The sequence below is a fragment of the Thalassophryne amazonica genome, chromosome 6, assembly GCF_902500255.1.
Source record: "Thalassophryne amazonica chromosome 6, fThaAma1.1, whole genome shotgun sequence".
Lineage (NCBI taxonomy): Eukaryota > Metazoa > Chordata > Actinopteri > Batrachoidiformes > Batrachoididae > Thalassophryne > Thalassophryne amazonica.
The window spans coordinates 17935433-18079611 of NC_047108.1; the positions used below are offsets into that span (position 1 = coordinate 17935433).

At 43.2% G+C, this 144179-nt stretch overlaps 2 protein-coding genes and 1 long non-coding RNA gene across 25 annotated transcripts in view; all 3 read left to right on the plus strand.

Moving 5' to 3' along the window:
* The first annotated feature begins 26799 nt into the window (after positions 1–26799).
* Positions 26800–63207, plus strand: fgd1 (FYVE, RhoGEF and PH domain containing 1). The gene is made up of 18 exons (XM_034171838.1): positions 26800–26959; positions 37774–38073; positions 38220–38421; positions 38527–39289; positions 43070–43159; positions 43513–43661; positions 44427–44583; positions 44667–44805; positions 45176–45234; positions 49022–49168; positions 51527–51619; positions 52570–52649; positions 52730–52760; positions 58451–58552; positions 58917–59045; positions 61538–61696; positions 62338–62484; positions 62644–63207. Exons 1-18 carry the CDS (start codon positions 26902–26904, stop codon positions 62917–62919), a joined length of 3081 nt encoding a protein of 1026 aa, XP_034027729.1. The 5' UTR covers positions 26800–26901; the 3' UTR covers positions 62920–63207.
* A 5879-nt stretch (positions 63208–69086) lies between these two features.
* LOC117511910 lies at positions 69087–69662 on the plus strand. 2 transcript variants are annotated; one of them, XR_004561125.1, is made up of 2 exons: positions 69087–69260; positions 69298–69662. It is a non-coding gene; the product is annotated as an uncharacterized LOC117511910 (long non-coding RNA). The 2 variants fall into 2 exon arrangements; XR_004561126.1 differs by having other exon boundaries at positions 69089–69254.
* Positions 69663–102835: 33173 nt separating this feature from the next.
* Positions 102836–144179, plus strand: part of tfe3a (transcription factor binding to IGHM enhancer 3a) — a 55990-nt gene continuing 14646 nt past the window's right edge. For all 22 annotated transcript variants that reach the window (XR_004561127.1, XR_004561137.1, XR_004561139.1 and 19 more), the window contains exons 1-9: positions 102836–103205; positions 116149–116247; positions 122031–122090; positions 123366–123540; positions 123621–123821; positions 132633–132731; positions 136956–137076; positions 140131–140187; positions 140953–141028. Coding sequence is in view for 1 of the 22 variants with exons in the window: in XM_034171839.1 (XP_034027730.1) it covers positions 103063–103205; positions 116149–116247; positions 122031–122090; positions 123366–123540; positions 123621–123821; positions 132633–132731; positions 136956–137076; positions 140131–140187; positions 140953–141028 (1031 nt within the window). In the remaining 21 variants the exon portion in view is untranslated. The remainder of the gene's footprint in view (positions 103206–116148; positions 116248–122030; positions 122091–123365; positions 123541–123620; positions 123822–132632; positions 132732–136955; positions 137077–140130; positions 140188–140952; positions 141029–144179) is intronic.

Genomic DNA, 144179 nt, shown 5'->3' on the forward strand with positions numbered 1-144179 from the left:
CTCAAAAATGACTTGTCATAACAGCACGGTTCCTTTAGGTGCATTTAAAGTTTTGGGGCATTTAAGTGTTGGTGATGTATTTCCAGTGCATTCCATTCACTCATTTTAATTGAGTTTATGTAATGGAGACCAGCAGGTGTCGAATGGACAGTCATAACAACACAATGTAGAGTCAACAAGTAAACTAAGGAATGCATCAAAAAATCTAATCCATAATGTAATTCAAATTTTTAGGCAGAAAGTTATTTGTTACTGCAACTCACTCGTTGAGTTCTACAGTGATTTCAATGTGCAAAGATTGAATAATCTGACCAGAGACACTGTGACTGGACCACATGAACAACTTAAAGTTATATTGATGGATTACCAAAACAGGGACATTGTTATAGCCGAAGGGGGATGTATGCCACATGTTTGGCCACAGAGTGCTGTGCATTTATCCCAAAAACAGTGTTGTATTTGACGGTTCTGTAACCAGAAGCTGGACGGGACTAACAGACACTCTCTGAGGAATTGGCTGAAAAATCTGCAATTAATAACATAATAGTTGACTGGTTCCTGACAATTCCAATTTCTCTGACTGTATCAGTAACTGTACTGGTCCGTTGTATAAGACACTTGTCTCTCAGATGCATCACTGCTGCCTTACACAACAAATTGTGGCCCCTCACCCATAATAAATGTCACAGCACTCTCCTAATGAAACCAGACCTTCAGTGAAGATCGATATGTTATTACTGCTATTACTATGTCCTATGTTTTATTTTTCTCTTTCTTCTTCTCACAATTTTTATTTATTTTTTACTTTTTAGTGAGTCACTGATACGCACTGTAGATGTTTTCCATAATGCACTGTGCAGTGAAGAATGCTTCCTGTTCTTAAATCTGGCAACAAAGAACTGCTTACATCCTTTTTTGTTACCGATATAGGTGCTGCAGTGAAGTAACTGCTTACACACCATCCGGGTGCAGGGCTGGGGGCTAAACTGAATGGGGGCCTTAGATCCTGTCAACATAATGGTAATGATATATATCTGATCCTGTCCTTGTTCACTTTTTATTATTATTATTAATATTTCTTATTCGTATTATTATTATAATACTACTGTCATATTTTGTTTAACCATTGATCGATCCAACAGATCAAATCTGAGATAAATTATTAAAGAGGTACTTCAATTCACTTTCAGTGATCCTACAAATTTGATGATCTGTGAAAATTCAAAACTGTTTGGATATCACACCTCAAATGGTTGTTTCCCCTCCCCTTGGTACCTGCCCAGTTGGTATCCTTTTTCAGGTGAGTATTGGAAGGCTGGATGGCCCATGACGGGTAAGATCCCATCTTAAATCCTGGGACAACTTAAGGCAGGCACAGTCACGATTACTCATCCTTGTCTCTGTGGGACTCTGACTCACTAAGTCTGGTTATAAGGGTACGGCACAGGGGTAGTGTGGTGGGGTCAAATTGATGGTTGCCTATATGCCTACATGTTTAGCAGTAGTGCTTTGATTGGAGTATTGGATCATTGTCGGGAATTGAATTATCATATTAAATTGACCTGAATTGGAAACCATGCCTTAAGGCAGGGGTGGGCAATCACGTGCCATGAAGGGCCGAAGCACTGCAGGTTTTCCTTGCTACCAATCATCTCAGCAGGTGATTTCATTAATGTTCAGGTGTTTCAGCAGGTGATTTCATTGACAACCAGGTGTTTATGTTCAAGGGAGAAGCTCATCAGCAACCCACCTGCTGAGGTGATTGGTTGCAAGGAAAACATGCAGTGTCTCGGCCCTCGTTGCCCACCCCTGCCTTAGGGTATTGACCTCTGGTATCAGAGATCAAAAGGGGGAAGTGAAGAAATATATCCTAAATGTGCTTAAAATATGCATTAACCTTTTGTGCTTTTCTCCCCATTCAGTATCATCATAATGTTATTTATCTTTTATTAGAAGTCATCATTTATATATTAATATTGCTGTTGAAGAATATATTACTCATATGCTCATAGTGATCAATATTTATCAATGCTTTTTAAACACGTAATCAATAGCTAAGGTTAATTACATGATATCTATATATTCAAATACTCTTGGGTTATATGTTCGAATGCTGTTGAATTGTGTATTGTGTCTACCAAATTAAAGGCATGTTATGTTTATGATTACATTTGCTTTTGCTCAAATACGTATTAGTTTAATTTCTTAGCAAGCTGTCATGAAGATATGTTACTTATATAATCATTTTCAGAAGTCTTGTAAATGTGATGTGTCACTGTTTTGGTGAGGCCCTGAAGATATGCTGACAGTTTTTCAGTTAGCAGTTGTTGCCCAAAAACCTTAACAGAAGACTTCACAGCGCATGTGGGCAGGACCATGGCATGAAATAGAGGAATCAAGACCACCCAGATGAAGGACAACGCCCAAGATTAGCAGAAAAACGTTGTAGTAGCATAGAGTATAAATACAAGGCCAGCCCACTGTTCAGGGTTCCTGCTTGCTGTCAGCTTGCTGGAACACTAGATTGCTGGTTGGAAGCTCGCAGCTCCTGGGACCCTCAGAACTTCTGGGTATGTTCTTGTTCATCTCACTCATTCTGTAAAACTTAAATTTTGTCAAAATTTGTGACATTTAAACCCTGTTCAATAAATCTCTGAGTGGTGGACTAGCCCTCAGAGTAATTGTGTCCAAATTTAAATGACTGGTTAATACCTTCTTTCAAATCAACGGACGCGCGGGATAAGAGAGGCAGGGTTAGGCGAGGTCACTGGAGACCCCTGAAATATCCCAAGAATATATAGCTTAGTAACGTAATACAGTGATACAGCAGCCACCACAGCACACCAGAGGTTTTTTTTTTTTAATTGGAGCAAGATGTAGCGCCCAGCGTTTCGACAGACAGCGTGGCTTCTGATGACGAGGAGATGATCCCTCTTTTGTTCTGCACAAGGAACCAGAGTAGGTGGGTCCACCGACATACGCACAATTTCTCCAGGACTCAGGTGGTATGAGCTCCGTCCTAGTGCCGAGTCCTAGAACTCTGAGATGCAAACACGCACTGCTCCAGCTATGGCTCCAAGGCGCATTTCGTTTAAACCATTGTGATCGTTAGCTTCAGTTTTGTTTAGTTCCTCTTTCGTCCCTTTTGCGCTCTTGCTTCGCAGGCTATTCGGTAATAAAGCTCTTTTGTCCACGTTTTCTCAAGGAATTGTCACTTTTTTTACTTTTTTCCCTTTGTCCAGGAATCGTCATGTGCCGTGTGACTGGGCCATAAGACAACGGCACAAAATGACACATCTTTGACAGACGATCAACCACAGTCATTATTACCATATGTCTTTTAAAGGGCAGAAGTCCAGTGAAGAAATCCATAGAGATATGAGTCCAAGGCTGCTTAGGAACAGAAATTGGCAAAAGAGCACCAACTGGAGGACTTGTGCATGGCACATACCTGACAGGCATTCACAAACTCAGTCATATCAGAAATCCTGTGAGGTCACCAAAATCATTGCTGAACCACAAACATTGTCTTCTTTATGCCCGGATGACAGGAAAAGCGATTTCTGTGGGCCCAATCAATGACCTTTCCCCTGAGGGGAACAGGAACAAAGAATTTCCCCGTGGGACATTCATTTGGAAGTGACTCGTTTTCTAGAGCGGCTTTGCTTTGCTTTAGCTTTGACTCAATCTCCCAAGTGATGCTAAGACAAAGCAGGAAGCAGGTACTATATTGCCAGAATCTATCGGGGCCTTGGGCCCATCATACTGTCGGGACAACGCATCAGGCTTACCATTCTTTGAACCTGGTCAGTAGGTGATGACAAAATTGAAGTGACTAAAAAGAAAAAAAAATCACCAGGCCTGACAAGCGTTAAAACGCACAGTGGGTGGTGGCAGAACTGTGGTTAGGTGTAGAGGCACATCATGCAGGTTAGCGCATCTAGCGACATGGCCGTTCTGCCAACTGTCAATCCCGACTGCGAGAGCAATCAACTTGTCCAGGTCATCAGGAAGCTCAGCAGCGATGAGTTGATCTTGAACATTGGAGGCCAGCCCCTGGAAGAAAACATCTAAAAGCGGCGGAATTCCACTCGCTCTTGGTGGCAAGGATGCAGAAATCTACAGCGTAGTCTGCCACCTGATGAGTGCCCTGGTTCAGCCTCAAGAGCGTGCGCACCACTTCGCACCCTGGGGATGTGTACTGAAACACCTGATGGAGTGCTGTGGTGAACGCCTGAAGGGAGCAGCAAGATGGCAACTGACGGCTCCATTCCACTGCGGCCCACGCAGCAGCCTGGGCGATCAAATGTGAGATCATGTATGCTATCTTCGTCTTATCTGATGGAAACATACGAGACATAAGTTCATAGTGGAGCTTACATTGAGTGATTAAAGGTGTCACATCACCTGAATCCCCAGAGAACTGCTCAGGGCAGGAAAGCTGGGTGCAGATGGCAGTCTCGGGTACGGAAGCCGGTAAGGCGGCCGCCCGTCTTGGCAGTGGGTGACTGGTGTTATCTTTAGCCGGGTCCGGGCTGGCCTGAGAGTCAAGCTTCGACAGGAGTTGCTCCAACTGAGTGCTCACTGACGACATATAAGCTTCTTGTCTCTGAGCCAGCTCGCTAAAACTAGTGCTGAGAGCGCAAGTTGGTTCTCTTGCTGAGCAAGCTGCCTGCTGTGATGACGCACTGCTTACTGGAAGGACGTCGAGAATGCTGTGTCCATCATTGGCCAGATTGATCTATCAGGTCTGATTGACGGATGAGGCAGGATGCAAATGCAGGACTCAGACACAAATCTCTGTATGTAAAAACAGTTTACTGTGATAGTAAACGGGGTCCGGTACACACGAAGGCAGTCCAAAATGAGCAACAGTACAAGGAGCATTAGGCTAAGGCGTGGTCGAGGAAACTTGTGATCAAAATACACGTGAGGCTGGCAGGTCGAGAATACAAAAACAGAGCTGGAGAGAAGGCACTAGGCACATCAATCTGGCGGAGGACTGAGGGATCTGGAGAGTTATTTATACACCCAGGTGATGAGGTGCAAACTGAGAGCAGGTGTGCATGGAATGCAGCAGAATGAGGAAGTGGCCAGAGAGAGGGAGGAAGATAATTTGAGAAATTTTTATTCTTTATATATTTTTTATTTATTTATTTATTTATTTTTTTGTATTGTATTTGAAATGGCATAAACAAATGAAATGTGTGAAATTCCAAGTGTTCCTAACCTTATGATGACTGCAAAATGAGTGTGGTGTTATTATTGTTTTGTTTAAGAATGTTTAATTTTCACTGTTGCTGCACTTTGTGTGAAATCATAGTCATATCATATGTCATATTAATCTGACAATATTAAGATATGATAATTTGGCCATATTGTACAGCCCTACTGTCATCTAGGTGAAAACTTTGAATATTAATTTACATCTACATTTTAAAAAAATGCTTAAAGTGGCAGGGGGTTAAGAGTGCTGTAATTAGGGGGGTCTGGTGGAGCAAAAAAAAAAAAGAAAAATGCTTAAAAAGGTGGGGGGTCTGAAAGGTTTTAGCCATGCTAATGCTCCTTTGAAGCATTTGCTCAAAAAAAAAAAGTCTGAAGGACCTAAATGACATGGTGAGATGCTGATACATATTAATACTGAGAAATTAATAGTAATGCCTTACATTACTGCATTACAGCAAAACGTAATGCATTACTATTATTGTGTTTTTTTTGGAACACTCCCAACACTGCTAGTTAGAGTCCAAGTCTCACAACCAGACAGTAAGACAGGAAGCACCAGGACCCTGAAAAACATGGACCGCCATTCTCCTGCAAAGATATCAATCACTAAACACCTCCGACGTTTGACCTCATGACTCCATAACATCTTCTCAGGCATTTCTGGATCTCAAAGGCCGAGGACCCAGAGACATTAATGCCCCTACTGATATCAGCGACAAGTTCAACTGTTTGCAGATTCAAAAGCATGGAACTTAGTCTGGATCCAGGACCATTAGTCCACGGGCCAAGATTAGTCCACGGACCAAGCAGGCTTTCGGTATCACTTCAGGGGACTAAATGGCACTTATGCTGCATTCACATGGGACGCCACGCGACACCACAAATTCGCATCCCTCACCTGCCGATGGACGCACCACCATCACCTGGTGTGTCGCTCTGCTTGAGTCATGTTCACACCGGATGCCACGCAATGCCACAAATTCAACATTTGCTGCAGGAGCTGCGTCTGGATGACGGCCGCTTTCAGCGGTACTTCTGCCTCTGCAGGACCCAGTTTGAGGACCTCCTGTCCCGCTCGCGTGCGCATATGTGAACAAAGGGAAAAAAACTGGCTGCTGCTGCAGTTCATCGCTCTCCTCTCCAACCCTGTCATAAATGTGTTATAAACCAGTCACCATTTGTTTTATTATACATCTGTGTAGTTAATAAAATTATCTTCACGGATGATTCGTTCGTGCACTCACATGTGAACAACAACAACAAAAAAAAAAACTGGCTGCTGCTGCAGTTCATCGCTCTCCTCTCCAACTCTGTCATAATTGTGTTAAATAAATAAAGGACAAAAGGGGCATAAGTCCTGCTCACAGGCTGATTGCCAGAGACAGGACATGTCCACATCAAGTATAAACTCCAGACATCTCCACGTCACCACATATCCAGTCCCTGATTGGTCTTCGCGGCACAACAAGATGAAAAAGTTCAGATTTTTCAACTTGGGGAAGAGGGCAACGCAACGCGATATCGCTCCACAAACGCACCAATTGCTCAAAATCGCTTTATTCGCGTTGCTTGATTCACGTCCATCGCATCGCATTGTGTGGCTTGAACTTTTGTGGTGCCATAACGCATCCTTCCATAGGGATTACATGGCAACCTCTCGCCACCATTGCTCACGTAGCGTCTGGTGTGAATGCGGCATAAGACTCCAGCTTCAGTGTACCGTGGCCTAGACAAAGTTGTATGATAGCCATGTCAGGGTGGCAGCTGTAACCAGGTAGAGGTCAATGAATTCCACAGTAGGCAACATTTAAAAGTGCCACAATCTTGTTGAAAACTATATCACATTATTTGTCTGATCACAATGATTTCCAAAAGGTATGTTTTGGACTATCTGTGACTGAATGTTCTGGAGTTATGGGGTAAAAACAGTGGTTACAAAGGTCAATTTCAGTTTGTACAGGGGTCAAAGGTTAAAGTTGAGCTGATTGGTTGAGTTAATCAGGTTTAAATATGGAATAGTTAACACCATGTGTCATGTTTCGTTATCACATTATGGGGTAACGTATGTCATGTCACAGAAACCAATGGACTGTGACCTTGTATGACCTTTACTTTGAAGGTCAAATATTCAACACAGTCTAAACTAACCATTTATTAATCGTATATTAGCTCAGTCAATAATTTGCATCACTTTTTACCAAAATTGGAGCAACTTTAACTTTTGACCTTTGACCTTTCTTGCTGTTTTTACCCCATAACTTCAGAATATTCAGTCACAGATAGTCCAAACTGTGCCATTTTGGAATCTTTATGATCAGAAAAATAATGCAATGTATTTTTCAGTATGATGGGGGCATTTTTAAATTTTGACCTCTACCTGGCTGCAGCTGCCACCCTGGATGGCCTCCATACATTTTGTGTGGGTCATGTTCCACTGAGGCTGGACGTAAATTGGAAGTGATTAGGTCAAAATTAACGTCACAAACACACGTCACATAAACATTGCTAAAGCTAGAGCACCACCTGTTGGTCATTGGTTGAACTTTTTTACTTTTGTGGTTTGATACAATCCAGTATTTTATATTTTCTGGGTGAATTGTTCAGGAGTGAAACAGAGATATTTTTTGTGAAAAAGTGTTTTGTGTTGCACACTGACAGAAGAAAAAAAAAAACAGATTTTAAAGATGTCCATTTGTCCCACATGATCAGAATGTGTCCAACTAAGGTTTTTTCTCTGGACATTGGACATTATTCTTTAAAGGTCATTAGAGGATCCAGAGGAGATGAACCTCAGGTGTTAGGTGAAAGATCAGCAGGTCATTATTTTACTAAATAAGAGACATAATCAGAGGAGACTAAAGTCTGTGTGTCTGACGCCACAGTTCACAACCGGAAAAGACAAAAACATCCAAACCCCAGGAATTTTTCTCAACGGTTTCCTTTGCTTCAAATTTCAGCTTCCAAAAACAAAAACGAGGAGAGAAAATGAGAAACAGACGAGAGAGAGAGAGAGAGAGAGAGAGAGAGAGAGAGAGAAGGAGGACTGCAGGAAACATTTTAGCTGTCTGGACAGGGAGCAGGAGCAGGAGCAAGAGGAGGAGCAGGAGGAGGAGGAGGAGGAGTTGGTCTGCAGCTCAGATCAGTTTTTCCCACAAAGGCCTGAAGCAGACGAGCTGCCAAACGTCCGTCTGTCCGGACTGACTGACTCTGGAATGGATGAGGAGACAAAGTTAAGCTCTGGGAGCAGGAGGAAGACTCAAAGACCGCTGGGGAAAAAGGAAGAAGTCAGGAATACTGGGATGTGAATTCCAAAGTATTTGTGGAGCGCAGAAAGCTGAGTGTAAATATTCTGGATTAATGCTTCCTCAGGAGGAAAGAGCGAAGTTTCATCTGATCCAGAGACCTCAGTCTGGATTCTGATCTGGATTCTGCAGTGAGTTTTGGTTGTGCAGGGTTTTTTTTTTCTGTGCTAACTGTGACCTTTGAGCAAACTTTTAGCAGCCAGCAGAGATCTGGGAAGTTTGTTTTTTTTCCCCCTGAAATTGTGTCTTTAACAGATTCCAAAGTGGATCCAAGCAACAGTCCGACTGTGGTTTCAACATGGAAATGATGGATAGGAGTCATGCTGGGATCACCGGCTTTCTGAAAAAGTGATCAGAGAAACAAGAAGATAAAGATGGGAGAGAGGGGGGGGGGATGAAGAAGTGGACGACTTGGGGCGATTTCAACAGCTGGACTCGTCTGTTCGGGTGGACGAGTCTCATGGACCCAAACGTGAGGATTAAAGAGAGAATAAAATGAGAAAACGGATTTTCTTTGGTTTTGTGGATGACGGTCCTTTGTGATTCCCTCCGGTCAGAGCAGGCATCCAAATCATCTGTTCGGGCACAGAGTGTCCACCATAGAACCAGAAACTGACCTTTTATATTGACAGAAAAAAAATGTGGGACAGTAGCTGAATATTTAATTTTAAAATTTGTCCATGAATCAGGTACAGTCAATTCATCAATAAATTACTGTTTGTATCAAATAATTACATGTGAGGGAACCAGTGTGAAGCTTTACACAGACATTTAAAAAAGTATTATGAAACAGACTGACATCATCAGGCTACAGGTTGACATCGGTGTGGGCACATGGTGACCTCTATACAGGGGTCAACTCCAGGTGACCTGCACAGGTCGAAACTGACCTTCCTGAAGCAGTTCCAGTGCAGTTCCTTGTCTTGCGTGTTGGTATGCACTTGAACCGGCCTCGGAGTGCCCTGATCGGGTTCATTCTTCCTCCTCCTCCCCCTCCTCCCTCCTTCTCCAGTCAATTCAGCACCATGAGGTTTTCTTACCATCTGAGCACCACCAGGACGCCACCGCTACACAGAAGCACAGGTAAACACACCGCGGTCTGTTTGTTCGTGGCTTTCATGGGTCAACACTTTTATCACTCAAACATCACCGTCTCACCGGAACCTTCGGGTCCAGTCACACCCAACAATCTACCGGCATTAATTACAGTTAAATTCAGAAATCTAAAAGTGTTTGGTTCCGACTCTGTAAAGACAGCCCCCACGGTTAGAAGGAAGGTGTTGCTAACTGTTGGGAGGTGAAGAGACGACCCCAGCGCAGAGACAGGCAGAGGACGAGGAATACAAAGTTCTTTTATTGTAATTCAGTAAGAGAATGAGGTCATAGAGAGACCAGTTAAAACAGCAAAGGTGTCTCGTAGGGAGACACCTTTGCTGACCTCTTGTTTCAGGCAGTAAACAAGGGGTCAGAGGTATCAGGTGATGGACTAATGGTTAAGCATTGTGCTTGAGACCAGAGGATCCTCGGTTCAAACCTCAGCCTGACCAGAAAATCGCTAAGGGCCCTTGGGCAAGGTTCTTAATCCCCTAGTTGCTCCCGGTGTGTAGTGAGCCCTTTGTATGGCAGCACCGTGACATCACACTGATGTCAGGGTGCATTCATCCTCATTGGTCTCTGCAGTACTGTTAAATCTACAGATTTAACAGTTTTTTAATGTGAGTCAGTTGTGATTCATTCACTGTAAATCCATTTACATATTATGTCTGTAAAGTTATCTACTGTGTTGCTGTATTTTTTACAGGAATTCCCTGGTAACCACAGCTGCCAGCATTTTCCTGTAAAAACAACAGTTTTTTTTTTTTTTTTTATAGTGTAGCCTTGCATTGGAATGGGCCTTATTGCAGGGGTGGGCAACGAGGGCCGAGACAAGTCAGGTTTTCCTTGCAATCAGTCACTTCAGCAGGTGGGTGCTGATGAGCTTCTCCTCTGAACATAAACACCTGATAGTCAATGAAATCACCTGCTGAGACGCCTGATCTTTAATGAAATCACCTGCTGAGGTGATTGGTAGAAAGGAAAACCTGCAGTGTTTTGGCCCTTCATGGCACATGATTGCCCACCCCTGCCTTATTGTCTCCCTCCCAACTCAGCCTTAGACTGTTTTTGTCACTCCTCTACCGGTCTCTCTGGGTTTTTTTTTGTTGTTTTTTTTTGGTTGTCCAGCCACCTGCCCTGTGTTCCCTTGGCAGTGAGCGGGTAGTATTATTGTACAAAACACAGTGAGAATGACTGGTCAGGTATAACGTCAACCATAAAAGGTCATTCCCAGTAATCCCAAAATGATTCTGATCCACTGTATCAAATGCAGCACTGAGATCGAACAGCACCAGAACCGTAGTGGTGTCCAAATCCATAGCAAGCAGAAGATCATTCACCACTTTAGTGAGAGATGTCTCTGTGGAATGATATATTCTAAAAGCAGACTGCAGCGGCTCAACAAGATTATTCTCAGTAAGATGGTCCACAAGCTGCTGTGAAACCACTTTTTCCAGAATTTTAGAGCAAAATGATAGATTTGATATCAGCCGATAGTTTTTCAATACACTAGGATTAGATTTCTTAAGTAATGGTTTAATCACTGCAGATTTGAAACATTTAAGACATTTTAGGACAGTTAACAGATTCATGGGTCTCATACTCAGTCTTGACAAACTCTCACATATCTCAACACACCTCAACATGATGCTATGGGTCACAACAGACTCTCAATTGACTCTGCATTTGGTTGCATCAATGATCACTAATATTAACATATTTTTCACTCACACAATTCAGTCGCAATGCAAGCTTGGTGTAAACGTAAATAACAGATAGCAGATCACAATGGAAACCAGCCAAGATTTGTGAGTGTTATTTGACAAAATGTCATGATCCTGTAGGTCTTATATAGGTCTCAGTCCAATGAAAACAGGTCATAACGAGGTGTGGAGTGGGATGAGAACCATTACTGGTAAGAAGGTGGACCAGATGATGGAAGGAGACCAACATGAGGCCAGTGAGTGAAACCTGTTCTTCAACAGGTTTGACAACACGGTCTCTTCCCCCCTTCCCCCAGCTCCTCTCAGTGCTCCCCCTCCCCTGTGCATTCACTTCACACCCCAATTAGTACCACCTCCAACCAACCTGCCCCACTTCCCTCCCTCCGCCACTCCCTCATCCTCCTCGATGCCCATCACCATCACCGCTGAGGATGTGAGAAGAGAATTTAGTCGCCTGTGTCCAGGAAAGGCTGCGGGTCCTGACGGCCTCAGCTCCAGAGTGCTGAAGGGATGTACTGTCCAGCTGTGTGGGATTTTCCAGCACATCTTCAACTTGAGCCTGAGCCAGATGGTTGTTCCTGTCCCTGTGCCCAAGAAGAACCCCAACACACGTAATGACTTCAGACCTGTGGTCGTAACATCACATGTTATGAAGTCACTTGAGAGGCTCATCCTGAGGCACCTGTGCAGAGTCACTGAATCATCACTGGACCCCTGCAGTTTGCGTACCAGCCCAACAGGGAAGTGAAGGATGCCATCATCTTTATGCTGCACAGAGTTTACTCTCACCCATCCCCGTGCCTGCTCGCAGACCACCAATAACCAGCAAAAATCTATTTAAGCATAAAAATTCAAAAAGAAAAAATAATATAGCACCTTCAACTGCACCACAGACTAAAACAGTTAAATGTGGTCTATTAAACATTAGGTCTCTCTCTTCTAAGTCCCTGTTAGTAAATGATATAATAATTGATCAACATATTGATTTAACATGCCTTACAGAATCCTGGTTACAGCAGGATGAATATGTTAGTTTAAATGAGTCAACACCCCCGAGTCACACTAACTGTCAGAATGCTCGTAGCACGGGCCGAGGCGGAGGATTAGCAGCAATCTTCCACTCCAGCTTATTAATTAATCAAAAAGCCAGACAGAGCTTTAATTCATTTGAAAGCTTGACTCTTAGTCTTGTCCATCCAAATTGGAAGTCCCAAAAAACAGTTTTATTTGTTGTTATCTATCGTCCACCTGGTCGTTACTGTGAGTTTCTCTGTGAATTTTCGGACCTTTTGTCTGACTTAGTGCTTAGCTCAGATAAGATAATTATAGTGGGCGATTTTAACATCCACACAGATGCTGAGAATGACAGCCTCAACACTGCATTTAATCTGTTATTAGACTCACTTGGCTTTGCTCAAAATGTAAATGAGTCCACCCACCACTTTAATCATACCTTAGATCTTGTTTTGACTTATGGTATGGAAATTGAAGACTTAACAGTATTCCCTGAAAACCCCCTTCTGTCTGATCATTTCTTAATAACATTTACATTTACTCTGATGGACTACCCAGCAGTGGGGAATAAGTTTCATTACAGTAGAAGTCTTTCAGAAAGCGCTGTAACTAGATTTAAGGATATGATTCCTTCTTTATGTTCTCTAATGCCATATACCAACACAGTGCAGAGTAGCTACCTAAACTCTGTGAGTGAGATAGATTATCTCGTCAATAGTTTTATATCCTCATTGAGGACAACTTTGGATGCTGTAGCTCCTCTGAAAAAGAGATCCTTAAATCAGAAGTGCCTGACTGTTGTGTGGGCTGCTGAAGAGGAGGTACTGTTGGCCCACCACCACCAGATGGCGCCCTGCTTGGAGTGCGGGCTTCAAGCACGAGAGGGCGCCGGAGCCACTGGGAGTGACAGCTATCACTCTTCATCAGCACCAGCTGTCACTCAGTCAACTCATCACCATCTCCATAAAGGCCGGACTGCGACTCCACCTCCTCGCCGAGAAATCAGCTACCAATCAGGTAACTTCTCTGCTGACTTACAAAGTAATAATCTGAACTTCTTTGCAGCCGTTTTCCTGTGGTGTGTCCTTATCTGTGGGATTGGCATTTGGTGTGATCAGCGACGGCTTCGCCTCACACCCCAAATCAGATAAGTGGTTAAACGAGCTGCACGAGTGTGTGATTGGAGGTGGAGGTGCTCCCTCCTAACTAAACACTGACTGTGGGATTACTGAGTGTGCGAACTCACACTCATCAGTACTGTCTCTGTTCTCTGCCAGCAGTACCGGGTCTGACTGCTGAAGACAGTGGCCACCTGGGGCGCAGGGCTTGGCGGCTCCAGTGTTCTTCAGATCCGTTGGTGGTGGAAGCTGTGTTGGATCCGGCTCTTCTCTCGCCAGACGTCTTCTATCGTCGAGCCTGCCCACACGTCACCTTGTGTATAATTGACATTCCACCGTATTGTTATTGTCTGTACTTCGTTGTGTGATTCACAACATTAAATTGTTACTTTTTGGCTTATCCATTGTCCGTTCATTCCGTGTCACGACACTTTCACAACACTGACTCCGTGGTATAACTCACAAACTCGTAGCTTAAAGCAGATAACCCGTAAGTTGTAGAGGAAATGGCATCTCACTAATTTAGAAGATCTTCACTTAGCCTGGAAAATGAGTCTGTTGCTCTATAAAAAAAGCCCTCCGTAAAGCTAGGACATCTTACTACTCATCACTAATTGAAGAAAATAAGAACAACCCCAGGTTTCTTTTCAGCACTGTAGCCAGGCTGACAAAGAGTCAGAGCTCTATTGAGCCGAGTATTCCTTTAACTTTAACTAGTAATGACTTCATGACTTTCTTTGGTAATAAAATTTTAACTATTAGAGAAAAATTACTCATAACCATCCCAAAGACATATCGTTCTCTTTGGCTGCTTTCAGTGATGCCGGTATTTGGTTAGACTCTTTCTCTCCGAATTGTTCTGTCTGAGTTATTTTCATTAGTTACTTCCTCCAAACCATCAACATGTCTATTAGACCCCATTCCTACCAGGCTGCTCAAGGAAGCCCTACCATTAATTAATGCTTCAATCTTAAATATGATCAATCTATCTTTATTAGGTGGCTATGTACCACAGGCTTTTAAGGTGGCAGTAATTAAACCATTACTTAAAAAGCCATCACTTGACCCAGCTATCTTAGCTAATTATAGGCCAATCTCCAACCTTCCTTTTCTCTCAAAAATTCTTGAAAGGGTAGTTGTAAAACAGCTAACTGATCTTCTGCAGAGGAATGGTCTATTTGAAGAGTTTCAGTCAGGGTTTAGAATTCATCATAGTACAGAAACAGCATTAGTGAAGGTTACAAATGATCTTCTTATGGCCTCAGACAGTGGACTCATCTCTGTGCTTGTTCTGTTAGACCTCAGTGCTGCTTTTGATACTGTTGACCATAAAATTTTATTACAGAGATTAGAGCATGCCATAGGTATTAAAGGCACTGCGCTGCGGTAGTTTGAATCATATTTATCTAATAGATTACAATTTGTTCATGTAAATGGGGAATCTTCTTCACAGACTAAGGTTAATTATGGAGTTCCACAAGGTTCTGTGCTAGGACCAATTTTATTCACTTTATACATGCTTCCCTTAGGCAGTATTATTAGACAGCATTGCTCAAATTTTCATTGTTACGCAGATGATACCCAGCTTTATCTATCCATGAAGCCAGAGGACACACACCAATTAGCTAAACTGCAGGATTGTCTTACAGACATAAAGACATGGATGACCTCTAATTTCCTGCTTTTAAACTCAGATAAAACTGAAGTTATTGTACTTGGCCCCACAAATCTTAGAAACATGGTGTCTAACCAGATCCTTACTCTGGATGGCATTACCCTGACCTCTAGTAATACTGTGAGAAATTTTGGAGTCATTTTTGATCAGGATATGTCATTCAATGCGCATATTAAACAAATATGTAGGACTGCTTTTTTGCATTTGCGCAATATCTCTAAAATTAGAAAGGTCTTGTCTCAGAGTGATGCTGAAAAACTAATTCATGCATTTATTTCCTCTAGGCTGGACTATTGTAATTCATTATTATCAGGTTGTCCTAAAAGTTCCCTGAAAAGCCTTCAGTTAATTCAAAATGCTGCAGCTAGAGTACTGACGGGGACTAGAAGGAAATTCTTCTTCTTACTTATAAGGTTTTGAATAATCAGGTCCCATCTTATCTTAGGGACCTCATAGTACCATATCACCCCAATAGAGCGCTTTGCTCTCAGACTGCAGGCTTACTTGTAGTTCCTAGGGTTTGTAAGAGTAGAATGGGAGGCAGAGCCTTCAGCTTTCAGGCTCCTCTCCTCTGGAACCAGCTCCAAATTCAGATCAGGGGGACAGACACCCTCTCTACTTTTAAGATTAAGCTTAAAACTTTCCTTTTTGCTAAAGCTTATAGTTAGGGCTGGATCAGGTGACCCTGAACCATCCCTTAGTTATGCTGCTATAGACTTAGACTGCTGGGGGGTTCCCATGATGCACTGAGTGTTTCTTTCTCTTTTTGCTCTGTATGTACCACTCTGCATTTAATCATTAGTGATTGATCTCTGCTCCCCTCCACAGCATGTCTTTTTCCTGGTTCTCTCCCCTCAGCCCCAGCCAGTCCCAGCAGAAGACTGCCCCTCCCTGAGCCTGGTTCTGCTGGAGGTTTCTTCCTGTTAAAAGGGAGTTTTTCCTTCCCATTGTCGCCAAGTGCTTGCTCACAGGGGGTTGTTTTGACCGTTGGGGTTTTTCCGTAATTATTGTATAGCTTTGCCTTACAATATAAAGCGCCTTGGGGCAACTGTTTGTTGTGATTTGGCGCTATATAAATAAAATTGATTTGATTCGATTTTGATTTGGAGGAGGCAGGCAGCACTGTTAGAGTCACATTCTCAGCTTCTCCAGTGCATTTAAGACCATCCAGCCTATCCTACTCAGCCATAAGCTACATGACGTGAAGGTGGCCTGGACTACTGACACATGCCTCTCATCACCTCTCAACGCGTGCTGAGAGGTGATGTTCTTCATGGCACTTTATGTGTTCTCCAGCTGTGAGTACAGATGACACGGAGGTCAGCTGCGACCTGATGATCGCCTTGGTGAACACATGTATGATCATCTGACGGCTTCGGTGCACCCACGTACGCTGGCATCATCTGATTGCCTCGGTGGGTGTGCATGGGCCGTGATAATCAGTGATCGCATGTCATATGACATGGCTGTCCGGTCGGATGGTGCTGTGAAATGCAGCTGGAGCAGCTGGATTTTTATTTTTATCTCTGTTGTGGTGGTGTGGGCACGCTGTTGGCTGGTGATTCCACCCCCAGCAGGACATGCTGGATATGCCATGATGGGTGTTCCACAGGTGTCATCTGTTTGTTTCATCATGGACATGACTGTCTTCCAGATGTGTGCACTGCACTGGACAGCAATGGCACTGCACTCTTGCCACTGTTCAAGCCTTCGCCACCTCAGCTGCACCCTGACAATGTTGTATCATGGTGCGTGTGTGTATTGCACACTGTTCTGTTGCCAGGTCAAAAGTGGTGGCCTGTGCTCTACTTTTGTCCTGGCCATGCCCCATGAGGAGTGTTGGATGCTCATGGGTGGCACCTGGACTCCAGCAGAGAGTGGACCGAATGGGTACTGCCATTCGCTGTAATTCGGCCGCTGGTGTGAAGGCTGGCTCGATCGCACCATTCGGCCAGGGTTCAACGTACCAGGTGATTTCATGCAGCCCCTCGGCTGTGGCACGATTTGTGTGACCTGTGTTCGACATGCCGTGTGAATGTTGCGAGCACGATCAGATGGCAGTGAGACCTCATCTTGCCGGCCGTTTGAATGGGTTTCCGGTGGAGTGTAGAGTGCACAGTGCATGTGCTGTGGCTGAAAGATTGTGGCAACTGCTGTACAAGGCATTCGAGGTGGCTCTGAATTTTCACAAGTGGCATTCAAATCCTCCTTGGTGCACCATTTGGAGGTGTCAGAGAGGAGGATGTTGATGAAACTGCTCAGCATTCTGGACAACACCTCCTAACCCCTACATGCCACACTGATGTCCTGTCAGAGTACCTTCAGCCATAGACTGAGACCACCGAGGTGCTACACAGAATGCCACAGGAGATCCTTCCTACCTGTGGCAATCAGACTGTATAATTCCTCCCCCCTCTGCAGGATGAATACATAAGGAATAGAGTTATTCAGTTACTCAGAGTTATGTGCAATATTGTTGAACATCTTGTCCAAACGTCTTCCAATCATTTTGTATAAATTTGTTGTACTTATTATTAAAAAACATTGTTCACTGTTTTGGTACTCTGGCAAAATAATTTCCTTTGGGATAAATAAAGTTGATCTGGTCTTATAACCAGAGCAGTAAACACTGAGAAACTAACCACAACCAGGGTGGTCTAAATGTTAGACCAATGGACTTGTTTGATTCAAGTTTGAGGACTAAGCCTTGATCTCAGACTGTCTCCATAAATATTGCTTCATAAAGCCTGTCCGAGGAGACAAGCATCAGGATTGTGACATATTGTCTTTCTTGCTGTTAGTTGTATTTTTGACGTAGAGTAGAGAAGGCCGGTCTTTGGGGTATAGAGTTGGGCTCCCAAGATACAGACTTGGGTTCAGTTCCTGGTCACACTACCTGTCTGTGACCTTGAACAACACACTTCATCTGCTGCACTGGGGAAGTAACCTGTGATGGACTGGCATCCCATTCAGGGGGAGTCGTAGACTCTAATCCGCTCTACATCATGGAATTATCATGGAATTCTTCCTGATGCAACTCCAGATATACATCGAACCCTAACAAACAGAAGAAGACAAAAAAAAAAAAATGGATTTGTAACTGTGTAAATATATCATGTCAAAGGTCAGACGTTTTTTAACTGTAGTTTGCCCTGCTGGAACCTGTTCAGTCCACAGACAGTGAGGTCTGTCATGAAGGAGATTTGCTTCTGATCCAGGACCTGTTTCATGTTTCAAGTTGGGTCACTGGATATGGCTGGACAGGTGAAGTCTACTTCCTGTAAATCTGCCTATAAACATTTATTTTGTGACTGAAGCTGAATAGCGCTGGCATTCCATTGAGCAAGGCACGGCGTGTGTGCCGGGCATGTTCAGTGTCACTGCTCCCCCTGCTGCCCTCTCGCCCCGTCCTCCCAGCATGCCGTGTGTGCTGGCCGTGTCAATACGAACAGATAACAAATGAAGTGCTGCTGGTAAATTTAGCTGAGTGATTCAGCTGCTGCACAACGGTTCGATTCCACAGACATTCAGGTTTCACACAGCAAGAACTGAGACCACTCGTTCAGTTATTCCACAGCGCACAGGAAAATATTTCAGGAAGGACAAATCAACAGATGGCACTCAGAACACAGACTTTAATCCCCATCAGGTCTTTGAGACCTCATAAAGCGAGATTATTAAAGGGGGAAAACAGAACCATTTTTATACAGCTTTAAACTCACACTGTATGTGTGTGTTTGTGTGTGTTTGTATGTATGTGTGTGTGTTTGTATGTTTGTGTTTGTATGTATGTGTGTGTGTGTTTGTATGTTTGTGTTTGTATGTGTGTGTATGTGTTTGTATGTTTGTGTTTGTATGTATGTGTGTGTGTTTGTATGTTTGTGTTTGTATGTATGTGTGTTTGTATGTTTGTGTTTGTATGTGTGTGTGTTTGTATGTATGTGTCCGTGTGTTTGTATGTTTGTGTTTGTATGTATGTGTGTTTGTATGTTTGTGTTTGTATGTGTGTGTGTGTTTGTATGTTTGTGTTTGTATGTGTGCGTGTGTTTGTATGTTTGTGTTTGTATGTATGTACAACCACAATACCAATTCCCAGAACCAGTTGTGTAAAATGTAAATAAAAACAGAATACAATGATTTGCAAATCCTCTTCAACCTATATTCAATTGAATACACCACAAAGACAAGATATTTAATGTTCAAACTGATAAACTTTGTTGCTTTTGTGCAAATATTTGTTCATTTTGAAATGGATGCCTGCAACACGTTTCAAAAAAGCTGGGACAGTGGTATGTTTACCACTGTGTTACATCACCTTTCCTTCTAACAACACTCAATAAGCGTTTGGGAAATGAGGGCACTAGTTGTTGAAGCTTTGTAGGTGGAATTCTTTCCCATTCTTGCTTGATGTACAACTTCAGTTGTTCAACAGTCTGGGGTCTCTGGTGTTGTATTTTGTGCTTCATAATGCGCCACACATTTTAAATGGGCGACAGGTCTGGACTGCAGGCAGGCCAGTCTAGTACCAGTGCTCTTTTACTACGAAGCCACACTGTTGTAACACGTGCAGAATCTGTCTTGGCACTGTCTTGCTGAAATAAGCAGAGACGTCCCTGAAAAAGACATTGCTTGGATGGCAGCATGTGTTACTCCAAAACCTGGATGTACCTTTCAGCATTGATGGTGCCATCACAGATGTGTAAGTTGCCCATGTCATGGACACTAACACACCCCATACCATCACAGATGCTGGCTTTAGAACTTTGTGCTGGTAACAATCTGGATGGTCTTTTTTCTCTTTTGTCCGGAGGACACAACGTCCATGATTTCCAAAAACAATTTGAAATGTGGACTCATCAGACCACAGCCCACTTTTCCACTTTGCGTCTGTCCATTTCAAATGAGCTTGGGCCCAGAGAAGGCACTGGCATTTCTGGACGTTGTTGATGTATGGCTTTCACTTTGCATGGTAGAGTTTTAACTTGCACTTGTAGATGTAGCGATGAACTGTGTTAACTGACAGTGGTTTTCTGAAGTGTTCCTGAACCCACACGGTAAGATCCTTTACACAATGATGTCGGTTTTTAATACAATGCCACCTGAGTGATCAAAGGTCACGGGCATTCAATGTTGGTTTTCGGCCTTGCCGCTTATGTGTACAAAGTTCTCCAGATTCTCTGAATCTTCTGATTATATCATGAACTGTAGATGATTCTTCTTTGTCTTTCGGCTGTTCCCGTTAGGGGTCGCCACAGCAGATCAATCGTTTCCATCTCAGCCTGTCCTCTGTATCTTCCTCTGTCACACCAACCACCTGCATGTCCTCTCTCAGCACATCCATGAACCTCTTCTTTGGTCTCCCTCTTCTCCTCCTGCCTGGTGGCTCCATCCTCAGCATCCTTCTCCCTATATACCCTGGGTTCCTCCTCTGCACATGACCAAACCATCTCAATCTCACCTCTCTGACTTTGTCTCCAAACTGTCCCACCTGAGCTGTCCCTCTGATATGTTCATTCCTAATCTTGTCCATTCTTGTCACTCCCAAAGAGAATCTCAACATCTTCAGCTCTGCCACCTCCAGCTCTGCCTCCTGTCTTTTTGTTAATGCCACTATCTCTAAACCATACAACATAGCTGGTCTCACTACTGTTTTGTAAACTTTCCCCTTCACTCTTGCTGATATTCTTCGGTCACAAATCACTCCTGCCACCTTTCTCCACCCACTCCACCCTGCCTGCACTCTCTTCTTCACCTCTCTACCACACTCTCCATTACTTTGAACAGTTGACCCCAAATATTTAAACTCATCTACTTTCACCACTTCTACTCCTTGTAACTGCACTATTCCACTGGGCTCCCTCTCATTCACACACATGTACTCAGTCTTGCTTCTACTGACTTTCATTCCCCTTCTCTCCAAAGCATATCTCCACTTCTCCAGACTAGACTCAACTTGCTCTCTACTCTCACTACAGATCACAATGTCATCTGCAAACATTATAGTCCATGGGGACTCCTGTCTGATCTCATCTGTCAACCTGTCCATCACCACTGCAAACAAGGAAGGACTCAGAGCTGATCCTTGGTGTAATCCCACCTCCACCTTGAATGAGTCTGTCATTCCGACTGCGTATCTCACCGCTGTCACACTATTCTTGTACATGTCCTGCACTACCCTAACATACTTCTCTGCCACTCCAGATTTCCTCATACAATGCCACAACTCTTCTCTTGGCACCCTATCATAAGCTTTTTCTAAGTCCACAAACACACAATGTAACTCTTTCTGTCCTTCTCTGTACTTTTCCAACAGTATTCTCAGTGCTCTTTCTCGGCATGAAACCATATTGCTGCTCACAGATCTTCACCTGTTTTCTAAGCCTAACTTCTACTACTCTTTCCCATAACTTCATGCTGTGGCTGATCAGCTTTATGCCTCTGTAGTTACTGCAGCTCTGCACATCAGCACACTTCGTCTCCACTCCTCAGGCATCCTCAATCTGGTTAGAAACTCTACTGCCATCTCTCCTAGACATTTCCATGCCTCCATTGGAATGTCATCTGGACCAACTGCCTTTCCACTCTTCATCCTCTTCATAGCAGCCCTCACTTCTTCCTTGCTAATCTCTTTTACTTCCTGATTTACTCTCACTACATCATCCAGCCTTTTCTCTCGCTCATTTTCTTTATTCATCAACTCTTCAAAATATTCCCTCCACCTTCTCAGCACACACTCCTCACTTGTCAGCACATTACGATGTGCATCTTTACCACCCTAACCTGCTGCACATCCTTTCCAGCTCTGTCCCTTTGTCTGTCCAATCGGTACAAGTCCTTTTCTCCTTCCTTACTATTCAACTTCTTGTACAGCTCGCAATATGCCTTTTCCTTTGCTTTTGCCACTTCTCTTCTCGCCTTACGCCGCATCTCCTTGTACTTCTGTCTACTTTCTTCATCTCTCCAACTATCCCAAAACTTTTTCACCAACCTCTTTCTCCTTATGCTTTCCTGGACCTCTTCATTCCACCACCAAGTCTCCTTGTCTTCCTTCCACTGTCCAGATGTCATACCCAGTACTGCCCTAGCTGTCTCCCTCACCACATCTGAACTGTAGATGATGGAATCCCTAAATTCCTTTCAATTGAAAGTTGAGAAACATTGTTCTTAAACTGTTGTACTATTTTTTCACACAGTTGTTCACAAAGTGGTGATCCTCACCCCATCTTTGCTTGTGAATGGCTGAGACTTTTGGGGATGCTCCTTTTATACCCAATCATGACACTCACAATTAGGCTCCTCGGTTCCCAAACGCTTACTGAGTGTTGTTAGAAGGAAAAGTGATGTAAATATGCAAATATGCAAATATTTGTACAAAAACAATAATGTTTATCAGTTTGAACATTAAATATCTTGTCTTTATGGTGTATTCAATTGAATATAGGTTGAAGAGGATTTGCAAATAATTGTATTCTGTTTTTATTTATATTTTACACAATGTCAAGTCAAAGTCAAAGTGTACTTTATTGTAAAAAATCTATGTAACAGGGTTAGCACAGAAGATTGAAATTGTGTTTGACCAGTCTCCAATGTGCAGTTAAACTAAACATATAGACATTGACAATAATCACACACACACACACACACACACACACACACACACACACACACACACACACACACACACACACACACACACACACACACACACACACACACACACACACACACACACACACACACAATGTGCAGTAAAAACTAATATACTGATACATGAATTTACATTTCTCTCTCTGACACATTTCACTCACAACCACACACACACGTGCAGTAAAAAAGACTAACATACTGATATAGACATGTACAATAAACACACACACACACACACACACACACACACACACACACACACACACACACACACACACACACACACACACACACACACACACACACACACACACACACACACACACACACACACAAAATCACACAGCAGCAGAAGTACAATCAGTGGATATACAGGTTATGTGCAGTAGTGTAGATGCAGTGTGTAAGGTGCGAAGAGTAAAGTGCCAGTGACATGGTGAAATGAAGTGTTCATGCAATGTTCTTCAGTGTCTTTGAAATGTTCATGTAGTTTTCTTCAGTGTGTTAATGAGTCTGATGGCTTGTGGAAAGAAGCTGTTTCCCAGTCTGCATGTGCGCCACTGCATGCTGCGGTAGCGCTTCCCTGATGGTAGTAAGGAGAACAGTTTGTGTGCTGGGTGAGCGGGGTCTTTGATGATGTTCGTTGCTCTCTTGGAACAGTATTAAGTGTACAGGTCCTGAATGGCTGGTAGAGGTGATCTGATGATCTTTTCTGCAGTCCTCACCACCCTCTGTATTGCCTTCTTGTCTGCAGCTAAACAGCTGCCGTGCCAGACAGAGAGACTGCTGGTCAGGATGCTCTCAATGGCACCCCTGTAGAAGGTGGTGAGTGCAGATGTGGGGAGGTCAGCTCTTCTCATCCTCCGCAGGAAGTGGAGTCATGTCTGTGCTTTTTTGACCAGGGAGGTGGTGTTTGTGGTTCATGTGAGGTCATCTGTGATGTGCACTCCAAGGAACTTTGTGCTTTTCACAGACTCCACAGCACTGCCATTGATAATGAGTGGGACGTGTGTTGGTTGTCCCAACTTCATTGGAATAGGGTTGTGTGTGTGTGTGTGTGTGTGTGTGTGTGTGTGTGTGTGTGTGTGTGTGTGTGTGTGTGTGTGTGTGTGTGTGTGTGTGTGTGTGTGTGTGTGTGTGTGTGTGTGTGTGTGTGGTCATCATGTTTAGAGGTCGTGGTGGTTTTATTTTTCTCACAGAGCTCCACAGATTAAGCATCATATGATGGAGGATGTGGCCCTGGTGCATGTTGGGAAGTGACACGTGCGTGGTGATCTATGAACACTGCAAACACACTCGAACCTTGTGGTGGGACTCAAACACACCACACTCCAGTCAAAACGGGATGTAAATAAAGTTGTGTTAAAAATGTCATGCAATTATTTATGCTTCATGTTTGTTGAAGTAAGATGGAGTTGAGCAGGAACTCGAAGTTCATAGCAACTCAACTTGTTAGTCTTCAAACTGTTTCACTCCTCAACCAAGTGACTCCTTCAGTTTGACTCCTTTAGTGAGACTCCTTCAAAGGACATGTCTCATGGTTGTTAACATCCCAGTCAGCAACACAATATCAGAGTGTTCATGATTCAAGTCTCTCTGCATACGTGCACTCATAATTACTGTCTCTGATGGATTTTATTGCTCTCCCTGAGGCAGTTAACGGGTGCATTTCCAGAAAGCGTCTCACTCTGCAATTGTATTGTGACGTACTTATTAGCAAAACTGAAACATCTGATGGCTGACAGATAGAGCGAAACGAATGCGGTTCTGTCCAATAACAAAGCATTGAAGCTTTTCTTTGAAAGCGTTGGCTCTGATTTACAGAGGAGATGACACACTTCACCCCGAAACTCTTAACTTTTTCAGAGTCTGTTGGATTTTGGAACCTAATTGTGGTGATGCTGCTGTTTGTATCACAAGATGCTGGTTTACTGCTGCTGTGATCATGATTGTTTTGTCAATTATGTCAGTAGCATGGCCCAAGCAGAGGGTCACCCCGGTCTGTAAATCTAGGTAATAACTCAGTAACGGCACCCACCTCCATAGCAGGATGTAGTAGCTGGGTTAAGGCATGCTGTGATATGCTCAACCTAATGTTTTCTATTTTCTTCTCAAAGTAATCCAAGAAATCTTGTGCTGTAAAAGGAGAGTGACTTACAGGTGCTTGTCCATGAATAAGTGTTTTCACCATGTCAAACAAGAACTTTGAGTTATGCTTGTTTTTGTTGATCAAATCAGAGTAATAGGACCGCTTTGTAGCCAGTAGTGCATGCTTATAGTCTAAGATAGCATCACTCCACGCAAGGTGGAATACTTCTAATTTTGAACTACGCCATTTCAGTTCTAGACCTCTAGCTTTATGCTTAAGGTCACACAAGTACTCATTGAACCAAGGTGACTGTGTTTTGGGGGGCATGGTTTTAATAAAGGTGGTGCAGTCATGTCGAGTGTAGTTTTGAGCACTGAGTTTAAACTATCCACAAGACTCTCTACTGATGGGGCATTTTCCAAACAGGAAGCTAAGATATCAGGCAGTCTAGCTTCGAGTTCAGTTGTAGTTGAGGAGTTGATGCATCACCGTAGTGATAAATAAGGTTGTTGTTCCACTAAACACGGCACTAAACTGTAAACCTAATAAGTGAGTGATCAGAGACCACCGATGCAAGAGGCATGATGTCAATATTTATGACAGCAATACCATGTGCGAGAACCAAATCCAGGGTATTTCCACTAATGTGCGTCGAGTCCTGAATGCATTGCTGAAATCCTAATGTATCCACAATTTCCATAAATGATTTGCAGAGAGGATCAGAAGGCCTATTTATATGAACATTAAAGTCACCAACAATCAGAATGTTATCTGCACTAGTTGACAAGTTAGAGATGAACTCACCAAATTCATCTAATAATTCTGAGTATGGGCCAGGAGGCCTATATACAGTGACAAAATAACACGGCTGATTTTTATTCTTCTGACCTTGGTAATACGTAGCATCGTGGGCAGAGCGGAGAATCAGATGTTCAAACGAGTTATATTTGTGACTCCCAACAGCTAATAAGCTAATAGATTTATAAATAAGAGCAACACCCCGCCTTGCTTCGCCATCACGAGGGACGTGACTAAATGTATGTGCTGGTGGGCAGGCCTCATCTAAGGGAAGGACAGCTGTAGGTTTAAGTCAGGTTTCACACAATCCAATCATATCTAAGTGATGATCCATAATTAGATCATTAATCAACAATGATTTTGAGGACAGTGATCTTGTGTTAATGAGACCCAGATAAACTGCCCTCAGTGGGGCTGACGGTTGGACTGTTTGGATTTAGGGGTGGTTCCAGAATACCATATATAAGATGCCTGAATTCTGGCGTTCACCAGGGATGTGTTCTGGCTCTGGCACTGTTCAGTTCCTGCATGGACTGGGTGTTGGGTCGGTTGAGTACCCCAGCAGCTGGAGAAGGTCAAGGATAGGAACCACATTTCACCTGCCTGTGGCAACATGCTACATAAGTGTGAGCAACATGTGATACGTGAAACAACAGCGTGGCGCAGTGGATGTCCCGAGTGTCAGACTGAGTGCTTCTCTCGTTGATTCTGTCTCATTAATGTCAGATTAGTGTCACCCTCAGCTCCCTCTCCAACACAATTTGTTGTCAAGGAAACCAAGATGGAGGTGTGATAGAGGAAATCTAAAATCCTCTCTCACCCTTTCTCTCACTCCCCCTCATCCTGTCTCTATCTCACTCCCTCTGTCTTTTTACCTCCTGTCTCTGCTGTTTCTCTCCCTTTCTCAACCCCCACTTCTCTATCTCTCTCTCAACCTCCCCCTCGCCTCAATCCTTCCTCTCCTTTTTTCTCTTATCACTATCTCTCTCCCCCCCCCCCCCCCCCCCTCTCTCTGTCACCGCCCACCGCTCGCACAGCGGGCAGCTCCGTGGAGCAAACCGAGCGGACTAACCTACTTTAGCCCCGCAGCAGCGGTGGTCTGTCGGTGTGTGTTGACGGTCCGGACCGTCGGTGTGCGGGTGGATGTGAGCCGGTTTCGTTCTGGTGCTGTGGACCGGGAGAGCCGCTGTCTCTCCGCTCAAACCGTTTTTTAATGACCGGATTTGTGTTTTGCTGCGCGATGTACATGGACAGAAGCAGCCTCACGAGGGGTGAGTCCTCAAATACACCGTGCGTGCGCACACACACACACACACACACACACACACACACACACACACACACACACACACACACACACACACACACACACACACACACATTACGTCACATGCCCGCGGCGGCACTTTGCATGATTTATTTTCGCCTTTTAATTTCTAAAATGAAAACCTCGGAAGAGTGATGATGATTATGATAATGATGTGTGTGTGTGTGTGTGTGTGTGTGTTGATGCGCATGACACTCGCCATTCTCTCACGCACATGTGCACGCCGTGCACGTCCACACACTGACCGACAAATCGCCGCAGTGGCTGTCGGGTAATGCGGCTGCAGGAGAGACTGCGTCTGCCAGATGTGTAGGAGACAGAGCATCACCCAAACTATCGATTACTATCGACTGATCGATATTGTTGTTGCAGCTGAGGTCAATGACTTAATATTTGGACAGCTGCAGGTTTTTTGGATCTGTGTCTGAAAGTCATGCGGATTCTGCACCCACCCCAATCAATAAATCAGTGAATCAATAATCACAAAAAGGCAGAGGGTTCGGTGACACCGCGTCGTGGTACGTTTTAAATGTCTTTATGATTGATCCTTTCAGGCTAATAACATCAATATATGTGAATTGATTGATCGATTAATTATCAATATTTCCACACGTTTCTTCATTTTGTTACCGCCCACATCAAAGTGTCTCCAAAAACAGTGTGAACACGCGTGTGCCTACGTGTGTGTACGCCTGCTCATGTACATGCGTGTGCGTGCGCCTGTGCGTGTGTGAGAGCTGTTAGATTGAAAGCAATTTTATCAACCAAGCAGCTCATCCCACACTTGCCAATCCTCAGCCAAGTCCGGGTCTGCCACCTGGACCTGGACCCAGTTAGGAGCAGAAAATGAATGAATGAATGAATAATTTAATTGATTTTTAAACAGAGCTGCTGATTGGTAGCAGCAGTACAAAGGGGAAGGGTACTGAACTGATCAGCTGATCAAAATAATTGACAGCTATTTTATAAGTGATAAATGTGGAAGTCACTTATGAACCAATGATGGCCAAAGTTTTTAAAAAAATTATTTTTGTAAATTTGTATTGTTGAACTTTGTACATTTAGATAAAGTGGCTAACACTCTAATATTTGGACTTTTACATAAAGTGGCTAACACTAACATTTGGACTCCAAGATAAAGTGGCTAACATGCTAACATTTGGACTTTTAGATAAAGTGCCAAACACTCTAAGTGGCTAACACTCCAACATTTGGACTCTTAGATAAAGTGGCTAACACGCCAACATTTGAACTTCTACATAAAGTGGCTAACATGTCAACATTTGGACTTTTACATAAAGTGGCTAACACACCAACATTTGGACTTTTACATAAAGTAGCTAACACTCCAACAGTTGGACTTTTACATAAAGTAGCTAACACTAACATTTGGACTTTTACATAAAGTGGCTAACACTAACATTTGGACTTTTACATAAAGTAGCTAACACTAACATTTGGACTTTTAGATAAAGTGGCTAACACGCTAACATTTGGACTTTTAGATAAAGTGGCTAACACGCTAACATTTGGACTTTTAGATAAACTGGCTAACATCCTAACATTTAGACTCTGTTTGTACGTTTGTACATTTAGATAAAGTGGCTAACACGCTAACGTTTGTACATATAGATTTGTATGTATAATTGAATCTAGTATTTTATCACAAACACCTTGAACACACTAATTTTTTAGTACGTACATGGTAATTAGCAAAGTTAATGATGGCAACTGATTGGTGAGTCAATGTACTGACTAAACTAGGCTAGTTAGTTGGCACGATTATTACCCATATGATAAATTAATGACATCTATATTATAATCGGCAGCATGGTGTATTAGTGGTTAGCACTGTTGCCTCACAGCGACAAGGTCATGGGCTTGATTCCCACCTGTGGCCTTTTTGTGTGGAGTTTGCATGTTCTCCCCATGTTTGCGTGGGTTCTGTCTGGGAGCTCCGGCTTCCTCCCACATCCAAAAACATGCAGGTTAGGCGGATTGGAAACTAAGTTCTCCGTAGGTGTGAGTGAGGGTGTGACTGTGTTTGTCTATATTTGGCCCTGCGACAGACTGGCGTCCTGTTCAGGGTGTACCCCGCCTCATGCTCTGTGACTGCTGGGATAGGCTCCAGCCCCCCGTGACCCTGAATTTAACTAAGTGGTTGAAGAAGAGTGTGTGTATATGATAATAGCCAAGTGGCCTCTGTGTGCATGTGTGTGTATGGCTTTGATCACGTCAAAACCGGGAAGAGCTGACATTTGTCGTTTGGTATTTTTATGTATTTTGGGTCAAGGATGAACGTTTAGAAAACGGAAAGTTGGTAGGACTAATATTTTTTTGAAAAATTAGTGATTTGAGCTAACCAGTAAACAATGGGAGTTGTGCTGCAATGTACCATGGGAGTTTGGGGTTTTGGGGTTTTAAATGTTGTTATTGTGATTCATGTTAGTATATACAGTGTTGTTAGTCTTACTGATTTATTGTGCTTTTGTAGTTTAGTTGGTTTAGTCAGTTTATTTAAGTGTTATGTTGCTGTTACCAGTGACTTCAGTGCCATGTTGGTACCATGAGTGAAAAGTGTAGTGTTTTTAATGTCTTCTGCCACAGTTTCTGTTTGTCATATTAAAAGCACCCGCTTACAGCAGATTGCAGAAAAGACCATTTGCTCTGTGTACGTGCGTGGAATTTTGATCATGCACAAACTGTGGAGAGCTGACATTTGCCGTTTGTTATATTTATGTATTTTGGGTCAAGGATGAATGCCGCCAAAACCAAATGTTGATAGAAGTAATATTTTTAGAGAAGCTACATGTATTAGCTAACAACACTGAACAATGGACACTGATATTTACATTCTGGACTCACATGCCAATCCAGCAGGGGGCAGTAAATAATCTTTATATTAAAAGAGTGCATGCGTGACTTTATTTAGTAAGTTCATTGTAAGTACGTAATATAATTGTAAATATGTTCAAAATTATTACACAATTGGTCCATTTAAAAAATTTAATGACAAAATAAATGTTATGTGTCGGACGCAGGACGGAGAACCAGCGTTTGAAGGACCCAGTATGAAATAAGCAGAGCACGGTACAAAGGATAACTGAATTTAATAACATAACAGTGATGTGATAAATACAAACAAATGAGTGCGCGGTCTGGTGAGGTGGTAATACGGTGCGCTCCAGGCAGCACAAACGGTCCGGAGCCAGAAATAGTTCGGACCCAAGGACCCCGCCGACACCCCCCAGGTGGCCGCGACAAACCGAGTCTGTGAAAGAAGAAACCATCATGTGAGTCCACACTCCACACACAGAGAGACCACTCAAAGATGTACATAAACAGCAAACACTTCCTGGCTTAATCACTAATCAGCTTCCCACCCTGCAGGCATGGAACACCCAGTTCACATTCTCAGCTGCAGTGGAAGCTGATTAAAGGACTAACATAACAGCTCAATATAATAAGGTGTGAGGGACACCACATTTACTGACTGTACTAATGTTAGTCACAAAACCTAACGTACCTCAGGAAGTGTGCTGACGAGCGTGAGACCTCACCCCCTCCTCTTTCACAGACCAAAGCATCAAACCTGGACGGTCTCTGCATCCATGATGATAAGATGGCTCTCAAGACGACGATCTCACCCGTCTGGTCACAAGGTCGAGTCTCTGGCAAATACACACTATGTACTCCAGACTTAAATGCCACCATGCCCCAATCCATGTAGATGCACCACAGCTGTGAGTCCTGACGAGCTGCACATGATCAGCCTCAGGTGATCAGGGTGAGGTCCTGATAACTCAGCCACACAGCCACTCAGTCCTAAACGCGTGCCACCTGGAAGGAAAAACAAAAGACAGAAACAGAAGACAGCCAGGCACCCCCAGCCATACAACAGCACCCCACCCTCACGGGAAGCCTCCCGGCGACCACACAAACCTGGCCCAGGAGAAACATCCCCCTCCAGGGACCATGGCTGGAAACCGTATCTGCATTCAACTTCCAACAGAATCTTCATCTAACAGAAGGGTTGACGTCTTCTCCTCTGACTGCATCTTTGCCTTTGTTTCTGTCAGTCAATTTGCACAGGTATGGCCAGGAGTTCTTGAACCTGTGCGGTCAGCCTTTGTCCAACCATGTTTAAAGTCTGATTAGTCACAAAACAAAAAAGACAAACACAAACAACCAAACCACCCCCCCCTCCCCAGAGGACCGTCCCATCAAACCCCGGGAAGAGGAGAAAGGAAAAACAACCCAAACTTAAGCTTACAAATAAAAAACGCTAACACCCCCCCCCCCCCCCCCGACGACATGTAGGGACCAACACCCCCCAGAGGACATCCCGCCAGCTCCAGGAGTAATAACCACAGCCGAGGTCCCTCTGGGATCCAAAGTCACCCACGGGGACTCCCAGCGCCTCCCAGAGGACCGTTCCATCAAACCCCAGGAGACGCCCCCCCTCATGACCAACGGACCCAGCCCCGGCCGTCTATGGCTAGATGGACCCACAGCCCTTTCCCTCCCAGAGGACACCACAGTCACACCCTGAGGGCGGAAACTGGGGGGAAAAACAAAAGGAAAAAAAAAACATACAAACAAAACAACCCCAACCCCTCGGCGCAGTGGAAACTGGAAGCACGTCCAGCGTCACCAACCATGACTATACCCCAGAAGTCAACCAGGAGGAGTGGAACAGCGGTAATGGCAGACGGCACAAAACGGCGCCACCCCTCCAACTTCCAAACCAGCCACCAGCTGCGGGTATATTCCACTGCCCCAAACCTCAGCCACGCCGATGGCAGATGGCTCAAAGGCGCGCTGAAGCCGGAGGTGGAACAGGGAATCAACAAACAAAAAACAACAACAACACGAACCCCCCCCCCCAGGTGCAGAGGTTACCTGGGAAACGCCCAGCATAACCGAACTGCACCACTCCAGCAACGCCGACAACCTACGACTCACACGGCTGGAGCCAGAGGAGAAGAGAGGGAATAAAAAAAAATAACATAATAACATAACAGTGATGTGATAAATACAAACAAATGAGTGCGCGGTCTGGTGAGGTGGTAATACGGTGTGCTCCAGGCAGCACAAACGGTCCGGAGCCAGAAATATTTCGGACCCAAGGACCCCGCCGACACCCCCCACGTGGCCGCGACAAACCGAGTCTGTGAAAGAAGAAACCATCATGTGAGTTCACACTCCACACACAGAGAGACCACTCAAAGGTGTACATAAACAGCAAACACTTCCTGGCTTAATCACAAATCAGCTTCCCACCCTGCAGGCATGGAACACCCAGTTCACATTCTCAACTGCAGTGGAAGCTGATTAAACGACTAACATAACAGCTCAATATAATAAGGTGTGAGGGACACCACATTTACTGACTGTACTAATGTTAGTCACAAAACCTAACGTACCTCAGGAAGTGTGCTGACGAGCGTGAGACCTCACCCCCTCCTCTTTCACAGACCAAAGCATCAAACCTGGACGGTCTCTGCATCCATGATGATGAGATGGCTCTCAAGATGACGATCTCACCCGTCTGGTCTCAAGGTCGAGTCTCTGGCAAATACACACTGTGTACTCCAGACTTAAATGCCACCATGCCCCAATCCATGTAGATGCACCACAGCTGTGAGTCCTGACGAGCTGCACATTATCAGCCTCAGGTGATCAGGGTGAGGTCCTGATAAGTCAGCCACACAGCCACTCAGTCCTAAACGCGTGCCACCTGGAAGGAAAAACAAAAGACAGAAACAGAAGACAGCCAGGCACCCCCAGCCATACAACAATAAAAGTAAAAATAAAATCATAATAATAATAATACTGATAACAACACTAATAATAATAATCAGTGGTGGGCACAGCTAACCGAAAAGTTAATGTTGATAACCGCTAATCCACTAACTGAAAATTGAACTTTTATAATGTTAAACTGATAAATCGCTAAAAATGTGGCGGAAGTTACAGGTAACCTCTAACTTTTAGTATCGACTCGGTACACTGTCAGCTACTGATAAGCCATTTTTGAGTTTAAGCACCGCCAAGGCCTCTGAGTAGTGAGCCAGAGCATCTGTCTTTATGCACCCCGCCCACTGCCCCTGCTGCCACCGCTGCAAAAAAGTGTCACTTACTTTTCACACAACAATGCAGACGGTGGCAGAAGAGATCAAAAGCAAGGAACTTTTCACTCATGGTTTCATTTATAAAACACTGCCATCTACTGGATGGGAGTGTGAATAGCGATCAAGATATTTGTGAATCTCAAATGCAGTTTTGCGCTCAGAATGTCTCAATATTGCGTAAGTGAGCAAAGCAATCAATGCGTGTGATCGGCGATACACAACACTTCACAAACAGAATTTTCAGTTTTGCAAATGCCTTTTTTTAACAAGTGCGTGTGTATATGTGTGTGTTTTGTCATATTTTATGAAGTCGCTACTCTTTGTGTGTGTGTTTTGTCAGATTTTTTTGAAGCCGCTGCTCTTTGTGTGACTGTGTGTGTTTTGTCATATTTCATGAAGCTGCTGCTGCTGTGTGTGTGTGTGTGTGTGTGTGTGTGTGTGTGTGTGTGTGTGTGTGTGTGTGTGTGTGTGGAGGGTTCTAGCTAGCACAAACTTGTGTTATGGCCCGTTACGCTATAATTTTGGACCGTTACGCTTATTTTTAATGCAGCGCGACTCCAGTTTGAAGCGTGAATCAATGAAGCAATGCTTCGAATCAATGGTTCGTGGCTCTTTGATTCACTGCTATATAGAAGCTGTAAGTCCACTTCTTAACCCCTCTCAAATCCATTAAAATATCATGAGTCACTTTTGTGTGTATTAAAGTCACTAACTGGGACTCTTGTTTTGTTGCAGTCAACAAACTCGAATCGTCCTCTGTTCTGTTGGCACAACTCCAAACGCTGCACGGCTCTCTGCTGAGACAGAGTCCACTCGGAATTAACAACTTCAGAATGAATCGCCGCTTTGAATAAAATGACACCTCTTACAAACGTTGCAATACAGACAATAAACTACAATCGACTAAAATGTTTTTTTCCTCCCAAAATGAGACGTCCTGCATTCTTTATGAACCTGACGTGCAGCGCAGCGAGCTGTAAGAGCTCAGCTCAGATATGGAAAGACATTCATGCCAATAATAATGTCTGAAAGGAAATGCTTTTGACAAAAACTAACAGATTTTATTTCTATGTCCAGATATCAAGGATCCACCATGTAGAGTTTATTATGTCCAGAGTTTAAGGATCCAGTAACCAATTTCATATTTATTTACTTTAAGACTCAATAAAATGTTGTTCAATTTCAATTTAATCAGCTTAGAAAGTGCCAAATTACAACAAAAGTCATCTCAAGGTGCCTCACACAGAACAGTTCAACATAAAAAAAATTCAAATACCTAATTAAAAACAGAAGTAAAAGAATAAAACATAAAATAAAAACTACTCATAAGAAAGAGAATAAAAATAGATTTTAAGTCTTGACTTAAAAAAGTCCACAGACTCCGACTGCCTCACTGAGGGCCATGTACTGGCTAACCCAGAATGAGATTTCCCACTCAACAAACTTCCCCAGCCTTCTGGACATGATGAAGGGACTTGGGCTGTCGTACCTGGCTTTTTCCCTTTGGGCACCCCTAGAATGGCCAATTTTTAGCTTAAATTTTCAAAAGCTGCCCCCCTTCCGCACTCCCCCCCACTCGACATTACCACTACGCTAAAATTTGATCCTAGCTAAAACCCTGGTGTGTGTCTGTCTGTGTGTGTGTCTGTCTGTCTCTGTGTGTGTGTATGTGTGTGTCTGTCTGTAACTGTGTCTCTGTCTGTCTGTCTGTCTGTGTGTGTCTCTGTGTTTGTCTCTGTGTGTGTGTGTAACTGTGTCTCTGTCTGTCTGTCTGTCTGTGTGTGTCTCTGTGTTTGTCTCTCTGTGTGTGTGTAACTGTGTCTCTGTCTGTCTGTCTGACTGTGTGTGTGTGTGTGTGTCTGTGTATGTGTGTGTCTGTCTGTAACTGTGTCTCTGTCTGTCTGTGTGTGTCTGTCTGTCTCTGTGTGTGTGTCTGTGTATGTGTGTGTGTCTGTCTAACTGTGTCTCTGTCTGTCTGTCTGTGTGTGTCTGTTTGTCTCTGTGTGTGTGTGTGTGTGTGTGTGTAACTGTCTGTCTGTCTGTCTGTCTGTGTGTGTCTGTCTGTCTCTGTGTGTGTGTCTGTGTGTGTGTGTCTGTGTGTGTCTGTCTGTCTCTGTGTGTGTGTCTGTGTGTGTGTGTCTGTGTATGTGTGTCTGTCTGTCTATCTGTGTGTCTGTCTGTCTCTGTGTGTGTGTGTCTGTGTATGTGTGTCTGTCTGTAACTGTGTCTCTGTCTGTCTGTCTGTGTGTGTCTGTCTGTCTCTGTGTGTGTGTCTGTGTATGTGTGTCTGTCTGTAACTGTGTGTCTGTCTGTCTGTCTGTCTGTCTGTCTGTCTGTGTGTGTCTCTGTGTTTGTCTCTGTGTGTGTGTCTGTGTGTAACTGTGTCTTTGTCTGTCTGTCTGTCTGTGTGTGTGTGTCTGTCTGTCTCTGTGTGTGTGTCTGTGTATGTGTGTCTGTCTGTAACTGTGTCTCTGTCTGTCTGTCTGTGTGTGTCTCTGTGTTTGTCTCTGTGTGTGTGTGTGTCTGTCTGTCTGTGTGTGTGGGTGTCTGTGTGTCTGTGTGTGTGTCCATGTGTGTGTTTTGTCATATTTTATGAAGCCTCTGCTCTTTGTGTGTGTGTGCGCATGTGTGTGTGTATGTGTGTGTGTCTCTGATCTTTGTGTTGAGGTTTATAAGAGAACGAATCTGGGATCTGATTGGATAACAGTCTTCTTCCTCATTGGCTCGTTAACATTAAGCTTTAACCAAAATTCTGAACCCATCTTTTGATTTTGTGAGTTCACCGTCACACACAGACTGTGGGAACTTTCAGCACCTGGTACAAATCTTAATCACAAACTGAGACCTACACACACAGAGACACAGATACACTCTCAGAGACACCCCCCCCCCACACACACACACACACTTTGACCTTGGCGTCACTGTATTTCAGAGGGTTCATTCCTTTGGTTTGATTTTCTGAAGTTGAGGAAATTTCTGTTCCGCCTCAACAATATTTTGTTATATTTGGAATCAGAATTGGTTTGAGCCACCATTAGCCGCTATGTTCCTGCTAAAGCTAGACGGCTAGCTAAGGATATCTGTCAGTCTCTGTAAACGTAAACAGCAATGTTTGTTGGATTACCGAAAAGGTTTACAGACAAGCTCTGTGAAATCTGTTAGAATCCTCAGTTGTATCAGAACTCAAAATATTTTGGTTTTGAACTGGATTCAGATGCGGATTCTGGACCTGTTGTTGTTGCTGATATTGTTATTCCAAGGATCTTGATGGAACCTGTCTGTCATTCCTGTCCATAACCAACATGTGAACTGGTGTACTGATCCAGATTAGGATCCAGATCTGTTCCCATGTATATGCTTTCCCATGAGGTTTATTATGTAAGTTGTCAATAAAGAAATCAATAGGTCAATGTGCTGAATAATCAATGACTTTAACCAGAGCAGATGTTATTGATCCATCATGAATAATTAATCATCCTCAGCGGGGTGCCACAGATGGCAGTGGCTATAATTAAAGTGTGTATTGTCAGCTGGTTGCCGTGGGTTACGTTTGTCCCTTCATGGCACTTATGACGAGGTTTGACCTGAGAACCAAAGCGCTGCTCACGGACCCTGAAAAGATCAGCCATCCACAGCTTTCTGACCTGCAGCCATGACGCCATGTTTCCATAGTAACTGTGCATGATGCTAGCATGCTAACATAACAGATGCTGTGGGGAAAGACACCATAGTCTTTGGGTTTGAAGCCCCGCTCTCACTTATGCATCCTGCAAGGCTCACTGTTTGAAACCTGACCACTCCTCTAGGAGGGCATGTAGGGAATTCCTACGTAACCTACTGCAGTTATATTAGCATGAAGCTAATACTCTCACCAAATATCCAAATTAACCGAGCTCTTGGTGAAATTCTATTATACCATCATGAATGGAAAATGTCCCCCAGGTGGAGATATTGCTCTGTTTAAAGAACCGTGAGTACAGGCTGTGGTGGGACACAACAACCAACCTGTTGATTATAGTAGGATATTTAGAAAATTCACCCTGGTGTTTGTAGAGGAGTCGCACAATTTGTTTAAACCTCCACAAACTTGTTGCCTAACCAAATAAAATGCTTGCTGTTGAAGCTAGCACAGAGAGCCAATTTGGCGGTGAAGCTATGTAACTAGCTAGCTAACACTGTTGTTAACTGGATGGAATGTTACTAGTAAGACCTTTCAGCTGCTCACTTGTTTGCACTCGGGTTCACCACAGCAAATCCGAGGTGGATGTGCATGTTGATTTGGCACAAGTTTTACTCTGGATGCCATTCCTGACACAACTTCACATTGCATAGAGAAATGTGGCAGGGGCGGGGTTTGAACTGGGAACTTTCCGCATTGAAACCAAACGTGCTCGCAAACTGTGTTTTGGAGCCAGAGCGGGGGGGCTTCAGGAGTTGCGTTACAATGGCAACTAAAAACTTTGAATTTTGAACTTGGACTCTTGGAAGTTAAACAGTAGTTAAAGAACTGATGGCAGGAATTCATGCTATAATTTCATAAAATAAATGACTCTTATTGTTGCAGTGTGTGGGCGTGGCCTTTTTTTGCATGTCATTACCATTCTCACCCGCCTCCTCGTAGGTCCCGCCTCCTCCTCCAGTCCCAGCTTGCTGACTAAAAGTCTCTCTCTGGATCCGACGTGCTCACCATGTGATCACCAGGGGGCGCTCGACGCTGACGTTCCCCAGCAGCCGAGTTCGGACCCTGGCCCAAGCTCTTCGGGCCCCTCTTCCCTGGATGGTGGGCTTGAGACGTCGGGACATCACAGCTCCCCTCACGAACTGCTGCTGGTCAACGAGACGGGGCCACCGGAACTCCCAGCTACCACCGTAACACCACCGAGCAAGAGCCGCCCGCCACTGCCGGGGCCCAAACCTCAGGGTAAAAAACCCGACCATCACAAAAAACAAAAAAAAAGATACGTTTCCCTGATTCCATATTTGGAAAAAAAACAGAAAATTTGCATTTTTTAGTGTTTGCGACCATCTTTCCTTAGCTTTTCTCATCCGTGTTTCCGCCCTCCACAGTCCCACCAAAGCCTCCCCATCTCCAGCAGCAAGCGGGATTGTCCAGGCCACGCCCCCGGGCTCCAGAAAAACCCCTCCCACCTCCTCCTCCCTGCAGAACCCTGCCTGCAGAGTGTCGCGAGGGTTTCTGGACCAAGCCTTCCCGCATCGAGGGGACCGCCTCCCCCACCTGTGTCCTGTCACTCATCGAGAAATTTGAACGGTTAGTTTCGATTGGTGCAGGATGAATAATGATGTCACTGGCTTACAACAACAAAAACAACAAAAAACAACAAAAAACAGTTTTTTGGGTTTGTTTGTTTTTCAGCGAGCAGCTGATTGTGGTTCCCGACATCACCGGAGCAGCTCTGTGCCCCAGAGCCATCGACCCCTCCTTGTCCTCGTCCCGACCTTCATCACCATCATCGTCGTCGTCATCATCATCACCTGCACCTCCCCCGTCTGATGACGAGACTCTCTCTGAGGTCAAAGGTCAGGAGTGTGAGGATGTCACCCTCGGAGGTGAGGCTGAAGAAGATGAAACAGAAGGTGGCGTGGACGATGACGACGATGAAGACGATGAAGAGGTGGCAGCGGCGTGTCAGGAGGACGTTCAGCAAAAGCGTCTGTCCATGGAGTCGGGCTACAGCGCCTCAGAGAAACATCTGGAGGATGATGTGGTTGCCGTGGAGTTGAGGGAGCAGCAACAGCAGTCGTCGCTGCTCAGCAGCCAATCAGAACTCCATTCAGAGCGTCTGTCCCTTCCTTCCTCACAGACGGACGGCAAGCTGGCCAATCGGGACAGTGGGATTGACAGCATCAGCTCGCCGTCGCACAGCGAAGAGCTCTGCTTTGTTGGCATTGACGATGGAGGAGTGGCTTACCCTTGTAGCCCCGCCCTTTTGCCCCGCCTTTCCAGCTCCTCCTCCTATGCTGGGGAGGGAGAAGTCGAAGAGGGGGAGGCGCAGGGCCAAGCAAGGAGGAGGAGGGAGTTTTCTGAGGAGGGAGACAGTGACTTAGAGGAGGAGGAAGAGGTGGAGTTAACGCTGGTGCTGCCGCCTGCCAACGCAGACAGACAGGACTGTACTGAGGTGAGACAGTTCAGGAGACAGACAGACAGGACTGTACTGTGGTGAGTGAGACAGGTCAGGAGACAGAAACAGACAGGACTGTACTGAGGTGAGACAGGTCAGGAGACAGAAACAGACAAGACTGTACTGTGGTGAGACAGGTCAGGAGACAGAAACAGACAGGACTGTACTGAGGTGAGACAGGTCAGGAGACAGAAACAGACAGGACTGTACTGAGGTGAGACAGGTCAGGAGACAGAAACAGAGAGGACTGTACTGAGGTGAGTGAGACAGGTCAGGAGACAGAAACAGACAGGACTGTACTGAGGTGAGACAGGTCAGGAGACAGAGACAGACAGGACTGTACTGAGGTGAGACAGGTCAGGAGACAGAGACAGACAGGACTGTACTGAGGTGAGACAGGTCAAGAGACAGAAACAGAGAGGACTGTACTGTGGTGAGTAAGACAGGTCAGGAGACAGAAACGGACAGAACTGTACTGAGGTGAGACTGGTCAGGAGACAGAAACAGACAAGACTGTACTGTGGTGAGTGAGACAGGTCAGGAGACAGAAACGGACAGAACTGTACTGAGGTGAGACAGGTCAGGAGACAGAAACAGAGAGGACTGTACTGTGGTGAGTGAGACAGGTCAGGAGACAGAAACAGACAGAACTGTACTGAGGTGAGACAGGTCAGGAGACAAACAGACAGAACTGTACTGAGGTGAGACAGGTCAGGAGATAGAAACAGAGAGGACTGTACTGAGGTGAGTGAGACAGGTCAGGAGACAGAAACGGACAGAACTGTACTGAGGTGAGACAGGTCAGGAGACAGAAACAGGCAAGACTGTACTGTGGTGAGTGAGACAGGTCAGGAGACAGAAACAGAGAACTGTACTGAGGTGAGACAGGTCAGGAGACAGAAACAGACAAGACTGTACTGTGGTGAGTGAGACAGGTCAGGAGACAGAAACAGACAGAACTGTACTGAGGTGAAACAGGTCAGGAGACAGAAACAGAGAGGACTGTACTGAGGTGAGACAGGTCAGGAGACAGAAACAGACAGAACTGTACTGAGGTGAGACAGGTCAGGAGACAGAAACAGACAAGACTGTACTGTGGTGAGTGAGACAGGTCAGGAGACAGAAACAGACAGAACTGTACTGAGGTGAGACAGGTCAGGAGACAGAAACAGAGAGGACTGTACTGAGGTGAGACAGGTCAGGAGACAGAAACAGACAGAACTGTACTGAGGTGAGACAGGTCAGGAGACAGAGACAGACAGGACTGTACTGAGGTGAGACAGGTCAGGAGACAGAGACAGACAGGACTGTACTGAGGTGAGACAGGTCAAGAGACAGAAACAGAGAGGACTGTACTGTGGTGAGTAAGACAGGTCAGGAGACAGAAACAGACAGGACTGTACTGAGGTGAGTGAGACAGGTCAGGAGACAGAAACAGACAGGACTGTACTGAGGTGAGACAGGTCAGGAGACAGAAACAGAGAGGACTGTACTGAGGTGAGACAGGTCCGGAGACAGAAACAGAGAGGACTGTACTGAGGTGAGACAGGTCAGGAGACAGAAACAGACAGGACTGTACTGAGGTGCAACAGGTCAGGAGACAGAAACAGACAGAACTGTACTGAGGTGAGACAGGTCAGGAGACAGAAACAGACAGGACTGTACTGAGGTGAGACAGGTCAGGAGACAGAAACAGACAGGACTGTACTGTGGTGAGGGAGACAGAAACAGACAGGACTGTACTGAGGTGAGACAGGTCAGGAGACAGAAACAGACAGGACTGTACTGAGGTGAGTGAAACAGGTCAGGAGACGGAGACAGACAGGACTGTACTGAGGTGAGACAGGTCAGGAGACAGAAACAGACGAGACTGTACTGTGGTGAGACAGGTCAGGAGACAGAAACAGACAGGACTGTACTGAGGTGAGTGAGACAGGTCAGGAGACAGAAACAGACAGGACTGTACTGAGGTGAGTGAGACAGGTCAGGAGACAGAGACAGACAGGACTGTACTGAGGTGAGACAGGTCAGGAGACAGAAACAGAGAGGACTGTACTGAGGTGAGATAGGTCAGGAGACAGAAACAGAGAGGACTGTACTGAGGTGAGACGGGTCAGGAGACAGAAACAGACAGGACTGTACTGTGGTGAGTGAGACAGGTCAGGAGACAGAAACGGACAGAACTGTACTGAGGTGAGACTGGTCAGGAGACAGAAACAGACAAGACTGTACTGTGGTGAGTGAGACAGGTCAGGAGACAGAAACGGACAGAACTGTACTGAGGTGAGACAGGTCAGGGGACAGAAACAGACAGAACTGTACTGAGGTGAGACAGGTCAGGAGATAGAAACAGAGAGGACTGTACTGAGGTGAGTGAGACAGGTCAGGAGACAGAAACGGTCAGAACTGTACTGAGGTGAGACAGGTCAGGAGACAGAAACAGGCAAGACTGTACTGTGGTGAGTGAGACAGGTCAGGAGACAGAAACAGAGAACTGTACTGAGGTGAGACAGGTCAGGAGACAGAAACAGACAAGACTGTACTGTGGTGAGTGAGACAGGTCAGGAGACAGAAACAGACAGAACTGTACTGAGGTGAGACAGGTCAGGAGACAGAAACAGAGAGGACTGTACTGAGGTGAGACAGGTCAGGAGACAGAAACAGACAGAACTGTACTGAGGTGAGACAGGTCAGGAGACAGAAACAGACAAGACTGTACTGTGGTGAGTGAGACAGGTCAGGAGACAGAAACAGACAGAACTGTACTGAGGTGAGACAGGTCAGGAGACAGAAACAGAGAGGACTGTACTGAGGTGAGACAGGTCAGGAGACAGAAACAGACAGAACTGTACTGAGGTGAGACAGGTCAGGAGACAGAGACAGACAGGACTGTACTGAGGTGAGACAGGTCAGGAGACAGAGACAGGACTGTACTGAGGTGAGACAGGTCAAGAGACAGAAACAGAGAGGACTGTACTGTGGTGAGTAAGACAGGTCAGGAGACAGAAACAGACAGGACTGTACTGAGGTGAGTGAGACAGGTCAGGAGACAGAAACAGACAGGACTGTACTGAGGTGAGACAGGTCAGGAGACAGAAACAGAGAGGACTGTACTGAGGTGAGACAGGTCAGGAGACAGAAACAGACAGGACTGTACTGAGGTGAAACAGGTCAGGAGACAGAAACAGACAGAACTGTACTGAGGTGAGACAGGTCAGGAGACAGAAACAGACAGGACTGTACTGAGGTGAGACAGGTCAGGAGACAGAAACAGACAGGACTGTACTGTGGTGAGGGAGACAGAAACAGACAGGACTGTACTGAGGTGAGACAGGTCAGGAGACAGAAACAGACAGGACTGTACTGAGGTGAGTGAAACAGGTCAGGAGACGGAGACAGACAGAACTGTACTGAGGTGAGACAGGTCAGGAGACAGAAACAGGACTGTACTGAGGTGAGTGAGACAGGTCAGGAGACAGAGACAGACAGGACTGTACTGAGGTGAGACAGGTCAGGAGACAGAAACAGACAGAACTGTACTGAGGTGAGACAGGTCAGGAGACAGAAACAGGACTGTACTGAGGTGAGTGAAACAGGTCAGGAGACAGAGACAGACAGAACTGTACTGAGGTGAGACAGGTCAGGAGACAGAAACAGACAGGACTGTACTGAGGTGAGTGAAACAGGTCAGGAGACAGAGACAGACAGAACTGTACTGAGGTGAGACAGGTCAGGAGACAGAGACTATGCTGACTGTCTGTGTGTCTGTGTGTCCAGCTGTCTGTCCAGCAGAGGGTTTTTAACATAGCCAATGAGCTGCTGCACACAGAGATCGGCTACGTCTCTAAGCTCCACCTCCTGGACCAGGTGAGTCACCTGACTCCTCCTCCAGCTTCATCATCTGGTCATGAAACTGATCTGAAATCTGTCTAAAATGTCTCCTCCTCTCTCCTCCTCTTGTTTTCTCCACCGTCTTTCCTCCTCCACATCTCTCCCTTTTTGTCTCTTCTCTTATTTCCTCCTCGTGTCCTTCACCTTTTCTCCCATCTTTTCTCTTGGTTTCTCTCCTGTTTTCATCTTTATTTCCTTTCTTCCATCTCCCTCCTGCCTTTCCTCATTTTCTTCCACTTCCACCCCTCTTTGACCTTGGTTCCTCCTTTCTCCTCTTCTCTCATGTTTTCCTCTCTCATCTTTTCTGCGCCTCTCCTTTTCTCCTGCAGGTTTTTTGTGCCAGACTCCTGGAGGAGGCTCGTTCTCGCTCCTCCTTCCCCTGTGATGTGGTTCAGGGAATCTTCTCCAACATTTGCTCCATCTATTGCTTCCACCAGCAGTTCCTCCTGCCGGCGCTGCAGAAACGCATGGAGGAGTGGTGAGGATGCCTCCTCTTCCTGCTCCTCTCTGGACTCAGTGTCATAGATAAAGATGGTGTCTAAGATGTGGCCAACAAAGTCAAACCGTCAGACAAAAATCTCACATTTACCATTAAAAACATGTATGTACAGAATTATTGGAGTGCTGTTAAAAATAATTCTCCCTCTCACCACTGTGGGTGTGTGTCCCTCCACTCTGGGTCTTCTACGAAGGGTTTGGGAGTTTTAGGGTTCCTTGGAAATTTGGAGTTTGAGGACCTCTTAGAGTTGTTGTTTCCAGAGAGTGCCACAGGTCCTGGAATTTTGAGGTTTCCTGGAAGTGTGGGAGCTTCCAGGAGTTTGGGGGGTTCCAAAGAGTTGGACAGTTCCTGGGAGTGTCAGGGTTCTGTACTATACCTCATCTTTCTAGGACCTGAGGTGTTTTTTACTGGAAATCGCTGCACCCATTTGACCAGGTTGGGGGTTCCATCTTCCAGAACTCCTGTTGTCACTGGAATCACTTTAAACTTTACCTTCCTTTTCCGGTCCACTTCTTGGACACACACTGTCTTCACTGAGTGAACGGAGCGTTGGCAGCTCCAGCAGGTCTGTTCTTTAAGGGTTAAATTAACTTAATAAATGGCTTTCGACTAGTCGACTCATAAAAAATAGTCGACTAGTTGGACGTTAGCTTGTCGTAGTCAACTATTACGACTAGTCGTCCCATCCCTAGCACAGAGTCTTTAGTGAACCACCTTTGACAGATACGGTACTTCTTTTTCCAGGGAATCAAACCCGCGGATCGGGGACATCCTGCAGAAACTGGCTCCTTTCCTGAAAATGTATGGTGAGTACGTGAAGAACTTCGACCACGCCATGGAGCTGGTTACCACCTGGATGGAGCGATCGGCACCGTTTAAGAGCATCATCCAGGAGATCCAGGTACCGGTTCTGTGCCAGTCCTGTAGTCCAGCATGGAGTGTCTGTTTCTGCATTGCTGTCTAAAAGTGCTTTGGGATGTGCAGCGGGAGGAGCGGTGTGGGAACCTGACGCTGCAGCACCACATGCTGGAACCGGTGCAGAGGATTCCTCGCTATGAGCTGCTGCTTAAAGATTATCTGCACCGTTTGCCGGACGACGCGCCGGACTACAGGGACGCACAGAGTAGGAAAACAAACGCACCCGCAGCTGCAGTCACACCATCCACATTAAAACATGTTTTTATAAGATGCCCGTTACAAAGTTTCTGCTCGGAGAACTCTGGATTCTGTCATTGAGCAGCAGCAGCAATATATTATTCATCCTGAAGGAGGCGCTGTTAGCATGTATAATCTTTAGAATCCAAATAAAAACTTTGGTTCATATCGTTCCTTCAGACGTGGTGGAATGACGACCTAGAACCAAGTGATCTGATTCAGAGAAAAAACAGTTAAAAGTCAAGGTCACAGATCAAGTTCAAAGTTTCAGTCAAGTCCTCACACTCCATTTGTCCTCCTACAAACTCAAACCCAGGTTTCTCTTTGTTTCTACGCAGAGTCTCTGGAGCTCATAGCTACGGCGGCGGAACACTCCAACGCCGCCATCAGGAAAATGGTGAGTGCCGAACTCCAGAACCACTTCAGAGCCCATCAGTCCAGATCAGAGCACAGCTTTAATTGAGCTGTGATTACACTCATTACTCAGCCATCAGAAAATAGAACCAGTGGTTTAGATTTAGAGTCAATCTGACCACTTTTCCTCTGTAACCACATTAAAGATGTTCCATCAGCTTATCAGCAGTGATTTATTTTTTTTAAATCTTTAAAAATTACAGTTGTATGTAAAAAATTTGGGCACCCCTGATGATTTCTATGATTTTCCTTTATAATCATTGGTTGTTTGGATCAGCAGTTTCAGTTAAATTTATCATATAGCAGACAAACAGTGATATTTGTGAAGTGAAATGAAGTTTAAGTGCAATAATTCTTTAAACAAAATTAGGCAGGTGCATAAATTTGGGAGCTTCAACAGAAAAAATACATCAATATTTAATAGATCTTCCTTTTGCAGAAATAACAGCCTCTATATGCTTCCTATAGCTTCCAATGAGAGTCTGGATTCTGGTTGAAGGTATTTTGGACCATTCTTCTTTACAAAACATCTCAGGTTTGTTAGTTTCCGAGCATGGACAGCCCGCTTAAAATCACACCACAGATTTTCAATCATATTCAGGTCTGGGGACTGAGATGGCCATTCCAGAATGTTGTACTTGTTCCTCTGCATGAATGCCTTAGTACGTAGATTTTGAGCAGTGTTTAGGGTTGTTGTCTTGTTGAAAGATCCAGCCCCGGCGCAACTTTAACTTTGTCACTGATTCCTGAATATTGTTCTCAAGAATCTGCTGATATTGACTGGAATTCATGTGACCCTCAACTGTAACAAGATTCCCAGTACTTGCACAGGCCACACAGCCACACAGCATGATGGAAACACCTCCAAATTTTACTATAGGTAGCAATTGTTTTTCTTGGAATGCTGTGTTCTTTTTCAGCCATGCATACCGCCCCTTGTTATGTACAAATAACTCAATTTTAGTTTCATCAGTCCACAGCACCTTATTCCAAAATGAAGCTGGCTTGTCCAAATGTGCTTTACCATACCTCAAGCGACTCTGTTTGTGGCGTGTACACAGAAAAGGCTTCCTCTGCATTACAGCATCATACAGCATCTCTTTGTGCAAAGTGCACTGTGTAGTTGAACGATGCGCAGAGACACTATCTGCAGCAAGATCATGTTGTGGGTCTTTGGAGCAGGTCTGTGGGTTGACTGACTCTTCTCACCATCCTTTGCTTCAGCTTATCTGAGATTTTTCTTGGCCTGCCACTTCGAGCTTTAACTAGTACTGTGCCTGCGGTCTTCCATTTCCGCACTATGTTCCTCACAGCTGAAATCTCTGAGATAGCTTTCTGTATCCTTCCCCTAAACCATGATGTTGAACAGTCTTTGTTTTCAGGTCATTTGAGAGTTCGATGTTGCCACTCATTAGAAGAGATGCAAAGAGGGGAAACATTTGCAAATGGCCACCTTAAATACCCTTTCTCATGATTGGATTCACCTCTGTACGGAGGTCAAGGGTCAATGAGCTTGTCAAACCAATTTTGTGTTCCAATAATTAGTGCTAAATATATTCAAATCAATAAAATGACAAGGGTGCACAAATTTATGCACCTACCAAATTTTGTTTAAATAATTATTGTACACTTTCTGTAAATACAAGAAAATTCATTTCACTTCTCCAAATATCACTGTGTTTGTCTGTTATATGATATATTTAACTGAAATTTCTGATCCAGACAACCAATGATTTTTAAAAAGGAAAATCATGAAAATTATCAGGGGTGGCCAAACTTTTGCATATGTCAGGACGGGGCACAAACTGGGTGGACACAAATGCAAAGTCCCACAGCGAATGCAGTTAGAACAGGATTTAATGGAAGAAGCAAGTGGGGATTCCATACAGAAGTGGTCCAGCAGTGAGGAAAAAGGTACAGACAGACCTTGGTCCAACAAACAGGCAGAGTTCAAAAAACACAGCGTGGTGGCAATCAGAGATGAAGATAAAAAACGTGGTCGAGGACAAAACAGGGTCAAATACCAGCAGGCTGAATACAAGGCAGAACAAGACAAGGTACGAGGGCTGGAAAGTGAATAACATTCAACAGTCTGGCAATGAGCTGTGAGGGCTTAAATAACTGGTGGTGTAGTGGAACAAGATACAGGTGTCAGTGAAAGTTCTGGAAGCTGGTGTGACTAGTGAACAAAAATTATGCATGGTGCAAGATTGTAAAGGCAGGAAAACACAGAGTGATGAAAGAGACAAAGACACGTGAGCAGGTGCAAGAGCGGGAGTGAATGAAAATACAAAGCAGACAGAATCAAAGCGTGAGACAAAGACACAATGGCTGGTGCTAAATGTATACAAATCAATAAAATGACAAGTGATGTGGAGATTGGAACATACTCAGATGGGCGTGAAGGAAACAGCAAACTATGAGCAGAGCTAAAACAGAATAATATATTAGCAAGACCTGACAGAGCGTGACTACATAAACTAAGACTACTGTTGTGAAAGTGTAGTGACACGGACCCACAACAGGAGGCGCAAATGAACGGTCAATAGATGAGCCAAAAAGTAACAATTTAATGTTGTGAAGGTGCACAACGAATACACAGACAATCTCAGAATCTGATAACAGTCAATCCACAAAGGTGACGTGTGGGCAGGCTCGAGGATAGAAGACGTCTGTCCTGAGAAGAGCCGGAACCACACGATTTCTGCCGCCACCGAACCTGGTGAATACTGGAGCCGCCAAGTCCCAAATTCCCAGGTGATCACCGTCCCCGACTGTCGGATCTGGTACTGCTGGCGAAGAACAAAGACAGTCAAGTGTGGGTGTGTGTACACCCCGTAACAACAACGGTGGGAATGCCACCTCCACCTCCAATACACACTCGTGCAGCGTCTGTGTAACCACTTATTTGACGGACGTAGGACGAAACAGTCGCGACCCACGCCGGTCCTCTGGTTGACAGCTGCAAAACAATAGCTCTTGGAATCAATTAATACAGGCAGAGAAAGTTACCTCCATAGAAGTACGATATCTCGGCAACGAGGTGGAGATGACGTCTGGTCTTTATGGAGTGAGATGCTGTAGAGTAGATGGGTGACAGCTGTCAAGAGATAATGAGTGACAGCTGTCACCCCCGGCTGTGTCCGTGGTGGCAGCGCCCTCTCGTGCCTGAAGCCCGCACTTCAGGCAGGGCGCCCTCTGGTGGTGGGCCAGCAGTACCTCCTCTTCTGGCGGCCCACACAACAACTACATAAACGAACAGAACGACAAAACCACAGACTACAAAATAGTGCAATAAATAAAAGCAACTAACTGATAAGCAATAAGTGACAAACGGAACATAATCAGATAAGAAACACTTGAACATCAATAATAACCAAACCCGGTGACTAAAGCATAATAGAAAAATATGATAAACATAATTAAACTAAGACTGAAGCAACCTGAGGGACCAAGAGTGAAAGCAAACAATAAACAATAAAGCAAAACTAAATATGTGGTGAAGAAAAGATACAAGGAGAATAAATGAAACCAATAATAAGCTGAGCATGGAAACCTGACATGAACATGAAACAAAACATAACCTAAGCAAGACTATGATACATGACATGACTAAAAAATGCAAAAGGCTCAGAGCATGGGAACAGAAAAATGTCAACAACTATAACAACTGGCCCTAAAGGGCTGGACAGCATATAACTGTATAATAATCAGACAAGAGATTTATCAGTCATTCTCTCTCTCTGTCTCTCTCTGTCTCTCTCTCTCAGGAGAGAATGAGAAAGTTGCTGAAGGTGTACGAGTTGTTGGGAGGAGAAGAAGACATTGTTAACCCAACTAATGAGCTAATTAAGGAAGGAAACATCCTCAAACTCTCCAATAAAAATGGCACCACACAGGACCGATACCTCATCCTGGTACTTTGCGTCTTCCTGGTTTGCTTTCTGTGAGAAAATTATAATCAGATTCACATTGATAATCGGATTCAGATTGATAATCAGATTCAGATCAATAATCGGATTCTCCTGCACATTGTTGGTTGAAATGTCCAGAACGGTTCCACATTACGATGCTGAACCTGCTTTGTAGTGCACAGGAGTGGGTGGAGCCTCTGGTTGGTGTAAAAGTTGATGTTAGCGACACATTGAAACACGTTAGCGCATTGTTGTATTTGTTGGTATAAGAACATGTACAGGACGTCCCAAAAAAAGTGTCACAAAATAATTTGACTCTAATTCTGAAACAGTTAATCTGAATTCTGTTTGTTTTTTGTTTGTTTGTTTTTTAGACATCAAGATATATGCGAGGAATTTCTTCTGATGTAGTAGTTTGAGGCTGATCCAATCCAGCACAAAGGGAAACTGGTGGAATTCTACTTTGAGACCAAGTCGATGGTGCAAAACCAACAACAACATCAAAGTCACTTTGCAGTTAGAGAAGCTCCAGACAGAAAGACGATATGGAGGATTGGAAAGACATTTCAAACTGATAGAACTGTTAACAAAGAGAGATCTGGCCGAACCACAGGAGCCAAGTGCACACTGAGCACATCCTGTGAATGCCAAAACTCTTACAAACTGAAATTAGAAATGAACACCAGAGATAAAATTCCCTGAGATATGCATCAAGATGACATGTGACAAATTTCAGGATCCACAAGTCTATAAATTTTCTATGGCTTTATTTTTGTGGCACTTTTTTGGGGGACACCTTGTATTTGCACAGATCAGATTCTCGTGCACAGAAGGAGCGGTTGGTAAGGTTTACCTGACCCCGTGCAGCGCCTCGGGGCGATGTACTAGGTGTATTCAAAAAGTATCCCATCTTATTTTATCCCACAAGTGAAGAGTGTTAGTTGTGGTTTAGTGGCGAGGTATCGGGAACCTTCTTGCGCATGCGTGACTTTTTTCCCCGCTTGCAAAGTGCATCAGTTGGCAGCATTCAGCCTGAGAGTGAACACGTGCACTGAACGCCCGCCGGATTCTCAGTTATCATGTCAGCAATAACATGACAGAACCACTTGGGCAAAGGTATTGCGTCAGATTTTACCAAAAGCTTGGTGATGCCCAAACGGAAACTGTTCACAAGATTCAGCAGGCGTTTGGTGATGATGTCATGAGCATAACACAAAAAAAAAGAGTGATATATCCGCTTCTGAAATGGGTGCTCATCAGCAGAGAGTCAAGCACACTCTGGGAGGACATTCACAAACAGAAATCATCAGGTGATTGACAGAATCCAGACTTTGGTCATTGCTGACCGTCATGACACCATCCAAGAACTTGTGGACAAGGTGCGGATGAGCACAGGTTCGGTACATTTCATTTTGTCCAAGGGGATTCCGTTCATGTGGATCGTGTCTGCGAAATTTGTGACAAAGCTGCTAATGGTGGAGCAGAAGCAACTGTGTCAGGAAGTCTAGCGGGAGATACTGGAATGCACAAACAGTGACCTCGATTTCCTGAACACTGTCATTGCTAGTGATGAGACGTGGGTTTACGGGTACGACCTGGAAACCAAATCTCAGTCATCGCCATGGAAACATCCAACATCACCGAGGCCACAGAAAGCATGGCAGGTCTACAGCAAAGTCAAAGTCGTGTTGACCACTTGCTTTGACTCTAGTGTGGTGGAGCATCATGAGTATGCATCAGAAGGCCAAAACAATAGAGAGCATTATCAGGAGGTCCTACGTTGCCTTTGTGATGTTGTGGCACAAATGACCAAATCTGTGGGTGGCAAAACATTGGCAGCTCCATCATGGCAATGCACCCACCCATTCTGCTCAGCTGATTCAGACTTTCCTCAACAGACACAACACTCCTGTGATTTATCAGGCTCCCTACTCTGCTGACATGGCTCTCTCTGATTTTTGGCTGTTCCCCAAGATCAAAACAACACTAAAAGGGACTCCATTTGAGTCACGAGAAGACGTGACTGCCCAGGTGGACACTATTTCAAATGAGGACTTCCAGAAATGCTTCCAACAATGGCAGAACCGCTGGGAGATGTGTGTGCAGTCCCAAGGAGACTACTTCAGAGCGGATTAGGATTCAGACCCCAGCTCTGAAATCTTAAAATGGGATATTTCACATCCAAAGATTGGATACTTTTTGAATGCACCTTGCATCTTGTGATATAAATCAAATCAGCTGAATTGGGGGGTGTTGATGGCATTCCTGGTTTAGTGTTGGACTGTGATCTGGATCAGCAGCTTGAGGATTTAACTGATGGAACGATGGAAGCCATAATGCTTGATGTCTCTCTGTGTCCAGTTCAACGACAGGCTGCTGTACTGTGTCCCAAAGCTGCGTCTGATCGGTCAGAAGTTTGGGGTCAGAGCTCGCATTGATGTGGACGGGATGGAGGTGAGACATGTGATTGATATCAGCGCTCAAGTCACTAAATATGTTTTTGACTTAATTTACATCAATCATTAAGACGAGTCCAAGTCATGGATCTCCGAGGCCAAAGTAGAGTACTATAGAAAGTCTTTCGTAGTTTCCGAGGCCCATTTCTTAAAGACTCAAACTTATTTTCAAGCCACAGCCAAGTACGTTGGACGCAGCCTCGTATGATCTTTAGCGCACTTTTGTGACACAGTGTGTTGGGATCACAGACGTTAATACGCTACCTGGCCGAGGGAAGATGATGATGCTTCGGTAGTAACGGGGCTGTTTCTGAAGATTTTTGCATGCTAGTACGTGTAGCCGTAGTGTAGCCTAACGTGTGTGTGTGTGTGTGTGTGTGTATGTGTCGTGCTGTGGTGACTGGAAAACTGCATTTGAGCATTGCGAGTCCAGACCGTCATATGCATAAAGTTAGTGTGACAGAAGTAAACAGTGCTAAAAGATAGGTAAAAATGAAATGGACTTGGCTTATTCAATTTCAGTTTCAGTTTATTGCCATTTGCAGTAGAAAAACCACATTGGAATTGAAAAAAAATTGCGAGCAGATCTCAGTGTGCATCAAACACACAGACACAAACCATTCAATTCAGTTATTCAATTATTCTTCCAAGCTGGCCGAGGACAAGGACAAGGCATCCAAAAAGTCGGCATCAAGACCTCCAGCACGGGCAGACCGGCTCGGAGGGCAAGTCTCAGAAGTATAATTGATTCCAAGAGGAGGATTGTTCTCTTCAGTCTCAGCATTGCTTGAGTTTGATGAAGTTTAACTTGAAACCTTCAGTATGAAACATTTCTAAAAGGTGGCTAAAAAAAAAAAAATCCCTGTAATAATCATTATTATTTTTGTTGGAGTATTAAGTTGGAGTTCTTATTCTGTCTGACTGTCTGTCTCCCTGATGGTCTTCCAGCTGAAGGAGACGAGCAGCGTCGCCGTTCCCCGAACATTCCTGGTGTCAGGAAAACAGCGTTCCCTGGAGCTGCAGGCAAGGTACAACCACAGACAGACAGACAGATGTGAAATGCCAAATTATTTTCTCATTACGTTTCTTTTTCACATTGTTATTGTAGGACTGAGGAAGAGAAGAAAGACTGGATACAGGTACAAAAACCATCCTTGTTGAACACGAATGTTCTAACTCATCCTGCCACCGGGGGGCAGTGCACATAAAATCAATACAGAATGGGTTTTGTTTGTTTGTTTGTTTGTTTTTTACAGCTGCAGTGTTTCAGATTGTTTGGTTGTTGAAAGGCGGTTTGCGGCAAGTGACACGTTTGGTAACAGACAGACCATGAATTGGGCAGTGCAATCTCGTTTGAGGGCGGCGCTAAAGGGATAGAATAGGACACAATAATCCTACATCCGGGGACAGACAGCCCGCGTCTGTCCCCATCAGAAACACGGCACTTTCTCTGAGTTTTTGCGCGAATTACATGGCAAACAAAGTGAAAATGCAAAGAAAAAGTGAGAATGTAGTGGTGTTATGGAAAATGTAGCTGGTCAGCGTTCTTGTTTCCAGACAAACTGTCTGAATTTTGTAACAATGATCAGTCGTTCAGACCTTCACCTTGGAAAAATAACCAGAGAGTCGGAGAGGGTCCTGTCGTATCAAAACAGCAGTTTATTTGCTGGCAAAGGAGAGGCTTCACAGTCTTTAGGAAAAAACCCCGGAGCGCATCACAGACATGCGTTTTTATACATTTTCAGGTATGGCTGTTTCCACTCAAAACTAGGTGGTCCTTTCAACTCAGCAATTTTTACACCAATCAGACCAGTTGTTTATGACTTCATTATGCAGAGATGCAAATAAGCTCATTTCTTGGAATTCACCAAGTCAGTGGGATCACTCTCGGTCAACAAGCAAGTGACACCAGGTCAGAGCCTTTGTGTCTGCCTCACCAGGCCCTGAATCATGAAACCCCAATTCATTGGAATTGGGGTTTCATGATGTCCCAATGAAGTTGGGACGTTGCATAAAATGTATGTAAAAACAGAATACAATGATCTGCAAATCCTCTTCAACCTATATTCAATTGAATACACCACAAAGACAAGATATTTAATGTTCAAACTGATGAACTTTATTGTTGTAAGTTGCCTATGCCATGGGCACTAATACACCCCCATACCATCACAGATGCTGGCTTTTGAACTTTGCGCTGGCAACAATCTGGATGGTCTTTTTCCTCTTTTGTCCAGGCGACACAACGTCCATGATTTCCTAAAACAATTTGAAATGTGGACTCATCAGACCACAGCACACTTTTTCACTTTGCGTCTGTCCATTTCAAATGAGCTCAGGCCCAGAGAAGGCGACGTCGTTTCTTGATGATGTTGATGTTTGGCTTTCGCTTTGCATGGTAGAGTTTTAACTTATACTTGTAGATGTAGTGACAATGGTTTTCTGAAGAGTTCCTGAGCCCACACGGTAAGCTCCTTTACACAATGATGTCAGTTTTTAATGCAGTGCCGCCTGAGGGATCAAAGGTCACGGGCATTCAATGTTGGTTTTCGGCCTTGCCGCATACGTGTAGAAAGTTCTCCAGATTCTCTGAATCATACGATTATATTATGGACTGTAGATGATGGAATCCCTAAATTCCTTGCAATTGAACGTTGAGAAACATTGTTCTTAAACTGTTGGACTATTTTTTCGCGCAGTTGTTCGCACAAAGTGGTGATCCTCACGCTTCTTTGCTTGTGAACGGCTGAGCATTTTCGAGATGCTCCTTTTATACCCAATCATGACACTCACCTGTTTCCAATTAACCTGTTCACCTGTGTAATGTTCCAAACAGGTGTTCTTTGAGCATTCATCAACTTTCCCAGTCTTTTGTTGCCACTGTCCCAGCTTTTTTGAAATGCGTTGCAGGCATCCATTTCAAAATGAGCAAATATTTGCACAAAAACAATAAAGTTTAACAGTTTGAACATTAAATATCTTGTCTTTGTGGTGTATTTAATTGAATATAGGTTGAAGAGGATTTGCAAATCATTGTATTCTGTTTTATTTACATTTCACACAATGTCCCAACTTCATTGGAATTGGGGTTGTAGCTATTTACCCTTTCGTGTTAATCCATTGTTTAATCCAATATCAGAATTTAATGCTTTACTCAAATTACACCCTTACAACATACAAAACTTTGTCTATAATGCAAAATATTGTCTAAAATGCACATTAAAGTCATCTTAATCCAGTTGTATTTTTGCATGCATTACATGAACATAACATGTCTATGTTTATTAAATACTATTACACCCTTCATTTGAATATGTCAAGTGTGTGTTCACTAAAAGCTATTACCTAATGTGTGTGCAGAAAATATATAAGTATGGGTAATTTACAGTGAGTAAAATAAGTATTTGAACACCCTGCGATTTTGCAAGTTCTCCCACTTAGAAATCATGGAGAGGTCTGAAATTTTTTATCTTAGGTGCATGTCCACTGTGAGAGACATAATCTAAAAAAAAAATCACAATGTATGATTATTTTTTAATAATTTATTTGTATGTTACTGCTGCAAATAAGTATTTGAACACCTGTGAAAATCAATGTTAATATTTGGTACAGTAGCCTTTGTTTGCATTTACAGAGGTCAAATGTTTCCTGTAGTTTTTCACCAGGTTTGCACACACTGCAGCAGGGATTTTGGTCCACTCCTCCATACAGATCTTCTCCAAATCTTTCAGGTTTGGAGTTTCAGCTCCCTCCAAAGATTTTCTATTGAGTTCAGGTCTGGAGACTTCTAGGACCTTGAAATGCTTCTTACGGAGTTCCTCCTTAGTTGCCCTGGCTGTGTGTTTGGGGTCATTGTCATGCTGGAAGACCCAGCCATGACCCATCTTCAATGCTCTTACTGAGGGAAGGAGGTTGTTTGACAAAATCTCGCAATACATGACCCCATCCATCCTCCCTTCAATACTGTGCAGTCTTCCTGTCCCCTTTGCAGAAGAGCACCCCCAGAGTATGATGTTTCCACCCCCATGCTTCATGGTTGGGATGGTTTTCTTGGGGATGTTCTCATCCTCTAAACATGGTAAGTGGAGTTGATTCCAAAAAGCTCTATTCTGGTCTCATCTGACCACATGACCTTCTCCCATGCCTCCTCTGGATCATCCAGATGGTCACTGGTGAACTTCAAATGGGCCTGGACATGTGCTGGCTTGAGCAGGGGGACCTTGCTGCCCTGCAGGATTTTAAACCATGACAGCATCATGTGTTACTAATGTAATCTTTGTGACTGTGGTCCCATCTCTCTTCAGGTCATTGACCAGGTCCTCCTGTGTAGTTCTGAGCTTTCTCAGAATCATCCTTACCCCACAAAGTGAGATCTTGCATGGAATCCCAGACCGAGGGAGATTGACAGTCATCTTGTGTTTCTTCCACTTTCTAATAAATAATCATAACAGTTGTTATCTTCTACCAAGCTGCTTGCCTGTTGTCCTGTAGTCCATCCCAGCCTTGTGCAGGTCTACAGTTTTGTCCCTGGTGTCCTTAGACAGCTCTTTGGTCTTGGCTATGGTGTACAGGTTGGAGTGTGATTGATTGAGTGTGTGAACAGGTGTCTTTTATACAGGTAACAAGTTCAAACAGGTGCAATTAATACAGGTAAAGAGTGCAGAATAAGAGGGCTTCTTAAAGAAAAATTAACAGGTCTGTGTGAGCCAGAATTCTTGCTGGTTGGTAGGTGTTCAAATACTTATTTGCAGCAGTAACATACAAATAAATTATTAAAAAATCATACATTGTGATTTCCAGATTGTTTTTTGTTTTTTAGATTACGTATGTCTCTCACAGTAGACATCCACCTAAGATGAAAATTTCAGACCTCTCCATGATTTCTAAGTGGGGGAACTTGCAAAACCGCAGGGCGTTCAAATACTTATTTTCCTCACTGTATCTAACTTTGTGCACAGAATATATATGTATTCTACTACATATCTAGTAACATATAATAATTAACACACAACTTATTTATCTTATAGCATTAGCAGGTTAACATAAAATGTTTCTTTAGTAGCTTATCACTGTTCTCATAAAAATGACACCGCAGTGGAAAGTGGACATGTGTTGCAGTTTGTTGATGATCCGGAGCATCAAACGTGTTGAGGCGGTCGTGCAGGTGAGAGAACATAACTACCCTTGTTAGTTGTGTAGGCTAACACTTACCAACATGACGTCTCCCATTCGCCTCGTATTCCCTTCTCCACTGGGATCCAAAAAAAGTCCACTTTTCACAACTGCTTCATAAACTACTTGATAAATGGGAATTGGAAGTTAACACTGTAATAGAGGACATAGACTGGGAGAAATCATGGGAGGATTGGCACAAATGTTTAAGCAGTCCAAATTGGAGAGAGTTTAGCTGGAAATTAAGACTTAGATTTTTTAAGACACCTACTGTTTTGGCCAGCTATAACAACAACACCAGTGCCCTCTGCTGGCGAAAGTGTGGACAAATTGGTGATTTTTCGCACATTTTTTGGGAGTGTCCAATGCTAACTGTTTATTGGGAACAGGTGACTAAAGAAATAAAAAAGATTTTGGATCTTAATACACCAGTTAATATTTCACTGGTTATGTTGCTTGGTACAATACCTGGTGTTTTGGATAAGGACAAAACATACATGCTGAGTGCTTGCGTTAATAGCACATAACATCATCACCATTAACTCACTCAAACCATTTCCACCGACACTGGAACAATGGACTCAAAGACTGAGATCCGTGAACTGTATGGAAGACATCACTTCAATACTAAGACTTAAGAGAGAGGCATACTTAAGGAAATGGTCATCTGTAATCACCTACTTTGAGATTTTGGGAATTTAGAGTGCACTGATGCCTATTTATTTTCTTTCTTTTTTTATGCTATTTCTCTTTTTCTTTTTTCTTTTTTACCATGTCTATAATAACAAATGGCAAGTGTAATTTTGTCTTTGTGAGTGTGTGACTATCTGTCAAGGAGTTGTTTTAATAAAAGTAAAAAAAAAAAAGTGTTGCAGTGTTTGTCCCGGCTGTCCTTGAAAGTGGTCAAATCCCGCAATATTACGCAGGGATTCAAACGAGACTGCGCTGCCCTATTGCAACATATATTTTGTCCGTGCTGGTTGGCAGAAGGGGCGGAGCTACAAGTTTGTAGATGTAGTGATGACGTGTCACCACTCGTGCTGCAGATAAAGTGTCATCAAAAATATCACACAAAACTTTCCATTTTTGCTTCTTGAAACTGTTTAGCTCTCTTTGCGTTCAAATCTCAGAATTTTCCATCCTCGTGATTTGATTGGTTGAGTGTACAGCGGGGCATTAGTCAGTCACAAGCTGCTGAACTAGTCCTCTAGTATCCTCATGTAGTTTGACGACAGGCTGTTTTGTCTTGCCCCCCACATGCACGCAAACTGATTAAACCCGTAAACAAACAAACAAAAAAGGCAGGTTTGAAAGGCAAAAAAGTAATAAATAAATAAAATAATGAAGTTTTAAATCCGGGAAAGGGAAGTCTGAGGCCCCCTGCTGGAGCTGTTGCCCCTGCGACGTGAACACGGAAAGCGGTTGAAGATGGAAGTTTTGAAAAGTAATAAAAATGACAAAATAAATGATTAAAATAAAATGCACCATGTCCAGAAAATTGTCAAATTTAATTTATTGTTGGGTTGTCAAATTTCTGACCACCTTTGAACTAATCACGTGAATCCGAAGCTTAATATAGTGATAATGTTACAAAAATAATTTTAGCCTACATTTTAAAGCCACAAATTGACTGTTTGTGTGTTTGTTTTATTGTCAGGCCATCCAGGCGACCATCCAGAGACACGAGCAGACGATGGAGAGCTTCAGATATCTGAACTGTTCGCTCCGAGATGATGAGTCCACACCGCCTCACTCCCCGGTAACAAGGAGCTCATATCCTGCCTGTTTGCCCCGGTGGCTAAGCGTGGTACTGCAGCACAAAAGATTACCATTGTAAAAATCAATAAATGCTGTAACAGGTCCACAGACCCTCAGCCCTGCTGATCAGTTCTCTGTTTGTACTTTGAATTTTGATGTTTTCTACTTTTAAATTTAATGACATTGAATTTGATTAAAAAAATAAAGCAAATGTAGTATTTTGTGTTCCGAATTGTTGCTGTCAGACTGAATGGTCACGTGACCTGACTGCAGACCAGTTCTTTTGTTTGCCGTCACCAACCAGTCAGAACGCCCCATGTCAGGAGGACCGCATTTTCAAATTGATGTTCCCATCTCATTGTCAGAGCTGCGTGGAGCTGGGCAAACGAGCGCCCACGCCCATCAGAGAGAAGGAAGTGACTCTGTGCATGAAGTGTCAGGAACCGTTCAACTCCATCACCAAGAGGCGGCACCACTGCAAAGCCTGCGGACACGTACGTTCATTATTGCAACCATTAACTTTACGTCCCATAATGCTTTGCTGTCAGCCAAAGCCAGAGATCTCCACACTGCATCATGTCTGTGTTTTCAGCAGTGACACCTTTTTTTTCAGTTCACCGGTTTTTGAAGGATTTATTTCAGTGGAAATGTAAATTAAAAAAAAAGTTTTTCCAGCTTATTTTAACTGAGTCCAATCTGTGTGACTCAAACTGGAACTCGCTGGTTTCAAACAGTTTTTGCTGTAGTTTAATCACTACTTTATTTGAACTGCATTTGTACATTTGAACTACAAGTGTTATTATCATTATTTTTTTGGGGGGGGGGCAGTGGTGGATGTGATTGCTGTGGAGCGACACACTCTGAACCCGGGGTTTTGATGCCTTTTGCTGTTCTAGTTTTAGCTCCGGCATGTTGTTCTCAGAATTTTAAACTGGAACTGTTGTTTTTAGTGTTAACTGCAGATGTGTGAGTGCACCTGACCTGACCTGCATCAGACCTGAGCCACGCTCAGCTCTGATTAGTACCGACCCGGGAAACCACGTCAGAACGCCATGAGCAGTGAACAGGTTTCTTCATGTAGAGCTGGAGTCGTGTCAGGAAAGGCGTCTGGTGCAAACCCTGTGCCAAATCCAGGAGCAACTGAAAGGAGGAAAAACTGTTTTCCAGTTTCAGTGCTGATAATTAAGATTTTATGAATTTGTAGCAGAGTGCACTTTACAGAGCCATTGTTCACCTCTTGGGTCTGTGCTAATCAGCAACTGCACCATCATTTCCCCCTCCGGTCACTGAAATCACTCTGCTCCAAAATAGAAAATAATCTGCATTGTATTTTAATTTTAGTCTTTAACTGTAGTCTGGCATAAAAAATAACTGAGCAGCCAAATCATTGTTCAAGGAGCAAAGATTTATTTCAAGATGTAGAAATGAAATAAAAACCAAAGCCTTCTACGTATACAGTTAAAGTAAAAGGTGCATATTACTGCACAAATCACATCCAATGATTCATGTTTTGTGGATCATGATGTGCCAGTTCCAAAAACTGGCACAAGACTTTCTCAATTGCTTACAGTGTTCTACAGCACTATTTGTACCATAGATTACACCCATTTTTAGGCCCAAATTCAGTTTGATTATTTATTTTACTTATTTTTGTGCCAAAAATGTACAAAATCGGGTGTCAATAGGCATGTGAATCTCATCACTGACACCGATTCAATACACATCTTGATACACTACCAGTGATATGATACATATAGTGTGATACATGACGATACTGACGAGATGATATACCTCTGTTCCCACGGCGATGGCATTTGATATGTATTTGATGCCGATTCAGTTCCTCACAATGCGATATGATGCGAGTTGGTGCGATACGATGCTATTTAACATGATGCAAATAAATTATACCAAAAATTTAACTAGAAAATAAGAAGCTGCAATTCTGCATGATACTGTGGTGTTCTTCTTCTTCTTCTGATTCTAATAGAGGCAGAGGATTTGTTTTACTCCTTATAAGTATCAAATTTACCAGCTTCAACATTAAGGAACAGGAATCAGTTCCCTCATATTTGGAACCCGTTTCAACAGTAAACAGTACGACAATGTCACTCTCAGTGAGTGACTTAAAGTGAGTCACTCATTGACAGAGTACCGCCATGGCAAAAGTAATTTGAGATACTTTCTTACTAGTTTTGCTGGAGCTCGGTTTACAATCTGCGGCCGTGTTGATATCGTTTAGTAACACGGCATTCTTTATAAATGACCTGTGTCTTGTCAAGTTTCCCATCTAAAAAAGCCAAAGTATCTCCAAATGCCTGATTTAAGTGTTTTAGGTGTGTCAAAAATCTATTCCGACTGCTTGCTGTTGTTTTCGCAGACCTCCATCTTTGTTGTGCTAGAAATGTGCTTTCAGGCTTCCATCCGTGTTCAAAACACAATGCGGAGCAGTGATGGTGTGTTCAATGTGCCTCAGAAAAAATTGATGCAAGCAGGCAGCGAGCGATGCATCACGATTTCACCCATCAGTTGAATCGATGCACACTGAATGAATCGATACACGCACATCGTGCACGTTTGTATCTCGATACCGATTCGTATCAGTTAATTTCTACATGCGTAGGTGTCAAATATCAGCAACGAGAGACCAGTTTTAAGAATTTGAGTTTAGCTCAAAAATACAAAAATTGCAGCGGTTTCCTTGAACGTTTACGGAGGAAATAACTTCCACGCTGCTGCTGCCCTCAGTTTTAAAATCATTTAAACCACAATGCAATCAAAGTTATGATTCCTGTAATCACATGAAGTCTGCAAAGCATCCTAACGTACGTGCATGTTTGAGTTCATGTTTCAGTGTGTTTAAGAATAAAAGAACAAGTTTTCCCAAATATGATGCACTCAAAAAGTAAATATCTGTGATGTCATCAGGAGGAAGTGAGTTCAGGTGCAGGGCCGTTGATTGACTGATTCTCCATTTTGAATCCAGGTGGTTTGTGGGAAATGTTCAGAGTTTCGTGCTCGTCTGTCATATGACAACAATCGGACCAATCGGGTTTGTATCGACTGCTACGCCGCGCTGGTGGGAGTGTCTCCGTCTTCCGCCCTGTTGACCAGCAGCAGCCAGAGGAGACGCTCCATCCTGGAGGTGAGTGTGACATCACTGTGACAGTGTCCGCTGATAATTTTGTTGTTTTGTTTGTCACTAGAAGCAAAGTAAACTGCAACATTGCAAAGTAACTCCACAACAGTTATGTACAATATAGCATCTGAAGCACCTGGACAGTAGATAATCTGGTTCAGCTTCTTTCCATAAATTTACATATCATTGAGGACAATTTATTGATTTATGTAATTGTGTTTTAGTAATTATTTGTACAGAAAAACCTGAAGTTTTAGCAGGACCCATGGTGCCCATGGTTTATTAGGAGTACTGCAATACAAATAAACGGATTTGTAGTATTTCTAGTTGGAGTATTTTGGGTCTTGGTGAACATTTTTATTTTATTAATTTGTCTTTAATTGCAACTCATTTTCACCAAACCCCATTCATATTTTCGTGTTTTCCACATCCTGCTCTACAACATATCTGATTTTACTGTAGTATTTATAAAATGTTAAGAATTTGTAAAAGTACCACAGGAGCACAGTATTACTGTAAGGTACTACAGAAAGTACAAAGGACTGAAAATAACAAACAGACATCTTTAATGTATTTCTGTATTTCTTGGTTTTGAGGGATGCAGCAGACTGATTCTCACTCTCACCTTCGCTTTCCTGTTGCCATAGAAACAGGCCTCCTTGGCAGCGGAGAACAGCGTGATTTGTAGTTTTCTTCACCACATGGAGAAAGGAGGGGGGCGGGGCTGGCAGAAGGCCTGGTTTGTCATCCCGGAAAACGAGCCGCTGGTTCTGTACGTCTACGGAGCTCCGCAGGTACAACGCAAATATTCACGCCAAAACACACAACACCCGCATGCACTGAAACGTTCGCTCGCCGCAAAGATTCAGGCTAGGAATCAACCCACCATCCTTTCGTGTAATGGACTGCCCTGTCTTCCACCTGAGCCATTTGGTTTTTTTTTTTCCCACCAGGATGTGAAAGCACAGCGCAGTGTGCCGCTGATCGGCTTTGAGGTTTCACTTCCTGAGACGTGCGACCGCCTGGAGCGACGCCACGCCTTCAAAATCTCCCAAAGCCACCTGACGCTCTACTTCAGCGCAGATGGGGAGGAGCTACAGCGCCGCTGGATGGAGGTTCTGTCACGGGCAGGGAGGGGGGAGGAGCTCCAGTCCCACCGGCCTATAGTGGAGAGCCTGTTGGAGGAGGGGGAGGAGCTAGCGGCTGTTGCAGAGGGGGACGACACATGATTCTGATGGTGGTGTTTTTAAATGTTGAAAGCTCCTTATTGGACCGTAACAAAAACAAACGCAGTCACTGACGTAAACAGGTCGACACGCGTGCACACACACACACACACACACACAGTGTGGTTACAGTTTTTTGTTCCCTGCATGATTTCTCGCAGACATAAAACACGACACGTCTTTTAACGATTTCCCGCCTGAAAGGTCCGGTTTCAGACCCGGTTCTCTTCAGTGTTTTTGAAACAAAGGTGCTATAAAGTCAACCAGATAATGTTTACGGGAATTTGCAGTGGGGGGGTCGCATAATTATCAGCGAATCATGGCTGATTATCATCGCTGATTTGCCAATAACAGATTGAGCCCTAATTTGTAGTCAGACCTTCTGAAACCGAACCTTTTCTTTGGTTCCTGAACTCATTCATTGTGAACAATTTCAAATTACGATGCCGAAACCGAATCGTTTTCACTTCACCTGCTTTGTCGTGCACAGGAGTGGGTGGAGCTTTTGGTTGACGTGAGCAACACATTGAAACACACATTAGCTCATCGTCATGTTTGTTGGTATAAACACAAGATATTTTTGCACAATATAATGAGGATGAGAAAGTGGGCGTGGCTTAGCCAGTGAGTGGCAGCTGGACACCAGCACGAGATAAATTTTACACGATTTGCACAAATTATATGATTTTTTTTTTCATTCAGGCAAAATATTTGCTTGAATAATTATAATAGTTTCACGTTGAGTTTTCGATGCCCAGTCAGAAGATGTTACGATGATGCTAACATTAGAGGTGACGGTAGCAAACCGTCCTAAAAACCAAAACAAAATGTGCATTCGCGAGGTGTGTTGAATAATACAGTTAAATAAAATCAGTTAAATAAAGTTAAATGAAATCCAACTCTGAGAAGAAACTGCTCCATAAACAAATTTGTGTAGTCACTCATGAGTTTACGTTATAAAGACACACTCGCATCAAGCTAGCGTTGATTGGGCAGAATTTTATTAATGACGTTCACCAGCATCAGCTGTTAAATGCTCATATATGCTAATCTGTGAGTCAAAAAAGTGGATAAATCCGAAATTTGTTTTCTCATGATTACACTGAAATTAATTTAGTTTATTTATAAACATCACAAATGTCTGACTTTAACAAAAATTGAAACAAATAAATTAATCAGCTGGCATTCAAACACAAGATACGCGTCCAAGCTAACCCTAACGAAGTGGGAGGAGTTACACAGTTGCTCAAATTGTATTTGATTGACCTAAATTAGTGTATATTTCCAGAGCCCAGAAATGCTTTTTTTAACACATAAATTCTTACATTTTTAACACATAGAGGATTTGACCAGTGCAGTTAATTATCACATGATTACAGTCAGCAGCTTTCATGCAGTTATGAATTTAACATAAACATTAAAAAACAAATTACACGGAAGCAACCGAACATTAATCACTGCTGATGTCTGATCATTTATTGATTATTACGAAGTTTAAACATTGACTGTTGAAGGAATATGACCTATGTTTCTCCCGTGTGGTGAAGGACTTTAAGCAGACACGACTTTTACTGATAATTAGTGTCAAATGAATAAGTGTGTATACAATAGCAAACAATTCAGATTGAGTTCTTGGCTACAAAATGACTTTTGCTTGGATTAGCGTTATCCAACACGGATAATTAGCAGGTAGCTAATTTAACTAAGAAAAGTCAAGGATTCAAAGGATTCAAAAGAATTTTATTGTCATATGCACATAGGAACATGTTCCCTGCACAATGAAATGTGTTTACTGCATTTTACCCATCTTAATTGCCAGTTAGGAGCAGAGGTCGCCTTTTTGGCACCCGGGGACCAGCTCCAGATGTACATCCCTGCCTTAGGTCATGAGCAGGGCTGAGCAAACCTTGACCGGCCTCATGACAAACAGACAACACACACATAACACACACAACACACATAAGCCGGCCCGGTACATGAACACATATAAAAGCACACACAAGGTAAAAAGTAATTTAAAAAACTCAAGAAACAGCTAAAAATACGTGTCTCACTCCAGCATAAAACTGCCCAGAGTCATAAACTAGGCTGGATTTTACTCTGGGGCATGTCCTGGGCTAGGATGTAGCACCCGGGTTCAGTCCAAAATCCAGCACCAGCTATGCTCCCCCAGCTCAGTCTGGGTGTGTTCTGGGGGCGCCGGTACATCTTAGACTGTTACACTTAGAAAGATCACAAGTTCAGAATCCCTTTAGTATTTTATAAAAAAGTTGAATCTGAAGAATTCTGTCATAAAATGTTGAAATGATTTTTTTGCAGGCAGAACAGTCATCACATAAGCTCCACCCTCCTCTGTCCTTTGGCAACGTGATGATATCGAACATTGACTTAGCTGATTGGTTTCGGTGTTCAAGAAATTCCATGTTGAGGGTATGAAAACTTTCAAAGCGATAAACTGTCCAATGAAAGGATGACATCATAGACACACACACAAGTCATAAAAAAACAAAACCACCAGAGAACACGACATTTGACCTTGATGAAAATGCAGCTGCATCTATGCGGAGTTTGAGGAAGCGGTTCTTCTGCCTCCGTCCTCATTGGTGCCTCACAGGTCTCCTTTCTGTGAGCGCTGATCCTGAAAACACTTTGTGCAGTTTTTACTCTGTGAAAAAAGAAGACACTCGTCTTGCTGAAAAGTACTTCAGAAACATTTAAATTTCTCACTTTGATCTGGACCCTGCTTCAACTTTCACCGGAAGATTTGTTTCCAAAGCTGCCAATCAAATCACAATATGGTTGATGAACTACGTTTCCCAGGAGCCTCTGCTTCGATCAATGAACTTTTTTTTCTTGAAGCCACGTTGCCCTCTGCTGATAAACTGTGGTACTGCGGGGTTTTGTGGCGCATGTTCTCATTTTTACCTCCAAAAATTCTCATTACACGGTATTTTTTGTTGTTGTTTCTGTATAAAAGATTAATAATGAACAAAAGAAAACATAAACGCCATCTTGAGCTCACATAGTATTAAGCTGAAATAATACATTTAAATAGCCAAATAATTAATGGCCTTAATTGTTTAAGACAATTAGGAAAAGCAAATTCTAATGTTTACCAGAACTGATGAGTATTTGAACTGGTTACAGATTCTGAAATATGAAGATTTGTTGCATTTCTCTTTATATTTTACTTAAAAAAAACCCCTATGCTAAAAACACGGGAATTTTAACATATTTTGCTTTGGAACAAAAGTAATTTTTAGACATTTTATTTTGGACTCCAATAAACTATGATTTGCTTTTTTTATTGCAATATTGTCACATAACCCAAAGTAAGAATCAATTATAAAAAGATTAATGCATTAAAAAAGCAAACGGTACTCTGAGTTCACGCCTCTGCCAACCGTCCTAGGGTGATTCTTTAACTACGGGCACTATTGGCCTTGTAAATGTAATTTCCACCACACCATTGCCTTACAATATAAACCGCCTTGGGGCAACTGTTTGTTGTGATTTGGCGCTATATGCTTGTGCTCTGATGTCACTGTTTATCTCCATAGAAACTACCCAAACAATCTTTCATACAAACTGTTTAAAGGGACATTACAGTGTTGTGGTGGAAATTACGGCAATAGTGTGGGACAACTACATTTTGTTTAAAAAAATCACAACAGTTGTATGACATTGAATACCCCAATTATGTTTTGATTATTTTACTGATATTTTATTGAGATATTTTAAAACATTAGAAAAAAACGTTTCTTTACCATTCATTTTTATCATTGAAGATCAAAAGTCTGGGTGTGGGACAAGCACAAAACGGCAATATTTGCATATAATGATGCTGAAAAAAGGTGAAAAAGTCATCATAGACTACTAGAACAAATTTCTTAACACACTTTCATTGTAAAGATAACTATAAAAGTGTGAAATTTCCCCTTTTTTCTGTTTTTCATACAATATGATCAAAGGACATAATAAGTGCCCGTAGTCTTAGAATCACCCCCTAACGGTTACGTACGTCTTTATTGTTTTTACAAGCGGGAACATATTTAAATGTTGTTAGCAATCAGCCCTCTTGAGTGCTATAATCAGTTTTAACAATTGCTTTATGAGAAATATTTTTATTTAATGGATTGGGGAGATTAAAAAACACACAGAGAATCCTCAAAGCACAACAACCTGAAGCAGCCACTGTTTAGACCGTTTTTCCGTTGGCAGTGTAAAGCCTCAGAGGTCGTCCGCTGAGCTGACATCGATCCTGCGACCGTCTGAGGAGGACGTTTATAGACATTTAATATCATCAACAATTTATGTTGGAATAAATTACAAAATGCAAAAACACAATGTTATGGAATTTTAAGGTTTGGAAAAACACATTTTGGCTTCATTTAGAGCGATATTCATCAATTTACTTTGCTGCAATTTTTTGAAAATGATGGAACAGTCAAAAGTGTCCAAACCTCAGTGTTTAAACCTTCAACTGCTAAAAATGTCGAATTATTCGTTGAGTTCAATCGTTATCCCTCCCGGTAGGAAATGTGGGAGATATAGCGATCAGCATTTCCATCTGTCTGTCCGTCCGTTTTCACTTGTTAACGCAACATCTCAAAAACCGCTTGAGTAATTTCCTTCATATTTGGAATAAGTGTGTAGTTGGATGGTCCCCTGACCCCTTGTATTAGTGATTTGTGGGGGCGCGGGGTGGGGGGGTGGCGGCGTGTCCTCTCCTGATGATTCTTGTTCCAGAAAAATATCTCTATTAAAAAAATTAAAATGTCAGAGGTGAACTAGTCGGCGAGCCTGTAAGAGAAACCTGCCGCAGTGCCGTAACGACATGTGGCACGTTTAAAGTGACCGGGGATGTAAACATATGGACGTTTTAATTGTTATGTGTCGGATGCAGCTCGGAGAACCGACCAGCGTTTGAAGGACCCAGTATGAAATAAGCAGAGCACGGTACAAAGGCTAACTGAATTTAATACATAACAGTGATGTGATACAAAACAACAAAAGAGTGTGCGGTCTGGCGTGGTGGTGATACGGTGCGCTCCCAGCAGCGCTAACGGTCCGGAGCCAGAAGCCGTTCGGACCCAAGGACCCCGCCGACACCCCCCAGGTGGCCGCAACAAACCGAGTCTGTGAAAGAAGGAACCATTATGTGAGTCCACACTCTACACACAGAGAGACCACTCAAAGGTGTACATAAACAGCAAACACTTCCTGGCTTAATTACTAATCAGCTTCCCAACCTGCAGGCATGGAACATCCAGTTCACAAAACTCCACTGCAGTGGAAGCCGATACATGACTAACGTACAGCTCAATATAATAAGGTGTGAGGGACACCACATTTACTGACTGTATAAACGTTAGTCACAAAATCTAACGTACCTCAGGAAGTGTGCTGACGAGCGTGAGACCTCACCCCCTCCTCTTTCACAGACCGTGCATCAAACCCTGGACGTTCTCTGCATCCACTGATGATGAGATGGCTCCCGAGACGACGATCTCACCCGTCTGGTCACAAGGTCGAGTCTCTGGCAAATACACACTGTATACTCCAGTCTTAAATGCCACCATGTTCCAATCCATATAGATGCACCACAGCTGTGAGTCCTGATGAGCCGCAGGTGATCAGGGTGAGGTCCTGATAACCTCAGCAACACAGCCACTCAGTCCCAAATGCAAGCCACCTGGAAGGAAAAACAAAAGACAGAAACAAAAAGGCAGCCAGGCCCCCCCAGCCATACAACATTAATGGCAGCATGATTTTGACAAAACATAAATAACATGGAAACCAGTTGGTGACATATCAGCATTGAGATACTGAAAAGTGACATCATGTAGAGATTTAAGAAAATGGCATAATTTTGATATAAAATGCTATAATTTAGAGATTAAAATGTTATTTCAAGATTAAAATGATATAATTTATATATTTAAGTGCCATAATTTTGAGAATAAAATGTTACATTTTCAAAATTACACTGTCATAATTTAGAGATTAAAATATAATATTAGATTAGAATGTGTCAGATTTGGAACAGATCACAATCTGCTGACAGGAAGTGACAGAACACAGGTATCGCTTCCCTGGAACCTGAAACATGAGTCCAGTGTGTGTGTGTGTGTGTGTGTGTCACAAAATATGGATTAACTCTAAACCAGTCATTCCAAAATCCAAATCCTGCCCTTTACACTAAATCCAGTTAAAGTTTGTCCATAAAGTTTTGAGGTTAAACGAGAACATGAACCTAACCTGGAGGTTATTTTGGGGCTGTGACCTCCAGCAGAGGACCAGAACTGGTCCTGGTCCTGGTCCTGGTCCTGGTCCTGGTCCTGGTCCAGGCGTACATGGTAAATTTCCTGTCCTCTGCAGGATGTGATGCTTCAAGCTCATGATGAGTTTTTGGAGGTAAAAATTTTCACCTAAAGATTTGGAACCAGAACCCAGACCGGATTCCAGAAACAGGAAGTTCCTTCTTCCTGATGTCCTGCTGGAAAACATTCCAGTGATTAGACGGAGCCGATCTCAGCTCATGATTTCAGTGTTTTTTATTTTCTCTTTGTCTCTATAAATGCCTTTAAAAAATGTTTTGATGGTGGAAAAAGAGAATTTTCTGAATCTTGCTGTTGTTCTGCTGTTGATATCTGGGAGCAGCTGAAACCCGTAATGACCCGTTCTTGGATATTTCTCCGTGTTTATGATTCCGGGTTGTGTTTGATGTTTGCTTGATGCAAGAAGAAAAACGTTTTGTAAATATAATTTATTCTCCTGTAACCCTCCTGTAAGGGTTAAAGGTCAACCTCCACACAGCCAGAGCCAATCAGAATCAGCGGTGGTTCAGACCCACGCAGGTGCCGTGCTTCCTGGGTGAGATCAGAATGCATTAATCTGTGTCAGATGGGAAGATGGACCAAGGTTTTTTTGTTTTGTTTTTTTTTGCCTCTGTGTCCAATCATTAATCTCGAGGACGAGAATAAATAGGAGAATAAAAACGAAGTAACGCCGTTGTCATGAACGCAGCTGAAAACTGACGTTTTGAAGAAACGTCACTTTAATAAATGATTCACATCAGTAAAATAAAGAAAATGTTTAAAACATTCACATTTTAATGTTAGAAATAAATAAATCTGGACATTTTGACCGATGTTGCATTTTTCACACGTTTGATGTTTAGTCACAAGAACTCAAATTATCCACAACAACATGACTTTAGAGTTACTGCAGTACTGCACGTAGCACTAACACATGGTCTATGTAAACTTTTTACTTCTTGCTTCTGTGTCTATTAAACACACAAGACAAAACGTGTAAAGCAGATAACCTGCAGTGAGGGAAAGTGACAATTTTTTCACTTTGATTGTGGTAGATTGTGTTCCTTTCTGTTTAGCTCAGCTAGTACTTTCCACCTTATATGTAAATTAGGCTAGCAACTTTCTCCTGCGTTCACTCTTTCAGCTAATTTGGGCTGACAATTTACAGTTTCTTCCTGTCTTTGTTTTAATACAGGCAAGTACTTGTGCTAAGCTAGGCTATCAGTTTCCACCTGGTTCTATTCTTTCAGTTTAGTTAGGGTAGAATGTGTATTTATGCTAAGCTAGGCTATCAGTTTCCATCTGGTTCTATTCTTTCTGTTTAGTTAGGGTAGAATGTGTATTTATGCTAAGCTAGGCTATCAGTTTCCACCTGGTTCTATTCTTTCTGTTTAGTTAGGGTAGAATGTGTATTTATGCTAAGCTAGGCTATCAGTTTCCACCTGGTTCTATTCTTTCTGTTTAGTTAGGGTAGAATGTGTATTTATGCTAAGCTAGGCTATCAGTTTTCACCTGGTTCTATTCTTTCTGTTTAGTTAGGGTAGAATGTGTATTTATGCTAAGCTAGGCTATCAGTTTCCACCTGGTTCTATTCTTTCTGTTTAGTTAGGGTAGAATGTGTATTTATGCTAAGCTAGGCTATCAGTTTCCACCTGGTTCTATTCTTTCTGTTTAGTTAGGGTAGAATGTGTATTTATGCTAAGCTAGGCTATCAGTTTCCACCTGGTTCTATTCTTTCTGTTTAGTTAGGGTAGAATGTGTATTTATGCTAAGCTGGGCTATCAGTTTCCACCTGGTTCTATTCTTTCTGTTTAGTTAGGGTAGAATGTGTATTTATGCTAAGCTGGGCTATCAGTTTCCACCTGGTTCTATTCTTTCTGTTTAGTTAGGGTAGAATGTGTATTTATGCTAAGCTAGGCTATCAGTTTCCACCTGGTTCTATTCTTTCTGTTTAGTTAGGGTAGAATGTGTATTTATGCTAAGCTAGGCTATCAGTTTCCACCTGGTTCTATTTCTGTTTAGTTAGGGTAGAATGTGTATTTATGCTAAGCTAGGCTATCAGTTTCCACCTGGTTCTATTCTTTCAGTTTAGTTAGGGTAGAATGTGTATTTATGCTAAGCTAGGCTATCAGTTTCCATCTGGTTCTATTCTTTCTGTTTAGTTAGGGTAGAATGTGTATTTATGCTAAGCTAGGCTATCAGTTTCCACCTGGTTCTATTCTTTCTGTTTAGTTAGGGTAGAATGTGTATTTATGCTAAGCTAGGCTATCAGTTTCCACCTGGTTCTATTCTTTCTGTTTAGTTAGGGTAGAATGTGTATTTATGCTAAGCTGGGCTATCAGTTTCCACCTGGTTCTATTCTTTCTGTTTAGTTAGGGTAGAATGTGTATTTATGCTAAGCTAGGCTATCAGTTTCCACCTGGTTCTATTCTTTCTGTTTAGTTAGGGTAGAATGTGTATTTATGCTAAGCTAGGCTATCAGTTTCCACCTGGTTCTATTCTTTCTGTTTAGTTAGGGTAGAATGTGTATTTATGCTAAGCTAGGCTATCAGTTTCCACCTGGTTCTATTCTTTCTGTTTAGTTAGGGTAGAATGTGTATTTATGCTAAGCTGGGCTATCAGTTCCCATCTGGCCCTATTCTTTCTTCTCAGCCTGTCTAGTGTGTGTATTTATGCTAAGCTAGGCTATCAGTTCCCACTTGGTTCTAGTCTTTGTGTTCACAGGGCTGTGAAAACTCAGCGGATCCGCGGGATTCCACGGATTTCATCATGGGGATGGTGGGGTGTTAGTGTTGTACTCTTTAATCGTGATCGTTACTGAGTTTTTAAAATGCTTATCGCAAAGCGTTCTCTTTTTTTACGACATCGTGTAAGTTTTCTAAGTCCGCGGACACTGATCCGTGTGTTACAGATACATATCAGTTTCCTCGGATCAGTTTCAAAGCCTGGCTGTTACGACAGTTGTCGTAAAGCGGGACTGGTTGGTTTCTGCGGTGACACTGTGTGGCTCCTGTGCGAAGCTTAGCTAAACGTAGCATGTGATAAGGACAAGAATCCTTGGAATTGTTGCTGGCTTCATGAACACACCTGAAAGATACACGGGAAAAGCGAACTGGTAAGAATTTTTTTTCTCTCTCTGGAAAATAAACATTGTGCTGTTCAAACAGGATTTCAGAAAAGATGATGTGCCTTTTTTTCTTTCATTAATCTAGACTTTCTCTCATTGAAAAAAAAGACATTGCGGCTTTGAATGAATTTAGGCTACATGAATTTACACAGCAATGTAAATTAGTTTTTATTAATGTAGACTTTTTTCATGGGAAAAAAGACACTGTGAGTGGATTTACAGGAATTTACACAAGAATGTGTGGCTTTTTTACTATAAGGTATGTTATTGATATTTTACCATGATTTTTAAAATATTCTACAAGCTTTAGCTGTGATTTTTGACATGGTTTAACAGTGTTTTCAGTCTTCATGAATTTCATGTAGTTTAATTGTTCTGAGTTAATGCATAATTTGGTTTACATTTAAAAGGAAAATCATACCAGGTCCTACTTCCACATCATATTCTGTTATTTCAATGTCATCATTGACGGTTCAAATGAAAGGTTGAATCTAGGATCATTTAAATATGCACTAATTTTGAGATTTGTTCTTCCAGGAAATGTTGAAAATGTATCAGTAGATGAAAATTTAATTTGGTTTCTGGGGCCCCACAAGGCCCTAGACCCCTGCAAATTTTCCTCGGCCTTCACAATTTTCATTTCACAGCCCTGTGTTCAGTTAGGCTAGTATGTGTATTTATGCTAAGCTAGGCTATCAGTTTCCACCTGGTTCTAGTCTTTGTGTTCAGTTAGGCTAGTATGTGTATTTATGCTAAAATAGGCTAGTAGTTTCAACCAGTCTTTCTGTTCAGCTAGGCTAGTATATGTGTCTATGCTAAGCTAGGCTATCTGTTTCCACTTGGTTTTAGTCTTTCTGATCAGCTAGGCTAATATGTGTATTTATGCTAAGCTAGTCTAGTAGTTCCCACCTGGTTCTATTCTTTCTGTTTAGTTAGGCTAGTATATGTATTTATGCTAAGCTAGGCTATCAGTTTCCACCTGGCTCTAGTCTTTCTGTTCAGCTAGACTAGTATGTGTATTTATCCTAAGCTAGGTTAGTAGTTTCCACCAGTCTTTCTCTTCAGCTAGGCTAGTGTGTTTGTTTATGCTAAGCTAGTCTAGTAGTTTCCACCAGTCTTACTGTTCAGCTAGGCTAGTATGTTTGTTTATGCTAAGCTAGTCTAGTAGTTTCCAACAGTCTTTCTGTTCAGCTAGGCTAGTATGTGTATTTATGCTAAGTTAAGCTATCAGCTTCCACCTGGTTCTAGTCTTTCTGTTCAGCTAGGCTAGTATGTGTATTTATGCTATGTTAAGCTATCAGCTTCCACCTGGTTGTAGTCTTTCTGTTCAACTAGGCTAGTCTGTGTGTTTATGCTAAGCTAGGCTAGTCACTTCCACCAGTCTTTCTGTTTAGTTAGGCTCGTATGTGTATTTATGCTAAACTAGGCTATCAGTTCCCACCTGGTTCTAGTCTTTCTGTTCAGCTAGGCTAGTATGTGTATGACGTCAGGGTCTCAGGATTCTTTGCACACATGGAGAGGTTCCGGTTGCGCACTAACATGGTGTCACTTGATATTTATGGATGAATAGCTTGTGGAAAAATTTGTGCCCTGTGTTAATTTTTTCTTTTTGGTCGCAGAGTTTTCCTCCACCAATCTTGTAACATCGGCAAAAGAAAATTTTGGTAAATCCATCAACAAAGTCACGTATACTCTGTCCTTTTTGTAACACCGGGTATGTTTTTCTGTTGTGTTTCCACAACGATTACGTATTTCTGGTATCAATGTATTGATGACATGTAACCTGGGTGTGATTCATCCTGGGATTTGGAAAAAAAAATCTATATATATACATTAGCTTACATTCATATGCCTTTGGTGACAGCATTTGCATTTCTGTTCCTCGTGCAGGATGAGCAGTGACGCCATTTTTGTTATGTACAGCCGGCGGGATGAAATGGAACCCCTCGGAGTGTGCAGGGGATGATGGGACCCTGAATGACTCTATTTGGGTTAAGCTAGGCTAGCAGCGTCTCATGTGGTCCAGTATTTCTGAGAAGGAGTTGTACTTTCCCTCTGATTTGTGTATTTATGCTAAGCTAGTTCAGCAGTGTCCGCCTCCCATCATTGCTTGGCTAACTTGTCCCAGATGTCTTTGTCCATGAAACCAAAGGTCAGTTTCCCATCTGACTGTAGATTAGATTTTTTTAAATCGTTCTTTTTTGTGAGCGTGTGCTCCCGCGCTGAGTCATGGTTCTGGCTATGGCCGCGTGTCATTAGCGTGTTTTTACCGTGTAAAGCAGTCGGTCCTCTCTCACTGGGAATGGAAGGAACTGGCCAGTAACGCAGCCTTAATTTGACCATCATCATGAGTTGGTTTGATGTGGTCTGGACGGAACCAGCTGTGACTGGTTACCACTGGTTCTGCCCGGTGTGTGTTTGACCTGTGTTCTTGGTGTGTGTCAGTCCAGTGTGCACTTTTTCTTCATGTACCAAAGCACGTGTTGGAAAAGTTTTGGGAAAATGTTCCGTATACAGATTTAGTGACATTGTTGGTTAATATATCAGAAATATATTTATAGACTTTTATTCTTTCTTACAGGCAGCACGGTGGCTTAGTGCTTAGCACTGTTGACTCGCAGCGAGAAGGTCATGGGTTTGATTCTCACCTGTGGTCTTTCTATGTGGTGTTTGCGTGTTCTCCCTGTGTTTGTGTGGGTTCCCTCCGGGTGCTCCGGCTTCCTCCCACATCCAAAGACATGCAGGTTAGATGGACTGGAAACTTTAAACTGTCCGTAGGTGTGGATGTGTTTGTTTGTCTGTATGTGACCCTGTGACAGACTGGCCTCCTATCCAGGGTGAACCCCGCCTCACGCCATGTGACTGCTGGGATAGACTCCACCCCTGTGACCCTCAACTGGAGTAAGCGGTTGACGTGTGTGTGTGTGTGTGTGTGTGTATTCTTTCTTATTCTCTGGTCACTTTGACAGTGACAGGCTGTTACCATGGTTACCACAATCTTAATGAGATCATTAATGAGGCCTGATTTGTTGCTGCAGCTCAGAATAACACGAGAAAAAAAAAAGAGTTTATTCTCAAAAAAATCTGACATTTTCTCCAACGTTGATGCTGAAAGTTTAGCTCCTGGTTGTTATTAGTCTGTGAGCAGGTTGAGGTTGGTTCTAGTTCCAGCACACTGGACTGTTGTTGTGTGTTCCTGTTTTCACACTTTATTCCACTTGTGTCAAATCAAAGGTCTGGTTTTGTCTCTGTGGTTTTATATTTAAACATTGTTTTTACTCTCATGTTTTCTTTGTTTTGTTTTGTACATTTCTTGTGGATTTTTGACGTTGGTGTTGTTTCGGCTTTTTGCCACTGGTTTGACTCTATGGTACCGTCTTTGGAAAGTAACATAGCGGTACCAGTTCAGTCAAGCTGGCCTTGTGGATCCAGTCTGCATAAGATGACAAACTGTCCCCCAGAAATGTTTTCATGCACATTTCACCTGCAGACAGCAGACAGTCTGTAAGGGGACACGTTCTATGTGTGGTACCTGCACGGCTTCATAGCGGTTCTCTCAAAGGTCCTTCACAGTTCCAGTTCCACATTTGTTTGAACCAAACTGTGTCCCATTGTGTCATAAAGGCTTTAAACAATCTGAGTGCATCTCCTTATCAAAGGCTTACAGTGCTGCAGACTGCTGTTACCATAGCAACCATCAAGATTTTAAAAAAAGTTATATACAGAAAGAAAAAAATCATTTGTTGAGGCCAAAACTACTGGAACAATCAAACCAACCACACATGCATGATTTTATCATTTTTCCGCACATACAGCATGTTGTAACTCTGCCAGACATGGCTGCTAGTTGGTAATTTTATTTTTTAAATCTAGTAACCGGTTGCCATGGTAACCAGAACCTGGACCCTCTCATCTGCCTCCTTAAATAACTCATTTGTGGTGTCATTCGCTCATGTAACCATGGTGACCACTGCAGAACACAGTGGTCACCATGGTTACATCACGAATTACAGCTGGAATCATGTTACCATGGTTACTGTGCGATCTACAGCATGTAAAGATCGGATGATTGGCTCCATCAGTGACTGACACCTCTGTGAGCAGAGGGGGAGGAATTCATCTGTGACATCACCTGCTCATGTGGTCATCTGTTCTGGAACCAATTTGAGAGCACTAAATGTAATCCTGTGTTGCTACGGTTTCCATGGGTTTTTGTTTTGGTACTGTCTGATCTAATGTTACCATGGTAACCCCTGATTCCCCACAGACACAACCCCTGTTTCCATAGCAGCAGCTGGATTCATAGGCGCATGGCGGTCTTACTGTGTGGACTTCACCCATAATGCCGCTGTGTGTCTGCAGGGATGGAACAGCACCACAAGTGTGTATTCTTTGTGTTGTCCTTCTACTTTCTTATGATTGATCATTGATTATTGATTTGATGTTATTGGTTAGTGGCCGGCCACTGCCTTCCGTCCTGTTGATGTCTGTTTCCTATCATGCTTCTCTGTAAGAAAAAAACAAACAAATGTTTATGAGGTTATAATGGAAATAAAATAAAACTGAATCTGCAGCTGTGGAAGTCGCTTTTTTCTTCCTTAATTCTGTCGACGAGCTCGGAGCATCGTGACAAAGATGCTGATTGGTTAGATATATTTGATGTTTACACCAGAAATGCTTCATTTGACCATAGGTGGCGCCAGAGTGGAGTGGGATGCTTTAGCTCCGCCCACACGGGGCCCAGCGCTCCCACCACGATCTGCATTAATGGAGTGTTTTGAAGTCATGACGCTGAATTTAAATAGAGTTTCTAATCTGACCGAGCAAAGTGATATTTCCCGTTATTAGCCATGTTCTTACTAACGTGCAGCTCAATATTCACGCAGAAGAACACGTTTTCAGTGAAACTCGGTATCCAGTTTTTGCACTTAACCCTTAAACGTTTTCTGTATCCTGGGAGATACAGACATCTGGAAGGCTGTGGGGGGACATTAAGTATTAGCACTTCATGCTGTGGGAAAACCTTAAGGGGGGGTGGGTCAAGTACCAGGTCATGTGACTTCATGCCAGCATTCAAAACTATATGGATACATGTCTATCAAATTCCAAAACGGCAGTCTATGTGGACAAACACACTGGTCAAGAGGTAAGTTCTGATATTTTTCATGTTTATTTTATTTTGGTAGGACTTGCTTTACTAAAATATTGTTCTTTTAGGATGATTTTATGTATTGCTGTTTAAAAAATAGTGAATTGCATTTACACAGCTTTGATGATCAGGCATCATGTCTGTATCCTGGGGGGTACATTGTCCAGATAGGGGTGTAAAACAGGAACACTCACTCTCAGATGTACTTGTGTTTTGAGGACTACACAGATAGTCAAACTGTCGTGATGCAGCTCCGCTTGGTCAGAAACACCAGTGTCTGAAGGACTTCAGGTTGGATGTTGCCAAAGGACTCATCTACCCTGAAAAGCAGGAAAAGGGGACGTCCCTCTAAAGAAAATGAAAATAAACCACCAAAAGTAATCAAACAGCCAAAAGTCCCGATAGGAGATATGACAGGATTGACCACTTCTCTATTCTGTCAGTGAAAGGTCAATGCAGGATGTGCCAGGATGGACAGACCTCTGTCATGTGTCAGAAGTGCAATGTGAGGTGTTGTGTGGGCTGCCAGAAGAGGAGGTACTGCTGGCCCACCACCAGAAGGCGCCCTGCCTGAAGTGCGGGCTTCAGGCACGAGAGGGCGCTGCCGCCTCAGGAACAAGCCGTGGTGACAGCTGTCACCCATCATCCGTGACAGCTGTCACTAATCAACACATCTGGTATAAAAGCAGGAAGACACCTCCACCAAACTGCCGAGATATCATCTTCATCTGGAGGTAATATCCTCAGCCTTTTGTAAATCTGTTTATTGTGAGGGTTTGCAGGAGAACCGGTCGTTTTTGAGGAGGCTGTGCAAGACGGCGCTCCTTTTCAGCTGAGACCGCTGCAACGCGCTGAGTGAGAGGTGGAGGTGGCATTCCCACCAGTGTTACTGGGTGTTCACACACCCACCCTTTGACTGTCTTTTGCTTTCTGCCAGCAGTACCAGATCCGACACGCCGGGAAGGTGGCCACCTGGGGACTCCGGGACTTGGCGGCTCCAGTATTCCTCGGGTTCAGGTGGCGGTGGAAATCGTGTGGTTCCGGTTCGTTTCCAGACGGGCGTCTCCTATCGTCGAGCCTGCCCACACGACACCTTTTATTAATTGACTGTTGCACATTCTGATTCTGCTGTGTTTGGTTGTGACATTCACACCAGTAAAGTGTTATAATTTGACTCCTTCCATTGTCCGTTCATTTACGCCCCCTGTTGTGGGTCCGTGTCACTACACTTTCTCAACAGGATATCTCGGCCAGCGTCATGGACTCCGAGGGGCGTCACCAGGTTGTTGAACAACCAATGGGAGAGCAGGGAGCGCAGGCATCTGCAGGAGGCGTGATTGGTGAGCTACAGCATATTCTCACCGCCTTTACGGCTCGAATGGATCAAATAGCCGAGCAAAACATCCTCCTGAACCGCAGGGTGGAGGCTCTCTCCGCGCAAGTGGCGGCGAGCGCTCAGGGCGCTGCTGCAGCTCCTCCTCCTGTCGATCCTGTGCTAGATATTAATGTTCCAGTGGTGGTCCAACAACCCCTCCCACCATCCCCTGAAGCATACATAAGCCCTCCTGAGCCGTACGGAGGTTGTGTGGAGACGTGCGCGGACTTTCTTATGCAGTGTTCGCTCGTCTTCGCACAACGTCCCGTCATGTACGCGTCACACGCAAGCAAAATAGCTTATGTGATCACTCTGCTTCGGGGACAGGCACGCGCTTGGGCTACAGCGCTTTGGGAGCAAAATTCACGGCTCCTTCACACGTACACTGGGTTTGTGAGGGAGTTCAGAACTGTGTTTGATCACCCTAACAGGGGAGAGACTGCTTCAACTGTGCTGCTGTCGATGAGACAGGGACGCCGGAGCGCAGCCGCTTATGCAGTCGACTTCCGCATCGCGGCTGCGAGGTCCGGCTGGAATAACGCTGCGCTCCGCGCCGCCTTTGTAAACGGACTGTCGTCAGTCCTAAAGGAGCACCTAGTGGCCAAGGATGAACCGCGGGAATTAGATGGGCTTATTGATCTCGTTATACGGTTAGACAATCGGTTGGAGGAACGCCGTCGGGAACGAGACGAAGGACGTGGCCGGGCGCGCGCCGTCCCTCTTCCTTCCGGGTCCGAGAAGGGTCCGCCCTTCCCACGCTCCCAGGCCTCTACGTCCCGTGGGGCGACAGCTCCCCCTGCTGATGAAGCTATGGACACGAGCAGGGCCACATTTAGACCACCTAATAGACAGAGGAGGTTTCCACGCGGGGCGTGTTTTGTTTGTGGCTCAATGGAGCATCAATTGAGTGATTGCCCCGAACGGTTAAACACCAACGCCCGCCCCTAGAGACTGGGCTTAGGGTGGGCCAAAAACTTCACGTGGGACACACACATATTGCCGCACGACTCCCAGTTACAATCCTTAGTGGGGATTTAACCCTTCAGGCCCCAGCACTGGTAGACACAGGGTCAGAAGGGAATCTGTTGGACAGCAGATGGGCCAGGGAGGTAGGGCTCCCTCTGGTGGCGCTACCTACACCATTGCAGGTGCGAGCACTAGATGGCACCCTACTCCCTTTACTCACACACAAGACACCACCAGTAACTCTGGTAGTGTCAGGGAATCATAGGGAGGAGATTGAGTTTTTTGTGACTCCTTCTACCTCCCGTGTGATTCTGGGGTTCCCCTGGATGTTGAAACACAATCCCCGGATTGATTGGCCGTCCGGGGTGGTGGTACAGTGGAGCGAAACCTGCCATCGGAGGTGTTTGGGATCCTCGGTTCCTCCCGGTTCCCAGGCGAAGGAGCAGGTCCAAGTACCCCCCAATCTGTCGGCGGTGCCGGTTGAGTACCACGATCTTGCTGACGGTTTTAGCAAGGATCGGGCACTCACTCTTCCCCCGAACCGTCCATATGATTGTGCCATCGATTTGTTGCCAGGCGTGGAGTTCCCGTCCAGCAGGCTGTACAACCTCTCCCGACCTGAGCGCGAATCGATGGAGACCTACATCCGGGACTCCTTAGCTGCCGGGCTGATCCGTAACTCCACCTCTCTGATGGGAGCGGGTTTCTTTTTCGTGGGAAAAAAAGATGGAGGTCTTCGTCCATGCATTGATTATCAGGGCTGAACGAGATCACGGTTCGCAACCGATACCCGTTGCCTTTGTTGGATTCAGTGTTCACCCCCCCTGCATGGAGCCAAAATCTTCACAAAGTTGGATCTTAGGAACGCATACCACCTAGTTCGGATCCGGAAGGGAGACGAATGGAAGACGGCATTTAACACCCCGTTAGGTCATTTTGAGTACCTGGTCATGCCGGTTGGCCTCACTAACGCCCCTGCGACGTTCCAAGCTTTGGTTAATGACGTCTTGCGGGACTTCCTGCACCAATTCGTCTTCGTATATCTGGATGATATACTCATCTTTTCTCCGGACCCTGAGACCCATGTGCGGCATGTACGTCAGGTCCTGCAGCGGTTGTTGGAGAACCGGTTGTTTGTGAAGGGCGAGAAGTGTGAGTTTCACCGCACTTCTTTGTCCTTCCTGGGGTTTATCATCTCCTCCAACTCCGTCGCCCCGGATCCGGCCAAGGTCGCAGCGGTGAGAGACTGGCCCCAACCGACAAGCCGTAGGAAGCTGCAACAGTTCCTCGGCTTCGCAAATTTCTACAGGAGGTTCATTAAGGGGTATAGTCAGGTTGTTAGCCCCCTGATGGCCCTGACCTCACCAAAAGTTCCCTTCACCTGGTCGGATCGGTGCAAAGCCGCGTTTAGGGAGTTGAAACGCCGGTTCTCGACTGCACCGGTCTTGGTGCAACCCGATCCTGGTCGCCAGTTCGTGGTTGAAGTGGACGCTTCTGAGTCGGGGATAGGAGCCGTGCTATCCCAGAGCGGAGAAACCGATAAGGTTCTTCACCCGTGTGCCTATTTTTCCCGCAGGTTGACCCCAGCAGAGCGGAACTATGACGTGGGCAATCGAGAGCTCCTTGCAGTGAAAGAGGCCCTTGAGGAGTGGAGACACCTGCTGGAGGGAGCGTCAGTGCCTTTCACGGTTTTCACTGACCACCGGAACATGGAGTATATCAAGACCGCCAAGCGACTGAACCCCAGGCAAGCCCGCTGGTCACTGTTTTTTGGCCGTTTTGACTTCCGGATCACCTACCGCCCCGGGACCAAAAACCAAAGATCGGATGCCCTGTCCCGGGTGCATGAACAGGAAGTCAAGACCGAGCTGTCGGATCCACCGGAACCCATTCTCCCGGAGTCCACTATCGTGGCTGCTCTGACCTGGGACGTGGAGAACACCGTCCGGGAGGCCCTGGCACGGAGCCCGGATCCCGGAACAGGACCGACGAACAGATTATATGTCCCACCAGAGGCCAGGGCTGCCGTCCTGGACTTCTGTCACGGGTCCAAACTCTCCTGCCACCCAGGGGTGCGTAGGACCGTGGCAGTGGTCCGGCAGCGCTTCTGGTGGGCGTCCCTGGAGACTGATGTCCGGGCTTACATCCAGGCCTGCACCACCTGCGCCAGGGGCAAGGCTGACCACCAGAAGGCACAGGGACTTCTACAGCCACTTCCTGTGCCTCACCGCCCCTGGTCCCACATCGGTCTGGATTTTGTCACGGGCCTCCCGCCGTCCCGGGGGCACACCACCATCCTCACGATAGTGGACCGTTTCTCCAAGGCGGCCCACTTCGTGGCCCTCCCGAAGCTCCCGTCGGCCCAGGAGACGGCGGATCTCCTCGTCCACCTTGTTGTCCGGCTGCATGGGATACCAACAGACATCGTTTCGGATCGCGGTCCCCAGTTCTCCTCGCAGGTGTGGAGAAGTTTCTGCCGGGAACTGGGGGCCACTGTAAGCCTCTCGTCTGGGTATCACCCGCAGACTAACGGACAGGTCGAACGGGCCAACCAGGAGTTGGAGCAGGCCCTCAGGTGCACGACCTCCGCACACCCGACGGCTTGGAGTGAACATCTGGCCTGGATCGAGTACGCTCATAACAGCCAGGTGTCCTCTGCCACCGGCCTCTCCCCATTCGAGGTGTGTCTGGGGTACCAGCCCCCTTTGTTTCCTGTGGTGGAGGGAGAGGTCGGTGTGCCCTCGGTCCAGGCCCACCTGCGGAGATGCCGTCGGGTGTGGCGCACCGCCCGTTCGGCCTTGTTGAGGGCCCGGACGAGGGCTAAAGCCCATGCAGACCGTCGACGGTCCCCGGCCCCTACTTACCAGCCCGGGCAGGAGGTGTGGCTTTCCACCAAGGACATTCCTCTCCAGGTCAAGTCCCCCAAATTGAAGGACCGCTTCATTGGACCCTTCCCCATCCTCAAGGTCCTCAGTCCTACCGCAGTGAGGCTCCAACTCCCGGCCTCACTGCAGATCCATCCGGTCTTTCATGTCTCCAGGGTAAAACCGCATCACACCTCACCCCTCTGTGCACCCGGTCCGGCGCTGCCTCCTGCCCGTATTATCGACGGGGAGCCGGCTTGGACAGTTCGCCGGCTTTTGGACGTCCGTCGAATGGGCCGGGGTTTCCAGTATTTGGTGGACTGGGAGGGGTATGGACCCGAAGAACGCTCCTGGGTGAAGAGGAGCTTCATCCTGGACCCGGCCCTCCTGGCCGATTTCTATCGTCGCCACCTGGACAAGCCTGGTCGGGCGCCTGGCGCCCGTTGAGAGGGGGGTCCTGTTGTGTGGGCTGCCAGAAGAGGAGGTACTGCTGGCCCACCACCAGAAGGCGCCCTGCCTGAAGTGCGGGCTTCAGGCATGAGAGGGCGCTGCCGCCTCAGGAACAAGCCGTGGTGACAGCTGTCACCCATCATTCGTGACAGCTGTCACTAATCAACACATCTGGTATAAAAGCAGGAAGACACCTCCACCAAACTGCCGAGATATCATCTTCATCTGGAGGTAATATCCTCAGCCTTTTGTAAATGTGTTTATTGTGAGGGTTTGCAGGAGAACCGGTCGTTTTTGAGGAGGCTGTGCAAGACGGCGCTCCTTTTCAGCTGAGACCGCTGCAACGCGCTGAGTGAGAGGTGGAGGTGGCATTCCCACCAGTGTTACTGGGTGTTCACACACCCACCCTTTGACTGTCTTTTGCTTTCTGCCAGCAGTGCCAGATCCAACACGCCGGGAAGGTGGCCACCTGGGGACTCCGGGACTTGGCGGCTCCAGTATTCCTCGGGTTCTGGTGGCGGTGGAAATCGTGTGGTTCCGGTTCGTTTCCAGACGGGCGTCTCCTATCGTTGAGCCTGCCCACAAGACACCTTTTATTAATTGACTGTTGCACATTCTGATTCTGCTGTGTTTGGTTGTGACATTCACACCAGTAAAGTGTTATAATTTGATTCCTTCCATTGTCCGTTCATTTACGCCCCCTGTTGTGGGTCCGTGTCACTACACTTTCTCAACAGTGAGGCTTTGCATTGTCACTGGTCAAAATGCTCACAACTGTCTCCTCAGCTTCCACTGTCAATAGGATGTTGTTAGTGTAAAAGCTCCAGAGGGAAGATGTTACAGTTAGAACAGGAGTAAGATCTTTTCTGTACATATGTTAGTTTGTGTATGTATGTTAGTTAGCTTGTTGTTTATAGACTTGTTTCCAGTGCTCAGTACATGTGAATGTGAATCATCATCAAATGTTCAAGATTTTCCAACTTTTTTAAAAAAGTGTGCAAGCTAATTAATTGTCTGCAATATGTTTTTTTTAAATATTTTAAAAGTTGGAAAATTTTAAATTCATACCCTAAATGTACAATGTATCTCTGGGGATACAGAGTGTAAAATTGAAAATAAAGATCATATTTTGATCAAAATCATGGAAGTGTGTTATTATAGCCTTGATACATTAGAAAATAGCAATTATTTTTCAAAAAAAATTATATGTGCTTGACATTTAAGGGTTAACACAGAAAGAATTATCCTAAAATAAAGAGTTGAGGATGGAGTTCTGCCAGAGTTACAGAGGGGAAAATAAGTATTTGACACCCTGTCAGTTTTGCAGGGTTTCCCCCGTACAAAGAATGGAGAGGTCTGTAATTTTTATCGTAGGTACACTTCAACTGTGAGAGACAAAATCTAAAAAAAAAAATCCAGTAAATCACACTGTATGATTTTTTAAACAATTAATTTGCATTTTATTGCATACAATAAGTATTTGACCCCCTACAAAGACAGAGCTTAACAATTGGTACAGAAACATTTGTCTGGCATTACAGAGGTCAAACGTTTCCTGTAGTTTTTCACCACGTTTTCACACACTGCAGCAGGGATTTTGGTCCACTCCTCCATACAGATCTTCTCTAGATCTTTCAGGTTTGGAGTTTCAGCTCCCTCCAAAGATTTTCTATTGAGTTCAGGTCTGGAGACTGGCCAGGCCACTCCAGGACCTTGAAATGCTTCTTATGGAGCCCCTCCTTAGTTGCCCTGGCTGTGTGTTTGAGGTCATTGCCATGCTGGAAGACCCAGCCATGACCCATCTTCAATGCTCTTACTGAGGGAAGGAGGTTGTTTGCCAAAATCTTGCAATACACGACCCCATCAATCCCCCCTTCAATACGGTGCAGTTGTCCTGTCCCCTTTGCAGAAGAGCACCCCCAGAGTATGATGTTTCCATCCCCATGCTTCACGGTTGGGATGGTTTTCTTGGGGTTGTTCTCATCCTCTAAACATGGTAAGTGGAGTTGATTCCAAAAAGCTCTATTTTGGTCTCATCTGACCACATGGCCGTCTCCCATGCCTCCTCCGGATCATCCAGATGGTCACTGGTGAACTTGAAACGGGCCTGGACATGCTGGTTTGAGCAGGGGGACTTTGCTGCCCTGCAGGATTTTAAACCATGACAGCATCATGTGTTACTAATGTAATCTTTGTGACTGTGGTCCCAGCTCTCTTCAGGTCATTGATCAGGGCCTCCTGTGTGGTTCTGAGCTTTCTCAGAATCATCCTTACCCCACAAAGTGAGATCTTGCATGGAATCCCAGACCGAGGGAGATTGACAGTCATCTTGTGTTTCTTCCACTTTCTAATAAATAATCATAACAGTTGTTGTCTTCTACCAAGCTGCTTGCCTGTTGTTCTGTAGTCCATCCCAGCCTTGTGCAGGTCTACAGTTTTGTCTGTGGTGTCCTTAGATAGCTCTTTGGTCTTGGCTATGGTGGACAGGTTGGAGTGTGATTGTGTGAACAGGTGTCTTTTATACAGGTAACAAGTTCAAACTGGTGCAATTAATACAGGTAAAGAGTGCAGAATAAGAGGGCTTCTTAAAGAAAAATTAACAGGTCTGTGAGAGCCAGAATTCTTGCTGGTTGGTAGGTGTTCAAATACTTATTTTATGCAATAAAATGCAAATTAATTGTTTAAAAATCATACAATGTGATTTTCTGGATTTTTTTTTTTTTTTTTAGATTCTGTCTCAGAGTTGAAGTGTACCTACGATAAAATTACAGACCTCTCCATTCTTTGTTGGTGGGAAAACCTGCAAAACTGACAGAGGGTCAAATACTTATTTTCCCCACTGTACATCGAGGTGTGCCAGTGTTCTGACGAACCGTGCTACTTTGTCCAAACATCCTACAATGCTGAATTAATAGACACATCTGTCAGGTGGCTAGAGTCATTATACATGCAGTCATTTAGCCAGTACCTTGTTAAGGTTTGTTAGCAGAGTTCAAATTGAAACCCCATATGCAAACAGAGAAGAACACAAGATGGTCGGGTGGAAAAAGGTGATTTATTTAGTCGTCGTCCCCCCCCCCAAAAAAAAAAAAAAAAATCCCCACAAAAATCCAAAACAGTATGTAATGTGAACATGACCAAGTTACACCAAAAATTCCACAGGGCAACAGAAAACTATCCCAAAAGCACAGTGAAGCTCACTGACCAAGAAGCCTGACTGAAAGATAAGGAAGTGAACAGAACACAAAGACTAAAAATAATGAACACAGAAAAGCAATGTGAAAATGCAAATGGAAGACAGCGGACCGCTGGGCAGAACCACAACAGTACTCCCCCCTGAAGCGCCAGCTCCAACGGCACCCCCCAAAAGAAACAGAACAGGGACAAACGGAAGAGAACCGGGACAGACACCAAAAAACAGCCCCAAAAAAGAAACCAAAAGCATAGAACCCCACAAAAAACCCGACCGGAGAGGGAAGGAGAGGGCCAGAAGATGGAAAATGCCGCTGACCTCCCCAGGACAATTAAAAAAAAAAAAAAAACACATGTAGAAACAACACTATATAAACTGTGGCCTAACAGCGGACCAAACACACAGTCCAAAGTTCTAAACTGGTATCTTGACCAGCAGGAGCTGACAGATGAAACCAGGGGCCAAGCAGGCAGACATCTGAAGTCCCGAACCATGTCTGGTGGATGACTCTGCAGCTGCCAGAAGGTTCATGTCGGGTCCGGAGGGCGCTCGAGCAGTTAATGTCCGATGCTGGAGAGTAACTGACCATCTCCCTGGAGACCTGAGTAGATACTGCTGGTCCATAGGAGGTCCCAGCCGACACAGAAGACTAACCATTCATGGCTGAGGTTAGAGAGATGCCAGCCAGGTTGCTAAAGTCCTCAGCAGAAGCAGAAAGTGGGCCTGCCGGCCCACAGGGGTCCACGGTTGATGCAGGAGGCTGACCAGACGGCTAACACCTGTTTCCCGGCCGACCAAGGCATGAGATTATCTGGGCCAAAGGTGCCCACAGCAGCCAGAAGCTCTCGACTCTCTGCAGCCCCACCATCCTCCACCATCAGTCCTAGTGTTTCCATGGCAATGTCGGTCAGCCCCAAAGCAGATTGCTCCAATGGAGCACAGACACACCTGGGCACAGGAAGGACGGGCTCCTCTGGGACCCGGATGCTAGCGAGCATTGAGGTGGATGGCTCTGTTGGAGCACAAACACCTCAGAGACCTGCACTGGCCAGCTCCTCTGGCACTGTGGGATTCTCTGGGAAGCCTACTGCTGGCTCTCTAAGGTAGCCACAGTCGAGGAGAACAGAGATGGGTGATTCATCTAGACCCACAATGCTGCCCAGGGTGGTGAAGGACCACACAGCAGAGACCCCTCCAGCTGTTGGGAAGAGCCCGGGTCCAATCTCAGACCTGCACAGAGGAGGAGAGAGGGTGTGTCAACCGGTGACCAGCCCTGAGCTCGAGAAAAGAGGCAAAGTTAATTCAGGAGCAGTTCTTGCCAACTCAGGAGACAGAATAACCCGGGGAACAGCCCCCTGGACCAGAACCGGCCCGTGGTTGTCCCTGTTGACCTTTGCCAGATGTTTCCGACGCTTCTTGGGAGCTCACCTGGTCTGAAGGAGGTGGGAGGGTCGGGCAATGACTGCAGAAACACTGAAGGCAGGAGCGGTGGCAGGAGCGGTGGCAGGATAGCCGGCGGTGACTGAGGGGCGTGACACACTGGTTGCAGTGGCGAAAACAGGGGTTGCTGCTGAGCTAAGTGGGAAGCTGGGTCTGTGGGGTAAGAACAGGGACTAAGAGTCTCGAGATGTGGGATGGCTGATTGCAAACAAGTGACTGTGTGTTGAAGGGCTGAAAGGAGGGTCTTAATGGGGGTCAGGTTTGTCCCAGTGTGTGACGTTGTGGACTACGCTGTGGTGGCATGTGGTGTGTGTGTCTGAATGTGTGTCATGTCCAACTGTATGTCAGTTGGAGAGGAAGGCCAAAGATAGGCTGGGAAGGTCAAGGAAGGTGGAACTGGAGTGGCGTCGTAGTGGTCTTGGGAGTTGTCGAGAGGGTCCCTAGCAGTGGTGGCACAGAACCAAAAAATTAACTTCGATAACAGATAATCACATAACTGAAAAGTTATCTTTGATAAAGATAAAACGATAAACCACCCAAAAATGTTTCGGAAGTTACAGATAACCAATAAATTCCAGTATTGTCTCTGGTACATTTGCAGCTACTAACAAGCTGAATTTGAGTTTGCTTCTGGTAGCATCAAAAGCGACAACAGACCCAAATATGAGCCCGCACTTCTGTCTTTGAACATCTTGCCCCCTGCTGGAAGCTCTTGTTTACTACATGGCTTCCAGCGCAGAAGCAAGCTGAGAGGAGCCGCAAAGCTCAGCTTTCTACCCAATCACAATGCTCCTGTCAGGCGGAGGTCTTGGAAAATAAAGCAATGCTGAGTTATGGTTTGGTGTATAAATAAAATGAATACTGATATGTAGCGGGATGAAGGTCCCGGTTCCTGATTGAAAAGACATTCCTGCTAGCTTGGCTAAAGGGGAATTCCCCTTTGGTTGACCTGGTAGAGGAATGGTCTTTAGTGCGAGCCGCATGGGTTCGATCCCACCACCGTCCCGGTCACGAAGGTCCTGCGGTCACAGATAGAATAACTGCATTAATGTCAATTCTGTCATTTGTACAAAGTTAAAATATAACATATATCTTTTAATGTTGAATAATGCACTAATTCTGAAGTTTTGTAACAAACACAGACAGATCGCAAAGGATTCTGGGTAAAATGTGCCTCTGCTAAACACTGATTTGATTGAGTCATTCATTATATAAACCAACACGTTAATGTGACGTGTGTCGTGTATTGGTTTTTACAGATAAATGTGCTTTTGTAAAATATTCCTTTTTTTTTTATTTGTAAAAACATGCATTTTTACGGAGCCCTGGAAGTGTCATCGCAAAATGTTTTGTATGTGGAGAGAATGTGCGCTCATGTTATTATATTGTGTGCACGTTTTACACTCAACAAAAATATAAACGCAACACTTTTGGTTTTGCTCCCATTTTATATGAGATGAACTCAAAGATCTAAAACTTTTTCCACATACACAATATCACCATTTCCCTCAAATATTGTTCACAAACTAGTCTAAATCTGTGATACTGAGCACTTCTCCTTTGCTGAGATAATCCATCCCACCTCACAGGTGTGCCATATCAAGATGCTGATTAGACACCATGATTAGTGCACAGGTGTGCCTTAGACTGCCCACAATAAAAGGCCACTCTGAAAGGTGCAGTTTTATCACACATCACAATGCCACAGATGTCGCAAGATTTGAGGGAGTGTGCAGTTGGCATGCTGACAGCCGGAATGTCAACCAGAGCTGTTGCTCGTGTATTGAATGTTCATTTCTCTACCATAAGCCATCTCCAAAGGCATTTCAGAGAATTTGGCAGTACATCCAACCAGCCTCACAACCGCAGACCACGTGTAACCACACCAGCCCAGGACCTCCACATCCAATATGTTCACCTCCACGATCGTCTGAGACCAGCCACTCGGACAGCTGCTGAAACAATCGGTTTGCATAACCAAAGAATTTCTGCACAAACTGTCAGAAACCGTCTCAGGGAAGCTCATCTGCATGCTCGTCGTCCTCATCGGGGTCTCGACCTGACTCCAGTTCGTCGTCGTAACCGACTTGAGTGGGCAAATGCTCACATTCGCTGGCGTTTGGCACGTTGGAGAGGTGTTCTCTTCGGGATGAATCCCAGTTCACACTGTTCAGGGCAGATGGCAGACAGCGTGTGTGGCGTCGTGTGGGTGAGCGGTTTTCTGATGTCAATGTTGTGGATCGAGTGGCCCATGGTGGCGGTGGGGTTATGGTATGGGCAGGCGTCTGTTATGGACGAAGAACACAGGTGCATTTTATTGATGGCATTTTGAATGCACAGAGATACCGTGATGAGATCCTGAGGCCCATTGTTGTGCCATACATCCAAGAACATCACCTCATGTTGCAGAAGGATAATGCACGGCCCCATGTTGCAAGGATCTGTACACAATTCTTGGAAGCTGAAAATGTCCCAGTTCTTGCATGGCCGGCATACTCACCGGACATGTCACCCATTGAGCATGTTTGGGATGCTCTGGACCAGCGTATACGACAGCATGTACCAGTTCCTGCCAGTATCCAGCAACTTCACACAGCCATTGAAGAGGAGTGGACCAACATTCCACAGGCCACAATTGACAACCTGATCAACTCTATGCGAAGGAGATGTGTTGCACTGCATGAGGCAAATGGTGGTCACACCAGATACTGACTGGTATCCCCCCCCAATAAAACAAAACTGCACCTTTCAGAGTGGCCTTTTATTGTGGACAGTCTAAGGCACACCTGTGCACTAATCATGGTGTCTAATCAGCATCTTGATATGGCACACCTGTGAGGTGGGATGGATTATCTCAGCAAAGGAGAAGTGCTCATTATCACAGATTTAGACTGGTTTGTGAACAATATTTGAGGGAAATGGTGATATTGTGTATGTGGAAAAAGTTTTAGATCTTTGAGTTCATCTCATACAAAATGGGAGCAAAACCAAAAGTGTTGCGTTTATATTTTTGTTGAGTGTATGATGTTGTGCGCACGTTTTATGATGTTGTGCGCACGTTTTATTATATTGTGCCCACGTTTTATGATATTGTGCACACGTTATAAGCATGGTTTGAGTAAAACAAGGGCACGATCTACTTAAACGTGGCCACAATTTGTAAAACGTGCACTCAATATTGTCATGACACATAAGTGTTGACTATTAGCCAACAAACCAGGAGACAGTTTAATACATTTCCCCATTAGAAATGGATCTGGTCAGAGAGTATCATGGTTTGGGCGCACAAGGACATACAGAGAACTCCAGCTGCCCAGCTTGACATCATCTGGAGTTTACGCACATTAAAAAGGAGGGCGAAGTGTCTCCCCATCATGAGGATGACAATTTAGGTCATATTATGAAGTTCATTTTGAAAGAAAGGAAAACGTGTGCACGTTGTGTCACGGCCAGGAAAAAATATCACTTTAAGTGACCTCTCCCAGGTTCCGTACTCCCATCTACAGTTTTTGTAAATTAAATTTGAAAAAAAAGCTTCTGTTTACGTTTTGCTTCTGGAAACACGAGTCCGACGTGTGGTATTTGAACGTACAATGTGTGTGAGAACATAAATCGTGCGCTCTGAACTTTTACACCGTGCGGTTCTGTGGTACACTTTGAGCTGTAGCCGAGTACAGTGATTAAAAATATATCAGCCCAGCTTCAAGGCCAATACTGCCATGAACACTACTGGCCAGTAGGTGGCAGTAGAGACCTTGAAAACTTGCCAAAACAAAATTCCAGATAATCCATGTCTGCTACATTTAAGATGTGTGGAATTTAATAAACACAGACACAATAACAATGTCTATAAACCCAGAGAATATATTTACGAGAGTTTTAGGCACTAGAGTTTAATGCTGCTGTCCGTAGAGCCTTATCAGAGTGTTTCAAATGCATTTCTCATGTCGTGAACGTACTGAGATTACCCTATCCTACCCATAATGCACTGCTGGGCACAGCATATATCCACACTAAAACCTTAAAAATTAGTGCATTACTTTAAAACTAAAACGTATATCTGATATTTTCACTTTATAAAACTTCAGACATGACATTAATTTAAATAACTTGTCCGAAATTAGTTTGGTTAAAAGTTGAACTGTAAGTTAAAAATGTATGCCTCTGGATGACTTGGGTGATATTGCCCTTGTATTAGTATGGGGTTAAAAGAAATGAGGTTTGTTTTTTGTTTTTGTTTTTTTGGACCAGCGGTTTCTTCTAGAAGCAGCTCTTCTCTGTTTTGTAGAGGGTAGAACTACACATCAGCTACGAAATATTTAACAGGTAGGTGCTCAACTGATTTTAAATTTTATAAATGTTTGTACATTGTTCAACTTTTCAGCTGTTCAGCTTTATTTACCACGTTATCAGTCTAAAAATTATTGGACAAAAATTTATCACAAGATAATTAGTCTGATAATGGTTTTTAAACTTATCTAAAATAATCTGATAATGAAAACATTATCTTCGATAATTATTGGTTATCGGATTATCGGAACTGTGTCCACCACTGGTTCTGGGGCTGTTAGATCTCAGTGCTGCATTTGACACCATGGATCATCATATTCTACTCGATAGACTGGAGAATCATTTGGGATTACTGGAAGTGCCCTTACATGGTTCGCATCATACCTGTCCAGTTGTTCTCACTGTGTTTTGTACAATAACACTACCGCTGACCTTAGTGCCATGAAATTTGGGGTTACACAGGGATCCGTCTTAGGCCCCCTGCTTTTCTCCCTTTATATAGCACCCCTCGGGCGTATACTGCTGCGTTTTGGGATTACCTTTCACTGCTATGCTGATGATACTCAGTTATACATGCTGATAACTGCTGGTAATCTCATCCTCATAAAATCCTTAGAAGACTGCCTTGCATCAGTGAGAAGCTGGATGTCTAGAAACTTCCTACTTTTAAACTCTGATAAGACTGAATGATGGTTCTTGGTCCAGTGAGACATCGGCATCAATTTGACCAGTTAACGCTTAGTCTAGGCTTGTGTGTCATACATCACACTGACAAAGTGAGGAACCTTGGGGTACTTTTTCATCCTACGTTGTCCTTTGACCTCCACATTAAAGATATTATGAGGACTGCTTTCTTCCACCTGTGAAGATTCATCCCATCCTGACAATGGCTGATGCTGAGACCCTGATTCATGCGTTTTTATCTTCTAGATTGGACTACTGCAATGTTCTATTTTCTGGTTTACCGCAGTCCAGCATTAGGGGTCTCCAATTGGTTCAAAATGCTGCTGCAAGACTTTTGACACAAAGCGGAAAGTTTGACCACATTACAATTATTTTGGCATCTCTTCACTGGCTTCCTGTCCCTGTGAAATCAGATTTTAAGGTTCTGTTACTAACCTATAAAATTGTTCACGGACTGGGACCTCCCTACCTAGCTGACCTACGTACTGGCCCGTGCTCTGCATTCTCAGGGTGCAGGACTACAACCCCTGGCAAAAATTCAAAAATCAGATCTGCTCATTGACATTGACCCTATGCCATGACATTGACCCTATGTGTCTTTTTGCAAGGAATGTTTTTGCAGTTTTTGCTCTATGGCAAGATGCATTATCATCTTGAAAAATGATTTCATCATCCCCAAACATCCTTTCAATTGTCCAAAATATCAACATAAACTTGTGCATTTATTGATGATGTAATGACAGCCATCTCCCCAGTGCCTTTACCTGACATGCAGCCCCATATCATCAATGACTGTGGAAATTTACATGTTCTCTTCAGGCAGTCATCTTTATAAATCTTATTGGAAAGGCACCAAACAAAAGTTCCAGCATCATCACCTTGCCCAATGCAGATTCGAGATTCATCACTGAATATGACTTTCATCCAGTCATCCACAGTCCACGATTGCTTTTCCTTAGCCCATTGTAACCTTGTTTTTTTCTGTTTAGGTGTTAATGATGCCTTTCGTTTAGCTTTTCTGTATGTAAATCCCATTTCCTTTAGGCGGTTTCTTACAGTTCGGTCACAGACGTTGACTCCAGTTTCCTCCCATTCGTTCCTCATTTGTTTTGTTGTACATTTTTCGATTTTTGAGACATATTGCTTTAAGTTTTCTGTCTTGACGCTTTGATGTCTTCCTTGGTCTACCAGTATGTTTGCCTTTAACAACCTTCCCATGTTGTTTGTATTTGGTCCAGAGTTTAGACACAGCTGACTGTGAACAACCAACATCTTTTGCAACATTGCGTGATGATTTACTCTCTTTTAAGAGTTTGATAATCCTCTCCTTTGTTTCAATTGACATCTCTCGTGTTGGAGCCATGATTCATGTCAGTCCACTTGGTGCAACAGCTCTCCAAGGTGTGTTCACTCCTTTTTAGATGCAGACTAACGAGCAGATCTGATATGATGCAGGTGTTAGTTTTGGGGATGAAAATTTACAGGGTGATTCCATAATTTTTTCCTCAGAATTGAGTGATTCCATATTTTTTTCCTCTGCTTGGTCTAAAAAGTAACCGTTACTGACTGCCACAATCTTTTTTTCTTGATTTCTTATAGTGTTTCTTAAAGCCAGAAAGTTGCCATTTGAAATGACTTTAGTTTTGTGTCATGTCTGTGATCTGCTTTTTTTCTACAAAATTAAACAACTGAATGAACATCCTCCGAGGCCGGTGATTCCATAATTTTTGCCAGGGGTTGTACTTTGTGTCCCTTGGATGCCACGATCCAGCCCTTTAGGGCCAGTTGTTATAGTTCTGGACCCTTCTCTGTTCCCATGCTCTGAGCCTTCTGTTGTTTTATTCATGTCTTGTTATGGTCATGCTTCAATTATGATTGGTTTTGTTTCATTTATTCTCTGTGTATCTTTTCTTTGCCACGTATTTAGTTTTGCTTTATTGTTTGCTTTCACTCGTGGTCCCTTAAGTTACTTTGTCTTATTTTAGTTCTGTTTATCACATTTATTGTATTAGGCTTTAGTCACAGGTTTTTGTTATTCTCTCTCTTATTATTTTCTCTTTATCAGTTATCTTGTTTTCTTTACTACACTTTTCTATAGTCACTGGTTGCATTTATTCTGTGTTTAATTTTGCTTTGCCACTTTGTTTCTTTGTTACGTTTCATAGTTTTGCCATTGTTCAGTTCCGTTCTTGTTTTGTTCAGCTGGTTTGTGTTTTTGATCATTAATCACTTGTTTATTTTGCTCATCTCATTTGTGATTTCAGTTATGTTATAATGTCGGGTTTTGTTTTCAGTTCTCATGTAATCTTTTGTTGATACCTATTATATTTTGGCCCGCTTTTAGTTCTCATGTTCATGCTCTGTCCTGGTCCATTTCATAGTTGCATTGTATTCTGTCCTTGGATTTTGAATCATGTGTTCCCACTCCACATCATGTGTCTTTGTCTTTCATCACTCCACTCTGTGTTTCCCTTCCTTCAATATCTTGCACAGTGCTTAATCTTTGTCTTCCCCCATCACGCCCCCTTCCAGAGCATTCTACACACCTGCTCATTCCACACCGTAATTAGTCAGCCACTATTTACCTCACAGTCTCACAGTCCCCTGCCATTTGTTGAATGTACAGTGGTCCCTCATTTATCGCAGGAGTTCCGTTCTAAAAATAACCCATAATAGGCGAAATCCATGAAGTAGTCAGTGTTATTTTTTTACAATTATTATAGATGTTTTAAGGCTGTAAAACCCCTCACTACACACTTTATACACTTTTCTCAAACAGGCATTAACATTTTCTCACTTTTCTGTCCTGTGTAAACACTCTCTTTTTGCTTCTGGGCGAGAACATTATAAACAGGCACACACAGAACACAATGTGCGTGCTCTCCCTTCGCTCACTGCTTCCTGGGGTACGGATGCGGGACCCGCAAAGAATCTAAGTCATCGCCACAGAGCTCTGTGGCTGCAGTTACCGAGACCATGCAGTGGGCGCTACGTATTTTTCCGCAAGAAATCTATCCTTGCGGGCTGGCGGAGCACTCCACATCAAAACAGCGAGATAGTCTCTGAACCTGTTGCCAGAGTTGTCTGCAGCTCCGCACAGCAGAGAGCGGGTCGGTGTGAGTGGCCTGCTGCTGCGTTTACCGAGCCCGCAGACTCAGTAAGCACATCGGAGGCAGTGAGAGCAATCGCAGTGATGCCGACCGGCCCGCCTGATAAGGACGCAGAACACAATGCGCTGTTAAAAAAAAAAAAAAGAAGCGTGCAAAATTGCACTAAAAAAAATCCGTGAAACTGCGAGGCCGTGAAAGGTGAACCGCATTATAGTGAGGGACCACTGTATTTCACTTTCCAGCCCTCACGTCCTGTCTTGTTTAGCCTTTTGATCAGCCTGCCGGTATTTGACCTTCTTTTGTCCTCGGCCATGTCTTCGTCTCTGCTTCTGATTGCCACCACGCCGTGTATTTTGACCTCAGCCTGTTTGTTCGACCACGACTCAGCCTTACACCTGTCTGTACCTTTGCCTTTGCTGCTGGACCACCTGTGTACTGAATCCCTGCCTGTTTTTACAATTAAACCTAATTCTAACTGCACCTGCTGTGAGAGTTTGCATTTGTGTCCACCCGGTTTGTGCCACGCCCTGATACAGGGTGAATAAAAACTCTGCAGGTCACAGAGCTTTCTCTTATTGTGCCCCTGTTCTGTGGAATGATCAGGCCCGGATCCAGACCGGTTTGGACCTATGCAGTTGCATCAGTCAGATTTTTTTTACGCATCGTTTGTCATCGGTTAAAAAAAAAAGTATTATTATTATTATTATTATTAGTTAATTAAAATAGTGTCTTTGAAAGGCATTCTATGATGACTGAAATTACATTTTTGGTGGGTTTCCGACCATACGTGTCAACCTATATTGGATTGTCCGTAAATTATATGGATTTTCCCGAGTTTCAGAGTCATGCGGATGTACAAATAAGGTTGGATATTCAGGGTTTGCTCTGCAGCGGGTCTGTAATCAACCGTTTCTGCAGCACGACTCCAGTTTGAAGCGTGAACCATTGAAGCAATGCTTCGATCCACTAGCTCGTTGGTTCTTGGATTCGTTGCTCTTCAGAAGCAGCAAGTCCGCTTCTTAAACCCTCTCAAGGCCATTAAAATACCGTGAGTCACTTTTGTGTGGATTAAAGTCACAAACTGGGACTCTTGTCTTGTTGCAGTCAAGAAACGAGAATCGTCCTCCGTTCCGTTGGCACAGCTCCAAACGCTGCGCGGCTCTCTGACGAGACAGAGTCCGGTCGGAATTAATAACTTCAAAATTAATTGCCCCTTTAAATAAAATGACACCTCTTACCAACGTTGTAATACAGACAAGAAACTACAATAGACTAAAATGTTTTTTTTCCTCACATCAGGTTTCCTGATGTGCAGCACAGCTGCAAGTGCTCAGCTCAGATATATGGAAAGACATTCATGCCAATAATGTCTGAAAGGAAATGCTTTTGACAAAAACTACAGATTTTGTTTATTCCTATTCATGTCCAGAGATCAAGGATCCACCATGTCAATTTTTGTTATAGTGTTGTTTTTTTAGGACATCATATTTATAGAAATAAGAAGTGTTCACTATGGTCCATGAAGTATAATAAATATATTAAAAGAAGTGTGACAGTGTATGTTGTACACGGATAAAAGAATGAAGATTATTGAATAACAAGACACGTACGATTTTTATTTTATCATTGGGCAAAAATGCATCTGTCAGATTTTCACTCTGGATCCAGCCCTGGAATGATCTCCCTTCATCAATAAAACAGTCAGATTATGTAGAGACTTTCAAGGCCAGACTTAAGGCGCACTTATTTTCCCTTTCGTAAGGCTAGCATACTGGCATAGTATGTTTCTATGCTTTTTACTTTTTTCCTCTTTCACTATGCTTTTTAATCTTTTAATTCATTTTATTTATTTATTTATTTTTTGTTTTCTGAATTGCTTTGTGTGAAGCACCTTGAGGTGACTCTGTTGTGATTTGGCCATATATAAAATGAATACATTTAATTGAATTGAAATTGGTGGGAGGTGTTTCTCTAATGTCACACGTAACTTGGACAGCAGCCTCTTGTCCGACACAGGAGACAAAGTGTCCATCTCTACCCCAACAATGTTCTGATCAGTTTATTGAGTCTGCTGGTGTCCATGACACTCTGCCCCAGTATGAACTTTATTTCAAATAACTAGAAAATAACTTAACCAACCAGCATATGTCACGCTGCCTTCACTCGGACTGATGGTGTCCATGCCGGTTCACTCAGCATTTTCATAAATACAGAATATATACGGAATATCTGCTTTATTTAAGCAGGTAAACTCTCATTGAGGTTCATATCTCTTTTACAGGTGAGATCTGACCAAGAAAACAGCATAACAGTAATTACAACATAATACAAATAAAACACCATGGTACACTGTAAACGATTAAAACACCAATATCCAATTAATATTTAATAAAAGATCACAATCAGTAAAAGGATGGGCACTGTCTTAAAAGTGATTAAAATAACATTCTAAAAACATTTACACTGACCAAAAGTGTGTGTGTGTTTTTTTTTTTCCATTTTTAAAATTGATTTAAATTCCTGGATTGCAGTAAACTTTGACATAAAATAGTCACTCACTCATCTTCAACCGCTTAAGGTTGGAAAGGGAAGTCTGGGGTCCCCTGCTGGAGCTGTTGGCCCTGCGAACGAATCCTGATGTCGCCGACCAAATGGTCCCCCCCTGAAAATCGGTCCGCCCTGCCTTCACTGCGCATGTGTCATTAGCGGCGGTTCACAGATTATCACCTAGTTTCTGCTTCAAACTGCCTCCAGTCATCATCTGTCTCAGCGACAAATATCTGAAGCTTTTGTACAACTGTCATTTCCTTTAAATTCAGCATTATTTCATCATAAAAAATGGAGGAAGCGATCAGAGCGACGCGGCTACATGAGCTGCTAGCTGTTGCATTCACTGCATGTCTGTCATTTCAAAGCATCACGGAGTTTCGCCAGGTTTATGCTTAAAACTGCCTCATTTCTGCTTCAAACTGACTTTAAAATGATTTAAGAGGTTTTACTTTGTCATCTGATGGTGAATAATCACATTAATCCATTTGATCGCTTTGAGTCAAGCGACTCTGTCTCAGACGAGCTCCGAAATGATGCATGCGCAGTGGAGGCAGGGTGGACCAATTTTTAGGGCAGATCGTTCAGTCTGCGACACTGTGGCACAATGACCACCTCTGACTGGGGGATCCTGAGGCGTTCAGGCCAGTGTGGCGATATAAACTCTCCAACTAGTCCTGGGCCTTCCCCAGGGTCTCCTCCCAGATGGACGTGCCTGGAACACCTCCCTAGGGAGGCACCCAGGGGGCATCCTTACCACATACCCGAACCACCTCAGCTGGCTCCTTTCAACGTGAAGGAGCAGCGGCTCTACTCCAAGCTCTCCACAGTTGACCAAACTTCTCACCCTATCTCTAAGGGAGACACCACTCACCCTCCTAAGGAAGCCCATTTTGGCTGCTTGTACCTGCAATCTAGTTCTTTCGGTCATGACCCAACCCTCATGACCATAGGTGAGAGTAGGAACGAAGACTGACCAGTAGATCAAGAGCTTCACCTTTTGGCTCAGCTCCCTTTTCATCACAACAGTACAGTAGTGTGAATGCAACACCACCCCTGCTGCACCGATTCTCCGGCCAATCTCACGCTCCATTGTCCCCTCACTCGTGAACAAGACCCTGAGGTACTAGAAGTCCTTCACTTGGGGCAACCCTACCCAGAGTAGGAAATCCATCGGTTTCATGCTGAGAACCATGGCCTCAGATTTAGAAGTGCTGATCCTCATCCCAACCGTTTCACACTCGGCTCCCAACCAATCCAGTGAGTGTTGGAGGTCACAGGCAGATGAAGCCAACAGGACCACATCATCTGCAAAAAGCAGTGATGAGACCCTGAGCCCACCAAACTGGTAACCCTCCTCCTCCCGACTACACTTTGATATCCCATCCATGAATATCACAAACAGGACTGGTGACAAGGCGCAGCTCTGGCGGAGACTAACACCCACCGGAAATGAGTCCGAATTACTGGCAAGCACCTGAACACAGTTTTCGCTTTGTGAGTACAGAGATTGGATGGCCCTGAGAAGGGACCCCCCTCACTCCATACTCCCGCAGCACCTCCTGCACCATAAACACTGTCACTCCTGCAGTGACAGACACAAAATAGTTTTCTTGTATATTTTGGCCCCACCTACCTGGAGGCATAGTGACCACTTGTCTCTTGTAGCTTTAAAATGTCCACTCTGATTGAACATGAATGGCAGCTGGTCGCTTTGCCTCTGTCTCTTGTAGCTAATGTGATCAAGGGGTGATGGGGTCCCAGTAATGCTTGACAACATTGTAAACAATGTCTCTGCTGGCCAAACTACGTAACTGCACCATTTCAAGTTTTTCTGCAGTTTATTTGGTAAAATAAAAGTTTTCACATCAGCACAAATAATGCTAATACTGATATCTTCATGAACGACTCATATCAGGCAATATATCGATCAATTTCTAATACATAGATATTAAAATTCATTTTTATTGTGACAGCAGCGTGATCAAAAATTAAAATACTTTGACACATGGATTAGATTAGATATTAGTTTAGAGCCAAGTCAGAAATAATTTGATTTGGAAAAGCTATCATGCAGGAAAAAAAATTATATTTTCTCTCTAAAATTTTCGAAATTTTCCAGATGTCAACTAAATCCATTGATTCTAAAAGATTGTTAAGAACAGAGACAAATGTCTTCTTTAGATGATGGGGCCTCAAAATAATGTTTAAAATATCCGCCAATCATATTATGATTATTGTTTTCAGCCTTGGTGATTTTGCCAAAAACTAATAAAAAAACAGGTGTATGACAGGTTTTCTGTCTCAAAAAGTACGAATAAGTACGTAAGTTTTCAGGCAGCTTAAAAATCTTTAAAATGAGTAAATTCGCGAATGATGAAATCAGTGATTAAAAAAACAAAATCACTTTTCATGGCCCCGCCTGTCAGACGTCACTCTGCGCTCTGATTGGACCATGTTCTTGTCACTCTGAGCTCTGCTGATCGCCGTCACTCAGTGACGTCATTGTGGACTGGAATTTCCCCGGACCACGCACGCGCTGTCACTCAAGCAACACACGAGCTCATTGGCTGTTAGTGAACTCCGTCGAAAGCTTATTGGCCTGCTGTGAAAAGTGCAGGCGCTCAATGGATAGGCGAATATCGATGGCGTTCGGTAAACCCCGCCCTCTGCGAGAGTGAAAGAAAAACATAGAAATAGATCAAAAAGAAAAACACAAGAACCAGAACAAAACCGCTAATGGAGCTTTCCAAACTTCAAATTCTGTACTTTAAAAAGTAGTACTTTGAAACAAAACAATGGAACACAAACTCCCTCACAAAGATGACAAATATAAATAAAATTTAGTTTTTTTTAAATTTATTATTTCACCCAGGGTCGCCACAGGAGAGTCGAGGTGGATCTGTTTGATTTGGCACAAGTTTTACGCCGGATGCTCTTCCTGACGCATCTCCACATTACATGGAGAAAATAATAATACTTTTATTTATATTTTTCTTTCAGATCAAAAATTTTTCAAAGTGATTTACATAAAAAAAATTCACATCAAAACGACACAAATTAAAACACAAACTAAAATTAAGATAAAAACATGTAGCGTCAAACACTCAATATTCACAGTATAAAGCTTCAAACTTTTTATATCGATTCAATGAAAATATACATCAATGAGGTACGTTTCAAGGTTAGATTTAAAATTTAATTTAGATTAAAGATGAAAGTCTCTGTGTCATAGAAAAGTATAGGTTACATTTCCACAGTGGTTTGATTCATCAAGACAACTTTACAGACTACTTACACAGCAGTTACACAGAAGTTACAGAGCAGTTAAAGACATTACTGACAAATTATAGACTAGTTACAGAGCAGTTACACAGCTGTTACACTGCAGTTACAGAGCAGTTAAAGGTATTACACACAAATTACAAATTCTAGACTAGTAACAGAGCAGTTACACAGAAGTTACTGACAGGTTACTGATAAGTTGCATCAAACGTACAGACAACATACAAGTTACAGAGAACTTACACTGAAATTACAGACTAGTTACAGAGCAGTTACACACCAGTTAAAGATGTTACAGATAAATTACAGACAAGTTACAGAGCAGTTAAAGATGTTACAGACAAATTACAGGCTAATTACAGAGCAGTTACACAGCAGTTAAAGACATTACAAACAAATTACAGAGCAGTTACAGGGCAGTTAAAGATGTTACAAATTACAAACTAGCTGCAGAGCAGTCACACAGCAAATGCACAGCTGTTACAGAACAGTTACACAGCAGTTACAGGGCAGTTAAAAACATTACTGACAAATTACAGACTAAATGTTTTATTTTTTAAAGAACATTTAAAAAAAAATGAAACGGACACAAAATAAAAAAAACATAGCAAAAATGTATATCTGTCCTGTCCTCTGTTTGTAGGTGGAGCTTATTAAAATAGAATTTCTGCATAAGTTGAACAATCGGCACACTAGTATTATAGTTATTATTAGTCCTGTATAAGTGGGTTTTGTGTTTTCTAACTGCCATCTAAAGAAATTCCAAATGTCTAAATATGAATAAAATGGACCTTACAAAGAATTTTATAAATAAATAAATAAATAAATAAAAACCCTAGTTTTAAAAAGGAGGCCTTTTCAGGTGAATAACAATATTGTAACTTTGCAGTTTTCCAGCCTTGTTGTAATAAAGACAATAAAAGAGGGTCTTCTTTATAAGCATTCAGTTTGGAAAATGAACACAAAATATTGATTTGGTTTATTTGTTAGTTATTTAGCAGCGCCATCATAATTTATTAGAGATAGTTTTCTCTATGTTACAGTTCTTGTTTTTATTATTATTATTATTCCTATTTTGTTTTCGTTCAGCGGCGGAACCACTTGCCCGGTCTCCCCTACTCGGCCGCTCTGATTGTTCTGTTTCTGTGCGCTCACAAACCGCCAGGCTGCTGCTGCCCAGGTGCCGTTCAGCAGGAGGATTTGAACCTAAAACCTGCTGTCTGTCTCCCTGGTGAGCTCCTCCTGGTTTCTTCCAGAAGATTTTTTTTCTTTCTCACGCACTTTAAGAAGCTTTTTCTCCCCTTTGAATTCGTTCTCTGTTGGACTTTGCTCGAACGCCAAAGAAAATGTCAACTGTCAGCTCGAACCAGCTCAAGACCCGGGAGCCGAACCGAACCGTATCGGGTTCTGATCAGCAGGAGGCCGGAATCCTTCAGCCGCAGACTGTCTTTGTCATCCTGGACTCGGCTGAAACACTAAATCTGGTCCGGTGAGTCGTAAAGTTCCGACGGTCGCCGTTATTTCCGCCATGACATGACAAGAGCCTTCGCACCAAACTTCGCCTAAAATAGACATTTTAGTCTTTAAGGTTTAATTACCAGTGCTTAGACGGAGCCCACCGGATTAAATTCCACGCATTTTTATCGGTAGTTTCTCTTGAAGAAATCGGCTGGGGTTTGACCCGTGAAGGGGGTTTGTCTGAACGTAACGGCGCCTAAATGAGGAAAGATGTGTTGATAATTAAACACCGCGCGCACTTTGTTATGAACGACGATAATCTTGCAGATTAGAATTTTAATGGTTTGATTGATTACTTGTCTAATCTCATGTGAAGATCATAAAGTGAAAGAATTCAACAGCTGGCAGTTATTTTTACACCTTAATGTCTGTGTTTGTGCTCTGGACTTTTTTAAATAAATATTTTCTATTTTTGCTGATGTGAAAGTGGACTTTCACTTTTTTGTTAATCATAAATGTGATTACTTAAAGTCAGAGGCGCATCTTGTCAAGAAGCGTGGGTCCCCCAGGCCAACAGGGGGCCCCCAAGGGCTACTACAGCCACAGGGGGTGCCCTACGTCAGGGAACTTAATAACTGACACGTTTTGTTAAACTAATAGTATTTTTATGTTATTAATGGAGCATTGAACAGTTGAACCACTCATTGAACCACTCATCGGAATGCCCAGGGTGTTCTGCGCAAAATTCCGCCTGAAAAGGTGGTGGGCGGATGTGTAACGGAAGCCAGCAGGTGTCACTGTGCATATGTAGTTAGTAAACCTCACTCCCAACAGCTCAAAAGGATTCTCTGGTCAAAGGCCAGAGCCCTGGATTTTAGCCTTCTGGTTAGAGTTTGACCTCCATGCTGAGGGTTGTGAGTTCGTGTCCCGAGGGGAGTGAATGGGTGGAGTCATAACAACACAACTCAGAGTACAGCCGCTACAGATGCACGAGCGTGCGGCCTGTATGACATTGGTTGGAACACCCACTCCTCCATATGTTTCAGTAAAATGTCTGATTTCATCGTAAATAAGTCACAGTTTAGTGCCAGAGCCATTCCACTTTGTGCACAAATTCTCATATTGATGTCTGTGTTATGCAACTACTCCTGATTTAAAAATAAATAAATCATTGTGTGCAAGTGTAAAATCATTAATTAATTAAAAAAAATGTTTTAAAAAGACCAGCACACACTGATGATGTCATCACAGGTAAGACATGGAAGTGATGCGAAAAACTTGTTTTTTGCTTTATACGATGAGTTTGGGTCAAGAAAAGTATTTGTTAGGAAAAGTATTTGTTTTTTATTAAGGCTGATCAACCTTAATTAAAAACTTGGGTGGGCAGAGGCTTGGGGTCCTTGTGACAGACTGGCGCCCTGTCCAGGGTGTGCCCCGCCTCACACCCTATGACTGCTGTGATGTCAAACCCCCCCCCCCCCCCCCCCCCGTTGCGCACAGGTCCGGTGCATTCGGTTGACCCAGGGGTGTTGTCGACACCCTGTGTGACCTGGGTGGGATGAATGAGGCCCACACACGCCCCACCTTACCGTCTACAATCAGACTTGGAGCTCACGGGTTAACCTCTTGGTTTGGTGTCTTGTTGAAGCAGATTTTGAGCATGCTGCAGTGATTTTCGTAATGGTGTGTTTTTAATATGAGTATTAAAATATAAGACAATGCTAAAACACCCTTGGCTGTATGAGCATTGTGTTCTTTATATTTTGCAGTTGGGTGATTCTCATGAAGGTGGTACAACTCATAGCAAAAATCAGAAACCATTACACACATGATGTTTTTCCACGTTTATATTAAATATGATCTAATTTCACTATTAAATTTGAATTTATAATCCACATGCACATTTTTGAGGTATTTTTAGACATTTTTAGAGACACTGGGAGGAAAAAATGTCATTACCGTAACATATATTTCATTAGAAATATGACACAGCAAAATTATATTTTTTTTACTTTTTTTGATGGCAAACACATAAATATTCTTAAAGGTAGTAAGTATCACCCGCATTTTTTATTATTAACACATACAAACATTTTTATGTAAACAATTACTTCATCACCATAACATTTCATCAGTTTTTCATATTAATTTTCATATTGATTTTGTTTTAAAGGACTGCACTGAAAAATCAAAATTCTAATTATTTTTTTTCTGTACCTGGCCCAGATCTCTGGTACCATACTGGAGTACCTGGCACAGAATGTTGCAGGCAGTGGTTCAGAAATGATTTCTATGATGTCTTCCATATATCATCACATCTTTTCGCTAGGGAATTGTACAGAGGGGAAGTAGAAATCTGTCACCTACACAGCTCATGGTATCGACTTTATACTGACCGCTGACAATCTGAAGAAAAAAGCAAAATAATGAACATCAACAGCACTAAGTGTAAGATGCTGTCCAGCATACTTTTGTTAAGAATTATGAAGTGGTCATGACCTTGACCTTTGGCATCACATCCCTGTATGAACCTGCATCTGAACTTACAAAATAATATTTCCAGGATATTTAATATTTTGACCTCCCTACTATGTTTTCTGCTCTATGAGAGGTCTTGAACATGCCTGTGTTATAGTGCCAGGATAGAGCTCTCCATCATAGTCTACAAGGACCCATGTTCCATCCTTGATGGTCTCTTCAGACTGTCCTGTATCATTGTGAGTGAAGACAAACTCCTTGTGGGAGAAGTAGTCACAAGAGTGACTACAGAAGCAAATTTGACCCTCCTGGGCTCTTGCAACAAGCTGTGGAGAAATAAGTTTTTAGTTTGATTGCAGAAACATGAAGATAGATTACCTTATCTTATATTGTAATTTGCACTCAAATAAATAATACAAATAGAAAATGTCAAAAAGAAAGAAGCAAAAGGAGAGGGACAGGGGATGTATGAATGTTGATGGCACTTACATCAACTGATTCACCTTAGGGTGCGGTTTCATTCATAATTCTTTGGAGGGTTTTTTTTTTCTTTTCATTACATCTGTTTGAATTCCCTCTTCATTTTTGTCTTTCTGTAGCTGTCTGGATGTCAGCTCTGCTGCTGCCTTTAGCAATCATCTTTCTTTTTGCTTTTGGTATCTGTTAAAGTAGACCTGCATTGAAATAAATGTGGTCAGATTTCAGAAAGAAATAGCTGATATGTATTTATAAGACCCTTGTGAATGCAGTAAAGTAAATCTGTAAGCCCAAATTTGTAATTCAGCGGAGAAATCTTCGTTTAAAAATGACAAATTTGCATCTAAAATTTAGCCCTCTGTGAAAACAGTTTGTACAGCCGTATCATTTCCATGACGTCGGGGACAAGATGACGCGCTCCCGCCTTCAGTCCGATCCCGCATTGAAATTGATTTTATCTGTTAGTAATGTTACTTATACACGTCCTGGTTTCAACATCCAAAAGTAAGCTGCAATGAATGTGAGATACAGATCTGTGTGCTCAGAGCAGCAACGACATCGACAGCGGGCGCCGTTCTTCCTCTCCCGCTCTCTGCCTCCGCTGCGCTTATTAAGTCTGCGGGCTCTTTAACGAGCTCGTTAACCGCCGACGCGGGCCACTCACACCGCCCCTGTCTGCTTTGCAGACGGTGTTGTGCCAGATTCAGCGCACAACACCGGCATCACCTCTCTGTCTACTGAATGGAGCTGCAGCACACTTGGCACAAGTCCTGAGATTACGCTCGCTGTTTTAATGCGAAGCGGCCGGTACACCTGTTGCTGCAAGGACAGACTTCTTGCGGCAAAATCCACAGCACCGCACGTCTTGGCAATCAGAGCCCCAGAGCTCCATGGACGCTGAGAGAGGTTTATATATTTTTAATGACTGGGATTCTTTGCGGGTCTCGCCTCCATATCCCGCGATGGTACCGGAGGCGACAGTAGATTTTCATTGCGACACCACTCAATCAAACGGGCGTATGAAAAAGACCCCCAAAATAATTTTCAGGCAAAAATAAAAATAAATGTATACTCACCAAACGTACCGCAAGACAATATTAAGTTTTAAAAAACCGTCGATCCTTCCGTATAAGACAAAAGGTAAGCAATGCAAACTGACGTAAATCCACTAATTACAATTGGTGCAATGCATGCTGGGAGAGGGTCTTGTCCGTGACGTCTCAGCAGCGTCCATGATTTCTCCGTTGAATGACAGATCTGGGCTTGCAGATTTACTTTACTACATTCAGAAGGATCTCATGTGTAAATGTAAGTCATTTTTTGTTCAAAAAATCTGGCTGCATTTTTTTCAATGCAGGTCTCCTTTAAGATAAATTATCAGTATTGAATACTACAATGAAAGTGACAGCTCGTGAAACAGGCTCTCTTTCAACCTTCAACATCTATTTTACTGGAACAGGCCTACTACAGCAATGATTGTGTGTGTGTATGTGTGTTTATTTACATATTTACCGCACAAAATTTCAGATTCATAGGGCAGCCATTTTGTTTTTAAAGTTCACCATTTTTAAAACATCATAAATGTGAAGTTGTCTGTGTACTCATTCCATCAACTATATCTGCTGTGTGTTTGTCCAGCTTTGTGTGTGTGTGTGTATATATATATACATATGTGTGCACATTGTTGAGGGTTAGGAATTGTCACATACAAAATAATCTGCTCATCTCACCCCTTATTTAGGCCTACCTTTCCCTTTCCTTTCTCCTCCTGTAGAAGTTCTGGGTCGTTGTAAATCTTCTGTTTCTGCACCCTGCCTCTCAGTGCAGCTTTCTTAAGTTCCCTTCCCTGTGCTCTTCATATTAAGGAATATAAATGAGTGTTAATTATATATTTATGACAGTATGTAAAATACATTTGTTCTTTTATTAAAAAAGAAACTGTTCATACACATCACCGTAATATTAGCCTTCATTACCGCAACGGGCCTCTATATTATGTGGTAATGAAAGCTGTTCATTATGGTAATGAATGACATTTCGCTAAAGTAACATAAAATGGCAGAAGCCATGATGACTTGGGTAAAACATTTTTACTAACAGTTGGGCTCCTTAATACCTTCTTTACAGTAAAGTGTCATATTAATGACTTTTCAAAAACTTTAAGTCTTACACATTATGGTAATGTACACCTATGGTGTGGAAATAGGGATCTGTAAGGATGAACTACATCATTAACAACATCAAAATATGACAAACAATCTTACCTTGTAGCCATCTTTTGTCTTCTCTTCCTTGTGGTGCATTATGAGTCAAAAAATCTTTATTTAAAACAACGCTGTGATTAGGACAGGATCATGAATACAGTGCAACGGTAATGAAAACTCTGTTTTCCTTAAATATTTTTTTGTACAATGTTGGAAGCCATTATGTCTGATTATATTCTGTTAAACTATATAATTTTACACATTTTTATATTTATTTCCAGAAATTTTATGAAATATTAATTATATGAAACTGATGGGAAACCATCAAATTTTTCTTCGGCTGCATTACGGTGATGAAGTTTTGACTTAAAAATCTTTTTAAAAATATAGAAAATATTATTTGGGTACCAAATAGTGAACTGTCCCACATAACAGACATAGTGTACTTTCAAATATAAGTGAATTATTTTAGGTTTTCATGATTATATCACTAAAATCTTCATAGACATAGCTTAGGTTGGCTTCATGAGAATCACCCAGTTGTTTAATTATTAAGATTTTATTGTCTTACGTACAGTTTGTACATGTTCAATAAAGCCCCTCTAGCATTCAATCAATCAAAAACAATATTTATGTTTTAAGAGTGCAAGTTGTGCAAATCAAGGAATATTTGTGGATCATCCTTGCATTTAATATCTGCATTTGCAGGTATTAATGAGACAAGTTTTGAGTTAGCGGATGTTTAATTTGCACGCTAACATCTGTAAAATGTCTTGTAAATAGGTTCAGAGGTGTTATTAGGTTCCAAAAACAGCATTTTCAGTTTTAGAAGTGTTTATTTCTTGCTAGCTTTTACATAATATATGAGAAACATGTATATAAACACACCAAACAACGCAATTTTGGAGAGAGCAGCCACTGATGTCACGGTGCAGCTCTACTCTGATTGGCTGTCACGCCTGCCACTCAAAAAATAAACTGAACAGATTGAAACAGAATGTGACTTTTTAAAACTCTTAAAATAGGTCAATGTTAGCCATCTTTGAAATGTCCAAGGTCTGTGTCCCAAGAATGTTCCCTGTGAATTTGAAGACTGTGGCAGTAACAGGACTGGACTTATGCTGAGCACAGACAGATGGACGCAAAGCCTTCGCAGTATGCGATGGTCATATTTGATGGTTTTAGGTAAAATTATTACTGTCTTATTTCCTCACTAATTGTAGATTAACCTCACCTAAAGTCATCAAGCTACCGATAGCTGCTAAAAGTGCTAACCATTGCTAACCTTGCTAACATATCAAATTAAATAACCCAACTTGATGTAGATATTGAAGCACAGACATCTGAAATGATACGCTAGGACAATTTAACCGCACAGCAAGTCATATTATTACAGTTATATGTAATAAAACACTCAGTTTCCCACAACAGCTAGCAGCCACAGCTAACAGGGCTGTGCTAGCAGAACGACTAGCGCAAACTAATGATGACATTATACACAAGCAGAATGGCGGGGGGCGGGGGGGGGAACTTTGTGAAAACTTTATTTTAACACTGTGATGTGTGAAGGGCTCGCTAAATTTATTTTTATTTTTATGCAGCTTTAATGGGGGGTGCTTAGGGGCTGTTCCCACTATCATAGGGGAGTTGCTGCTGCTCTTGTTGATTATGGGATTCAGTGATGATGACATTTAATGATGATGATGAGAGTTGATGACAGCGATGGGATTCATGATGATGAGATTTAATGAGGAACATGATGATGATGATTAGATTCGATGATGATGATGGAATTCAATGATGATGGTGACAATGATGATAACATTCAGTGATGGTGATGAGATTTGATGATGATGATGAGGAAGATGATGAAATTCGATGATGATGATGGAATTCAGTGATGATGATGGTGACAATGATGATGACATTCAGTGATGGTGATGAGATTTGATGATGATGATGAGATTCGATGATGATGATGATGATGATGATGAGGAAGATGATGATGAGATTCAATGATGATGATGATGAAGATGGGATCGGGTCTTGTTGGTGGCATCCAGGTTGTGGGTCCACTGCAACGTGCTGGGTTTTGAAAACTCTATCTGATTTGATGTGATGCTTAAATCCCGATATAACTCAATTTTAAATTTCAAATATTTTAAATGGAGTTTGGTGTGAAGGGCTCTCCCGGTGTTCAGGTTGCAGTAATGGGGACAAAATAAAAGCTGTCTGTTTGTATGAAGATCAGTCGTATTCTGATTTGTCGGGCAACTTGTTGTTGTCTTTGCTGTCTGACCTTTGACTGTTGATCCTCTGAGCCTCACGGTTCCCTGAGTCATACCAGATTATTGCACACAAACAAGGACTGCTTCTCCCACGGGAAAGACAGAGAGGACGACAGGCCCAGTCTCGTCCTGCATCCTCCCATCCAGTACTGACAAACGTGGACGGGCCAGGCCAGGTGTGGGTGGGCCAGGTGAGGTGTGGGCGGACCGGATGGAAACCAGAGGAGGAGGTTTTTTTGCTTCTTGAGGATGAGGAGAAGCAGAGTAATGAAATTCTTTGACATTTTCAGTGTAGTATAGTAACGAAGTAAAAAATACTTCACTACTGTACTTAAGTACATTTTGGGAGACTTTGTACTTTACTTGAGTTTTTTAAATTCAGCTTACTTTCACTTTTACTTCACTACATTTCCGACCTTAATTGCATACTTCTACTCTGATACATTTTCTATTCGCCATGCCGTTACTCGTTACAAAAAAACAAAAACACACACACACGAAAAAAGTTGTGTTTTCAACCAGAGACACCACTGATTACTAGTGACTGCAACGAAGTCAGGCCGATTTGTCATGAGGCATGTCCGGTAGGCTTTTTTGCAGTTGCGCACTTGGGGGATGTTTGTCAGGAAAATGATAATTTCTCTACATTGATTACAGACCTGCAGCAGGTCTGTAATCAACTTTGCTTTGCTTTGCTTTGAACCTTGAACCAATCGAAGCAGCGATTCGCAGGTCGAAGCAGTGCTTCGATCTACGATTCGTGGATTTTATTTCGCTTTATCCTAATTTTTTCTTGCTAAAACCCTGAAGAGCATATGTCTGTGAGTAATATTTAATATTTTTTATGTTAAACCGACCTGTTATGGTCTTCTGAAAAACAGTTGATAGATGTATTTTATAACTTAAAACGGGACCGATGGTAAAGCGTTAGCATGTCTATGGCTTTTTCAATGTTAAAGTTAGCATTAAGCTGTTCACATCAGCACGTTTGTGTTGATTTGTTTTCTGTATAATTAATGGCTCAGCGTTTGTTGTCGTAAAAGAGTCGTGAAAGTTTTTAAATTTATTTTTATTCATATATTATAGCAACAACAATAATAGTCTACATAATAGACAATAATAGTCAATAATAATAGACTAATAATGTTACAATACAAGTTTAGAGAAAGAGACAAAAAGAACCTAATGAAACAAAACACAACAGAAAAGATAAAACCATGTAACAATGAAAATAAATAAATACATATAGAAATAAATAACTTTCCTATGAACACCTAGTGAGTAGCCTACTGTCGTTTAGGTTTTGAAACCTTGTTTTTGAAGTGTTTTTGTGTGATGTGCACAATTTTCAGTATTTTGACTAATACTACCAGTCATTTACAAGCCTAGATAAACTTTTATTTAAAAAAATCAGTCCGTTTTTGATTATTAACATTTACTTGTACTTTTACTTTCAATACTTGAGTACATTTAGTTGTACATTACTTGTCATACTTAAGTACAATAAATATTAGATACTTTAAGACTTTTACTTGAGTAGCATTTCAATCAGTGACTTGAACTACCAAAGTCATTTTTTTAATGGGTATCTGTACTTTTACTTATGAAAGTGTGATTTTCCAGTACTTTATACAACACTGGACATTTTCTACTTATAAATTGTTTTTAAATGTCCAAACTGAAATTCTCCCCCAGTTTTAGAAACTACAATCAGATTTTGATGTTTATTCAGACTGTCACATTTAACTGATGCATTAAACAGTAGTTTGCTTGATGCAGAGCGGTGCCGCGTTGTCTCGTCAAACCGTTTCCAGATGATCTGTAACCAGCCGGTCCATCTGGAAGGCAGCCCTGTTCCATTCCCAAATGTTCTTGTCCCTGCTCCACAATCATATCTTATTTTTACCTCTTCAGTAACTCAACAGGAGGAGATAAAAGGAGGTGAATTGGAAGAATAAGGTGTGACCTGAGAAAGAAGGTAAAGAAGAGGAGAAGTGTGTGGCAAGGAAAGGAGTCATGTTCAGGGAAGGAGGTAAGGAAGGATGTGAAATATTTGTCACAGAGGAGAAAAAGATGGATAAGAAGAAAGAAGGTGAAGGTGAGGAGGTGGACTCAGACGTGAAGAAAGGAAACGAGCTGAGGTCATTGGACGCGTTCCTTAAACTCCACATGTGGATGTGGATTAAGAGGAAAGTGACTCAGCAAAAACACTTGCTCACACTAGCTTGTGCAGATTTATTCAGACTTTAGCTGCACAGGAACCTGAAGAAGAAACACTTGGTGACCCGGAGGGAACCCGAATGTTTGTCTGTGAAATGAGACATGGACAGCGTGCGTGTGTCAGCATAGTTTTGTGATTCTGTGCTGAGATGACTCAGCACAGAACACGCTGGAACCAGAAGACCTTCACTTGGGAAAATGGGTGAAGGTTAGCAACGACTCTGACACCTGTCACTCAAGACAGACATGTCATCACGCTGTTAATGTTTCCAGAACGGATCGTTTATCACAACTTCGGATGACGAAAGTGAAATTATTCAGCAGTGATGTTAAAAATGACCATCCGAGGTTTTCACAGAGCTAAACACTGACATCTAGTGGTCAAACGATGGAAGAGCAGTTACTGGTCAAATAGTTCCTTCCAGAAAATGTTATTGGCAACTCTTGCAGGGTACAGTGCTGCCCCCATCTGGAAAAAATAAGATTCCACTTAATTGATTCATTGCTTGTTTTGCTGTATCGACAGGAACTCCTTAGTTTAAGTCATTAGAGTTTACTGCATTAGTTTGCCTTGTCAGGGTTTACCTCGTTAGAGTTTACCTCATTGGTTTGCCTTGTTAGGGCTTGGCTCCATCTCGGGACAAACTGTCTTTTTTAAAGGGGAACTAAGTAACTTTTTGACCTTAATTTTATAGTTTGGAAGTAATTCTGATGGTTAAATGGCTTGTTTTCGGGAGAATGGGGTTCTCTCTCCCCCACCAAGTGTCTCATAGCTTTACGGCACTACAACAACAACACATGCACGCTCCCCTGTTGTGAGCTAGCAGCTATAAGAACAAGAAAACAAAATCTTCATTTCTTACATGTTCATAATCATGACAGAGCTGGCGGCAAAAAACACGCTGTCGGAGGAAGAGAAAAAGAGCGTGACAGATCAAGGGGTCACATGCGGATCAACCTTTCTTGGAATAGCAGAGCGGAAAGATAAAGAAGTGTGAAAAACTGATGCAGACCTGATGTTCCTGCTGCTGGAGGAAGATTGGAAGCCGAGTTCACTGTTAAAACATGATGTCATATTATCTCACTTTTCCTGCATGAGAGAGAGAGAGAGAGAGAGATCTGCATCTGCCTGAGCTCAGTTCTGTCCTCTGTGTATTTCTGTGGATTGTCCCTTTCTTGTCATGGTTCCACGGACTATGTAAAAACAACTGCACATGGAGAGCAGGAAGGGGGCAGCAGTGAGTTTTTAGCAAAAGTTTTGTGACATATGTACACCTGAGCTGTAGGGAGCGCTCCATAGAGAAATTACTTAGTTGTCGTTCAATCATCCTCAAGTTATTTTGACTCCTAGGCACACTTGGGGAGTTTGCAGCTGGACGTATCCGTGACGTCCACCTACCACAGTCAGGTGAAAAGTGTGCGTGTTCACTAGGGGTCACCCGATATGGATTTTTAATGGCTGATACAGATTATCGGCATGGTTTGGAAGCCGATACCAATATTTCTGGATGATATTTGCCTGCATTAAAAGGTGTCAAAATTTAGTATAACAGACACACAAGTATGTATCACTAATAAATAAGATGTCAAGTAAGCTGACTGTTCTAAGTAAATAAAGATTCATGTAAATATCGATGTATTTTGTTTTTGGTGTCATATGTCCAGAGAAATGAAGTCATGAAAATGTTAAATGAGGCTAATTTCACCTGCTGCTGATAAACACTCAGAAACCTCAGTCTGTGAGGAATATGACCTTTGGTGACATCATCTTAGGCCACACCCCTAAAATGAATTGGGGGGAAACGTCAGTTTTTGTGGAGTTTGATGGTGAACATGTCAGAATGATTAAAATGTGTATTTTTGCAAGGCTGGAGTCACATGACTAGTGTTGTGTTTTAGGTGGACAGATTTTCCAAAGATAATATTTTGAGGAGGAAAGTGAGCGTTTTTTTTTTTGTATGTTTGGTTTTTTTTTATGAGTCGCTCTGGGACAAAGCAGAAGTGAATCTGACCACAGTGTGAGAACAGTCTTCAAAAAACAGATCTAACCACAGATTTTATCTGTTCCCTTTGTGAACTCTAACGTGCGTTTCCTCTGCTGAAAGTGCGGAATCTGCTGTGTTTGTGGTTGTGCCGTGACGTCATGTGGTGCTAAGCTAAAATGCTACATGCAGTGGAGCAGATAACTGTAACAACTGTTCATTTCTGGAAAGAAGCACCAAAATTGGCACACATCAGACAATACGCTTGAAAAAAACTTGAATTTTCAATAGGCAGCCAGGTCAGGGGTCAACTGATGAATTATATAGGAGTCAAAATTAAAAGATACTCCAATCATATTGAAAACTATACCACATTATTTGTCTGATCTCAAAGATTCCAAAAAGGTATAGTTTGGACTATCTATGACTGAATTCTATGGAGTTATGGGGTAAATACAGCAAGAATGGTGAATGGTCAATTTCAGTTTCTACAGGGGTCAAACTTACAGTTGCTCTAATTTTGGTAAAAAAGTGATGCAAATTATTGGTTGAGTTAATCGGGTTTTAAAAAGGACTAGTTTGCACCACGTGTCATGTTTAGTTATCACGTTACAGGGTAACATATTGTCACGTCATAGAATCCAAAGGACCTTGACCTTGTTTGACCTTTACATTGGAGACCAAACATTCAACACAGACAAACTATTCCATTTATTAATCCTATTAGCTCAACCAATAATTTCTCTTCATCTCCTGCCCCCCCCCACCGTTTAGCTCAAAGTCAGGATCAGTGACTCTCTTCTCCTCCTGGATCTTTTCAGACACACAAAGCCTTTAATCTGTAAAATAAACCATTATCTTTTTTAATGTAACAGCAGCGACATACACAGGAGGAGCTCTGGATTATTTAATGAAGGATTTGGGTAAATATTTTTTTCTGTGACTCTGAACTGAAACCCGACACAGTTTAATGCAGCGGCAGGCAGATGTTACTTTCAGCTGTGCAACAGAGAGGCGCTCTCGCTCTGCTGCAGCGCACAGCGTGGAACACAAAGTTGGTGAATGGTGATCTTTTTTTAAAATGAACTCATAAAGTCGGATCTTGGTGGCCAGTGAGTCGCTACATCCAGTGCTGAAACAAATAAAGGTCCTGTTGACTGCGATAAATGGCCGATACTGATATCCGCAAAAAATGCTAAAAATCAGACTGGCCGATAATCAACCTGGTGATAAGCGGTTGGCCCCTAGTGCTCACAGAGGTCCTCTCAACAGTACATCCCATAAAATTTAATCCAGATTCAAATCTCTGCTTGTCTGTCTCTCAGGGTGGAGTCTGGTATCGTCGCTGACATTGAGGTTGACAGTTTGCTGCCATCAGAGTGTGACACCTTCTACGAGATCAAGAGTCAGCCAATCAGTATCAGGTAACATGCTCACATTGCCCTAACCTCTGGCACACAAGATAACCAAAGACAAACTTTGTGACAGTCCTCAGGTGACGTAAATGACCAATGGCTGCACTTCTGTCAGTCACATGACGCTGTTCGCTCAGTCAGGTCTGTTTTGATTCTGGTACCTACGAGACCCAAAATCTGGGCTTCACTCTTCCTCAGATTTGTCTGTCATATTGTTAACATGCAGAAGTTTTTATGGAGTTCCTGATTCAGAGTTGCACGCGCTGCTGCTCGAGAATTTTTTTCCTGGAACTGTCGCTGAAGACGGTGGAAGCTCCAGGATCTTGTTCTAAACCCTGTGTTGATTTCAGATCTTCCAGATCTGCCCAGAAAAAATGTGAAGAATTTGGACAAATCTTTAGAAGTTAATGATCTGATAGCAGGTATCGATTCTGCTGCAGAGTCGTCACTGAAAGGTGGGAGTCGGCTTCCATCCGTCTCTGCCCGTAATGTCCTCAAATAATAAGGCATACAGGTGCAGGACCTGCAACCTGGACCCAGTGCCGGCTGGACTCATGGTCTCAGATAAGTCATGGCAGTAAGAAACATCTACAGACAGGACTTTGTGCAGCTCGGTGAAGACTGCTGTTGACAGAGAGGTGATGAGTAGCTACAGATGTCGACGCTCGTCGGTTTGTCCGGGGAAGGTAGAACATCTGGGACCACAGAATCTGAAAGATGCACATTTCTTGTTTAAAGTGGTCAAAGAAAACGGGAAACACGGAATAGTGATGTCTTATAGCCAAAAGCTTCACCAAAAGCTTCCTGACTTGAAGCCTCATTTAACTGCTTCTGAGCAGTGGTGGACACAGTTCTGCTAATCCGCTAACCGCTAATTATTGAAGATAATGTTTTCATTATCGGATTAGCTTTTCAGATAACTTTGAAAACCATCATCAGACCAATTATCTTCCGATAAGTTTTGGTCCAATAATTTTTAGTCCGCTAACATTTTGCAGACGTGGCTTTTTGTAGTAGATGCACAGTTCTATCCTCTACAAACAGAGAAGAGCTGGTTCTAGAATAAACCTCTCTATCCTCTGCAGGCAAAGGAGAACTGGTCATAGAAAAGAAAAAAGCTAATTTCTCTTTCTTTTGTGCGACTGACATCATTATTCAAGCATTCAAACGGCTATTCCTATCGCCACACAATTCCAACCACACGAGAAAGTTTTTTGACAGTTCTTGTTATTGAAAGAAACTTTGTCTTCCTAACCCGATAGAGTTGTGATGTCATCACGGGTGCGCTAGGGTGCATCAAATTTGAATATTTCAAAATATCAATTTGGCTGGCATTGCATTTTGTTCCAGTTAACATAAAATGACTTTTGTAAAGTTTTGAGGAATTCCATTGAGATTTAGGGGTGCCACCTAACACATGAACTTTTGTGAAATTTCGAAAAATATGCAATTTTTAGACTAATTGCCAAAAGGTTGACCTGGAAATGTTGAGTACAGTGAACTTTTATACAGTAATATGTTCTATAGGGTTATCAAAGTAAAAGTTGCTTGTTTGCCGTTTGGCAACTTGGGCATTTCTCAGAATTCAACTTTCAAGATTCTCCATTCATTTGTCCTGTAGACAAAATGAATGGAGGTCAATGGGACATGTTCACATGGCCTTACCCTGAGTTTTGTGCAGCAGTGGTGGATGTCGGACACACATATAAAATTGAATTGACTTTATTGTTAAACACAAGGGATGATACTGACACACTGAAAAGAACAAACCTTTTCTAGTGGCTAACTCACTGGCAACTAACAGGGCCTAACGGTAAGAGCTGACACTAAACTTTAAACTTAAATGCTCAGTCTGTGCCAGAGTCCGCTCCACTGACATCACCAGGGAGAAAGAGAAAGGAAATGGAACTTGAACTCTGAACCTAACCAGTGTGTCTCCCCCAGATATGTCTCCCCACCCACCACCCCAGAGTAACCGTCCTATTCAGGGATTACCTTGGGTTTACAGCGGCGATGGTTTGGCTGTTGGCTGTGGTCATGTTCATCTGCCTGCAGCACATTCTGCAGGTGCTGCTCCTTCCTGGCCACCGCGACGCACAGTCATTGACCACGTTCATTGCACATACATTGACCTCACTTTTTTTTAACGCAGCATTACTTCACATCAAGAGACATAAATTCTGGCTGGTGGTTGGCAAGTGCCAAAGCACTGCTCAGAGATGTGCATGGGGAGATCAGTAGGCTTGTGCGCCAACATTGCACTGGCAAGTGCACACTTGTTGTCCTTGGGCACCTTGCTGCTGAAGAGAGCCAGGGTAGCCTCTCACCTGTCAGGTACCAGCAATGCCTCTCCAGTGCCTTCATCGCTGATGCTGCAATGCCCTCATCTACAGCCTTGAACGCCTGCAGGTGGTGGTAGAGTGTCAGGTCATTTCAGGCAGCATCTACAGCTTTCGCAGGTCAACCACCACTTTGCATAGATGTGTGTAATGAAAATGGAAAATGCCCAAATCTTCGGCACCTGCTGCTGTGTGGTGATTGTGCCCTGGGTAAACAATGCGATATGCTGCTCCATCAAAGCCAGCTTGAGAGTATAGAGCAGCTTGGCCATCCATCGTGCCTTGTGAACGCTCCCAGTCGTTGGAAGGTCACTGCAGTCTGCTGTTCACCATCTGCATCCAGAAACACAAGGCACAGCTGCACAAACTCACGGTAGTCACCTCGCTTGTGGTCAGTCACTTCTTTTGCGCACCTGACAAGTTCAGCACGTAACTTGCCTAGGAGTGGTTGCTCGGTGTTGCCAGGAATGTAGTGGGACCATTGGCTGCTAGATTCTTGTGGTAACAGGTTCCATTTCTCTCTCAGACGTGTGAACAAGGTAACCTCTGGCGAGTATGGACCGTGGAGTCACCACCTTAAGGTCTGTGAAAACCTGGTTCAGGAGGTCCTCACCAATGTAGTACCGACACCCAGACCAAAGCAGTGGTCGACCCAGTGAGAGCTGTATGGCAATGCAGGCTGCTGTGAGATGGCCGGTGTTTGACACAGTGGTGTCAAATGCCATGTTGACAACCTGGTCAGCACAGCACCAGTCCTGCAGCAACTTGCATGTCAACTGGGCATTGATCACTCCACATGCCTCATTGGTCTGCTTCTTATACGCTGGGACACCAAGAAATTTCAGCTGCTCTGCATCTCCAACCACCACTGTAAGACGCCCCTTCAACTGGTGCACATTGCTGAGCATCGGTGTTAACTTGCTGTCCCAGTGTAGGGTGCACAATGGAGGTGGTGTCCAGTATCGCCCCTTGTGTTTAACAATAAAGTCAATTAAATTTTATGTATGTGTCCGACATCCATCACTGCTGCACAAAACTCAGGGTAAGGCCATGTGAACATGTCCCATTGACCTCCATTCATTTTGTCTATAGGACAAATGAATGGAGAATCTTGAAAGTTGAATTCTGAGAAATGCCCAAGTTGCCCAAAGGGCAAACAAACAACTTTTACTTTGATAACCCTATTGAACATGTTGCTGTATAAAAGTTCACTGTATTCAACATTTCCAGGTCAACCATTTGTCAATTAGACTAAAAATTGCACATTTTTGCAATTTCACAAAAGTCCATGTGTTGGGTGGCACCCCTAAATCTCAATGGAATTCCTCAAAACTTTGCAAAAGTCATTTTTATGTTAATTAGAACAAATTGCAATGCCAGCCAAATTAATATTTTGAAATTTACCATTCAAATTTGATGCACCCTAGCGTGCGCTTAGGCGCTGTCTCGCGGGATCTTGAAAATTTCTTTCTTTTTTTTATACAAATGAAAAAAAGACATATTTTACAAAAGCACATTTATTTGTAAACACCAACACATGTTACATTGATTCAGTTTTGTTGTTTTTTACTTGGAATGAATGAATCAACCAATCAGTATGAGCGGAGGCTTAGTTTACCCATAATCCTCTTTGGGCATCTGTGTTAATATTCATATCTTCAGAATTAGTGCATTATTTTAAAATTAACAGATATGTGTTATATATCACTTTGTACATTTTAAGAGTTTACATTAATGTAGTTATTCTATCTGGAATATAGGGATGTGAATCGTACAACAACTCACGATTCAATTCGATTCTGATTCTTGGGGTGACTATTCGATTCAGAATCGATTTTTGATTCAAAGAGCTCTGAGAAATAGTTGTATTACTTAAAAAATGTTTATGTTTAAGAAAATGCAGCTTTACAAGGTTAATCAAGTGATTCTAGATGTAAATTTACTTATCTGCTTTGCTCGTTCGGAGTTGGCTGGCAGTTTAGCGAAGTGCTGGTCAGTAGTTGGCAAAGACCGCTGCTCCCCTCTTTTAGCTCCGGGTGATGGCGTAGCATGTTGGCTTGCGAATTTGAAGTGTTTCCGAAGTACTTGACTTTCATTTTGCAGATTCTGCACACTGCATAAGTCATGTCAAGCTCCTTCTTATGCAGCAAATAATAAAATCCAAAATGCGCCCAAACATTTGCCTTCAGCAAAGACGGTGCTGGCTGAATTAGCTCCTCATCCCCCATGCTAAGCTACAGCCACTGAACTCTGCATCTCACGAGTGTTTGAAGTACGCCGGACCCCGCCCCCTCGCGGGGACGCTGTAGTATGGAAGCCGTTGCCTGACAAACAGTACATGCAGCGAGTAAGCAAGATTATGTTTAAAAATGCTTTTAAAAAATCGATTCTTAGACATTTTGGATCGATTCAGAATTGTAATAAATAAGAATCACGATTCGGATGTGAATCGATTTTTTCCGACACCCCTACTGGAATAATTTTATTTTTAAAGCAAAACCATAATTCAAACCTGCTTTCCATTTCAAGACCTCTGCCTCATCGCGGGACCACTGTATCCTGTCAGGGTAAATGATGCTTTCCTACAGCAGGGCGCAGAGCGCACAAAGACAAGCACTGGCTCATTGGCTGTTTGGGTTTGTGATCACCATTGGTTCTGTTAGAAGCTTTGGCAGTGTTTAAACTCAAAACCAGCTTCTGATTTTGAGTTTGAACTGAGAGCGTATTTGAGGCAAAATTGAAAGTTATTGGTTATCGGTTAGCTGTAGCTTCCGGTAAGTTTTTAGACAGTTTATCGGTTTAGCGTTAAAAAGATAACTTTTCAGTGAGCTGATTACCAGTTATCGAAGCTAACTTTTTGGTTATCTGGGCCCACCACTGCTCCTGAGAGAATACTGACATCTGTTGTTCAAGTAATGTGACCACTATGATTTTTTTCATATTAACTGAGAATTAAAGTCTTTTAATTCCACTTTAATTGAATAAAATGTAATAAATATCTGCATCATGCCGTTGGCATTAACTATTTTATTTCAATGTCTCGGCTTAAAATCAAAGCCTTAATATCAAAGCCTGAGGATCATATCAAATCTTACATTTATTCACAGGATATTTTTAAACAAAGCATCAACTTTCCAAAAGGAAATAGTAATTTTTAGAATGATGTGTGTGTGTGGTGTGTGTGTGTGTGTGTGTGTGTGTGTGTGTGTGTGTGTGTGTGTGTGTGTGTGTGTGTGTGTGTGTGTGTGTGTGTTTGCGTCTCCTTTTTTAAAATTTTAAAATGTGTCTCCGTCCTCGCGGTTAATTAATGACAACTTCCATCTTGTTTTTAATTCTGGCATTTGTTTGAATCTTTTTATGAATTTTAATGATTTCTTTTGATGTGAAGCTCTTTGAGCGACGTCTCCTAAAGAACTGAAGTTTATTCTTATTCATTCCGACATCTCTCTGTAGTCCGGCAGCAGCAGCTTCCTCATCTTCATCATCCTCGCTGCCTTCAGCGATGTCGTCCAGGTAACCAGGCCACAAGACCGACACTGTCTCTCTGTCCTGTCTGTCTGTGTGTCTGTCTGTCCTGTCTCTGTCTCTCTCTGTCCTGTCTGTCTCTCTGTCCTGTCTGTTTCTCTCTCTGTCCTGTCTGTCTCTCTGTCCTATCTGCCCTGTCTGTCTGTCCTATCTGTCTGTCTGTCTGTCCTATCTGTCTGTTTCTCTCTCTGTCTTGTCTGTCTCTCTGTCCTGTCTGTCTCTCTGTCTGCCCTTCTTTGTCTGTCTGTCCTGTCTGTCTCTCTGTCCTATCTGCCCTGTCTGTCTGTCTGTCTGTCTGTCCTATCTGTCTGTCTCTCTGTCTTGTCTGTCCTGGTTGCCTGTCCACTCTGTGTCTTTGTCCTGTCTTTGTCTGTCCTTTCTCTCTGTCCTGTCTTTGTCTGTCCTGTCTGTTTCTCTCTGTCCTGTCTGTTTATCTGTCTGTCTGTTTCTGTCTCTGTCCCGTCTGTCTGTCCAGTCTGTTTCTCTTGTTGTCCTGTCTTTGTCTGTCTGTCCTCTGTCTGTTTCCCTCTGTCTTGTCTGTCTGTCCAGTCTGTTTCTCTCTTTGTCGTGTCTGTCTGTCTGTCTCTGTCCTGTCTGTCTGTGTGTCTGTCTTTCTTTCTCTGTCCTGTCTGTTTCTCTCTTTGTCCTGTCTTTGTCTGTCTGCCTGTGTGGCTGTTTGTCTGTCTGTCCTGTTTCTCTCTCTCTGTCCTGTCTGTCTGTCCAATCTGTTTCTCTTTGTCCTGTCTTTGTCTGTCTGTCTGTCCTGTCTTTGTCTGTCCTGTCTTTGTCTGTCTGTCTGTCTCTCTGTCCTGTCTGTCTTCAGAGTATACGTTTTGGTCAACAGTTGAAAACCCTGGTGGTAATTTCTCTTCGCCTCCTTTCTGTCCTGTCTGTTTCTCTCTTTCTGTCTCTTTCCTGTACATTTCTCTTTTCTTGTCTTTCTTCATTCCTTATCACACTCCTCCCCTCTGACTCCTCCTGCCACCTTGTTTCCTTCACCTTTCCTCTATATTTTCTCCTCCTATCACATCCTTTGTTTTCCTCTTTCTTCGATCACTCTCATCTTTTCATGCTTGTCACCTCCTCTTTCCCCCCTCCCCCTCGTTTGTCCCCCCCCCCCCATGCTCTCCCTCCTCTCTTGGTCTCCTCCTCACATTCCTCTGCCCTCCTCCTCTTCTATTCTAATCTTTCTCCTCCTTGTGTCCTACGGTTGCACCTCTCCACTCTTTCATCTCTCTGTTTCCTCCTCTCTTCCTCTTGCAGGGTTCTGATGCGTCAGGAGTTGATGCGTCAGCAGGCTCGGGAGCAGGAGCAGAGGGAGGCGCAGCAGCAGCTCTTTCGCCCAGCAGCAGACTCCTCCTCCTCCTCCCCGATCTCAGTCTCTGTCTCCTCCCCCTCCTGCAGACCTCCTGCTCAGGTCCCAGTAGAGGTCCTGAAGGTAGGAGGTGCAGAGTGTGTTTGTTTGTTTATTTGTTTGTTTTAATTTCTCTGTGGCTAGTTTTGATGACCTCCTCCCAGGTCCAGACTCACCTGGAGAACCCGACCAGGTATCACATCCAGCAGGCGCAGCGGCAGCAGGTCCGTCAGTACCTCTCCACCACACATGCTGCAGCCAATCAGGTGCCAGCTGGAGTCTCAGCCAGCCCCTCCCCTCAGTTTGTCTCCACCCCCAGTGGAAAGTCTGAAGTCAGTGGTTCTCCCGACAGCCCAAAGGAGGAGGTACGAACATCTACAGTCACCTCCACGTAAAAACTGGAAACACAACGCACAAACGGTTTATTTTTATAAACGCCACGTGGTCATAAGGTCAATGCCCCAGATTGTAACATTTGTCCAACAGAGGGCAGATTATCTTCATGGCTATTTGTGCCGGTGCCAAACCTGGATAAATGAGCAGGGTTGCATCAGGAAGGCCATCCGGTGTAAAAAAAAAAAACCCACCAAAATTAAAGATTCAGATTACAAATCAAATTTCCATACCAGATCGGTCGAAGCCCGGGTTAACAACCACTGCCATTGGTGCCGCTGTCCAATAGGCTGCTGGCAGAAATTGGACTACTGCTGGGAGAAGAAGAAGAGGAGGAGAATGTGTCCAGAGACAGCGGGAGAAGATGAAAACTAGAAGGGTGGAAATAAGAGTTGGGACTTTGAATGTTGGCAGTATGACTGCTAAAGGGAGAGAGCTGGCTGATATGATGGAGTGGAGAAAGGTAGATATATTGTGTGTGCAAGAGACCAAGTGGAAGGGAAGTAAGAGCAGGAGCATCGGCGGTGGGTTGAAGTTGTTGTATCATGGTGAGGGCAGGAAGAGAAATGGTGTTGGGGTCATTTTAAAGGAAGAGTATGTTAAGAGTGTGGTGGAGGTTAAGTGAGTGTCTGACAGAGTGATGAGTTTGAAGTTGGAAATGGTAGGACTGATGATGAATGTCATCAGTGCATATGCTCCACATGTAGGTTGTGAGATGAAGGAAAAGAAAATTTCTGGAGTGAGTTAGATGAGGTGGTGGAGAGTGAACCCAAGCATGAAATAGTTATGATAGGAGTGGAACTCAATGGGCATGTTGATGAAGGGAACAGAGATGATGAGGAATTCATGGGTGGATGTGGTATCAAGGACAGGAATGTAGGAAGGATAGATGTCGTTGATTTTGCAAAAAGGATGGAAATGGCTGTGGTGAACACCTACTTTAAGAAAGGGGAGGAGCACAGGGTGATATATAAGAGTGGAGGAAGGTGCACACAGGTGGACTACATTCTGTGTAGGAGATGCAAACTAAAAGAAATAGGGCACCGCAGTCTCATTTGAATCCTGTGTGATATCGCGGGATTTGACCACTTATGGGGACCTCGGCTCCATTGCACAAAACATACACAGCATACGTTCACATTGAAAAATGGTGTACTGTTTTGTTTTTGACTGCAATCACTGAAGCAGTCACGAAATTTTTTTTTTTTTGGTCCCAGTGGAGAAGAAAAAATGAGGCAGATGGGAGAGGTTGTGTTAGCCAACATAGCTAACCAGAGTAGCTCAGTTGTCTCACCTGCAAAAACACCTCAACAAGTTTGAACTCCGGGTCATAAACAAACTGCAACACTTGTCCACTTTCCCAGCGCATCATCACTTTGTCTTTGCATTTTCACTTTGTTTGCCTGTAATTTGGCCAAAAACTGATTGAAAATGCCGTGGTTTGTTCCCCGGAAGTAGAGAAATTACATCATGTGCGTCATATTTTACCCCTTTAGTGCTCGCCTTCAAATGAGACTGTGGTGCCCAATAGGAGACTGTAAGGTGGTGGCAGGAGAGAGTGTAGCTAGACAGCATAGGATGGTGGTTTGTAGGCTGACTTTCGAGGTGAAGAAGAACAGAGTGAGAGCTCAACAAAGGATCAGATGGTGGAAGTTGAAGGAGGAAGACTGTTATGTGAAATTCAGCGAGCAAGTGAGAGAGGCACTGGGTGGGGGGGAAGCAATTTTGGACAACTGGAAAAGTACTGCCACTGTGGTGAGGCAGACAGCTAGGAAGGTACTGGGTGTGACATCTGGACAGTGGAAGGAAGACCAGGAGACTTGGTGGTGGAATGAAGAGGTCCAGGAAATCATAAGGAGAAGAGGTTGGCAAAGAAGAATTGGGATAGTTGGAGAGAGGAAGAAAGTAGACAGGAGTACAAGGAGATGCAGCGTATCGCAAAATGATAAATAGAAAAAGCTAAGGAAATTTTGCGAGCTGTACAAGAGGTTGAACAGTAAGGAAGGAGAAAAGGACTTGTACCGATTGGCCAGACAAAGCGACAGAGCTGGAAAGGATGTGGAGCAGGTTAGAGTGGTAAAAGATGCAGATGGTAATGTGCTGACAAGCACGGAGAATGTGTTGAGAAGGTGGAGAGTATATTTTGAGGAGCTGATGAATGAAGAAAATGAGAGAGAAAAGGCTAGATGATGGTTTGAGAGAAAATCAGGAAGAGATTAGTAAGGATGAAGTGAGGGAAGCTACATATGAAGAGTGGAAAGGCAGTTGGTCCATATGACATTGCAGTGGAGGCATGGAAATGTCTAGGAGAGATGGCAGTGGAGTTTCTAACCAGATTGTTTAATAAAATCTTGGAAAGTGAGAGGATGCCTGAGGAGTGGAGATGAATTATGCTGGTTCCTATTTTTAAGAACAAGGGTGATGTGCAGAGCTGCAGTAACTACAGAAGCATAAAGTTGTTCATCCACAGAATGAAGTTACGGGAAAGACTAGTCAAAGCTAGGCTTAGAAAACAGGTGAGCAGCAATATGGTTTCATGCTGAGAAAGAGCACTAAGAAGTGTTTGTTCTGAGAATACTGATGAAGTATAGAGAAGGCCAGAAAGAGACATTAGAAGGTCCAATGTGTTTTTTGACGGGGAGGAGTTGGAGGTGGTATCCCAGTCTTTGAGTATCTTGGACTCAATGTCTTTGAGTTATTTTGGACTCAAACTTGTCCTTCAAAAAAACATATTAAAAAAGTCAAAAACACAGTAAATTTTAATTCACTAAATTTTAAACATATATGTCCCTCTCTAACAACTAATGCAGCCAAAACGTATCTCTTTGGCATGGTTTTCTCACATATTGACTACTGTTTCACTAACTGGGCATTTGCAGCCACCTCGCTGTTAAAATCCATAGAGCAGCTGTATAGTAGAGCAGTTAAGATATATGATAGACAATCTAATTCTTATCATCACTGTAAGGTTCCGGAAAAGAATAAGTTTCTAGACTTTGAAAATCTGAAGGTATTCAAATATGCCTGCTTCATATATAAATGTTTACATGGACCAGCACCAACTCCTGTTAAAGAATTCATACACATAAAAAAAAAATTCACAGGGTATGGTACAAGATCTGACACAAGAGGCTACTGTGAGATTACTCATAGAAGGATCACCTTTGGCCAGAACGTGTTATCCGTAAAAGGTGGGCAAGCTTGGAACAACCTCCCAGTCACAATCAGGGAGAGCACCACTTTCAGTACCTTCAAAGGACAATTGAAAGCTTGGTTACTGGCAAATCAGACATGCAACCATCTGTAGCCTAAAAAGCAATTCAACTGTGGAGGCACCATTCGAGTTTTTTTTTTTTTCTTTTCAGTTATATGTACACAATGCCCTTATGTACTTTATGTTATTAAACGGTTTAGTAGTCTTTACACAATGAACTTGTGTATGACACCCTGTGCAATATTTACACTTGTGCATGTGCAAATGAGTGTATTGGGCAACATGCAATACAACCTACTGTAATGTGCAATTCAACCAGGCACTGAAGCACTTTGCACGTAGCACTTGTCACTTTAATACTGTTGGGAAAGTGTAGTGACACGGACCCACAACAGGGGGCGTAAATGAACGGACAATAGAAGGAGTTAAATTAGAACACTTTACTGTTGTGAATGCCACAACCAAACACAGCAGATTACAGAATGGATACAAGTCAGTCAATAAAGGTGTCGTGTGGGCAGGCTCGACGATAGGAGACGCCCGTCTGGAGACGAACCGGAACCACACGATTTCCACTGCCACCGAACCCGAGGGATACTGGAGCCGCCAAGTCCCGAAGTCCCCAGGTGGCCACCGTCTCGGCGTGTCGGATCTGGTACTGCTGGTGGAAAACAAAGACAGTCAAGTGTGGGTGTGTGTACACCCAGTAACAATAGTGGTGGGAATTCCACCTCCACCTCTCACTCAATATTCTGTGGAGTACCGCAGTGATTCCTCAGGGAAAAAGAGTGCCGTCCTGCACTCACACAGCTTCCACGGAAAGAGGGGCCGGTACTCCTGCAAACACTCACAATATACAGATATATTGCAAAACACGAACGGCTGAGTCTATTACCTCTCAATGAAGTTGATATCTCGGCGATGTGGTGGAGGTGTCTTCCTGCTTTTATTCCAGATGTGATGTAGATGATCAGTGACAGCTGTCATGGTTGATGGGTGACAGCTGTCACCTCGGCTGTTCCTGGAGGCGGCAGCGCCCTCTCGTGCCTGAAGCCCACACTTCAGGCAGGGCGCCCTCTGGTGGTGGGCCAGCAGTACCTCCTCTTCTGGCGGCCCACACAACAAATACAGTACTTTTGCACCTTAACGCCCATCATAAAACTCTTTTGGTTCCTCCAGCTGTCGGCTGCTTATTAACTATCAATTATTGCTACTTTGAATTTGTAAATATTTGTATGTATATTCTGTTTTAATTGTTTTTCTATCATGATTAATTTATTTTGGTATGTTGTGTGGTCTTAGTCTGTTTCTATGTTACTGGGACTACGGATGGAAATTAGCATCCTGCTATAATCCGGCATATTTACATGTAATTATGTTCATTAATATGCATTGTCCCATTTCAAATAAACATAAACAAAATAAATAGTTACATTGTGTGTTTGTAGATTTAGTTTGTGGCTTATGATAGGATGACAAAAGAAGAGCTGTGGTGTTATATGAGGAAGTCTGGAGTGGCAGAAAAATATGTTAGGGTAGTGCAGAATATGTACAAGAATAGTGTGACAGTGGTGAGATGTGCAGCAGGAATGACAAACTCATTCAAGGTGGAGGTGGAATTACACCAAGGATCAGCTCTTAGTCCTTTCTTGTTCGCAGTGGTGATGGACAGGTTGACTGATGAGATCAGACAGGAGTCTCCATGGACTATGATGTTTGCAGATGACATTGTGATCTGCAGTGACAGTAGAGAGCAAGTTGAGTCCAGCCTGGAGAGGTGGACATATGCTCTGGAGAGCAGGGGAATGAAAGTCAGTAGAATAGTGGAATAGTGCGGCTACACGGAGTAGAAGTGGCTAAAGTAGATGAGTTTAAATACTTGGGGTCAACTGTCCAAAGTAAAGGAGTTTAAATACTTGGGGTCAACTGTCCAAAGTAAAGGAGAGTGTGGTAGAGAGGTGAAGAAGAGAGTGCAGGCAGGGTGGAGTGGGTGGGGAAAGGTGGCAGGAGGGATTTGTAACCAAAGAATATCTGCAAGAGTGAAGGAGAAAGTCTACAAGACAGTAGTGAGACCAGCTATGTTGGATGGCTTAGAGACGGTGGCGCTAACAAAAAGACAGGAGGCGGAGCTGAAGATGTTGTGATTCTCTTTGGGAGTGACGAGAATGCACAGGATTCGAATGAACATATCAGAGGGACAGCTCAGGTGGGATGGTTTGGAGACAAAGTCAGAGAGGTGAGACTGAGATGGTTTGGACATGTGCAGAGGGTATATAGGGAGAAGGATGCTGAGGATGGAGCCACCAGGCAGGAGGACAAAGAGGAGGTTTATGGTTGTGCTGAGGGAGGACATGCAGGCGGTTGGTGAGACAGAGGAAGATACAGAGGACAGGGTGAGATGGAAACGACTGATCTGCTTTGGTGCCCCCTAATGGGAACAGCCGAAAGACAAAGAAGAAGTTTGGTGTACGATTGCGATGACATCATCAACAAACGTGCAGGCAAAACGTTTTTAGTTTTCTTGTTGCAGCCAAATATTATCTCATTCTACGTATGTCCTTGAACTGCTTTTATTCTTGTACTCCCCCTGTGGTTGATGCATGTATTGCAGTTTATTTTTGACCCTCTAGATCAGGGGTGGGCAATCATGTGCCATAAAGGGCCGAGACACTGCAGGTTTTCCATGCAACCAATCGCCTCAGCAGGTGATTTCATTAAAGATCAGGTGTTTCAGCAGGTGATTTCATTGACAACCAGGTGTTTATGTTCAGAGCAGAAGCTCATCAGCAACCCACCTGCTGAGGTGATTGGTTACACAGAAAACCTGCAGTGTCTCGGCCCTCGACGCCCACCCCTGCTCTAGATCACATGTTGCCCCACCCACTGCTAATTAACTAAATCAGGTGTGCCCAGCCAATCAAGAGTTGTGAAACGGCAAACTTAATCGGCTGTGGTTGCAGCAGCAACATGGGAACACAGCGGATGACCTCTGGGGGCATGACTTTTTCTGAGTGGTGGTCCTGCTCGGCGCCATGACACAATGCAGAGAGAGTTGCCCTGTTAAATTGTCAGAGGTGTGCTTAGTTGTAGCTCCACCCTGTATGGTGCAAAACGGCGACAAACTCTGCCAGGTGTAAAAGTCGTGTAATAGTGGGAGGAGAGAAGAATTTGATTAAACTTTATTCAGTAACGAATAAAGGCAGAGAAAAGGGAGTTTGATGGTAGCGGTTATAAAAAATATGACCAATCACAGCTTGAGGGAGGGATCAGACATACAGAGGAGGAGCTTCTCTTTGTGAAGTCATAAAGGAAAAACCTGAAAGTTCTCAGTTACACAAGACAATCAGAATTTATTTAAAAAATCTTAATTATGTGAAATATTTGAAAGAGTAGTTTGACAAATTTTCAGCAAACCGTCAGCAGAATTCCTGTTGAGTCAACACACACACATACACATGCACGCACACACACACACACACACACACACGTAGAGAGTTTCCTGTTGACTGTGGCCGAATCGAGCGGATCTAATGCTCAGCTGTGCATCTCCGTCTCATCATCGCCATACATGTCAACCCCTTTGAGGGTCCACCTGTATAACCAAGTGAGAAAATCCATAAAATCAACACAAAATCCTTATAACCTCCAAATCTCACCAAAATCAGTTTTATTACTGTACACACAACCACATAGCGGTATCACATAACTGGGGTTTTGTCATTTTATTTGTCTCTTTAATAAAAATTTATCTTCTTTGTTGTGTTTTGTCTCTTTTTAAAAGCGGCAGCTATGATTTGTTCCGAAAGATCAGGTGTGTAATTTTTCAAAAATGTTTTTCCGTCGAATCCTACAAATAGTTGATTTCTGAGTCCGTGAGATGGAAACCTGATCTGATCTGGGGGTCTCACACACACACACCACGTTCACTCAGGCACTCCATAACTTCTGTCTTGCAAGAATAAATTGCATATGTGTGTTTATGTACATAAATGGTTGTGCCAGAGTGGCATTTACGATTACTATATATGCAGACAGGGAGAAAAAGAAAACCTGATCTGATCCCAGAGCAGCTTTGATTTATTTATCAAGTAAAATCTGCGCCGCAAAACACAAACGCGTTCCGTTAAATACACCGAAATTCACCCGCAGCAGCTACGCGTAATTCCGACAAAGATAATGGACACAAGCTCCCCAGTTTCTGGCTCCGTGGATAAACGGACCAAACCCGCGCGTGTGAGCATTCTGTGTTTTTACGTCTCTGGATTTGCTGCGTAAATAAAAAAAAGGCTAAATATTTATTTAGGTTTTTTTTGTTTGTTTGTTTGTTTTTTTGCTTCATTAACCTTTTGAAGTTGCCTCATGTGCCGCTGCGTGCGCATGCGCTGAGTTCTGCTGATTGATTTGGTTAACTCCTGTTGCACGCGTGAACGTCGGCGGCGCTCATCTTCTTAGATTAAAGTGCTGAAACTTTGATACGTAATTTATGTATCAGGGACCGGCAGACCAGACTAGAAGTTACGGTAATGCGCGATACTTGGAAAACAAGCATCCGGTTTCACAATCTTTTGTTTAGAACCATGTGTTTGTGTCTTTTTGTGAAGATCATTTGACGATGTTTAAGAAAAACAACAGTAAAATAAAATTAATTTACAACAGAAAACCCTGAATATCCGTTAGACTTTATTTGTACATCCGTATGACTCTGAAACTTGGAAAAATCCGTATAATTTACAGACAATCTGTATAGGTTGACAAGTATGCATCCTGCTCAGCCAAAATCACCAAAAAAAAAAGGCACCAAGAGACTCCCGATGCACACGTCATACCTGATTACACTTTGGAGATCAGTTAACAGGTGTGTGTTTGTTTGTTGGCTGCTGTCATGTGTTTACTCACTGTGGGCTAATTTTTCACTGCACCTGCAAGTCCTGCAACTCTGGAAAACAGCACGATCGTGGGCAGAATAGAAAGAACTGAAAAATGTGTATTGTGCAGAAAAACACAGTTAACATTAGAATGTGGCAGATGTAGATTTTTTTGGGACCAATACTGATTTTTTGAGTAAAAAAAATGATGATACAGATATATCTGCTGATTAAAAAATGGCAGCAATTCCTAACATTTCCTTATCAAACCGTTATGACAAAGAAATGCAAATCAGCCTTGATTTATTTTTATTTTTTTACAGTTTATTCTGAATAACTATAAATATGACTAACAGTCAGCCAGAGTAGCTGTTGTAGCAAATACGACCAAGGGGTGATGGGGTCCCAGCCATGCTTGACAGCATTGTAAACAGTGACACCATTTCCAACAATCTGTTTTTTCTGCATATTAAGTAGAATAAAAGAGTTCATATTAGCACAAATACCATTGATACCGATATGTTTGTGAAAGGGTGATATCGGCTGATATTTTTGGTCAGTTGATGTATCAGTTGGGCTGTAGTTATGGTTTCAAAAATTGTAATAGAAGAAAAAATGTTAGTTGAATTTCTTTCATAACTTGGTTAGTATGGAATTATGGGAATTGTGTTTAATCTGATCTGCTCTGTGATTGACTGATTCAGATGGAAGAGACGGTGATTGATGACATCATCAGCCTGGAATCGAGTGTTAATGATGACTTCCTCACACTGATCGACTCTGGATTGCAGCTCGCCAACACGGTAATGCAGTAACAGAAAAAAAAACCCAGCAGACGGGCTCGGTGTGTGCTAGCGCCACCATCAGTTTAAAAGCGGAATCATTTCCTGTCAAAACAAAGAGCTGATATTTAGTGTAAAAGTAAGAGTGAAAGGTAATTGTTTTATCTGCTTCGCAGTGCGTTGAGTTGGTTGGTGTTTGCCGGCTCTTGATTGGGTGAACACAGCTGGTTGAGTTAATTGACAGAGTAAAGCAGTGTTCAGTGACAACCGTTCCTGTGGAAACAGAGAATTATTTTTTATTTCCTTTCAGAAATGAATCGTCTGCCTTCAAGAAACACAAAGTTGCCTTTGTTCCTCCTTTTTTTTTTTTCTTTTTGTTTCCGTTTTGTTTGAGTCAATGAAGCACTGTTCACAGTTCTTTGCAGAATTTAGAAATTTAAAGTTTTTAACTTTAAATTTAACATTTTTTAAATTATTATTATTATTATTTTATTTTGTGCGGTGAAAACTTTCACCCAAAATTCTTCTCCTTCAGTCTCTGATACATTTTGATTCTGATAGTTTTAAGTTTTCTTTGATTCATTGAAGCACTCTTCACAATTCTTCCACTTGGATTTTTTAAATTTTAAGTTTTTTTCAGGGGGACAGACTTTTGGTGGCAAAAACACTGAATTTCACCCAAAATATGGAGGAAAAAATTACCAAAATGAGACACTGTTCGAGAAAACTGACACATTGTCATGAAGATTATGGAAGAGAAGCTGAGCTGCCGTGTGTAAGTGAGAGTCCACATGCAGCGGTCGACCTTTAACCTCCTCGACTGCAGCTTTCGTTCAAGTGTTTTCACACAACAGCTGCTGTCAAGAATTTTATCATAATCTTCCTCCACTGTGTCATTCGGAGAGTGAACCCGGGTCAGCTCTGCAGAGCGGCTTATCAGAACACATTTAGTGCAAAGGATCATGGGAAAAACGTCTGCTTTTTATTAAATTGTTTGAGGGCCGTTTTCTTCTCCTCTGAGCTTCTATAAACCACGCCCACACAAGAAGGTGGAGCCTGAAACGGAACATAGCCTGTGGTGCAACCTTTTAACTGTCCGTGAAAAAACTTTGGTTGTGTCATTTCCAGTCAGACTGCCCCCTGCAGGTGTAACTTCCTGCACCAGCACCTTGCTTGCATCGTGATGCAAGATTGGCGCTGTAGTTTCTGTGTGTTCAGAAAGTCCACTGATGTTTTCCCTTAAAAGGGACGAGGGCAGAGACAACACTGTTGGTGGAGATTTAGAAGAATGAAAAATCTTTGACTGTTTGGACAAACATAAACAAACGGAATGAGGCTTTTTACCGTAACGTACGTGAAGCATCGGAGTCGAGGTGTCTGTTTTACTGTTGCAACCTAAAGTTTGAAATCCAAGAACAGACAGTAATGACGCCTCATTAAAGCTAAAACGCCTGTGGCCTGCTGACTTCTTTTTCAGCTTTGGAACACAAAGTGGACTTGCACTGTGAAAATCCACCACAGAAGAAATAAAGATGAATGAAGGAGGAAAGGAGCAGGAAGCCTGTGGATTGGAGCAGATTTTCTCCTGGTTGCTGATCTGGGTGGAGTCGGGGCTGTCGGGCTGATAGTACACCGGCTGGGAGGGTTCAAATTTTTCTTAGACGTTTCCTCATTTTTCAACAGTCCTCACATGCAGAAAGAGGAAGACGAGCGGCTGCATGCGTGTGAGAGAGAAACATGAGGATTTTAGTTTTACTGACAGATCATGACAAGAGGAGGATTAAGACGGAGGTAATTTTTTTTTTTTTTACAAATCAGATTCTCTTTGGGCTGTGACTTCTGACCTTTGACCAGCTCAGTCGTGTTGACTGATGAAGGGGCCGGAGAGAAAAATGTTTGACTTTCTGTTTGTTTGTCAAACAGATTTGAAAATCTCAAAACAATTTCATTTATACTTCCTCACAGCTCACCATAACTCCACCACAGAGCTCATGGTTTCACTGGACTTTGGTTCTTAGCAGGATAACTCAAAATGTGATGAACACATTTCAGTGAAATCTGGGGAGCCAATGGATTATGTTCCAGGAACAAAGTGATTCAGTTTTGGAGGCAGTCCGGAATATATTCTGGAAGAGAGACCCAGAATAAAGTTTGGTGCATGGCAACATTTAACTCAGGATGTTGTGAGAGGATGTTCATGAAATTTGGTGAGCAGATGAAAAATGTCTGAGAAAATGAGTGGTTTTATTTAGAATTTGATCTGGAACATATTTTAGATACAGAAGAAATTTTAAACATTCAGGAATATTTAACTCAAAAATGTATTAATAACGTCCAAAGAGTCATTTCTGATGCTTGATGCTTGATGCTAAATGCGAACGTTCGTGGGTATTTTGGCGGCAAGGGAACGAGTGGCCTTGGTAGAGGTCTGCACACTCTGAGTGGCTTCTAGTTTACTTATTTTTACAAAACCAAAAAAAAACAAAAACTTTTTTTTGTATAAAGTTTATTTATTTACACAATTACTTCAAAGCTAACAGCTTAATTACCGCGCGCGCCCTCCAAAGGATGAAGCAGGGTGTTGTAATCGGTCCTGTGTGTCTGTCTGACTGACTGACAAGATAACTAAAAAAACAGCTGGATGGATTTTCACCAAATTTTGTGGGAATGTTACTCGGACAGAAATCTCCAGGTGATTAACTTTTGGAGAGGATCAGCTAAAGGTCAAGGTCAACAAAAACATTTTATGCTGTGCAACCAACAGGGCAGGAGAGATGATCGAAAGCTGAAATTGATCAGAAAAAAATATTCATGAGTGATTGGTTTGCATCGGCCTTCTGATGCTTTTCTTTTTTTTTTTACTTTGTGAAATTACTGAAAAACCCAATTTATTAATATTTATTTTATTTATTTGTTTATTTCCACACAATCAATATTCTGACATTGTGACAGTGTTTTTTCAAAAATGTTGCTTATTTTATTCAACATTTTTATTCATCACTTCTAACAAAAATGTGTGGTTTTAAGGTTTGAGTGAAATGTGTTTGTTGTGCCGTAACGCTACGATGAATAAATAAACGGTTAGCATGCAAATGACATTTGGCGACCCACAATTTTGCACTGATGACCAATCACAAATCATCTTGATACGTGTGACCTTTGAAAGGATGAAAACAGGAAGTGTTTGAAAGAGCGCTGCTGCCTGTTAGCTTGCTGTTGCCTGTTAGCTTGCTGTTGCCTGTTAGCTTGCCGCATCACATGATCTAGTTTACTTGTTTTAACAAAGTATAAACTCTTCCAAAAAAACCCCTCTTATCTACAGAGTTCACCATTAATTCTGCGATAATAACGGTCAATGCAAATAGCAACAGTTATCTTGTATTCAGGTAGATTATGAGCTAGCTAGCTTAACCCCGCCGGTACAGCAGTTCAGCACACTGGCTAACGTTGTGCTGGAACTGAGAGCATTCAGAGTAAATAATGCACTCATCAGATAATACCGTTAGCGATGATGAATAGTTGGAACGATTAGCTTCCAAATGACCTCCGACCCTGAGTATTGATGATTCTGTTGATTGATTGGAGCCAGAATGCACTGGGGTTTATGAGAACTGGGCGGCCACGGTGCGGCTCAGGTGTCACTCAGGTGTCAACGAGCGCCGCTCAGAATCTCCTCACAGAAACAAAGTTAGGCTCGCTTTCCATCCATTCGCCGACTTGCTGAGAATGTCTCCGCTCAAACTGACATTCCACAGAAGCAGCGACATAAAAACAGTTTGGAGTTCCGCCGCTGCTCCTTCTTCTTCTTCTTGTGTATGATGCAGCTGTGCGCTGTGGTAGGGGGCGGAGTTTGTTTCATAAGAGGCGGAGCACTCATAGATGGTGCATGCCGGCATTGAACCCCCCACAGTCAGCCATTCTTTGGCGTTGAGCGGGTTGTGGCGGCCTGCTGCTGTTTTTCACTGGAGCAGATATAAAAGATCCCCTTATTTAAAAAAAAACAAAAGTGTCACTGTGACCTTTGCCCTGTGATCAGCTGATCCGAGTTGTTTGCTCATTCAGACTGTTGAAGGTCACGTGTGTTTGTGCGGTCGCTCTCTTTATCATTTATCAGTGTTTGAGGAAGGTCAGAGCCGGCCAATCACAGCGCTGGACGCTCTGCAGTCAGTCTCAACGCAGCTGAAAGTGCTCGGCAGGCTCTGATTGGTCAGTTGCTGATTCTGTGCTTTGATTGGTCCTTTGCAGCTGCCCGTGTCGGGAAACATGCTGGATGTTTATGGCGGCAGCGGCGGAGTGACCACACCCACCATCACCGTTAGCAGCAGCTGCCCCGCCGACCTGCACAACGTCAAGAAGGAGGTGAACGGTACGTAGTGGGAAAAACCCACCAATCAGCCATGAGAAAACACATGATTGACAGGGCCACTGACCTCAAACTAAATCAACACTAAAAAACTAACAAAAAGTTTGTTTGTTCTCATAATAATAATAATAACAATAATAATAACTTTATTCATCTCACACCTTCAACCTGCTTCAAATATCAAAAAATGCATTTTCACACAAATATTACAAAAATCCAAAGAATCCAGAGACAAAGGACAAAGAGACAAGGACAGAGATTAAAATTAATGACAGAATTATCTACACATTTAAAAACCTACTGAATTTAAATAAAAAAAAAAAATTGAGGCATCAGGGAAAAAAAAAAATCTTTCAACTTTGATTTTAAAAGATTCTGCAGCTGTTTGTCCTCAATAACGGTCAGTTTCTTCACCAGATATTCAGTATTTTTATTCTTAGAATTTATATTATCATCATATTTATGTTTGTGCTCTGACATATTGAAGGAGACAGAGAAATGTGGGCATCGTTGATTTTTGGGTGGGGAGGCGGAGCCTGAACAGCATGGGGGGGGGGATCCTGAAACTCTAAATTAATTCTGGCAGATGTTTGACACAAACACATTCTAAACCTGCAGGGGTATGAAGTCCAGTCGAAGACGTGAGGACGGTAAGCCGCCTCTGCTTTAGTCAGTCTGATCTGTTGGTTTCATGAGTCAACATCACGACTTCCTCTGGACACGCACACACAGACACACACACGCACACACGCTTACAGTCCGTTATGCATTTTTCCCCAAATCATCAGTTCCTTCTTCCTGTTCAGTCAGCATTAAAGTTGAGATTTATTTTCCTCTTTCTGTCACTTATTCTTTGTGAAGTCACTCTGTTCATTTCTTCGGTATTTCATAATAGGAGAAAATGCACAAACTGTTCTCATTGTTTTTAGTGTTTTCTTGCTGTTAATGAAACTGATCAAACGTCTAAAATAGAACCATATGAAGAAAACAGTTAATTAAAATATCCACAGTTGAAATTGGTGTTTGCATTCTCAGATTTATCAATAAAAATGCTGATGCTCTGTATTCATGATGATTATTGATGATTATTCTACATTCAACAAAATGTCTTCTTTTTTCTCTCATCTTAATTTACTTTGAAAAATTAAATTTGTAGTAACAGACATCATTCAGAATCCAAACGGTTGGAGTTTATATGTTTTTTCCGTGTTTCATTTCATGAAGTGAAAGGTCAGGTCAGGGGGCACGTGCTGGTGCCACGTGTCACCATATTCACCACATTCCTTAATATCAAATTTTTTAAAAATGACATGAGGCAAAAGTGTTTACTTCCCTCCGGCCACATCCAAAGACATGCAGCTTTGAGGTGGATTAAATTGTCCATGTGTGTTTATCTGTGTGTGTCCCTGTGACGACCGGTGTCCTGTCCAGGGTGACCCCTCCCTCCCAAAAGCCTTAATTGGATTAAGCAGGTATAGAAAATGGATTGAAAATAATGACTCATTGAAATATATCTGTTAGGAAAGTGAATTGACACAGACCCACAACAGGGGGCGTAAATGAACGGACAATGGAAATGCCAAAATATAACAATTTAATGTTGTGAAATGTGCACAACGGAATACAGATGCTGCTTTTAGACAATAGTCAAATATATCACAGATGGCGTGTGGGCAGGCTCAAGGATAGGAGACGCCTGTCCAGAAAAGAGCTGGGCCCCACACGGCTTCCACTGCCAACGAAGACCTGCAACACACCGGAGCCGCCAAGTCCCGAGTCCCCAGGTGGCCACTGCCTCCAGCTGTCAGATCTGGTACTGCTGGCAGGAAGAGCAAACAGGTTATGGTGGGTGTGTGAACACCCAGCAAACGTTCAGCAAAAACACAGTTCCTTTCGGGTGGGAAAAACCTCCACCTCCTGATCACAGTTTCTCAGAGTACGTGCAGATCCTTATGTAACACTTAATAAGTTCTGGAGTGAGGAGCGGGTACGCCAACTCCTTCCAACATCCACAAACTCAGCTACCAGCTGCGAGTGTACAAAAGGTTACAGCTGCAAAAACTCAGATGCAAAAACATTACAACTGCAAGCTCAGATGCAAAGACGTTACAACTGTAAAGCTTAGCTGCAAAAATGTGTGCGTCCGGCATAGACGGCTGAGACGGTTTACCTGTCAGGTAAGCTGATTTCTCGGCAGGGAGGTGGAGTCACTGCCCGGCTTTTATGGGATGATGATTATGGAAGATGACTGACAACTGGCAGTCAGGCCATCAGGCAGGGTGCCCTCTGGTGTTGGGCCAGCAGTACCTCCTCTTCTGGCAGCCCACACAACAGCATCTTCTTTTTTTTAGATTTATTCAGCAGAATTAATAATAATAATAACAAAAGTAATGTTTTGCCAACTAAATCATTGGCAGTTTCTTTATTTTGTATCATTATTTTATTTATTTTTGTTGCTGAAATTGAAAATCTAAACACTTATATACAGTTGTTCAAACATTTAACCGAATTTTGAATCTCTGTTCTCGTGGTTGGAATGAATAGAGGCAAGTTTCCCACAATGCACTGCAGAATTGACAAAGGTGAAGGTAAAATAAACACAGTTAGCATAGACTCTAACAGGACTGAGTGAATATTTGTTTCAAACTTATAAACTGTGGAATCATTTTCTTTATAGCTACAGTGAGATGATGTAAAATGTCAATTACCACTAGCCTACACGGCTCCATTAGCATGCTAGCTCCAAATAGCCTCATGCAGACAGACATTAGCAACACAGTGCGACTCATCCATGTAGTCGCAAAATGTTGTATACTGCATGTAAAACTGCAGCAGACAAGAACAGGCAGGGTTTGCACGGAATTCTGGGAGATCTTTTAGAAGCAGAGGAGCTGGCGCGAAGCTCCTGAACACACTGACGTGTCGTCATGTTTCTGCACATGTTCCATCTCAACCTCTGCTTGTGTTTGTATGTTTTTACCTTTTAATTACAGCTGAAATTTTGGTATTTGCCTTCTGAGATGAATGAAGTATCTGATCTAATCTGTGTTGTTGTAGATGTGGAGGCCAAAGCGCTGATTAAAGAAAGACAGAAGAAGGACAACCACAACCTGAGTGAGTACTGCAGTATTACTGCATTCATACCTGCACCAGCACTAACAAAATGACACTATAAACAGAAGCTTTTAGAACAGAAGCTGTTTTTAAAACAGATTCAATTTCACAACGTAAATGAGGCAAAATCAAACAATAAATTTGGGAAAAAAGAAGTTGGTTTTGTTTCTGTCGCTATAAATGCGCCTGCTAGCAACGCCCACTTCACTTAAGGACAGTGTGTAGGAGCAAAGTAATGTCAGAACAGGCACTCCCACAAAGGATGTGGGCGTGTCTCACAGGGTGCAGGCGGGTTTGGTGGGCGTGTCACACAGTCTGTACACGGCCTTGGAGGGTGTGTCTTGCAGGCTGTAGACAGACTCCGTGGGCATGTCTTGCAGGCTTCAGGCGAGCTCAATGTGCGTGTCTCCAGGAGGGAGGCAGACGTAGACTTTGTGACGTTTATCGCAGACTTCCACAGTGCTGTTTCAGTGTTGCAGTTGTGGAAGCAGAGGCGACGTTTGAACTCGTCCAGTTGTACGTAAACAGATTAGAAACATTTTGCACGTTGTGACACTTTAGTACGTCCTGAAAGTGTCATGCAGGAAGGTGGGCGTTCTCTCAGTGTGACGCTTTGATGGCAGTAAAGTGTCAAACAGAACGCTGATCATGGTCCTAAAGACCCGTCAGATACATGTTAGGGCCTGCAGGGGGCGCCATCGCACGGTTTGGTTGAGACTAAAAATCATTTGCTGTTTGAGCTGAAAACGATGTTTTTGTTTCCAGTTGAGCGGAGGAGGCGATTCAACATCAACGATCGGATCAAGGAGCTGGGAGCGCTCATCCCCAAGTCCAGCGACCCGTCAGTACTCTGAACTCTTCTTCCTCACACTCTTCATCACTTCTCACCTGTAGCAAGCACTGGGAAGTTTGATCACCGTACAAAATGTTTTATTTTAAACGTGAACGTCATAAAACACACAAAAGAGCAAACAAATGCTCGATGTCCAAAAAAGGCTTTATTTTCACAGCCACGTGTTGGTGTGATTGACAGGAAATTCCCACCCCCAAGAGTGCGAGCATTTTTTATCTCTGTTATCTGCATCAGGCTGTACGACGGTATTAAAACCACTGAAACGTGTCTGTCCATCCACAGCTAGATCTCAGCGGGTGGTATTTGGCTTGATGTTCGTTCCTGCACCTGCTGTGATGTCATCACAACGCAAACCTTAACAAAGTGGAAAATATTCACATTTAATAGTTTTTCAGTCAGCTTCAACTTAACAGAATTTTAAAAATGAAATATCAATAATAACAATAATAATAATTAGGACTGCAAGCAGTCATGGATGGGCCCTCGCGTCCCCACGCCACCGCCTCCCCGGGCCAGCACGATTTCAAGAGGGTCCTCATCAGAGTAATGGTGCAAGAGGCTTTTTTTGTACGTCTATGCAAGTCGCACATGTGTACCAATTTTGCGCCGTCCATGGACGATGCCCCATCACATGTAAGAGGTTGTCATTCTTGACCTGTGTATCAATTTTCATGAGAAATTTTCAATTGAGAAACACTGAGGAGCAGCATCTTAAATCTCATATATAGTGCAGCAGATAAGAGAATATTTAGAGTGGAATCCTGCAAATGGTGATACAAACATCAAATTTGGCACAAATAATCCATAGACATTAACTCTTTAAAAAAAAACTGATTGGCCACTTGAATTTTCAATAGGCAGTCAGGTAGGGTCAATTGAAGAATTACACAGGGGTCAAAATTAAAAGATGCTCTAATCATATAGAAAACTACACCGCATGATTTGCCTGATTATAAGGATTCCAAAAAAGGTATAGTTTGGACAATCTGTGACTGAATGTTATGGTAAAAGCAGCAAGAATGGTGACAAAGGTCAGATTCAGTTTGTACAGGGGTCAAAAGTTAAAGTTGCTCCATTAATTTTGGTCCAGCTGTATTTGTGCTGAATTTGATGCTTGTATCACCATTTGAAGGATTGTTTCAGTTATCTACTGCACTAATAAGCCAACAGAACATGAACCAGCTACTGTGTGTTAGCTTAAACATGTGTATATAAGGCAACCCGAATTAAAGGAGAAATACTGCTTTTAACAACCTGGACCTCATTTCTGGCATAAAATACGGTCGTTTACTCACCAGTATAAGTTTGGTGTGATTAGAAGTCCATAGTTCAAATGACGTGTTCAGTTCAAATCTGAAGCAAACATTTTTCTTCTTCTACTAAGGTGGATTAGAACTTTTTGTGGTATACAGCACAAACTACTGGACAGGAGGAACCTAACAGTCAATGTGACTCACTAATTTCAAAATGCAGGTTTTTCAACCAGACATCTGGTGCTGTGACATGTTATTTATCTGTGTCCAATCAGATTTCAGGAGAGTCCAGTGAAACCCCGGCCTCTGCTCGAGCTCCACCCATGCCAGGAGGTGTTCAACATTTCCTATTTCACTGTGACTGAAAAGTTGGCACTTCCTGTCTGAGTGTGAGCTTGCCACTGAGTTCCCACGAGATTCCATGGGATCTTGTCTGTCAATCCAGGAAGTGTTTCACATTTGAGCATTTTCTGTTTTACTGTGGATTTGAAAATTGGCACTTCCTGTTTAGGACGCCCTGTACCTTGAGTGAGCTTTGCGCCGCTGCGCGACGCTTCGCTCATATTGTTATTATTGTTATTATTTCCATTACCTGATGGACAACTTCAGTTTACGCTTTGGCTGATGCTCACAGCAGAGAGCCATCGTGTAAAACTCCGGTGTGGAATGGAGGACGATTCTCATTTCTTGACAAGAGTCCCAGTTCGTGACTTTAAACCACACAAGGCTGACTCACGATTGACATCTTTAAATAGCTTTGAGAGGGTTTTACAATAAGGCTTTATAATAATGCCTCACATTCACACCGATGTGAGAGTGCTGCCATACAAGGCGCTCACTACACACTGGGAGCAACTAGGGGATTAAGGACCTTGCCCAAGGGCCCTTAGTGATTTTCTGGTCAGGTTGGGATTTGAACAGAGGATCCTCTGGTCTCAAGCACAACGCTTAACCACTAGAACATCACCTCCCCATCTATATATAAAAGGCAGTGTATGTATGTATATGTGTGTGTATGTATGTGTGTGCAGGGCTGTGAAATGAAAACTGTAAAATCCGAGGAAAATTTGCAGGGGGTCTGGGGAGGCGCCGCCCCCCAGGAGCCAGGGTCTAGGACCTTGTGGGGCCCCAGAAACCAAATTAAATTTTCATCTACTGATACATTTTCAACATCTCCTGGAAGAACAAATCTCAAAATTAGTACATATTTAAATGATCCTAGATTCAACCTTTCATTTGAACCGTCGATGATGTTGAAATAACAGAATATGATGTGGAAGTAGGACCTGGAATGATTTTCCTTTTAATTGTAAACCAAATTATGCATTAACTCAGAACAATTAAACTACATGAAATTCATGAAGACTGAAAACACTGTTAAACCATGTCTAAAACCACAACTAAAGCTTGGAGAATATTTTAAAAATCATGGTAAAATATCAATAACATACCTTATAGTAAAAAAGCCACACATTCTTGTGTAAATTCCTGTAAATCCACTCAAAGCCAGTGTCTTTTTTCCCATGAAAAAAGTCTACATTAATAAAAACTAATTTACATTGCTGTGTAAATTCATGTAGCCTAAATTCATTCAAAGCCACAATATAGAGTACTGACGGGGACTAGCAGGAGAGAGCATGTCTCACCCGTGTTGGCCTCCCTTCATTGGCTTCCTGTTGATGCTAGAATAGAGTTTGGAATTCTTCTTCTTACTTGTAAGGTTTTGAATAATCGGGTCCCATCTTGTCTTGGGGACCTCGTGGTACCATGTTACCCCATTGGAGCGCTTCGCTCTCGGACTGCGGGCTTACTTGTGGTTCCTAGGGTTTGTAAGAGTAGAGTGGGAGGCGGAGCCTTCAGCTTTCGGGCTCCTCTCCTGTGGAGCC

Excerpts from the sequence above, each read along its gene's own strand:
- fgd1 (XM_034171838.1), top strand. The coding sequence starts at position 26,902 with ATGACCGGATTTGTGTTTTGCTGCGCGATGTACATGGACAGAAGCAGC. Across the intron at positions 38,422-38,526 it reads CTCATCGAGAAATTTGAACG|CGAGCAGCTGATTGTGGTTC; the intron begins GTTAGTTTCGAT and ends TTTGTTTTTCAG. Across the intron at positions 43,160-43,512 it reads AGCTCCACCTCCTGGACCAG|GTTTTTTGTGCCAGACTCCT; the intron begins GTGAGTCACCTG and ends TTTCTCCTGCAG.